Source organism: Lissotriton helveticus, chromosome 5_1 (assembly GCF_964261635.1).
Source record: "Lissotriton helveticus chromosome 5_1, aLisHel1.1, whole genome shotgun sequence".
In the NCBI taxonomy this organism is placed as follows: Eukaryota; Metazoa; Chordata; class Amphibia; order Caudata; family Salamandridae; genus Lissotriton; species Lissotriton helveticus.
The window spans coordinates 609,387,995-609,532,173 of NC_136065.1; the positions used below are offsets into that span (position 1 = coordinate 609,387,995).

General features: G+C 44.9%; 1 protein-coding gene across 1 annotated transcript; it reads left to right on the top strand.

The window, feature by feature from the left end:
• Window positions 1-22,368: 22,368 nt before the first annotated feature.
• Window positions 22,369-89,477, top strand: LOC144754773 (ubiquitin-conjugating enzyme E2 D2-like). Its single transcript, XM_078642972.1, has 7 exons — window positions 22,369-22,601; window positions 58,595-58,658; window positions 58,750-58,781; window positions 71,030-71,107; window positions 86,141-86,246; window positions 87,592-87,685; window positions 88,592-89,477. The coding sequence occupies exons 1-7, from the start codon at window positions 22,578-22,580 to the stop codon at window positions 88,635-88,637; spliced, it is 444 nt and encodes a 147-aa protein (XP_078499098.1). The 5' UTR covers window positions 22,369-22,577; the 3' UTR covers window positions 88,638-89,477.
• Window positions 89,478-144,179: the final 54,702 nt, after the last annotated feature.

Genomic DNA, 144,179 nt, shown 5'->3' on the forward strand with positions numbered 1-144,179 from the left:
GAACCAATAGGAGACGAGGACCTTACAGCCAATCTTAGCCCTAGTCCAGGCACCCAATCAGTTAATAAAACCTGATCTCTATGTCCAATAAAGGCCCTAGCCCTACCAGTAGTCCCAACCTAAGTCCAAGCAACCAATGGTACAGGAAACTCTAGTCCCTACTTCCAATAGAAAGCCTAACCCTACTCTTAGTCCCACAACTAGTCCAGCAACCAATCACACCAGAAGCCCTAATCGCTACTTCCAATTAAAGGTCTAACTCTAGCCCTAGTCCCACCCTACTCCCAACAACCAATAACATAGGAAGCCCTAGCCCCTACTTCCAATAGAAATCCTAACCCTAGCCCTAGTCCCAACCCTACATTGATTGAAACACAGACCCAGAAACCAATCAGAACCCTCAAATACCCAAACAATGAGGACACTAACCCTAATCCAATAGAAACACCAGATACAACCACCAATCAGTGTACACATGTACCAACCACTAACAGACCATATAAGGTCCTACCGACCTCAGACAAGGTTTGCTGGCCAGGGAGTTGGAAGCTGCTTCTCCTGTTCAGAATCTCCTAGGAGACAGAAAAGCTCAATCCACATGTTGAACTTCTGCAGGTAAAGGCCTCACTAACTTGAAATCTAACAATACTGTTTGAATAAAACTTTACTCCCTCTCCTGACCAAAAAACGAAGTGCACAGTCCCTAGTAAACACAGTTTAAACAGCTCACAGAAGCACCCTCTGATGTAGAATATCCCTGTTGCTGGGAGAGGGGGAGGTAGAGGGTCGGTTTCACTGGCTTCTGAACACAAAATGGTGGCTGGGGTGCACTGTTTTAACATACAGGTCTTAGCACAGAGCGGAGGAGAAATTTGGAGGGAAAACTGAATTGTTACCAGGACTGAGAGGGATAAACTACAAAGTTTGGACTGCAAATCCCACAATTCAACACGTTAAATGGAAGCAATCATGGGTAACGAAAATCACAAGTTTAAAACACAAAACAGGTGATAAAATATGCAATCACCGGCAGGTTAAAACTACAATTTTAAACTGTAACAACCACAGGCAAAGACAGTAATCACAGAAAGGAAAACCGTTTTTTTAACAACTTTTGTTTTGGGGAAGAGACAGCATTAGTCTGTCTCCTTTTCACTTCCTGGACTCTGCTCACTGCAATCTGGGTCCTTCCAGCCCAAAACAGATGGACCTTCAGATGTTATGTATAGTTTGCAAACAGCAGAGCGATTTTTAAAATTAAAGACCAATGATCTAAATCCTATTAAATCAATTTTATCACCAGGAAAACTTTCAGGAAGTACATCAGCAGGCTCAAGATGTGGACCAAGAGCACTGACTAAATTGGCATCCCACACACTTTTAGCAATGATGGTGAATGGTGAGCCAGAATCCGCAGCATCTTGTAAGGGAATGCCACTAAATTGGACTATGCACAACAGTTTACTTCTATCATTGCTCTTAACATTAAGAACAACATTACATTTTCTATGTTCAGAAGCATATTGATCATGTTGGGTATCAGAATCACATGAAGATGAATCAGAGTCAGTTTCATTGATACAAGTAACTTTGGGTTTATGTACCACTTTCCTTCTGCAGGATTTCGCAAAATGTCCAACAATTTCACAGTTAGAACACTTAGTTGATCTAGCTGGACACTTTTCAAAACTAGCGGTGTGGGATTTGCTACCACAACGGTAACACACAAATGAAGTTGAATCAAATTGGTTGAATCTTGGTTTGAAGGAGTCTCTAGAATTGAACGTTTTACTTTGATTGAAGCCAGGATTTTTAGAACTTTCTTTCCCTTTCTTGGGTTCCGTAATATTGTTGACTGAAATAGATGGTTCATTTTGATCAGAAAAAGCCTTGGAACTCCTTTCATGAAGTTCAGCTTTCTTGACTAAAGTAATGACATCTTTAAGAATTGAATCACCCTCAATCCATAATCTATCTTGTATCCCTTTGTTCTTAGTACAAACCACAACTTGATCCCTTATGAACTTATCATTTAATACACCAAATTTACAGGGTGCAGCTAAAATCTTTAAAGCAGAGACATATTCCTCTACAGATTCGTGTTGGAGTTGCTTTCTTTTAAAGAAGGCACGTCTAGTGACACCAATGCATACTCTGGGAGAGTAGTGTTCAGTAAGGTCAAGAATAGCTGCTTTAAAAACATCAATGTCACCAGCTCTTTCAGGCTTTTGCATATGATTATAAACTCTTAAGTCTTCAAATCCTAAGCAATGAAGTTAAATCCTTTTCTTTCTTTCCGGAGATAAAATACCCTCATTGTCTTTTTGAGTGGCTATGTAATTTAAAAAATAGTCTTTCCACTCAAGCCATTTTACACTTGGTTTCCCTGGTGCAGACAACAATTTTTTGGAATTACTTAAGTTTATTGAAAAATTTGTAGAAGAAGAAAAGGCTGCTCTGTCAGTAACATCCATGGTGACTGTATAAAGTAGGATAATTGGTCAAAATGAGAAAAATAAATAAATAAATAAGAAAAGAGGCTTACTTGTGAAATTGATTTTTTTTTCAAGGAATCGGTGTTATTTTGTTGTATAATCATGAATTTGGTGCTGAAAAACGAAGAAGTACGATGTTGTAGAAAAAAAACTTGCAGTACGAGTAAAAGAAAGATTGCGGCACGCACGCCGCATCAGGTCACGTAGCGTGAACTTGCACGTACAAAATGCCCACAATGCTTTGCATGAAGAACTGAGCGAGCGTTTACAGTCGAAGAGACCGAATAAATAAACATTGATGAGTGGCGCGAGTGCTATAGGCTTGGGGTTTAACAAACAAAAAAAATAAAACAAGACTACGAAAACTCGCGCTCACTCACATCAAGTTTTCTTTTTAAAAAAAATACTGGTACTAACACAGGAGAGCTGTAGATTTGTTGATGACGCAACGATGAACGGTTGACACCCCAAAGGCTCTAGTCAAAAGTACGATGAATTGTGTAAAAACACAACTAGCTCAGGTAACTGGTAAAGCACCGCAGCTTGAACAAGTAGACGTTTTCAATTGTGCCGAATTCTTGAAATAGTAGTTTGAAGAAAAACAGCTTCTCAACTTCCTTTCAGTATGCAGTTGAGTAATATAAATCCCATGTCGTCGCCAAAACGATGTAGTAACATCGATGAAGCAATATTGTAGTTTAAATAAATATGTCTTTATTGGACATAAGTACATAACAACCGAAGAGAGTTCAACTCCAGCATGAATGGATCACTACATTCTAAAACAGTCGTATATGCCTCACAAATGGAACAAAGAATGTTAAGAGAACTCTACACTCTACAAATATAATTAAATAAGTGTTAGACTTACCAAAGGTCATATACTGCAGCAACCATGTATTTATACAGGTACTGCGATCTGAACTAATGATTATTTAAGCTGCGAAAATCCAACCAGGTAAATAAGAAATGTATGTAATGAATTTGTTTTATTAGGAACAATTACATTTTAGCACCACAACACTTTGAAACATAGATAGGAGGTGGCAATTGCACATGCACTACTCCAATGGTTGAACAGTAGAGGAATGGTGGCCTACTGTCAGCAGATCACCATGTCTGTGATCTTGTTTTCATTTTTTTTTTGTTTTAAAGGCAGACCTTTTGTCTTTAAAGAGAAAAGTGCTGCACTTAAAATGTTATATTGTAGTTCCACTCAACCACTTCCCACTCCAAACTTTTGTTTTACATTCATAACAGGTAAAGTGTCTGAAGATGACCACTTCTCCTGAGTGGGTTACAACCACATTTGTGGAGTTGGTAACCTAAGAATGGTTTACGACCCAAATTATGGTTACAAACAATTGTTACATAGCATTTTGGTGAAATGCAATTTAATAGGGATGATGCCCCCCCCTTCCAAATATCGATTCAGTATGCATTTCTAAACCCATTGTGCAATTTGCCAAGGGAGTGCTTGGCAACCTATTGTTTCTCTGATGGTTAACAAAGATAAGGTCCTTATGTTCACTTACCAAACCAAAAAACTTATGTGAGCCCTTCCCACACTATCCCAAGATGTATACACCCACTCTCACTGCAAGTCCTGCATTTAGCAGTCTTGATAATCTTATCAAAATGTAAACATTTTGTAAAAAATTCAACGAGAAAGATTATTTTCCCATCCACTAAACCACTTTTATGCTGCTGTCATTGTTTGGGGCCATGCCCCCCCAAACAAATATTCCTGGCTAAGGGCCTACACCCCCCCCAACGCTTCTTTTTTTAGGGCTCGCCTATTCTATCCCGCAGGGATAAATAGACAAGAGTAATGTAGTTGAAACAAACTCTCTGACCAAGAGGATTCCAAGCCGGATTCCTCACAATGCATGTTGTGTACTGGAGCATGAAGCTTCCCCAAGCGCGCGCTTAGCCTCACTAGTCATTCAATATGCCTGCTCCCCCTCCCCCGCCCCAGACTTCCTTGGAATGCGCTCCACTCGCTCGCTGCCCTGCCCCCCCACCAGACTCTTGAAGCGCGGCGCTCCGCTGGTCATAAACAGGACCATCTGCTCATTCCTTAGCCCTTCTCTCAACACCTCCCCCTTTCATGTTCTCACCCATCCACCTTCTCTCCCGTGCGTCTCGTCACCCTTACTCTCCCCTATTCTTCCCTTCTTGTTTTATTTGCAGCTCCTTTCGCATTTTTTCTTTGCTCGTAATAAGGCTCTGTGCCTGCGCGTGTGTCTCTCACTGTCGCTCTGTGTTTGTCTGTGTTTCTGTCTGTTTCTGTTCTTATCCGTCTCTCCCTTTGCTGAGCGCTCCTGCGACGCTGCTATTATTGCCCTGGGCGTTCATGCCGGCTGCTATTATTGACCTGGGCGTTCATGCTGGCGGACAGACAGCGACCGACTCCTTTCAGACGGTCTCCCTCCCTCTGCTGGGACTCCCGTGCTTCCTGAGGGCTCTCTCCAATGGTCTCTCTTCCGTGTTGGTCGACGGACACTCTGCCTTGCCGTCCTGCGTGCTCTCTTCCGTGCTCTCCCACGGGGTCTCTTCTGTACTCTGCTAACTAATATGTTCATGCTACGTATGTTCTAGTTGTTGAAGTTGTATTAAGTGCTCTGTTATTGTAGTCCTCCCATTGAGCACTCGAACTAAATCGCGTTAGTGAACCTATTGCCATCCTTTCCTAATCCATGTTTTATTACTGCAAAAGGATTCAGCCCTTCACAATGATGGATTGCATGGCATATCTATAATTATGTGGAAATCGTCAAATTTCTAGTGGCCCTCGCTTACCCCCTTACAAGACCTAGAATCCTGTCATGCGCTGGGTTTATCGTTTCTCTTTGGCATGCCTACAAATTTCAATCCTGATTTTTTCTTAAATTCTATAATTTCCCGATGTAAGGGTTGAAACACGGGCCGTGTTTTGCACTGCGTATTTGAGCTGCCGTTGTTGCGCTCACCCCGCACAGGCCTCTGACATGTCATGTTATGTTCGTGAAAACGCACAATTTGTGTGGACAAAGGCCACGGCAGGCAACGAGCACAGCTGTAATAACAGAGGGGGCCTCGTTTGCCTGACCCTGCTATGGCCATCTCCCTTACCGATGAAAGGTATGTTATACATCACTTTTAAATTGTAGGGCCTACAACGACTTTCTTTTTTACTTTTGACAGATGCTGTCATTGATATTTTCTGTTTGTAAGAGACGAAAAAATGAGACCGCTAAATCATTTCAGCAGAGAAAAAACAGATACTGTGACAACTTTAGGAACGGATTATGAACGTATTTTCTGTGTAAAGTGAAGAACATGCCCTTCCATCCCAGCGAAGCCCTTCCATCCCCACTCTCACCCCTCTCCACTCTGTCCCCTCCCACCACTCTCCCCTCTCACCACTCTCCTCTCACCACTATCCCCTCTCACCACTCACCCTCCTCTCGCCCCTCTCTCCCCTCCTCTCTCCCCTTTCTCCCCTTCACTCCCCTCCCTCTCCCCTCTCCTCACTCTCCCCTCTCCTCACTATCCTCACTCCCCCCACTCTCTCCTCTCTCACCACTCTATCCTCTCTCATCACTCCCCCCTCTCACCACTCTGCCCTCTCCTCATCCTCCCTTCTCATCACTCTCCCCTCTCCTCTCCTCTCTCTCCTGACTCCCCCCTCCCCTCAGTCTCTGCACTCTCCTCTCTTCTCCTCTCTCCCCTCTCCTCACTCTCCCCACTCTCCCGTCTCTCACCACTCTCCCCTCCCTCTCTCACCTCCCTCTCACTTCAATCTCCCCTCTCCTCACTATCCTCACTCTCCCCACTCTCTCCTCTCACACCACTCTCTCCTCTCTCTCCACTCTTCCTCTATTTCTGTCTCACTCTCTCCGTTTCACTCTCTCCTGTCCCTTCACTGTCTTGGCCTCTCCACTCTTCCTCTATTTCTGTCTCACTCTCTCCTGCCCCTTCACTGTCTTGGCCTCTCCACTCTTCCTCTATTTCCGTCTCACTCTCTCCTTCCTCTTCACTGTCTTGCCCTCTCCACTCTTCCTCAGTTACCGCCTCACTCTCTCCTGCCCCTTCACTGTCTTGGCCTCTCCACTCTTCCTCAGTTTCCGCCTCACTCTCTCCTGCCCCTTCACTGTCTTGGCCTCTCCACTCTTCCACTATTTCTGTCTCACTCTCTCCTGCCCCTTCACTGTCTTGGCCTCTCCACTCTTCCTCTATTTCTGTCTCACTCTCTCCTGCCCCTTCACTGTCTTGGCCTCTCCACTCTTCCTCTATTTCTGTCTCACTCTCTCCTGCCCCTTAACTGTCTTGGCCTCTCCACTCTTCCTCTGTTTCCGTTTCACTCTCTACTGCCCCTTCACTGTCTTGGCCTCTCCACTCTTCCTCAGTTTCCGTTTCACTCTCTCCTGCCCTTTCACTGTCCTGGCCTCTCCACTCTTCCACACATCCACTCCACACCACACATTTACCCGTCACACAATTCCAGAACTAACAATTCCAACCCAACCTACATAATTCCACACTACATACATGTACGGGGACACCACCACATCACTCGGGGACACAACCACATCACTCGGGGACACCACCACATCACTCAGGGACACCATCACATCACTCTGGGACACCACCACTCATCACTCGGGGACACAACCACATCACTCGGGGACACCACCACATCACTCAGGGGCACCACCACATCACTCAGCGACACCACCACATCACTCAGGGGCACCACTCTGGGGCACCACCACATCACTCAGGGACACCACCACATCACTCTGGGACACCACCAAATCACTCGGGGACACCACCACATCACTCGGGGACACCAAGACATCACTCGGGGACACCACCACATCACTCAGGGGCATCACCCCATCACTCAGGGGCACCACCACATCACTGAGGGACACCACCACATCACTCAGGGGTACCACTCTGGGACACCACCACATCACTCAGGGACACCACCACATCACTCGGGGGACACCACCACATCACTCGGGGACACCACCACATCACTCGGGGACACCACCACATCACTCGGGGACACCACCACATCACTCAGCCCAACCACATCATCACTCAGCCCAACCACATTATCACTCAGCTCCACAACAGCACTGTCCTTGCTTGCTACCAACAAGCATTGCCATAGCCAATAGGACTCGCATTAGGAAAGTGTAAGCTATTGGCTTTGTGAATAACGATGCTATTAATTTATATATTTTCAAAGCCAACACATATTTAAAAAAATGTGTCATTTACAATACCAATAGCTCACACTTGCCTAATGCGAGACCTATTGCATTGCAAATGCTTGTTTAGGACTTCTGCCCTGCACATTTCCCATGTATTAATTCCTTTCGAGCCACAGGCTCATTGGCTAGTGCAGTAAACTGTCAGTAGTATCTCGGGTTTGACTGTCACCTGCCTTGGCCCCTTTGCTGGACCAGTTTGAAAGTCCCATCTGCTCCACTTCAATTAGAAATACTCCATGGTGGCGTGGCTTGGACGGCAATGAGGGGAGTCGTGTAAGTCCGGAGCTCCTCAGTACCCCGGGACCAAAACGAGAAAAATCAGTGCAAAACCGACACAGCCAGAGAATCCAAGCAGAAATACAATAACCGGAACCCACAGGCACAGCGCAGCAGGAAAAAGGGCGCTGAACAACCACCCTGTAGACCGTAAACACAAAGGAAAATGAACGAGCGAGCAGAGTGAAATCGAGCAAGATGGCGGGAGTGGCGCTCTAGCGGTGGTACAGAGAAGGCATCGCGTAGTCCGCGGATAAACCGGAGAATTCCTCAAGGTTAGAGCTGCGCGCCCGCAAGAAAGGAATAGCCCCTATCGGTCCCCTTCTCCCCCAGCCAAAACCGGGGGAGGAAACGTATAACGGCAGAGACCGAGAGCGCAAAGCGAAACCGAAACCGACACAGATACAGGGGGCAGCCATCTTAACTGTGCATCAAAGAGCGAAACGGCTCCAGAGCATTGCAAAATAAAAGACACTAAATAAACATCCAGAGCAGTATTACCACTTCCGCGTGCAAGCGTGCTAGCCGAACAGCAGGCAGAGACGGTGAAAAACGGCCCATCCGCCCCAACCAGCATCGGACAATAGGGTGCACGAGTTCATACAAGCCAACAAAGAACAAAGCGACGGCCATCTTTGAGGGGGCAGCAGTACCAAACGAGCGGCGAGCTATCAGCGCCTGCACCCTCGACGGCACAGCGAAGGCACTAAGCATTCCGCTGGTAAACCGGAGGAGACCTCAAGGTTAGAGATGCGCGCCCGCAAGCAAGGAATAGCCCCTTCCTTCCTCTTCCCTAGCCAAAACCGGGAGAAGAAGTGCAAAACTTGAGTGGGCAACACCACTAAGTGAGCAGTACGTATCAGCGCCTGCATCCAGGATAAACATCGCGGCGGCCAGTTCGAGTAGGAACGGTGCCATAGAGCGCGAAGCAACACCAAAGAAAGCGAGACAGCGTAACAGCTAAACCGGCCACCCGCAAACACCGTTCAGAAGAGCACTTCCGCTGCAGTTGGTGCCAGCCGGAAAGCAGGCAGAGACAGCAAAGCCGCCCACCCGCCCCAGCCAGAGAGGCATCCTAAGCGGTTCTACCTCTGCCATAGAGAATCAGTGCAACTTATGCCGATTGTGTCAACCGAACAGCCATCCTAAACAAGCATCTAAAGGCGGTATCGTTCGACCAAGGGCGTGAAAAGCGTAACTAACACGGAGACAAGGTGACCACACTCTTATGAAACGTAAAAAGAGTAAAGGGGCGACCAACCCAAGGACCGATGTGGATGATCCACCCACTTCGCCACTAACCAGTAATGAAGGAGTAAGCTCAAAAGCCCAGAAGAAAGCGCGGTATACCACACAAGCACACAAACAAGCGGCCTGTAAGGAATACATGCTTAGGCTTCCCGCCCAGCGTGCAATACCAGCACAGAGCAGAGTCAACAGCTGAAAAAGAAATAAGCACCAAAGTAGCAGCGAAGACCATAAAAGAGCAAAGGCTCCAAAAGTTGCAACAACGAGTACACCAAAGGCACAAAGAAGAGGCACAACAAGAGACACTTAAGCAAAAATAAAACCAGACCCTTCACTTAAACCAGAGGAAACAAGGGAACAAGACAGGAAACCAACAGCGAGGAACGTAAAGAGATTCGCGATCCTACAGACCAAAAGAGGGCTGAGCAGCATGGCGGGAAGTGATGGAAAGGTGTCCCAACAACAAAAGAAGCCGAAAGCAGAAACCACACCAGAATCACCTTACAAACAGAAATCAGATATTAGCGCTACACTGGACAGCATCCTCAAGAAACTTGCCGAGGTCCATGATCTAGCAAAATCAACTAAAAATGACACTGATGCCATCAAGTTGGAGCTCGCAGCATGCAGAGCAGACATCCACACGGCCAACAACAGGATCACCTCAGTCGAGCAGAGTCAGCGACATCGAGGACAAATCGCACCTGACAAGCAAGACAATGGGCCACATTGCCAAAGCAACAACAGACCTACAAAAACAAGCGGCTGACTTTGTAGACCAGCAGAGGAAAGGGAACATAAGAATCCTTGGCATCCCAGAAGGGGAAGAAGACATGGCGGGTTCCTGTGTGGCCATGCTGCAGGACCTCATCCAGAAACTAACAAATCTAAAGTTCGATAACCCCTTTGAGCTAGACAAGGCATACAGAATTCCGGCGCAAAGACAGGGGAACAGACAAACACCGAGACCGATAATATGCAAGCCCCTACGATCACACCATACAGAGGCCATATTCGGAGTGGCAAGGAAGAATACGAACTTGCAATGGCGTGGCAACAAGGTCATACTGACGCAAGACTACTCCAAACCCACAGTTGACCATCAGGAAATGTTTCCTGGCGCAAAGAGAAAACCTAAGGAAAAAAAACATCACCTACTCCTTTGTCGGTCCTACAAGATTCAGAATAACCAACAATGGATCAACCCTAATCTTCGAAGACCCAAAAGAGCTAGCATGGTACCTAACGGGATCCGCACCACAGGCAATGGAACTAACAACGTCATCATCAAAAAGAAGAGCATCCCAAGACGACACCACAGATTAGAATGAACAAACAAACTAATTCGTGAAGGTTCTCAACACAGAAAAAATCTCCAAGCTGAGCTATGTGACCATCATTCTTTATATCTACCTCACTTAATGAAAGATGATTGCGAAACAAGCACGATCAATCAACCATATCTACCTCACTCAAATAAACGGATTGTAGACACTAGCACTGAATATGCCAAGCAACGTATCTACCTCAACCAAAGCAACGTGCAGACCTCCAACAACACGAGAAAGCGAACAATTACGAAATTGTTAAACAGGCTCCAGAACGAGACGTCAAGAACAAATATGCGGAACTTAAAAACACATATCCTTTTAAAGAATGAACCGAGAAAATCTATGTGTATGCCTGTACAGTCATACAAGAGCCATAGAGGGGTGGGAGGGAGCACAGGATACGATTTATAACAAGATTGACAACCCCAGCTAGTCCCGGGGGAAGCGGGGAGCAGAGGACATTGCTGTCGCACGCTTCCGGCACAAGTAAGAAGATGGGGGGAGGAGAGGGAGGGAAGGACAGAGGGGGAAAGAAGGGGGGGCAGTTATGTTTGTTATATTGGATTTGTAGTTTTAGCTTTGTATGTCACGTCTGTCACGTTAGTCAAACCTATACCCAAGGCACAAATCAAGACAGTAATAGGGACCAAATCACGCACACCATGACCACTTTACCATCCAACATGAAGAACCATAGCAAACACTTCCCATGCACTCGGAAATCGAAAATACAACGACCACCATCATATTGCAATGAGTAACAAAGAGACACTGCAATCTGATCTCAAGGTTGTATCATTGAACGTAAAGGGATTGAACCACCCGGTTAAAAGGAAAAAGATTTTAGACTACCTAGCAAAAACAAAGGGAGATATCATCCTCCTGCAAGAAACTAAATTATCAGCAGAGGATGCGAGCAAGCTCAAAGCACGCTGGAAAAGCCACCTAGCCTGCTCACCGGCGATAGGAAAAAAGAGAGGAGTAATCACCTTAGTGAGTTCTAAGTCCAAAATAACTATCGAATGTTTAGATCATAATGATGAAGGCAGAATTCTGCACACACGACTAAAAAAGGGAGAGGATACAATATCAATAACAAATATATACGCACTGAACACTGATGATACAGCATTTTGGGAGAATGTAACCAGGAAACTAGAAAAACACCACACAAACAACCTAAACATTGTTGCAGGCGACTTCAACCAAGTTCTAGATCACACTCTAGATAGGCAGTCACACACCAAGATTAGGCCAATAGCCTCCCACAATACCCTGAAAAATATCTGCAACAGATTTCAGTTACAAGACCCATGGAGACTTCAGCACCCAGACACCCGAGACTATACTTTCTACTCCAACCCGCACAACACTTATAGCAGAATCGACTATATTCTCATCTCTAAATCACACATACACCTGACTGATCATACAGATATAGGAGCTAGAACGATCTCAGACCACTCCTGCATTAGTCTACACCTGTCAGGCAGACACAACGACCACACTACCAGAAAATGGCGGTTCAACAACATAACTCTAGCAAGTCCAGAGGACAAAGACACAATCGAAAAAGCGATCAAAAACTACATCACAGAAAATGACACAAAGGACACCAATCCAAAATGCCTGTGGGAGGCCCTGAAAGCGACCATAAGAGGCAACCTGATAGAAATCAAAGCCAGAAGGGACAGAGAAGCAAATGCGCAGCTAAACAAGCTAGAAAACGACATCAAACTACTAGAAGCAAAGCACATAGAGGACACGTCAAACTCAGATCTCCACCTAACCCTCAGAAGTAAGAAATACGAATACAACAGAAACCTCAGCGAGAGGGCAGGAATGTGGATCAGGAAATACAAACAGATAAACCTGTGCGAGGCCAACAAAGCAGGGAAAATACTAGCGTCATACCTCAAACGCAAACAAAGACAGCACTCCATATCAAATATTACAGACAAGCAAAACATAACACATACAAGCCACTCTGAAATCTTACAAACCTTCAGGGAGTTCTACAAAGAACTATACACTAAGGACAACAACATAGACGAGGCAGGCACCACAGATTACTTAAAAAAACTCAACCTACCCAAGCTACTGGACGAAGAAGCTAGAGCACTAGGCCAAGACTTCAAAGAATCAGAGATAGCAATTGCCATAAGCTCATTAAAAGACAACAAAGCACAGGGACCAGACGGCTACACAGCACCCTTCTATAAAAAGTTCAAAGATCTTCTTGCCCCAGTCCTGACAAAAGCATTCAACCACTGCGCAGAGGAGGGCACAGTAACAGAAACTATGTCACAAGTCGACATAATAGTCATCCCGAAAGAAGGCAAAGACACACAATGGCCCAAAAACTACCGCCCCATATCGCTCATTAACCTAGACTGCAAGCTAAACGCAAAAGTGCTAGCCACCAGACTCAACAAAATTCTACCCCAGCTAATTGGAAACACGCAAGTAGGGTACATGAAATCACGCACGTCACATGACAACACCAGATTACTGTGTCAGTTGATTGAACACTCCTCAAATTCCACACACCCGGCTGTAGCTATCACACTAGACGCCGAAAAAGCGTTTGACAGGGTCTCCTGGCACTTCCTTGAGAAGTGCCTGCAAGAATACAACGTAGGGAGCGAGTACACGAAGAAAGTCATGGCGTTATATAAAAAACCTATAGCAAAAATTGCCATAAACAGCGGATCCTCCGCCCCGTTCATACTTGAAAGAGGCACGAGACAGGGGTGCCATCTATCCCCGCTACTATTCTTACTGGCGTTAGAACCTCTGATCACAGACACCCTAGCAAACAGTCAAATCGCAGGAATAACGACAGCCAAGATCGCGGCCTAAGCAGACGACTTATTAATTATGACAAACGACCCTGCCGAATCCATACCAGCACTCATGAGCACGATAGAGACATATGCCAAGCACTCAGGCTACAAACTCAACAAGGACAAATCTGACTGCATGCCACTCAATGTGCACACCACCAAAGAGATACTAGGGAATATAGGACTGGCTTGGCAGCCAAAAGCCATCAAATACCTGGGTATCCAATTCAAAGGAAATCTAAAGAGCACTCTAGATCTGAACGAGACACTTACGCTGAGCAAAGTAAAAGACCTACTAGACTCATGGTCACCCAAGTTTATCACATGGTGGGGCCGCATAGAAACGATCAAAATGATGGTCACACCAATAATTAATTACCTGGCGGACAAGCTCCCACTACCCATGACAGAAGACTTCCATAAAAAGCTTGACCTAATGATCAACAAATTTATTTGGCAAGGTAAAAAAGCGAGGATAGGCCTGTGCAAGCTCAGATTAGCAAAGAAACTAGGCGGGCTTAACCTAGCGGACCTGAAAACGTTCCAGCTGGCATTCATAGCCAGACAAGGAATACACTGGTTGCTACCCAGCCAAAGATACACGCCAACGTGGCTAGCCATAGAGAAACCCATGCTAAACAACACTGCCCCACTCTCTCTACTAACCGCGAACAAGCAAGCACTCAATATCAACCCTATCCTAAAGTCCACGAAACAGGCACTACTGATGACTGACCGTAAACTAGAGGTCAGTGTTGGACCCGGCCTCGTGGCGTGGTCCTACCCCTCCCGCATGGCGGGCCCCGGACGACATCGGCCCTCCATCCAGCCCGGGTCGGCCTCGGGCACACCTCTGCACGCCCTCCAAACCACCAGATCCGCCACCCGGCGGCCCACAACCACTGACACGGCCCCCTCGGGCCGCCCCAGCATTACCGGTCCGGTGCCCACCCCGGACCCTCATTCCAGGCCCGACGCCATCTTGGGCCCATCACGTCACAGACACGTGGTCCCGGACCAGCCGCGGCCACGGCCCCAGCGAGCCCGCCATCGAGGCACCAAGAACCCTCCGGGTGGTAGAGTGGCCACTCCACCAGAGACAAGGAGAGGGGAGTTTCGATGGCTCTCCAACCATCCCCGGATGCCTGGTTTCGATCACCCTCTGGCCTCCCTGGGCTCCGGCTCCACCCCCTTGCTGGGTGTCTGGACACCATCATCCCGGCCCCTCTGACCCCCAGGCGAGAGGGTCCGGACATCAAGGGACTCCAGACCTATATCTGGGCCAGCCCCGGAGTAGGACGGCAGTTGTATCCCGGAGTCGAGAAGCCCTGCTGACGCTGTCGCGGCTGACCCTGAGACGAACTCCCCTTGCTGCTCTACCTGGAACCTGCTGGCGCTGCCGCGGTCCATCTTTGCTGTAACCATCTTGGAGCCTGCTGGCGCTGCCGCGGTCCATCTTTGCTGTAACCATCTTGGAGCCTGCTGGCGCTGCCGCGGTCCACACTCGCTGAACCATCTCGGAACCTGCTGGCGCTGCCGCGGTCCACACTCGCTGAACCATCTCGGGACCTGCTGGCGCTGCCGCGGTCCATCTTCGCTGTAACCAACTTGGAGCCTGCTGGCGCTGCCGCGGTCCACACTCGCTGAACCATCTTGGAACCTGCTGGCGCTGCCGCGGTCCACACTCGCTGAACCATCTCGGAACCTGCTGGCGCTGCCGCGGTCCACACTTGCTGAATCATCTTGGAGCCTGCTGGCGCTGCCGCGGTCCACACTCGCTGAATCATCTTGGAGCCTGCTGGCGCTGCCGCGGTCCACGCTCGCTGAACCATCCTGGAGCCTGCTGGCGCTGCCGCGGCCCCACCTTCCGGAACCCCCCAGCTCGAGGATTGAGAGCTGTGCGTAGGGTCCCATTGCAACCGACCATCTATAAGACTGTCCCACTACCTTGCCCCTTGCCACAAGACTTTCCAGATCTCTGGATCTGCTGTATATATTGAAACGATACTTATTGCCCGATAAAGATTGAAAACTCTATCTACGTGTGGTGTATATTTGTAGTGGTGTGGTTACTCTGCTGTACGATTCTAGGAGAGGGCCCTCCCGTCGGAGGCCTCTCGACATCGCTCGGTCCCTTCTCGGAAGGATGGGTAGACCTAGGGGTGGTCAGTCAGACACCTTCTGCCTCCCCCGGGTTCGCCTTTCTAACATTGGTGGCAGGCGCTGCGATCCGAGCCAACGCAAAATCGTACAGAGAGTGATCTACCCGCTACGACGGAAAAACACACAGAGACCATGACGACCCAAGGAACCAACCTACCTGCCGAATTCCAGAAAGAGAAGATAGGAGAATACAGCCACAAAGAACTAAAACAATTCTGTAAAGACATGGGTATCGCTACCACTGGCCAGAGCACAAAAGAGGACTTCAAATCGGCCCTACAAGCCTGGGTGGAAACCCGAGACAGACCACCCCAAGAGGAGAATGGCCCGAACGGGCAACAGGAAACCAGCGCACCCCCGACGGGGGAAAGAACCGCAACACTAAACGCGGACCTCATCTATGAAGACGCTCGAGAACGAGAGCGCAACCGGCTACACGAAGTGGAACTTGCACGACTCCGGCTAGACGGAGAACTCCAGCTAGCGGAGAAAAAGATAGCCCTCGAGCAACTACGGCTGGAGGGGGATCTAGAAGAGAAACGGAGACAACGTGACCTCGAAGAAAAACGACTAGCCTATGAACACAAACGAGGCCTGAGAGAACTAGAAATCAAGGCCAAGATCAACGAAGATAGCGCGGCCGGGGCCAAGACCGCGGCCCCTCCCGTGGACACCAAGGTTCACCTACCGAAAGATGTAGTCAAAGAATACTACAAGAACGATGATGTCCAACAATGGTTCAAAGCCTACGAGGTGGCCATGACCGCCCATCGGGTGCCCCTGAAGGATTGGGGCGCCGGCCTGTGGGGAAAGTTCGTCAACGAAGGGAGAGACGCCCTGCTGGAACTCCCTGACACCGAAATGACCTCCTATGAACACATGAAAACGGCCCTACTCACGCGCTACGGACTCACCCCCGAAATGTACCGGCAGAGGTTCCGAGACTGTAAAAAAATCCCCGGTACCACTTGGGTAGAATATGTGAACTTTTTTAGCAGAGCCTTCGAGGGGTGGGTCAAAGGCAGTCAGGTCACTACCTACCAGCAGTTGGTCGACCTGATGTTATGGGAGCACCTCTCCAACAACTGCTTCATTGAACTACGACAGCACCTCCTCGACGGCAAGTTGACCGAGCCGCGGAAGCTAGCGGTCGAAGCAGATCGGTGGGCGAGCAACCGCGTCCACCGGAACACCACAGGAGAATACGGACGAGGGTCCCCGGGGAACCACCGGCCGCGAGGCGGCGGGTCTGGCATCAGCCGAGGTCGAGACCTCCCGCCGGGGTCTTCGCCCGCCTCCTCTACACCAGCCGCCAGCCCGAGGGGGGCCCATCCAGCCCGACCGGGGCCACGCCCCAACGTTACGTGCCACAGATGCCAGCGGCTGGGTCACTATGCCAATGATCCTCTCTGCCCCATGAACCAGCGGCCCGGCACCACCGGGCCCCCCGGTCGTCAAATCACTGCAGCTGCTCTGAGCGCAGAAAAGGACGAAGAAGAAGAGGTCCCTATGGAACCAGAAGAATGGGAGTCCGCGGCCATGTGCCTCGCCTCCCTGGGCGACAAAGACATGATCCCCCGAGACCAGATTCCGATCAACACCCAGAAGTACCGCCAGTGGGTCACCATCAACGGATGCCGGGCCGAGGCTCTCCGTGACACGGGGGCCAGCATAACCGCCGTCCGCTGCCATCTGGTGACCCCAGAACAAATCTTGCCCCACGTTCTGTGCCCTGCCCGGTCAGCGGACAATTCCGAGAGCCTGTGCCAGATGGCCCGCATCCCCTTCGAGTGGGGAGGAGTGTCCGGCCTGCTGAAAGTCACCGTCCGAGACGATGCCCCGGTGGACTGCCTCCTAGGGAACGACCTGGAAAGTTCCCCCTGGGCACAGATCGAGCGAAGAGAGCATCTGGGGATGCTAGGCCTTCCTGAATGGGTTTGCGTAACGACCCGATCCATGTCCACCCGGGACGCCGTCCCAACTGAAGACAAGCTGCCCGAAGAACCTGAATGGCCGGAACCTCCGCCCCCCGCCACTGCCGAACCCGAACTGGGGCCGCAGGGCCCCAGCCATGAAGAACTCCCCGAGCTCGGGCCCCTTCCCGAACTAGCCCCGTGGCGCCAAGAAGGGGGCCCCACCCGTGAGCAGTTCCGTCGGGAACAAAAGACATGTCCTTCCCTTGAGGGACTCCGACAACAAGCCGCCACGCAAGCCACAGGAGACTCCTCGGGGTCCCACTGGGTCTATTGGGACCAGGACCTCCTGTACAGTGAACAAAAGATCGCCGAGCTGGGGGCCGGCCGAGTGCTAGTCGTCCCCCTCCACTTCAGAGACTTTCTCTTAAACCTGGCACATGATGTGCCCCTCGCCGGGCACCTGGGGCAGGACAAAACCTACAGCCGCCTGGTGACCCACTTTTATTGGCCGAAGATGCGCCGCGATGTGTGCAACCACTGCCGAACCTGTCCGACCTGCCAAGCCAGCGGAAAGAGTGGGGGGAAAATCAAGGCCCCACTCCAACCGTTTCCTGTGGTGACCACTCCCTTCGAGCGAGTAGGGATCGACATCGTGGGGCCCCTGGATCCTCCAACCTCCCAGGGGCATCGCTTCATCCTCGTCCTGGTGGACCATGCCACCCGCTACCCAGAAGCTATCCCCCTCCGGACTATCACAGCCCCCGTAGTTGGTCGGGCGCTAATGGGGATCTTCTCCCGAGTCGGCTTCCCCCGAGAGGTCGTCAGTGATCGGGGCACAAACTTTATATCGAAATATATGCGGTCCCTGTGGCAACAGTGCGGGGTCGCGTATAAGTTCACCACCCCGTATCACCCTCAAGGGAATGGACTAGTGGAGCGATTTAATAGGACCCTGAAAGGAATGATCAAGGGCCTAGAAGAGCCCCTCCGGCGCAAATGGGACGTTCTGCTGCCATGCCTCCTGTTCGCCTACCGGGAGGTACCCCAGAAGTCCCTGGGGTTCAGCCCCTTTGAACTATTATATGGACACCCGGTGCGAGGCCCCCTCAGCCTGGTCAAGGAAGGCTGGGAGCTGGCCGCCTCCGATACTCTGCCCGATGTTTTCCGATACCTCTTGACTCTCCGCAACCAGACTCGGAAGTTCCGGGAACTGGCCGAAACCAACCTGAAGGCCAGTCAAGAGGAGATGAAGCGCTGGTATGATGAAAATGCCTCGTCCATTGAATTCGAGCCGGGCCAGCAGGTCTCGGTCATGTCCCCGGTCGACCCCGGCGCCCTCCAGGACAGATGGACGGGGCCCTTCAAAGTGGTGGAGCGCAAGAGCCCCGTCACCTACCTAGTGGACATGGAGTCCCCCCGGAACCCCCTCCGGGTCCTACACGCCAACCGGCTCAAGCCCCACTTTGTCCGCACCGAACTGAGCCTGTTGTTGGCTACCGATGACGGAGCAGAGGACGACTCCGAGCCTCTACCAGACCTCCTGAGCACCTCTGAGAAAGATGGCTCCGTTGAGGGAGTCTCCCTCTCTCCCGCGCTGACACCCAAACAGCGCCAGGACTGCCAAGAACTGCTGGGTCAATTTGCAAACGTATTTTCCCTCACCCCCGGAGTCACCCAGTGGTGTGTTCACGACGTCGACACCGGGGACAGTCCGCCCGTGCGGCACCAAGCCTACCGAGTCCCCGACCGAGTCCGGGTCTGCATCCAAGCCGAAGTTTCCAAGATGCTAGCCCTAGGGGTAGTCGAACCTTCAGACAGTCCATGGGCCAGTCCCGTCGTCCTGGTCCCTAAGGCCGCCGCCCCCGGGGTGCCCCCGGAGCTGCGGTTCTGTGTCCACTACCGGGGACTGAATGCCGTCACCAGGACCGACGCCCATCCCATTCCCCGAGCGGATGAACTGATCGATCGCCTGGGAGCCGCCAGGTACCTCAGCACCTTCGACCTCACGGTCGGATACTGGCAAATCGGCCTCACGCCAGGGGCACAAGAACGATCCGCTTTCTCGACCCCCGATGGCCACTTCCACTTCAACGTGATGCCCTTCGGCATGAAGAATGCTCCGGCCACCTTCCAGAGACTAGTGAATCGGGTGCTGGCAGGGCTGGAAGAGTTCAGTGCCGCCTATCTGGACGATATTGCGGTGTACAGCCTCTGTTGGGACGAGCACCTGACCCACCTCTGGAAGGTCCTGACGGCCCTCCAACGGGCCGGACTAACAATAAAAGCCAGCAAGTGCCAGATCGGTCAAGGGTCCGTGACCTATCTGGGACACCAAGTGGGGAGCGGCCAAGTGGCTACCCTTCAACCCAAGATCGACGCCATCCAGGCCTGGGAGCCCCCCGTCACCCAGACCGCCGTCCGAGCCTTCCTGAGGCTCACTGGATACTATCGGCGGTTCATAAAGAACTATGGGAGCATTGTGGGGCCCCTCACAGAACTAACCTCCAAGAGACTACCCCCGAAGGTGCACTGGACCCCCGAGTGCCAAGTAGCCTTTGAGACACTAAAGACTGCCATGTGCACCGCCCCGGTGCTCCAGGCCCCCGACTACAGCCAAGAGTTCATCGTCCAAACTGACGCCTCGGAACACGGCATTGGGGCCGTACTGTCCCAAATGAACTCTGACGGAGTTGACCTTCCTTTGGCCTTCATCAGCCGGCGCCTGCTGGCCCGAGAACAACGATGGAGCACCATCGAGAGGGAAGCATTCGCCGTCGTATGGGCCCTAAAGAAGCTCCAGCCCTACCTCTTTGGCACCCACTTCCGAGTACAGACCGACCACCGGCCCCTGCGGTGGTTGATGCAGATGCGGGGCGAGAACCCGAAGTTGCTACGTTGGTCCATCTCCCAACAAGGGATGAACTTCACCGTGGAACATCGCCCTGGCGACGACCACGCCAACGCTGACGGCCTCTCCAGATTCTTCCGCCTTGGAAAGGAGAATCCCCAAGAAGATGGGTGACTCTCCCCTGCCTTCAGCTGGGGGGGACGCGTGTTGGACCCGGCCTCGTGGCGTGGTCCTACACCTCCCGCATGGCGGGCCCCGGACGACATCGGCCCTCCATCCAGCCCGGGTCGGCCTCGGGCACACCTCTGCACGCCCTCCAAACCACCAGATCCGCCACCCGGCGGCTTACAACCACTGACACGGCCCCCTCGGGCCGCCTCAGCATTACCGGTCCGGTGCCCACCCCGGACCCTCATTCCAGGCCCGACGCCATCTTGGGCCCATCACGTCACAGACACGTGGTCCCGGACCAGCCGCGGCCACGGCCCCAGCGAGCCCGCCAACGAGGCACCAAGAACCCTCCGGGTGGTAGAGTGGCCACTCCACCAGAGACAAGGAGAGGGGAATTTCGATGGCTCTCCAACCATCCCCGGATGCCTGGTTTCGATCACCCTCCGGCCTCCCTGGGCTCCGGCTCCACCCCCCTGCTGGGTGTCTGGACACCATCATCCCGGCCCCTCTGACCCCCAGGCGAGAGGGTCCGGACATCAAGAGACTCCAGACCTATATCTATATATATAGGACGGCAGTTGTATCCCGGAGTCGAGAAGCCCTGCTGACGCTGTCGCGGCTGACCCTGAGACGAACTCCCCTTGCTGCTCTACCTGGAACCTGCTGGCGCTGCCGCGGTCCATCTTTGCTGTAACCATCTTGGAGCCATCTTTTCTGCTTGATCCCAGCAGAAGAGGGCCCCTGTGGAGGTATGCCATGGTTAACTAGACACTCGCGAACCCCACATCAAAACCCAATTACACTGAAAATATAAATATATATTAACATAATATATGTTTATTTCGGATGCAATGTCTAGCTAAATACACCACGTAAATCCCCAGCCTTCCTTTGTCACCTCTGACAACTCCGTGCTTTGCTCCCTAGAGATGTGGCCTCCACAAGGCTCCCGTTCATGCATATCTCCCTGCCTTTAGTAGAAGCCAGACCAAGGGTGACAGAATGCAGTGTGACTCTGCAAAAAAAGAAAAGCGCCCAAAGAACGTCAATTGAGTGCGCAAGACAGCGAACTCCTCGTTGAATAAACAGTCATAAACGAGGAGTTTTATAAATGGAGCAAAAAGATACATGTGTCCTTTAATTAAATGAAAGGAAAAAAGTATAAACCACCAAAACTAGCACTAAACGTCCCTCTCCCACGTTAATGACCACGTTAATGACCATGTTGTGGTTGGCGATTCACACCCGCCTGCCCTTCAGAGAAAGGACAATCTCAGAAACAAGTGAACGTCACAGGGGGACGTTCTTCCGCTTTAGGAAGGCAGTAATCATAGACAGGAAAAGCGAACTTTAATTGGTAAATACGGCTTTAAAATGCGTGAACATTTCAGCCATTTTGAGCATGGCATGTTCGTAATTGAGCAGCCGAATTCTACAACAAAAACATTGTTCAAAATTAGAGTTGTGTAATTTTTTGTTGTTTGCACTTAGTGATGCATCACCGATGATGCTTTTACATACGCGCATTACATCTATTAAATATATTACACTGTACTGATTTAAAAATGTGGGCTGCTTCTAAAATAGCGAACCATGTTTTTTCTATCTGTATTTGCAGTTCCTCGGCTCCCAAGAGCCCCTGCCGCCCAAGATCTTTAACGCAGTTTTTTTTTTACTACTGATATACTATTAACGTTACCCTTTCCCTCCGAAGCTCGAGCAAGAGCGACGCAGCGACGGCTGCAGAAGTGGGGCGGGCCAGGTTTTGACAGCGCGGACTTCATTTCCCTGCATGCACGAGGTACGAGGTCAAGCAGCCTATAAGTAAAAGCGGAAACAAAAGACGACAAGAGTGCCGGGCTGCTCCGGATAACGCCCCGTGTCAGTGAGTCAGGGGAATCTGCCGAAACTGAAAGAGGAGGAGCCGGTGAGTCACCGATCCTCCATTCCAGTACCGGCGACAGCAGGTCCCGTCTCCAGCGCGTCCCGCCGCCGCACAGTCTGCCGGCCTCTCCCATGGCCCTCAAGCGGATACATAAGGTGGGCATTGCAAACATCCTAACAAAAGAGGCGCCAGGGCGAGCTCACTGCCCAACTCTGCGCCTTTTCCGGGCAGATCGCTAGTGTTGCTTACAAGGCCGCTGTGGATTTAGACCGTGATCACACATCTATGACTCCCGGGCCAACACGTTGTCATGTTCCCCCAGTAAAGTATTTCAGTCCCCTGTTTCTGGTTATTGGGTTGGGTTGCGCGGTTACACCGTCACCGATGTGTGTTCGAGGGTACCTTCCTGACTTGGTCCATCCCTCCCATTCGCCCGCCATATCTCTCTTGCTTCCGCCTCTAACAGCCTTGAGGACGCGGCCTTGAAGTTGAAAGAAGTAAATCAACGCTACCTTGCTCTTTTAGGCTTCACTGGCATGTGCTATACTTCTTTATCTGACTATCCCATATACCTTCACATATAATATGATATAACCCATAAAGCATAAGCTAATAAAAGTGCACTCGCCCCAAACGCACCCCATATATGGTAGTGTTCTAATAAATAAATCGCGCTGGAATAAGACCTGAATGCCTTAAGTAGGCGTGGCATTCGTCTACCTGCCTGTATTTACTAGACTGTAGGAAAGCCGAGATCTATCGGCGCCTAAAAGCCGTGTAAATGGCAGATTTGCTATATGTAAACTGTGTAACATAAAACTCAAACATTGGGAATAATCTTTTGTTAATGCCTTTTAGCGTGTCATACCTTTTGAGCAGTCACATGTCGGTTTTCTGGTACTGCGTGTTTCACTATTCACATCCTGTAATGGCTTATATTTGCTCGCATGCAAAGTCTTGTTGGTTGAATAGCCTTGACTGCATGGAAATGAGACCTGACGTGAAACCACTTGGACTACATATTTCTATGAGGCATCTTATATGTCTTCTTTAAATAACATTTAAAGGGCGCTCTAATAATATGTATTTGACGCATTCTTACTTACTAATTTGCCTCATCACGTAGTGGGCGAATTACAGTGTGGATTTGCCACTAAGTGTAATTCGTGTTTAGTTGATATCACGGAAGAATGGATCTTGGTGCCTTGCTTAGGTCGTTCGTGAGCTCACTGTGTTTATATAGCTCATCACTAAATCACAACACTTCTTCAAAACATGACGTTTGACTGCTTTCTACAGGGACAAAGTAGGTGCTGCTGTTGGCCAGAACTTTGCTTCTTCCTCTCCACATGCAGTTTGAAGACCGCTGTTTAGAGGAGGGAGTGTCACTGTTAAGCTGTTGGGCCCCTTTAAAATGAGGATTTTTAGCAGAACATGCACTTTAATCAATGGAAATATATTATTTCTAGTCACACAGGCAAGGTTGCTATGTGAAGAAATATTTTTGGTTTCTAGGTGGCTAATTATGAACTCCATCCCAGATTATGTTCGTGACATTTATTGTTTTTTAATCTAATCTCTTGATTTATGTTCGGTTTCTGATGAACGTTATTTCTGTCTGTAGCCCAAATGATTTTTACTCCATAGTTTTGCAAACCAGGAGTCGAAAGGACAAGTAGACACCGCACAAGTAAATTACTGTTACAGTGCATGAAAGTTAAGTTTAAAACTGGCATTCTTAGAAAGTTTCGAAGTGCATGGATTCGATGAGAAACCTTAAGGGCCTCGGATATTTTATTCCCTCTACTGATGGCAATAGTCGTAAACTATCTGCTGCCTGTCTGCTGCCTAAAATGCTTTTTAGTAGAAGGACCAGTTTGTTTGCCCCTAATCTCCTCTCTCGCTAGCCGAGAATGTACAAATCATTGTCCGAGATTCAGAACTGTTAAATGAGACTGATTTATGAAGAATTGTGAGACCCTTGAATTGAATCCACGGGGTCAGTGGAGAACTAGAGACGAGCAGTCCTTACTGTATTCGTGATTGCACTAGATGCTTTATTCTATATGACTTGCAGTTTATCTGCAGTGACTGTGAATGATTCATCAAAAAGGGGAATCCCTAATATTGCTTTGTCGATAATGGCCTTGGCAGTTCTAGACTGATCTGCTTCAGAGTATAGGCGACAAGACCTGCTTAGCAGCCTCAGGGTATAGTGGGAGAAAGATAGTTGTGGCTTTTCATAGACATCTTGAAATTCATGTTCTGATGAGTTGATCCAGGGACTGGGCAAGAATGCTGCTTAACTTTAGAAAAACACAAGAAAGATCCACTTTAGTACTTTATATGAAATATTTATTGTATTCTCTTTCCATTCACAACCAGAGCCTTTCTCTTGGACATGATTGGCTCTGAGAGCCTCTTGATACCAACCTACACACTGCTCAACCTGGTGGGGTGCTCAGAGGCGTGTTAATCAGCTGACAAATTGAACACAATAAACTGGACCACCTACATCAGCAATATAGGGAATGGCTGTTTGAATAGCGAACAAAAAAGCTGCCTTGATGCTTCTGAGGTTGAAATCCTGAATTTTATTGTTCGTCATAAATGCTTGCAGTTGGAAAGGGGGCACCTTCCCAAATGTTTTTACCAAAAAATATTTAAAATTGGGTGTTATTTCGTATGCAATAAGGAACACTAAAATACTATTTCACTGGTCATATGTCAGAGCACAGGGTACCCTCTATTAAAATAGTTTCTAAAATCACCTATCAAACATCCAGGATTATTAGAAGATGGGATAAGTAGAGTACCTATTATTGCCACATATATCTAGACCTTATGGTAAGCGTGTGTGTGTGTGTGTATGTGTGTGTGTATATTATTTTTATATATATATATATATATATATATATATATATATATATATATATATATATATATAGCGCGTCAGGCAGTAACAAGAAAGATGCCAACTTGATGGACACCCTTGCGAAAGCAGCTTCTAAGAAGGTGGTAGGGACATTACTAGTTGGGGAGACAGTCAGACTTTTCTCCCACTAGGCTGTCACATGGGTCGGCAGAGACACCACTCACCCGAGCCTGTATGTAGGACTGGTTAGACAAGCTACACAGTGACTCAGCCATCCTGCTGGAGGACTTTTCTAAAGATCTAAAAGAGGTGAGATGCGAGTTTGGGGGGTAGAAGTCAGCAAAGCAGTGTGCTGTAAACTGCAGGTGGCTCCAGGGAAGTAAAATTGAAGCACTTGGGCAGAAGGTTCACAAGCTGCTTGACCTAAGCATAGACCCTTAATGCCACTTGGACAACCTGGTCCCAGGTTTGATTCTACTTTATAATGACTTTGCAAAGACTGGAGCCTTTGCCCCATCCATGCAGAAAGCAGTGGTAACTGTTATACACAAGCTTGGGAAAGACCCCCTGCACTGTTCCTCCTACAGGCCCATATCACTACTGAATATCGATGCGAAGATCTTTACAGGGGTATTAGCCCAGAGGCTGGTTCCGTATATGATGGGGCTGATACCCAGGCCAAGCGGGTTACATTCCTGAAAGTGGGTGCTGTGACAACACTAAGCAACTCCTTCACCTCCTGGATAAAATTAAGTGAGTAGTGGGCCCTACGTTCCTACTCGCCATTAATGCTGAAAAATAATTTGACTGAGTCCATTGGCTAGCAGAGACACTAGAAAAAGTGGTTCTGGTCCCGGTTCCGTGAGTGGATATTTAGCAGCTACTTGTCCCAAAGCGAGAATTGAGGTAATTGACCTTCTTTCGAGGCCCATCGCTGTGTGATGGGAGTACGTGGCAGGGCTGCCCGTCTCCCCTCCTCTTCATACTGTATATGGAGCTGTTGGCTGAAAGAATGGCTCCATCGAAATATAAAAGGGGTGCAGTTTGGTGGGCACCAACATAAAATAGTTATATCCATGGTTTCATGGTGATGCTAACGGATCCCCTGTCCTCAATCCCTGCTCTACTCTCTGAACTAGATGAGTTTAGCAAAGCCTCTGAGTTTAAAGTAAACTCCTCTAAATCCTTAATTTTGGCCATTAATGCACCGCAGCACTTTATCTATTACCTCTCACAGAAGACACAACACTACATTACATATTTGGGAATTAAAATGTGCTCTACTGTCAGACTGCAAACAATCCTGATATCCCCACCAGAAGGTATGCTAGAGCAAATGCAGAGGTGCATAGACCACTTTATCTGGGAGGGCAAGAAACCTCGCATGAGGAAAGGTAGGGCTTATCTGGCTATAGAGGAAGGTGGTCTGGGAGTTCCCTACCTTCCGTACTACTGTCCTACTACGCTGCTGCGCAGCTCCACTATATTTTGAAATGGCATCGCCCCACCTCCTGAAAAACACGGGTGCTTTATGAACCTGGTGTTAGCAGATATACTCATTTAGAAAGTCCCCTGGGTGTCGAAAGAGTTTACCTCCCAGTATCTATACCTCCCCAGTCATGAAGGGCGTACTAGAAGTATGGGACAGACTTGCTACATCACCGTGCCTAATGCGTATGCCATCACCCTTGACCCCCATTTTGTTTGAATATCTTTTATTGCAGTTTTTATTTGAGATTACAGAACAAAGCAGTGGTTTCTTACAGGATAAGCTTGTATTTTCCCCTTTCCTTCCTTTGTACATGATAAAAGAAAATTAAATGGCAAGAATGTAAATCACCGGTACACAAATATATATACTCCACAACAGTTCGCTAAGTTGACAGTTCCCACCATACAATTCCTGCAAATCAAACATCCGGTTTAGGGCACCTTTTCCAGAGAAATGAAAAGTCCAGGAATAATTGAAGTCATTTGAAAAACAAATAGGATTACATCCAACAAACCGAATCAGTTACATACCAGCTGGTGGGTGCCATCCCACTTGGGAGGAACTTTATGCAAGAAAGGGTCTGGACAGAACAGTGTTGCAGTATGCCTGGTCATGTATATCACTCGTCAATGTCACAATTTCTAAGGTGCGTCTCCCATCCCGTTCCCAAAAGGAGCACGCTCATCTCTCGGGATTACAATTAAAGTGTACTCAAATCTGCGCCCGCGGTCGCCAGAGGGATCCGCACATCATTCGATATTCAATACCTTATGTGTAATATATCAAACGTAGAACAATAACTTGTAAAATAGAAACTGAAAACACAAGGAAAAAAACAAATCAAATGAGAAGTAATATGGGCTAGGGTGGGTACATGTGGTGCTCTGTCATCGATGTGAGTCGTTAGGGTGTGGGGTGTTATTGCGTCGGGGGGGGGGGGGGGTCGGCCAGAGAGGAGGAAGGGCTCTGCAAATTTCTTGGCCCAGTGAGGGCAGAGGAGAGAAGCGTGTGGGCAGGGCGGGAGGGGGAAGGGGGCGGGGAAAGCAGGGGGGGCCCGCAGGGGGGGGCCCGCACAGGGGGAGCCAGAGGGGCCATGGTCCCTGCTCCAGTGCCGCAAAGGTCTGGTCCTATCGGGTCGCGGTAGGTAGGCTCACCGGGTATGCTACGACAGTGCCTGCCCTCCCGCTGGGGTATAAATGCAGGGTCACTATATGGTACAGTCACTGACGCAGGTACCATCGTCAAGACAGTAAGCAAAGGGGATTGTGTCTAAGTAATACCTCCCTGCAGGCACACCCGGTGAAAAGCGGCCAAGGTGTCGTCCCAGGCCAGGGCTATGGGGTAAGCACGGAGCCCAGCCGTTTCTTCCCTGTGCAAAGCTACACTCTCCCACCCAATTGTCAAAGGAGTTACGCCAATGTATTGCCTGGGCGGGCTCGCTATTCTTCCAGCGCTTGGTAATAAGCCTTTTTGCTGTTATTAAACCAAGATCCCAAAATCTGGCCGGGACTTTCGTCCTGTTTCGTCAGTTTGTAGAGGCCCAATAGACATGCCTCCCACGTGTGCTGTAAGCCACCCCCTGTCCCTGCTGCCAGGGAAGTCGACACCACTTTCCAATAGTCTTGTAGGAGAGGGCAAAGCCAGAGCATATGTAGAAAATTAGCATCTACTAGTCCGCACTTGGGGCATGCCGTCTTGGTCGGTCCAAAATATCGTTTTATCTTGTCTGGGGATAAATATGCACGTGTATAATATAGTATTGAATGATTTTGAAGCGGGAATTGCGTGGGATGTTGAGTGTTCCGGCTAATGCCACCGCCCATTCTTTGTCAGACCATGTCCGTCCCCTGTCCTCTGTCCATTTATCTCGTAAGCGCTGGGAGGAAAACTGTGTATGCGTGTGCAAGCCAGTGCACCATGTGGGACCATCACGTGTAAATATTGTATTAGCAGGTGGGTCGGCAATTCTTCTGTGAGGTCGCCCCAGGCCCATGTTAGCGTGCATATAAGCACTGCATGTGTTAGGAACTGTCCCACCGGCAGTCCCGTGTCTGCAGCCGGCGTCTCGAATGGTATTAAGGCACCCTCTGCAAACAGGTCTCCTAGTGTATCCAGTTCAGCCCGTGTCCAGCTGCTCAATGCCGCTTCCGCGAGCGCGCCGTCTTCCCAGGGAGTCCCCAGTAATGGTAGGTTCGGAGTATACAGCTTTGTGGAGCTCGTAAGCTTCAAACTTCTAATGTAACACTTCCGCGCCACCGCTAGATGTAGCTGCTCTGGGCAGCGGGTTTTAGCTAACGGGTGAAAAAGTGCATGCACTTGAGTTGTTGTCATGACCGTAGTGTCCGTGGCCGTATCTCTTAGGTTTTTCCCACTTAACCAGTAGGTCACCCACTGTAGCTGTGCGGCTGAGTAATAAAGCTCCTGATTGGGGACAGGCAGACACCCAGCCTCCGTTGGCGCATACAGCGTCTTCAGCGCAACCCTGGGTATTCCCGCGTTCCATATCAATTTTCTGATTAGTGTCTCTAGTTCGCGGAATATTCGGATGGGGACGTAGACTGGAAGGTTAGCGTAGAAATACAGCAGTTTGGGCAACACTATCATTTTCGTTAGGGTGATTCGGCTCGGGACATCGAGTGGGAGTGAGTTCCAGAAGGTTACCTGCGCCCTGAGCGATGAGATTGCCCTTATTAGATTGCCTTCTAATACGTCGGTGGGGTCTCGGTACATGCTTATCCCCAGATAGCGAAAAGTTGTTGTATACCAGACAAGTCGTTCCGCTAGAACCGTGATAGCACATTCTGGTGAGGCAGCGTCAAAGGAGTACACACCCCAGACTTTGCCCAATTGACCTTGAGTCCTGACATCTCTCCGAACGTACGGAATATGTCAGTGAGCGCCGGTGGTAAGCAAGTCAGTCTCTGATATAAAGTAGTAAGTCGTCAGCGTATAACGACACCGCATGGGTTCCATCGGCTAAAGGCATGCCCCAGTCAGCACCACCCTTGACCCCCATACTGACCAGTCCTGACTGTATGCCGACATCAAAGGGTGTTTCATACTAGGACTGGCAACAGGCCAACTGTAAGAGGGAGGGAGACCTCTTTACGACTGAGGGCATTTCACCCTTTAAGCAGTTGAAACCGGATTATGACTTCCCAGAGATGGAATGACTACATTATTGGCAGTTCTGACACTGGGTCCTGCAGCCCAGCCAGTAGGGCCCTTACACCGTATGAAAAGTGGTTAATAACGAAAAGGGATGACAAACACATTCTGTCAGAAAACTATTGACTTCCACGTCTCAAGAGGAACATGCACACTAGAGCATGGGTCTCCGCTACAAGCAGCTCAGGAAAGGGGGCTCTTCTGCAGATGACTCGCTGTTGGGACTATACACTGGAACGCATATATAAATGGCACCCAGCCACATCCACCACATGTTGGAGGAATTGCGGGGGGTGTAGAGACATTCCCTCACATCATGTGGAATTGCTTGAAAGTAGCTGCATACTGGGAGGAAGTTCTTCACAACATAATGCAATGTTTCATACTGACCTGCTGCGAATCCTGGCCTACATCTTGCTCGTTCTACCCAGACCATTGACCTACCCATTGTGGTCCCCTGTGATAGACAACAGCCATCAGACGTCGAAAAATCATAAGTTACTAGACCTGAAGGCCTAGTAACTTGAATAATCTACTCGACCTACCTGTAATGCACTTGACCCATAAGTTGTCTCATTAGGTCATCCTAGGCAAATATTTTGTTTTCCAGAGCCACTTTTTCTTCATGATCCCATATGAGAGCATCTTCTAATGTGGGAGTTAAGCGTTCCTGCTGTACAAAAGAATAGTATTTGGTTTGATTTAATTAAATAAATGATTGCTCCATGCATAATAAGAATGTAGCCTGCATACACGTGACCCCTCACTTACCTCTTAGTTCACTAATAACATTGCCATCAGGGCCGGGGCAGGAATGTGTCCCAATTCCGCTTCAAAAACTCACCGTTAATGTCACTAAAGCATGAGGCGGTAATGCATTGCTATATACAGACAGCACGTTCCCAGTAACATGCAGTTTAACTTCTAAAACTATACAGTGTATAAACAATCTGTAGGAATTGGGTTTCTGCAAACCTTTTTATCACTTGCACATCAAAGTAAAATGTTCCGATTTGTTTTCATCGTACTAAAATTATTTTTTCGTCACACAGAATTACAAAACAAGGGCTTTCATAACTTCTGAAATGTATTTTGAAATGTTTGTACAGTTTACTTTTTAGCTATTTAAATGTTGGAATAAAACATGGCGCCCTACAGCCTTTCATTTCTCACTTTTTGTACAGCACTTTGGTCAGACAGTATACTTTTCAAAATCCTTGAACTTTGCAGTCAGAGAAAGCAAAGTAATTGTAGATTTAAACTGACTTTTGACCGCCGTCTCTGAACACAGAACACACATGACAAGCTAAAACCAAGATTTAAAGGAATCTGTAATGCTCCTTCACTTTGAGTCAACAGCACTGCTTGTCAGCTCGCCAGAAGGGGCACATAGGCCCTAATATATAACTTACCCTGATAATAACCTGACTCGTCATAGCGAATGGGCAAGTAACTTTGTTGAGGCAAGGCCCTGTGTGCAGCCAAACCTTCGATACTGAGCGCCAGATTATACAGAATGGCTTCAACGTCTTTGGGGCCTTTTCGGTTGGAGAAAATCATAGCAGCCATAGAGCACCAAGAGATCCTTCCACATAACATGGCAGCCATGTATTGAGTTTCTGTCCCAGGAGTTTCAAGAACTCAACTTCCCCAGGTACCTACATATGCTACACCTGACGGAGACACCGCACCATTGATAGCATTGGGACCATCATTCATCCCAGCGCTACCCCCAATGAAACACACTTGCCCTGTGCCCAAAGTTACCATGTATTTTCCTATGGAGTTACATCCACGGGAGAAAGAAGGATGTTTGGGGAGGGAGGATTCCTTGCTAATCTGTTTGTTTAAAAAAAAAATAATAATAATAATCTTTTACTTAATACTTTTTCAGTGTGCACTGATTTTGCAGCAGACGGGCCTGTTTATTGTTGTATATATTCGCGGTGTGCTATGTAACAAGAGTCGATTCTGCTTTGTGCATTTGAAGATGCCAGAAAAATCAATAAAATAGATTTAAAGCATTGAAGATACACTGACTAATTTCATTATAATAGTGGCTAGTGCTTTTAAAAAAAGTTTTTATTAGCATTTTTTTGATTTCAGTACATGAACAGTGGGAATTTCCAAAAAGCGAGATAGTGTTCAGTATTACATTGACATTCAACTGCAGTAATATATATTACAGTAAAAAATAAGCTTTCAGAGTTGGTAACGCAGTTCCCCTGTCTCTCAGGCCCCTTCCACTCGTCTCCCCTCTGGCCACCGCGTGACCCGATGGCTCACTGTGAGTCCTCTATCTGGAGACAGTAATGTTTTATCCATGGTGCCCATGTTTTGGGGCAGCCACCAGCTATATACGTCGTTTTTTTCCCGTGACACATACAGGTCCATTCCCTTCCTCCACTCATCCATTGAGGGGCTTTGTGCAGTTCCCCATCTGCATGCCAAGTCTTGTTTGGCCACCACTAGTCCCAAATTAAGCAGCGTTAAGTTTTTTTGGGGGAGATCAACTTCTGTGTGTAAACCCATCAAAACAACCTTAGGGTCCGGGGTTATCTTATCCTCTAGGATGTCTTCTAACTCCGTCAGTAGGGTTGCCCAGTATTTCTGTATGTGGCGGCATTCCCATATCGTGTGGAAATATGTGCCATTGGTCATGCGGCATCTAAGGCAGTTGGCTGTGTTAGCCTTCCCTATGAGGTGCAGTCAAGCTCTATCCTAATATATACTATGCAAATATTTAAATTGGATCCGTCTAAGGTGGGACTTAATCGCCACTTCCCGGGGATGCATCAGCACAATTTCCCAATCCAAGTAGTCCATATTGCCTAGTTCTGCCTCCCATTTCGCTCTCAGTTTCAAGAGTCTGGTCTGTTATTTATTATGGTTTGATGTGTCCAGGAGACTGCCTTTTCCTTGATTTCACCCATTAAGAGTCGTCCCTCTAACGGGGCATATTCGGGGAGATTATCAATGTCTATACACTGTGCCATCCAGGCATGTGCTAGCTGCAAGTATTTGTAGTATTGTGTCTGGTGCATATCGTACTCCGTCTGGAGGAAGCAAAATGCTGCAAGCTCTGTACGGTCCAATATGTCTTTGATTTGTGAGATCCCCAGCAGGTCCCATTTCCCAAATCCTGTCAGTTTTATGAGTTTTTTTAAGCCGCCCCCCCTTCCAAAGAGGAGTTTCACTTGTAACTCGGTTATTCCACTTAATTTGCCTTCCCGCTTTCTTCCATGCTATTTTCATCACTTGTGTGGTCATTAAAAGTTGTGCAGTACCCTTCCCACCGTAGAGGTAGTGTATGTGTGAGCTCTTTCCAAATTGCGTGTGTTCCATTGCGTACGTGGGGTGGTCTCCGGGATATGTTCCCATTCATTTACCACAATCAAGTGAGTCGCCCAGTAATATGCTCTGATAGGGATATACCCCTATTGGTTGTGTTGCAGTGTTGTAAGTGCTATCCTGGCGGGTCTCCCTTCCCATAGGAACGTCCTCAGTATACCGTCAATCTTAATAAATGCCTCGTCTGGTACCGGTTGGTGTGTTTTGGGGGATATATAGGAGTTTGGGGAGTACTATCATTTTGTAAATCGCCGGGCAGCCCAGCAATATTAATGGCAGATTTCCATCTTTCTACATCTGCGCTAAAATCTTTGAGTACTCGATAGAGGTTGTGATTTAGAGCTTATGCTTTATCCGTGGTGGCATACATTCCAAGGTATTTTATGCGAGTAGGTGCTATCTGAAGCTGACTGTGTCCTTATGACCCTCTATCCCGACCCACTGGATATATCCAAGATTTCTCCCAGTTGATTTTATATTCTACATGCGCACCATAGCCCTAAAAACTAGACGGAGTACTCGGGAGTGTCTCGTCAGGGTTTCTGACATACAGAAGGATGTAGTCCGTATATAATGATATGCGCTCATCTAAGGACTCATTCCCTCTCCCCAGGAAACCCGTTATGTTTGGGTGTGTTCGGATGACATGCGCAAGAGGCTCCAACACCAGCTCAAAGAGGAGGGGGGACAGAGGGCACTCCTGACGTGTCCCATGTTCTATTGGAAGTTCCTTTGAAACTACTCCATTGACCCGTGTCCTAGCCAGGGGTCTTTTCTAGAGAATGGTTATTCATTGACTAAATGTAGGGACAAATCCAAACCCTTCCAGGGCAGTCATGAGAAAAGGCCAGTGGACGGCGTCAAATTGTTTCTCCGCATCGAGGGGCAGGATAAGGTGGGGGTCTGCCCTGGTATTTGCTACCTCCAATCAGTTATGTATTCTCCGAAGGTTGAGTCTTGTTGATCTCTTTGGCATAAAGCCTGACTGGTCCTTATGAAGAAAGTTGATATTACTCCGGTGAGTCTGTTGGCTAATATTCTAGCTAATATTTTTTTTTCTGTTAATGAGGGAAATGGGCCAATATGAACTACATTTCTCTGGTGGTCTGTCCTGTTCACAGATATTTTGGAAGGCTACCCACTGTCTGTGCCACTAAAAACAGATTGAGAAGAGGAGGGCTAAATAGTGCAGCATTTTGCTTAAAAAGTTCAGGTGGTAACCCATTGGGACCCAGAACTTTCCCAGTTTTCAACTGACCAATGGCTTCCCTGATTTCTTCCTACATATTTTTTCCTTCTCCAATGTCTGAATCGCTCTGTACTAATTTAGGGAACTCTAATGTTCTTGAAGAATGATGGTTCTGCAAGAGGACATTTTTCATAAAAGACATCATGGTACCCAGCAAAGGCACTGGCTATTTCTGTGGGCGTCGTGTAGGTCTGACTATCATCTGTCTATATTTGAGCCACCCATCTGCGATCAAGCTCTTTTTTTACTTAGCCATGCAAGCAACCTGCCCGCCTTGTCTCCAGCGTCGTACAGGCGCTGGTGCATGGCTTGTATCGCGTGTTGCACACCTTCTTAGCTAGGGCTGAGTATTCCTGCCGGAGAATGTGTATTCTCCTCAACAGGGAGGGGCCGTCGCTTGTGTTTCAGTTCGTAGGAGTTGTGATTTAAGCCCCATAATCTCCTCTCATTCCTTCTGCTTCTTATATGCTATAATGTTCTAAACTCTATCCCGTAGGACAGGTTTGTATGCTTCCCATAGTGTAATGGCTGAGTCTACGGACACAATGTTTTCCTGAAAGTAAAGTTCAGAGTCCACTCCTGTTTCCTTGGCCACCTTAGGGTCTTTTAATTTCCATGCATTGGGCTTCCATTCCCTGGCAGAGCGCATTGTTCCGAGGCCCATTGTGAGCTATAGGGGTGAGTGGTCAGAGAGACCTCTCGCCAGGTATTCTATTTTTTAGGACCTCTGCTAGTTCTCCTGCTGGGGCTAGGATATAATCTATCCTTGAGAAGGCTTTGTGGGCACCTGAATAGGAGTAGACTTTAGTCTGGGGAATTTTGTCTGCGCCATATGTCAGTTAATGCCAGCGTATCTGCAAAACTCTAAGTTGTCTCTTTGGGACCCCCGGTTGAAGTTGTCGTATGGTCCAGTAGGGGGTACATTACATCATAGTAGTCTCCCCTGATAAGGTGAGTGCCAGAGCCCACTTCCAGACGAATAGCAGCAAGTTTCTCTAGCGTGTGGCTAAGCAATCTAGGGGGTGAGTATACGCTAATGAAGGAGATGTCCATCCTGTCCTAAATACCTTTGACCTCTACATATGTTCCGTTGGGGTCTATCCATGTGCGCTCGATTCTGAATGGCGAACATATCCTAATTAGGATGGCCACTCCCCTCGCCCCAGTGGAGAACCCCGCGCCGGCCAATGTCTTGTATGCCCCTCTACCTAGGAACCCACATTGTGTACCCTTCAAATGTCTCTTGCAGGAATATGACGTCTGGTTTTAGTCTCTTAATGTATGATGACACCAGTCCTCTCTTAACTTTGTTCCCCATCCGATTAACGTTCCATTAAAGGACTGAGTAAGAGTCATTTCTAAGTGTTGTCATAATAGTTGTGAATTGCCCTCTTCACTGCCGGAACTGCTTCCCAGGTCTCCCTTTTTCCTCATCTGTTCTCTCAATAAATACATATCTATTCTAATCTACCCATTAACTGTGTTTAAACCCCAACCCGCCTTCCCCAAACTCCCCCCATTACCCAACCGACTGTCCCTTGGGTTAAAGTAACCTACTGTGTAGTGTTCGGATTGGAGAGGTCTATCAACCCACCCTCCCAAACTCCCCTTTCTCAAGTGTCCTACTCTTCCAGCCCTCTCGTTCCTATTCTAAGGGACTGTATTAAGCACCCAGGGGGCCAGTATCTCTGGCTACCTGTGTCGACAACTATCTACAATAGGAGGGAGACACTCAACGAAAATAAACACAATAAGTCCAACCTAAAATATAGAAAGGGAACAAATAAAGGGGAGGGAGGGAGCAAGGGCAAAAGGAATTGTAAAAATCAATTACACCAAAAAGAGAAAAACACACTGGGTATGAAGCTCCTTCGTCAGCTTACTGTCCGTGTGGTACTCCGGGCCCACTGCTGCTCTTCATTCTTCTGTATCTGCTTGTCTGGTCTTAGTGTTTGTGGCAGTCGTAGAATCATCACCTACAGGATTTTTAAAGAGATTGATATTCTGCATCAAGGGGTGGTCTTCCTCCGAGTCAGTTGTAATGTATTGGTCTTTGCATTCTGCGGAGTAGTGTTTGCTAGGCTCTCCAACCCGCAACTCTGTGTTTGACCTATCTGTGAGGTGCGTGCTTTCGGAGTCTGACGTCTGGGTTGTAGTCTTGGCTGGGTTCCTGCTTTGATAGGACGTCACCCTGATTTGTTCACCGGGTGCAGTCATGTTGTTTCTTCTTTGTAAGCGTTACAATCTCCTTCTTCTTCTGTGGGCTGGGGGGGCCTTTTGGGAAGGTGCTACTGGGCTCCTTAATGTCCCTTTTGGAGGGCGTTCCTACAACAAGTGCCAGGCCTCTTCTGGTGTGTTAAAGAACAGTGTTTTGGAATGATAAATCACTTTGAGTTTAGTGGGGAAAAGTAACATATATGTGATGTGTAAAGTCCGTAACTTTTCTTTCACTGAATCAAATGTCTTGATGTGTTTTTGCACATCTCTTGAGTAATCCGGAAACACCATTATGTTGGTATTGTCCATCCTTATTTCTCCCTTATGTCTTATTTCTCGAAGGATGAGGTCTCTATACCGATAATTAAGAAAACAGGCGATCAACGGACAAGGTGGGGCTCCTGGCGGTGGTCGCGCTCCTGGTATCCTGTGTGCCCTGTCAATCACAAAACAAATGTAGAACTGCATCTGGGAGCCAGTCTGTCAGCCATTTGCGCAGGAAGGCACCAGCATCCGATCCCTCTATTGCTTCTGGAAAGCGGAGGTTGTTTCTCTGCACTCGATTTTCAGCGTCATCGACCTCCATACCACATCTTTCATGGCCGTCGTCAAGGCCGTGACCTCCCTCCAGAGTGTGCGCGAGGTCTCTGCTACCTCCGATATGCGCTGTTTGGCTTGCGTGACTTTTTCCGAGACACTCAGGAGATCTTGACGCAATACGTTATCATCTATTTTAATTTTGGCAATTTTACTCTCCAGCTCCTCTCTGGAAGATTGGATAGCCTGAAGGATGACATTGGTGTCCGGTGCATCTGCAAATGCAGTGGTGGGGGCCTCCATTGTAGATAGGATCTTAGCAAATTTATCCATCTTCCCATATCTCTGCGGTTTCAGGTCCTTGTCCTTCGCCATCTGAGATTGTTGCTGTGTATTCTTAGTGTGGTGGGAATGAGGAGGGCAGGGGGGCCTTAGGTTCCCCTACATTTTCACTCTGTTTGGATGTCCTGTGGTAAGGCTGTGTCCTCGGTGGGTCTCCGTGTATGGGCGCCTCTGCCCTGTGCACGGCTGGAATAGCTCTCCTGTAGCCGCAGACCCCACAGGGTGTGCATGTAGTCAGCATTGGGGGGTCTTGTGCGCCCCCTTGTTGGTGAGGTTACCATATGGAGGTGCCCCACAGCAGGAGTCTGCGCCTCGCAGTAGTGGTATTCCGGGCGATCCCGGCGACTGACCTCAGTAGGTAGTACGTGTCCCCGGGTGCACACACTGTGAAGTTTGGTCCACCGGACCGGTTGTTCCTCTCCAGATCATGGGAGCGATTGCGGCTGTTGCGGGACCTCCAGTTCCCGGCGATTGTCATTTTGCACACTCGACGCTGGGAGGGAGGAGGAGTTGGAGGGCACACCGGTGGCACAAAGTCTCTGCTACTTCCCGCGGCAAGGATCACCCTCTCAGGGTCTCACAACCCGGGCATATTGCAGCCCCGGAATCCTTATTGCTTCTGCCGTCGCCAACTTGCCTGAGTTGCCGTTGTTCGTCTTTTCTCCATTTCGGTTCAATTTTGACCAAGGTCAGGTGCTGCAAAGTCTTCTCCGCATTTGTGCTCTCCGTTCGCTCAGACTTTATCTTTACGGCTCAGGATGACTAATATGAGAATAGGATTATTGTAGGTTCTTTGACTGGCTCACTGAGCTCTGGTCGGACACGTCTAGTCCACCATGGTGCTGGCCACGCCTAACTAGTGCTTTTTAAACTTCTTTAAGTACGTTTATATGGTCGTGGGTCTCCCTGACATGGTCGGTTTGCTGCACTTAATTAAAAACTGTTTTACTTCTGATTACATCCATGAAAAGCAAAAAAGTCTTGTCTGCTTGTTTTTTAGTTGCCTCTTTATAGCTACCCCTAATTTCCCCGAGGGTTGTAGATCTAATCTTGGAATTTTTTTCTCAAACTGGTCTTTTCACATATTGTACCAGTTTTTCATCGGTGCAGTGACTAGTTATTGAAACCACTTGCTTGCGGGTCTGCTGGATCGATCAATGGGAAGTGTGCGATGTTAGCGTTCTTTCACTGGGTTAATAATATTTTTATATTTCTTTGAAAGAATATCTTGCAGGAGAACTTCCAACCACTCTTATTTATTTTTCTCTCTCAATCCACTTTTTTTTTTAGTTCCCCCTGGAAACTAATTGTACATGTTTTCACATTTGACCTTGATGATTTTCAGAGGAGCAGCTTCCTTAATACAATTTGACAGCATCAAGATAATCATTCCATCATCGTATCTACCTCACTGGAGCAAGACCCCGTATGCACTTCTCTCATAAGAACAGTTATGTTTCAGAAAACACTGCTTTCAAATGTGTGAATGAAATGTGAGTTTTCATAAACTAGCGCAATGTTTTTTATGTTAACTTAAAAACAAAATACAATGGTTGTACCGGTTCATCCAGCAACTGTAACTGGGCCAATAGCAATGCCTCTGGTGAAAAGACAGTCAGGGAGAGGCTCCTTTTCATACTTTGGCTAAAGTGACCTTTTCCTAAAGTTCAGCTGTCTCCTGAGGTTCAGTGGTTTGCTGCTATCCTGTTTTCCCATTAACTGAAACCCAAGCTCCAAAACTCCCATAACAATGATTTCAGAATTGGCTCTTTAAAAGGAGACCTCAAGTAGTTACCCCTTCTACTGTACAGTTTACCTTAAAGTGTGATAAATCAGGGCTTTCACTGTTTTAGTAGCTGACGGCCTAATTTGTAGCCCTGTGGCTAGAGCGGTCAACCTCGAAGCTGGTGAAAAGTGTTTGAGTCTTTGTAACGACCCTCAATATCCTGTGATTCTGGGCAAATCACTTAACCTCCCCGTGCCTAACAAAAATGAATATGTCCATCTGTAACTAAACTGGTGCTCATGTAAAGCGCTCTGATAACCGATGTCTTGGGTCTAGTTCGCGCTATATAAAACTATTAACCCCTTGTGTGCGGCCGCGATTCTGCACCTGTGTGGTGTTTTTCGAAGTGGGCGGGTTCATGACGGCCCCCAGCTGTCATCAGCACACGCCCACCGTGCTCCATGACGGACGGGGGCCGTCATCAGCACGCAAGGGGTTGGGGTTAATAATAATTTGCAAATTTTTTTTTCCCAAGGCCATGTATTTTAAGTCAAAACTAGGTTTGTGCCTGCTGTGAATTTTAAGTTTGCTATACCAGTAGCTGCCACTCAGCTCTTTGACCGACCCAGCCAAAAATATCATGATTCCGGCAAAGCCAATAGCAACCTGTACCCTAGGCTTTATCTATCCACGTTTCAAATGCAGAGTCAATTTTTTTTTATTGCATCTTGGGTTTTAATTCAACAAGCTGAGTGCATCAAAGAGCTATTTCCTTTTCATATCGACCTTTCTTATGCAGCTTGACAAGTTTGCTTCGTTAATCACAAAGCAAGCTGATAAAATGATTTTAGTTGTAGTTCTGACCAGGAGGAAAGAAACACTGTCGGTTACAGCTTTCAGTTCTGACTTTGGGTTGAGACAGTTAGGGAGCAGTGGGGAAAGTGTTCCGATTTGTTTGTTTGTGGACAGTTGGGGCGCAAGTGCAGGGAACGAGTAAGTAGGTTGGACAATTGTACAACGGTTACCCAAATTCCGTGGATTCGTTAGATTATTATGGTTATAAATGCAATTAATTACTTAAATACGGGCAGTGTTAATTCATGAATGTTCACGAAAGTGTCTCTAATTCAACGTGTTGTGTTAAGAAATTATCATTTTAGTAAGGACAGTTGTTAAACAGTTCCCTAGCATCCTGAAGCAGACTGTCCGCCTGTAGTCTCGCCCCTACCTGTTACACTCAACCCATTATCTTATCCATGTTATCCTAAACGTAATTTATTAAGATAGAACTGCCATATTCCCGGGGAAAACTGGTGGCCATATTTGAAGCAAGTCATGCTGTTGAGCAGCTAACTGGAATTGCAGCGGTCTGCTGCAGGAAATGGTCACCCTGCCACACATATATGGACACTTCCTGTACATTCGTTGTAAGGATGTTTTGGCAGCGTGCAGTGCCCGAACCGGCCCAAACAAGCCTGTGCGTATCCACCACGTGCATTCCCGGCCCCTATATAGTTATGCCCGCTCGTGGGTATAGGGGGGCCGCTTTGGTCAGAGTTGAGATACCAGTAATCTGGGGTCGGGATCGCAGTTTGGAGCTCACATTGCAGTGCCGGTTACACGATAGCCCCCCCCCCCCCACATCCCATCTATAGATGGAACCTTTACTGACCATGGCGAGTCTGGCTTTAAATCTAAACCGCCCGTGCAGTAGGTTACGATTTTACCTGTAGCCAAATGTAATTTGTAATAGTAATAACCGCACTATTCATAGGGACACATTAAAATCTAGTTAACCTAATAAACTGCTATATGGGCTCAGAAATAAAAACGTACTACTTAGCAGCATGACTCAAACCCTTTAAAGCATAGCTAAAGATGAAAATCAACTTGACTGACTTAGCTGATCGGAATTCATATATGGATCCCTCAGGCTAATGTACTTGGACATTTTTTGTGTGTACTATGACGCTTATTGCTTGCTTTGGCGTGTCTTGTCATTTTCGCTTGTCAGAAATGCTGTTCTTGCAGAGATTCCTGATGCATACTTTCAGGATGCTTGGTAGATGCATCCCTCGAGCCACACTGTTCCAGCTACAGCATGTGGAGTTTCTGCACCCCTTGTATTGCATCATTTTGGTGAAGCTGCTCATGTTTTACAGCTTTCTGCCAACCTGGTGTCCTAACGGTCTTTCAGCTATCAGAGGAATTAAGAGGAAAATGTTAGCATACCGGTTCTGCGAACTGAATACACCTCCAAAAATGTGGATACCTGAGATCAGTTTCCTTTAGTTGGTTAAACTGTATGTAAAAGTGTCTTCAGTAAACTGATCTGTCAAATCTTGGATGAGTTTGATTGTCCGCAATTCATCTTCATGTTGAACAAACATTTGTACATTTAAGATTCCTTGGAACAATAATTGAAGGTGATAGTTATGCTCACGCCACCTCAGATTTGCGTCACATGGTAATTTCTGTTCTCTTTAAGTAAAATTTGTTTGGTATTGATAAATGCCAGACTAAATTTGTAGAATTTGGTTTTAAATGTCAGTTGGAATTTCCACCGCATACAGTTGGTTATTTACAGTATTTTCTATGCTCCAATGCACTTTTAAACGTCAGCCAGAAAGTCAGGCATTCGTGTGGGAAGTATACTAATGTTTACTCTCGCAGGTGGTATTGTGTGAAGGATAGACTTCGTGTAAAATAATTTTTGAAGACACTGACCGCATTTGTGCACTTTGTTGAAATTGCCTGGCTCTATTTGTAAGGAGGAAATGCAGGCTGCAGATTAATCCCAGTTTATATAGCAAACACAAACCGAATTGTCTACGATGTAGTAGAAACGTGCTTTGCTTGGTTTAGAGTGTACAGCCTTTGATATCGCCCAACTTTCTTCCTCTCAAAATGCATCTTACTATGCTGCTGGATGAGATCTTGAACGCCAGAGCACCTAGAATCACACAAATGCGCTCATTGCACCCACCTCCGCCCTCAACAAAGACAAAACTATCAATTACTTGACTCCTGCCTCATCCAACCCTTGACCAACCTCACAATCACTGCTTGCTGCCTACGGACATCCGTGCCACCTTTTGCATTCACAGCCGAAGGCGTTGCTAAATATTTCCATAAAAGTTTGCCTCAGGACGACACTAAACCCTCTGGACGCAACTCCTTACCTCCAGCAGCGACTCATCCACTAAGGCAGATCATCCACTAAGGCGGAGGAGCATCGCCTACAAGTAAAAAATGTATTTTTGACTGGCTCCATAAAGGGGCGGGCTGTGCAACCCTTAGAGCAGGGGGAGGAGTGGCGATCACACTCTTAAGTGCACATGACTGTTTGGCCAGCGAAACAGTCATGCGCACTTAGCATGTTCTCCATTGGGCTGTAATGCACACCCTGGGTGGAAAACATGCACCCCCTCCCAGCCCCTGTCTAAGCGCCGGAAAACTGCAGTCAGACCAATCACGTCGTTGCTGTAATGGTGGCACCAGTGTGGTGATTGGCAAAAGGAAGGAGCCTGGGTGCGTCCTGCTTCATAGACCCATCGAGGAAAGGGGCAACCGGGAAGGTAAGTGTAATTTATTTTTTCTGTTCACTTTTCATTTTTGAAACCCTTCCGCTACTACTAGCCCGATAGCAGCCGCTGCTGCTCTCACCATCCCTGTCGATCCTGCACTGAGTCAGCAACATATCTTTCTCCTTCTGATACCAGGTAGTCCATCATGTGTCCCCCCTCAGAAACATCTTGCCTCCAAACTGTCAAGATTAATGCTGGCATCCTTTCCCCACTGTCCTACCAATTCAGCTTCACTGCTGGCTTTTGTTTCCCGCCTATCTTTTAGATTGCATATGGGATTACTGTTTTGGAGGAAAACCCCTAAGACTGGCAACTCATCTGTATCATCACTTCTGTCTTTATGCATTTTTTCCAGTCTCTCAAATTACTGCCTTTATTGTAATCTACTCATTTTCCATCCACTCTGGGTTCCATGCTGAACACTCCAGTGACTGCACTGATTTCTGTAAATAGCATAGTCACATCTGTTGCAACACAGTCTGCTCTAGTCATCCTCCTTGACCTTTCAGCGTCATTCAGTACTCTATACCATGTGATCTGGCTCCGCTTATTCTTCCTCCTGGAGCGATATCTCTGGAATAGTTTTACTGGGTAGCCCACTGGCCTGAATCAGTTTCTTCTCAAACTGGATAGTCCACATCTGCCAATCTGCCTGTGGGTGTACTCCGAAAGCTTGTATCCCTCCTCTCCGCATGCATTTGTCACCCAATTTAGTTTCTCCTTTACCTACATGTTGATGACATCTAAAGCCTGTTCTCGTCCCCCCCCCCCGATCTCTCACATTAACCTCATACATAAATAGCTAGCTGACCAATGGCAGTTGGTCATTGGATGGCTTTTGCTTCACCAAGCTTTCGCTGTCTGAAATCCTATGCTCCCATCCCACATTAACCTCTCAACTGCTCATCTCTTTTCTGTTGTGGACATTACGATTTCCTCCTTCGCCACCAAAAGTGAGAAATCTTTTCATTCCCAACTGCATTATTATTAACTGGTACTTATTAGAGTGTATGGCTACCCAAATCGGTATTCCCAGGGCTAGCCAGCATTACTGGAGTCAGAACCATTTAGGCATACATGTACGTTTTCAGTTGCTTTATAAAGCTTAATAGTTTGTCATTAAGTCTAAGGCTGGTGGATAAGGAATTCTACAGTTTGGGAGCAAGGTAGAAAAAAAGTAGGTTCATCACCTCTGGCTCTCTTGATTCATGGGATAGTAAGAAGACCCAGTTTGATTGACCTGAGTTCTTTACTAGCCTGATAACTGTTGATGAGGTGGTGAAGAATCCGTAAGCCTAATGTATGCTTAGCATGATAAGCCCTGCAGAGTGGCTTGAATCAAATTCTTTTGCTTATTGGTAGCCAGTGCAGCGTAGCAAGCGCAGGGTGGGCTGACTGGGGCCTGCGAACACCCAACATTTGGGCAGCTGCATTCTGGCTGGTCTGCAACCTATTAGCCACCGCAAGTGGGCTGCCTAGATACAAAGTTGTCGTAATTCAGCCAGGCTAATACAAGTCCCTGATCCACTATTCTGCATACATCCATGGTAAGCCATTTAATAACTTTTCTCAGGGCTCTAGGAAGGCAAAAGTAGTTTGCTGCGACTTTTTTGTTTCTTTAGGGCCATGGTAAGGAGACTGTCCATGATAACACCCAGACTTTACCCTTCTGATTTGGGAGATGGACATTCTCCAAGGGACGGAGGCCAATAAATTGGTCCCATAGGGCTGAATTATTACCAGCTACCAGGACCTCCTTTTTGTCCCCAAGTAACTAGGCAGCTCGCCGTCATCCATTTAGTAACTTGGTCTAAACAAACATTTTGTTTTTGAGATGTGGAGTTAAAATTGGGAGAAAAGTAGACGATAATCTGGGTATCGACTGCATACGATACCATGTTAAAGCCTAGATAACGTATATCAAATAATGGGCGAACGTAAAAGTTAACAAGCATTGAAAATACAATAGGTCTCGCCATTCATTAAGTTAAAGGCGAGTTTGCTATACAACACCATTAGCAAAGTTAAGTTTGCTTTGCTAATGGTGTTGTATAGCAAAGCAAATGGCTGTAACTTAATGAAAGGTGAGACCTATTGCATTTTTATTGCTTGTTAATGTTTGTAAAGGCAAAGACGCGTCTTGGAAGCTCCATCGAATAGGACCCAGATTAAAACACGAGGAGCTCCCCAGGTTAATAATACCACCAAGGAAGAAGGACTAGGAACTGACTCAGTTTTTCCTTTTCTGAAGCCGGTTCATGAACAGACGCCGCGGCTGCGGACGTAACGATTGACTCGAGGCACCAGAAATCAATGCAAGAATCAACAAGAGACGAGCTCGTGGTGACATATGCGGAGTGGCGAAAAATAATTGTTCCACCCTCCTAGCGTTCAAGAATACTGCTGCTCAAGCGTCCCCTGCTCAGACTCCGCTTTAGCTCAGATCAGTGGACTAAAGTCCTAGACACCAATTGTCTGCAATTGGAAGTCGTATATTAAATCAAGCAAGAATAAGAGAAGCTGCATGGTCCTGATGAAAACTCTAGAAAGGGCAAGAGTTCGAAACGCGTAGACCGTTATGTGGCGTTAGCCATAAGACTTCAAAACAAAGTCTGAATTATTGTGAATACTTGAATTTTTGTGTTGTATTCTGATAACTATGGCTAGTTATAGAGATAGGAACTAAAGTTTCATAAAATAAAAATACAGGGTGTATGGGGTATGTGCAGCAAATGAATGAAAGTTAAGAATGTGTGAAGACAGGACGTGAGTGAGTAAACTGGAGAATGCTGAATGGAGCAGAAGCTTCTATGAGAAGATTAGGAGTGTGTTGTTAAAATAGGATAAAGAAAGCAATGTTTAAATTTTGATATGTAAAAAATAAACTGCAACACTTAAAAAGGCATGGCACAGACTGGTACAGGAGAAGATTGAAGACGGCCAGATGTATGCTGGAGGAATTCCCATCTGCACAATGCAGGCCTTAGAAGAGGCATCTCCTGCTTCATTCTACTGGAAGTCTGCTGCTCTGCTCGGAGACTGAAAGGAACTAGGACCCGGCGAGAAGCATGCATGCTGTTTGGAACTTCTTCACTGAGGCAGAAATGTATGTAAGATTGTAGGAACAGAGAAGAAAAAACAGGAGGATCAGTGGGGAAAAGCACGTTTCTTATTTGAACGCTTGTCGTCTGATCTCCAAGGAACATTCCCTGCATATTTTGGAACTTCTGGAACACCAGATAAGAAGTTACTGCCCCAGCGACCTGGACCTTTATTGATTGACCACTTTCATAACGAGGACTCCTGTTGCAAGTGAAACCGTGATTTTAAAGGGCAACACTCCCTCAAACAGACTATTTTCAAACCATTTCTTGGCTTCAGTGCCTCACATGCACTGCTGCCTCTTACTAGCCCCGTTTGGACACTCACTGTGTGCTTTGGTGTGTATAAATACTTACCAGAAACTGTCTTTGCTGAATTTGTAATTTGGTTTTATACTTAATAGCATATGACATGCTTACCCTAGGATTGCTCTATCGTGAGTACCAATCCAGATGCTCCACAGGCTCTGCGTTCTCTTGGAGATCTTTTTTGTTGTTTCCTGTTAGGTATTGACTGGGATAACTAGAGTCCAGAACCGATGGCATTAAAATTATGTCAGATTATGGATAGCCAGTGTGTACGCTTATTGAAGTAATAAATAAAAAGCTATGTTGCACAAGATTAAAAGCAAAAACGGAGTATTAGGATGTTAACACTATTACTCCCGATTGGCCAACATTTTCAGCACGTCTGTTGAACTCTGACATCTGCAGGCTTTAATCAGGACCTACCTGGTGACCTTACAATAGCTACTCTATTTAGGCCACACCTCTTTGGTGGTAGTAGCTAAAGATCCAACCTTCCAACCTCGTGTTATAATCATTGCTATCCTGAAGGAGAATGAGACACAAACAATGCTTATATGTATTCATTCTTTAGATCATGGCACATTAGGTTCATATTTCTACCACCAAAAAAGCAACACCCGAAGTAGTAAACACTTGCAATACAATTGTGTGACACCTGCTTACCTACATCAAAACCGCAACCTTTTTCCAGGTACTGATCGGAAGAGTACAGCTCCTACCCTGTGCACTATGGTGCAGGATGCTGTGGAACAGTAAAGCAAACCAGAGGAGTTTAGACTGAGGTAGGTAAATCAGTTGCAGGTGTTAGTAAGCAGTGGTATTTAAGCATTCTTGTATAAAACAAGGTATTGTACAAGGGACCAACTTAGCGTTCCAATTTAGATCTACTTTGAAGAATTCATCATTTTAGCGCTAACGCATCAACAACGGGAGTTGCTATTTGAAATTAGGCATTTCACTAATGAAATACTTGGCGATGAGACAAAGTGTAAAATAACGTACATGCAGTTGATGGCGTGGCTTCGCACTGCATCAAGATAGCGTTTTGATTTCGCTCTGCGGGTGGGAGCAAACATACTCCCGATAATCCTGCTCGTTACTCGTTTTTTGGTGGCATCTGGATGTAAGCAGCCTATGAGCAATCCTGTACCCGGTGGATGCGGCCAGGGCACGCTGTGGTGCCTAGTGAGAGAGTTCCGGACAAAGACCACCTGAACCGGGCCTGTGCCGGCAGCCTCCGCCTGAGACTCCCGGCACCTAAGTTGTGGTGTCGCTGCATACCCTTGATCGCCCGGGAGGTGTGCTGCACGGAGTTGAGCCAGGGCCACCTCTGTTCGGACCAGGGGGCACCCAGCAGAGCATGTTAGCTGCTGGTCGTGCCTGCGGCCTAGTTGTGGCCTACCTGACATTTCGTAAGGCTGACCAGTGCTATCTGCTGGCACATCTAAGCACTGTGATCTTGCCAGTAACAGCTGCATGTAGAGTTGCCCTGTCTTCTCCCCGCTCTCCCCTGCTGACTAAAGTGCGGTGCATCCTACACATATCTTTGCCCAGGATCACAGGATGTTGAACAGGCTCAGAAGCTCGAACCTAGTTCCCCAGCCCCAAAGTTGGCAGCTCTGGTCGTTACGCCACATCCTCTCCCCTTTAGCCAAAATTAACAGCTGACTTCCATTCTACAGTCAATCACAACTAATCTCATACCAGCACAGCTGCCCACGTGCCAGTCTAATTCTTCTCCCAGAAAATCAACCGAACGCCCCCCACCATGAGCTCCTCTGCCTTGAGTCGCATGAGCAAGCAGCCAAAATTCTGTCAAAGCTTCATGTCCCTCTCGTTACTCGGGAAAGTAACACCTGTATATGGAAATTTCAGCAGAGCAGCTTTCCAGTTACTCACTCATGGTATTTTGTTGACCCTCACCAAAGGTTACTTTGTAGCTCGCCCCTAAAACTGTTGCTGGTGTTAGTCTCAGACTTGCAACAAATGTGGCCGCTAACGCGTGCACGTGCACCAGAACGTGGACGCGCACAACTTAAACGGAATAACAACAATTACTTGGAGCAGTGTACCATGAAATAACAGATGCATGGGGCAAAGCAGACAGGCACAAGAATTGCAGCTTCCAGCAGAGTTTAAGAATTTGCGCAGCTTCAGCATGGCCTGCGGCGTAATTGTCACTTTGTGCACAACCAACGAAATTTCTGCTGCAGCACAGCTTTTGTAACGACCGTTGTGTGTATATATATATATTTTTTTTTTAAAGCACAGTTGAGAGCTTTGTAATATAACCAGCCAACATGAAATCTTTTGTTTTTTGACCGGCCAACATGAAGCCTTTTTTGTTTTTAGGCAAAAGGAGCATTCTAATTTGTCCATATTCACAAGTTATTGCGTCGAAGCCAGATTTCGGCAGTGGTCCCCCATGCTCTGAGGTCGGAATTATAGCTGCTGGGCCGCAAACGACAGCCAGTGTGTAATCCTGGTGATACAAAAACTGCGCTTTGGACAGAGCCTGCCCTCTAGCTTGTTTCTGAAATGTCGCGTTAACTAGCTTCTGGTTGGAGTAAGGTCTGCAAAACAATAGTTTAGGAAATAAATTATAACTAAGCTTCACAATCTCAACGATATGCTAAGCAATCACACTTCTAAAAGGCCAGCGAAATGTCAGCAGCTTCAAGGACGGCCTGTGAAAAACCCGCGGCTCGAGCAGAGCCTGTGAAATAAACCCCACCTCATGCAGGGCTGCGTGGTCTCTTATAGATATCAATGCTTACTGAAAGGCAGTGGTTGCTGGTGAGGGCCACTCGCATACATTTTTGGGGACTCGGAGTTATTTTTGCGGATCAGACATTTGCAGAGCAACAGCGAAACGAACCCCCCTCTGCTGCTAGGCAACCTGTGACGTTGGGCCAATCCCAGCGGAGCTCTCGGTGACGTAGGAGCCCACAGCCGATGAAGCTCCCGGCGGTGATCTCTTGTCTTTATGGGGCCATATGTTTAAACACATGGCCCCATAAAGATAAGAAAACGTTTACGACGGGCGTAAAGCAGGCAAGGGAGTCCAAGTAGGCCATCCCAAAAAGCGAAAGGGAGGCAACCTAAAACCCTCCTTTTCAATGGGAAGCCAGCATTTCACAAACGCTGACGCTACCCAATGAAAATGAGGGGCCCACCTCGAGTCCCCTTCTCCAAACTAAGCTGATTACTAGAAGTCTCGAGGCGAGTAGCGCCTGCGCGCTCCAACGCCAGCTGAGACCTAAAAAGTGTAGGGCTAAGGGAGGAGCCCTGCAGCACTCCACCTTTCGGAACTCCTTTCCACAGCTGCACCATATGAACTTTTTAACACATTCTGCCCCACCCTTTCTGTACTCTTATACTTGATTAATGGACAGGTCATAGGCAAGCTCCAGAGTGGCAGTTGCTCATGGGAGTCTCCAGTCATATAAGCTTTGCAGCCAGATTACGCACCGGTCACATGCCACACACCCTCCTCACATCTGAAAGTTGTTAGGCTCTCTTCTAATGGGAGAAATCTGATTAAGCTGCTTACCCCAGTCTACATGCTCTGCTCCCGCTACGTCGCCACAGCGCTGTTTTTTTTCCTGTCTCACCCCAACTCGATCACTATCTGCAACAGCCCTCTGCACACCGTGCTCGGATACTTTGACTCCTTGAAAAAACTAGTAGAACCCAGGAAATAGTTGGTCCCTCTCGTTGAACAGTGCTCATTGTGCACCGTCCTAAAAGTCAGTTCGTAGGAGTTGTAAAGAAGCACAGCCTGAAACTGAATGATCAGTACGAGCGTGAACAAACTGCTGTCACTGGTAGAGGCGCTTCTGAAAACCTCTCCAATGCCCATATGACATCAATCATCCCTCTGTACAGCAGTCGGCACAAAGGATGTGACCTTCACCGTATCACTCTATAGATTTCAGATTACGTATTGTCCTTTTCAACACCAGTAACAGGGCAAAGAATAGACCTCTAAACCATTCCTTCGATTAGGAAATGGAGAATGCAAATGTGACAGGAATAGCAGGAATAGTGATTTAAGAGTGTGTGGGGGGAGAGGGGGGTTGAGGAAGGAGGGGTATACCGCAGCACATTTTGGATGTCTTCCTGCTCTTGTCAATAATGAGATGGAAATGCAAAAATAAATTTTCTTAGAAACTTAAAGATGATCCGTAATGAACACTAGAAGTCAAACTTATTTTTTTTATTGACGGATTCATTCAAGACAGGTGTCTGAAATATGTATATTTGTACTGTCAAGATGGCTGGTTGTAGCCTTACGATATCGGCAGTAAAGATAGCAAACTATTTAGACAAGTGCAACCTCATTGTCAAGCTAGCTGAAACTGATGGCTTGCAGAGAATTGTTCTTCGAACCTGTTTCCAGGGACATGGCCTGGACAGTTAAGAGGGCGGTGTTTTTTTTTGTTCCTGGTTACCATGGCAGCTGATCTGGTCACCAAAGAAAACTCCTATCACGAAAGCAAACCGGATGAGCTTCTTTTGAGCAATTTACGGTAAACAGTAGCGGAATGCAGGGAATAACTAGCATTGAAGCAGCTTTTAAGGCAGTTGAAAATAAGGCCAAGGACCTAAATATCTTGGTAGTTTATATTGTGTGAGACATGGCTGACTAGGCTACGTAGATTAAAGCAACCAAATGTAAAGAATGAAAGCATGAAAGTCGGGCAAGACCATACTTATTTTTTTTTTTTAACTCCTTCATGAAATGATTGTGTAGTGTCTTGAGACTAAACTCTAGGACCGAAGTGTTCGGTAGTCTGTCTGAATACACAATGGAAGGTGCTTGGTTCCCTCTGTTCACTTAGAGTTGCCCGCTTTGGTCGAAAGACTTAATTGGTTATTTGACATGAGGATAGCCCTAGGGACCCTTTTCCCTTTGTAAATGTTGCCAAAAACATTTATAGGACCGCTGCCCGGTCATAAAGTGTAAAGCGTGTTTTTTTTTTTAAATGGCAATCAAACCCAATGAGCAAACCCTAGTAGACCACCATATCTGTAATGGCAGCGAATCCTAGTGGGCCACAATTTGTCCCCTGCCTCAATATTCCTGAGGTAGGTCGCATTGCTGTGTTTGTGATCCCAATCTATACATACTTACATCCATTTGCTGAAAGCCTGTATGCAAACTGAACCACTTTTAGTGAATCCAGTGTACATACATCTGGCCTTTAACAACTAGAGAGATCCTGCCTTCTATAGGTCTATGTAAGAAATTGAAAGCTTTACTGCAAAGGAAAAGATGTCTTCAGCCATGTGGAGCCAGTAGAAACCTTTCTAGTAGTCTAGATTATGCTTCGAGTGAATGGAGGACTGGCTCGTGAGTCTTCTGTATGTCTGCCTAATTCATATACCTCCATAGCATGCTTCATTAATTCGAGAGTGTAGTTTGCATTTTTATTTTTATTTTGCTGACCGTATTCCTACAGCATGCTTTTACATCCTTGATCATTATGCTCTCAAGGATTTAAGAAATCTCTAATGCTTGTTAATGATATTTTAGTTGGATGCCTACTTGTGGTGCCACGATTTGATGTTTTTCTCATTGACTTACAATGAGCATTTGCCTCATGCTTAGTTTGTATAATTGTATCTTTTTGCCTTTAAGTGTCACCTATACATGAGATGTGACCAGTGGCCTTGTTGTTGCAGTCACTCAGTTGTAAAGTATGAATATACATTTTCTGTTGTAGGTTTCCACAAGAGCTATTTTGTATAATGACTACAATGTAAATATTGCACTAATAGGTATACAGTTTTTGGTAATCAACACTTTGTAATACACTTAGTTTAAGAACGGTAGAAATCTCCATTTAAAAAAAAAAAATGTTTGTGGATCCATGATAAGTACTTCAGAGAGGAGACTTGTATGCTGATGCCGTTGGACTTCTCAAGTCTACAGTTGGCATTACAAATCACCTCATAGTATTGATGGTTTGAACCCCCCTATTAACAACCTACTTTGTTTTCCAGGAATCATTTTAAAACTGCCCACCATAACCGGCACTCTTGAAATCCTTCAACAGTTGTAAGAAAGTAGCTAAATCTAAGGAAATCTGCTGGAGTTCAAGGCGTCTTTGTACATGGAGTTGTCCACTCTTGTCAGAATGTTAGTTTCCTCTAATGTCTCCCTTACTGAGGTATCATACCCCCTCCCACACATGTACACACACTGGGAGTACAGGGATCTTCTGTTGCTTCTCTAAGGAAAGTGGTATGTTATTTTTCTGGCTGATGCACCTTTCTACAAATTCCTCATATGGCTTGCTTGCCCTGTTGGGCACCCAGCACACCCTTCAAAAGGTGCGCCAGGCGCAAACTGGAAAAGTGTGGCTCATTATGCAGAATGTGCTTCCCTTGGTGCAGCCACTAACTCGCTCTGCCTGGGGGCAGTACATTCAAGTGAAATATGGAGTGACTGCTTCAAATCTGCTTCGCGTTTCACAGTGCAGGCGGCATGCCACCTGCACTTTCAAGAGGGGAGAGATACCCTTGCGGCAGGTGCAGTGAGCGACTGCATCCACCTGCAGGGCGATGTCTGGGGGAGTCCATGGAACCCCTGCTTCTCCCCCCCCCCAGAGGGATGACTTTTAAGAGGCACACTTTCAGTGCGCCTCCTAAACATGTTTGAATTTGCATCCCTGTCGGTATAAGGTGTGAAAGAAGAGACAAAGCGATTCCCTTATTTGTATCTCTTCACGGCCCCATGCAAATGAGGAAACACCCTCTCGTGAAAGTACTGGCACTACATGTGCTCCAGCGCTCTCATTACAGAAGGGGGATGCACAAGCGTCATGCAGCTCATTCTGGAATACCATTGTACCCTGGGAGCCCACAAAAAGGGCGCTTACGCATTGTGCCCCCGAGGAACAATGTATGATGCATCCCCTGGTGTCAGACTGGTCTGGAAATGTTTTGCCCATGAGTAACTTTCCAGCATTGTCAAGCGGTGCCACTTCAGCCACAACTTCCATCGCTAGATATGATGACACTTGCAAATCCAGGAACCCGAGAGCTAATAATGCCTGTATTCAGTTTCTCGTTAAAGGGGTTTCAAACTCTGCTTCCATCATCAAAAATAATTCCTCTGCTTAGACAGTTGCTAAGTCAGATTTTTACTCCCGACTTTGTTTTGAGATTCAAACCTTGTAAGTGTCACAAACTGATTTCTGTACTAAAGCCACTCTAAATATGCCTGTGCAGTCTTGTCTCTGACCAGGACTTCGTGGTGTGCAGGTAGTGTTCTTGAGGGACTGGGAAGCAAAGTTATTTTTGGGCAAGGCCCTTACTCCTTCCGTTATGTCTCCTGATAGTGCATGCATAGATTGTTTGCACACCAGAATCCTTGCAAGTATCCTGCACAATAAAGTACAGAAATGAGTTAAACGCCGCAGTATTTTTCAGTTGATTTTATTCTTATGGTAAGACTTGGCAGTTTGATCTGGTTCATGTTCTAATAGATAAATAATTAAATTCAAATTCCTATGTATAGTTCAAAAGACTCTCTGGGGGGAAAGGACCCCTAATCAATCTCTCTCTCTCTCATCACCTTCTATCTTCCCAGGAAATGCTTACGTTCGGCTAACTTATTTCTGGCCTCAGCCCCTAAAACTAAACGGGCAAGATGTGAAGTCCGTTCCTTCTCATATAACACAGCCATATTGTGGCACATCCTCCCTCCACATCTTCACTCAGTGACTCCCATCTCTCCTTCTGGAAGCTTCTCAAAACCTGGTTGTTTCAAAACCTGGCTCCGTAACCACCTAGCGCTGGGATTCCTCCGGGTAGCCATGCGCTTAAAAAATACCGAATAATCTTTCATATAAATCACAACAGTCACAATAGTTCAAGTAGTAACTATGTTTGATTTTATACAGCACGATTCTACGGTTGGAGTAGGATTTCCCAAGAGTTCTTTGACAGGAAAGTAAGGGAGCCATTGGAAAGTGTAATCCTCTTTGACAAAATGAACACATTGACAGTTCAGAGTCTGTGCTTTTCTCCTGGAACGAGCTCTTGTAACCTGAACCAGTTCTTTAGCTGCAGAAGATCCAGCCCAAATTTCCGGTTTCATTTATGGACACTCCTGGAGACCTTTGTCTGGCCCCGTTTGGTGGCTTTAGGATGGACGAGTCACTCCACAAGGGCAGACCCACTCTTTCCAGTTGGCGGCTCCAACTCTAATGTTTCATGACTCCAACTCCAGCCTTGGCACCTACAAAAATGTCACCGAACATAGTGTCTGTCCAGAGCCTACAATAGCACCATGCTCTGAGTCGATATATCTGCACCATCCATCATCAGTCTTCTGAAATATTTCAGGTGGGAAGAGAAGGTCGGAACTTGCCTTAAGGAATAGTCTTTCTAGGACCCTGAAGTTACCCAGACTAGGAAGATATTTGGTTTAGATGCCATAATCTTGCTTGAGGATTATGATTGCATGAAAGATAATTAATCTGAGGCAGATACTTTGCTTCGACCTTACTTTAATGACAGCCTTTATCTTGTCTTACAAAATGCCAGTGGTACTGATGCCTCTCCAGAAAGGAACACCCCCTACCTCTTCAGGGCTTTAACAGAAGTATACTATACGTATGTGGTGCTTGAAGCTGCAGAAACTCTGAAACTGACTTTGTCCTCCGAGAAACCAAAGTCTAACATTTTGATGGCAATCTTACAAAGTTATTCAATTACAGAGTCCTTGCTTCAATTTCATAAGGCACTACTAGAACCTTTCCTGGATGTCTAGGAAAAGCCCTTCTTTGACCCTGCAGTACACAGACCGATTGCTAGATGGCACAGACCAGCGGCAGATGACCCAGAATTCTGTCCTTGCATGTGTTGCCAGAGCCTGGCCGTTGTAGATTAGATTTTCAAACTAAAGCCCAACTACTTTAGACAGGTAGCCTGAGATTTGATGTCATGGTCCGGAAGGCATTTACATTTGCATTCTAGCTCTTCCTACAGCCAACAAAACACAACTCCCCACCTGCTATGTGCATGCATTGTGGGAATTGGCCAAACAGGCAGTTGTCAGCCTACCAGAGCACACGAAGAAGCAGTTTCCTAATTCGGTCAATGATTGTTTGGATGCTTTAGAGCTGATCCTGGATACTTTAGAGCTGATCCTTACTCTGCCTCAAAACCTCACTTGCACCTCCCTATTTATTTATGTATTTATTTTTAAATGCATCACTATCTTCTACTTAAATTGGCGGTTCTCCTATATTTGTGGAGTCTGTGTATTTCCATACTTAGACCACTGGATGGTGCCGGCAGAGTCCCGATTCTAGTCAAGGATTTCTTTTACCATTTTTGGTGTATGACTCTTCTGCATGTTGTGCTTGATCACCAACTCCCATTCCAATGCAGCTGGGAGGGGTGGGGGCTCTAGGAGGTATTTGACGCCAGCCGTGAAAAGGAATTTATCTTCCAGGAGAGTTAGGCCAGTGTTGTGCACCCGGGTTAACCAGTTTACATACCACCCCCGGCACTGATGTGAAGGGGGAGGCCACAGTGATGTGTATACAGAGGAAAATATCTCGAAGAATGTTAACATTGCTGGTTAATTCTGGACGTAGATTGAATAGACTGTTGTGAGACTTGGTTTGTATTTAATTCCAAACTATTGTCTGCGTAGCATTTTTAAATGTGTATCTATATTACCTATAGGTTATAGAAGGGCATCCTCGCACAGAGGCTGTATGGTGGAAACCTACATCTGGTTATGGCGCTAGTATCTCTACCTGTAAACCATTTAAATCCAATTCAACTTTCGAAAGCTTCCTTCGGTTATGATAAAAAAAGCATACATAACATACTGCAAAAACTCTGATTGAAACCAAGTAAATGGTTAATATAAAAATACATAATTGATCTAAAATTCATACAGTTGTGCAAGACTACAATCAATCCTTCGAGTTCCTTGATTTCACAGCGGTTTAGCAACATAAACAATATCCGCAGATAGCAGCATATGTAAAAACAAGAGCAGGTTGTTCTTTAAAAGAGGAATTAAATATGCCTTTCTCGGTATCTTAAACAGTTTAGAGAACCAGGTAAATACATGGTGTCCTGTAGAAACACCTGGTCGCAGCTGCAGGGTGGTAGAGAGGATACCTCTTGCCAGCCCAGGGGAGATGCTAATAACTGGGGCAACTGATTCAGCCTAAATCTGTGCGACAGGAATCGAGCATGGTTAGAAATCACAACTGTGAGATAGGGTTCTGTGGATAAGGTAGTTTTCAACAGCAGATATCCTTGCCCCAACACCTTCTGAAGGGCCACAGATTCTCTCCCCAGTAGTCAGTCTTAAAATGTTTTCACTAACCCAGCCACAGTGTACCTTAACCATCTTATCCAAACAAGTAAACCGGTCCCCCATTCCTATGTTCTGTAGCAATACCTTGATTTACTCAAGTCCAGGAATTTGTAGTGTAAAATCGAGGGATAAACCGAACTGGAATAGCGCTTTATTTAGCTGTGCCCTTTTAATCCCGATGTAGACCCAACGTATAAGGTTCCTGAGAGCTATAAGATCAGTGAGCAAAGGTACCCCTAGTTCTTTGCACACTATATAGGCGGGAGTAATCTGAAGGACACAAAGGTGTAGGAAGCTTGCTATTTATGTGATCTATCAAAGTGAGATAGATTGTGTAACAATACTGGTGGTTTCCTTATGAGTTGACAGTTGCTTGCTAAGGCAGTCACAACGTACTCTGTTGGGGGGTATTGTGGTTGAGAAGCCTTAGGGTTATAATGTTGAATAAATGACTGACTACTCAAGGAGGCGATCCACACTAATTTATAAAAATAGCAAGTATCTTTACATATGTTTAGGCATTAGAAGAAAGTCGTTCAGGTAAGTATGTTTTAAACATGAATTCTTTCAAGTTCAAAGAGTTGACCGTGCAATTTCTGAGTTCTGCCATATCAACCTTTGGGAGGAAAATCATATGCGGGTTACCAGTTATTGTCAGCGACTTGTGTGACCAGTGTCTAGGGTCAAAGGTGAGTACAGGACAAGGTCCAAGGCCGCACCAACAGGTCCCCTCCAGTGGCACTAGGGCGGCAGAGTGCAGTGGTGTAAACCTAGTCTGATGCCCTATGCAAACCAATGGGGATCGTAATGGTCACGAAGAGGCTGCAGAAGGGGACTCTGGCCAGTCCGGTGAAACCAACTAGTTGCTTTGGTTCTTGTGATGTCTGGGACACCTTAGCTTCTCTTCTCCCCCAGATGCGGTGTCCGAGGGCAGAGGGTCTTTGGGGTGTCTGGTTTCTCCGTCCGGCAACACACACAGTTGAGGGGGCCTGCCAAAAGAGGCTACAGGCAACGTCTGCAGTTCATGAGGAGTCGCTCCACAGTGGATTCTACCTTGAGACGTGGAGACCACGCTGACCCCATTGGTCAACTTCAACACATGCTGAGGGTGGCTGTGGTGCAGTGGTGCTTCGCATCGGGTTTTGATGGGGCCAGAGTAGTCTTTGTCCTCCTGCTGTCTGCAGGATGCAGGGGGCAAAGTTAACTGGAAAGCTTTGGTCTTGGTTGAGTCCCTGGCTAGAACAAGAGAATGGAACACACCTTATGCGTTATGATAAAAACCAGGCCATTCTTTGTCTGGAGCAGTGTTTATCTTTTTATTTACTTGGCAACAATGATTTTTAGTCTGGGTCCTAAATTAAAATCTCTTGTAGATTTTTATTTCTTGCTAGAGGATGTAAGGTTATCACTTCTAAGAGGATGACTAATCTGATTGCCAAAGGCTGAGGTGCCCTACTCCTGTTTGCTGACCAATGTTCTGGTTTATCATTTGTATGGTGGCAGAACTCCTGCATAGTACGCTAATATGTGGCAAATTGGCAGAGGGGTGGCTTGAATTAGGAAAACGCAGGCCAGTTGTGAAATCCGCATTGAATCCGATATCTAGGGTAACCTATTTTTACTACCTTTTTATTTTTATTTTTCATAAGTGGCTGATGAGGACTACCTGGCGTAGAGTAAATACGAAATTGCAGCAGACCTCTAACTTTACAAGAGTAAATGGAAAATCAGCATTGTCTCGTGCATTCGTTTTATTAGTGGTAGTTTGAAAAGTGCAACTGCGCAGTTGCTAAATGACTTGTGTTGTAAAGTTCCTGATCTCTGCATTTTTCTTTAGGAATTGAACGATTTGCAGCGTGACCCACCTGCCCAGTGTTCTGCAGGACCTGTGGGGGATGACTGTAAGTAGGTGGCAGGTTAACATCTCCATCATACTTTTACTACTGTGTGCATTTCTTTTGTTTAACAAATGTAACCCTTTTGTCTTTTCAGTGTTCCATTGGCAAGCCACAATCATGGGACCTGTAAGTATGGGATTAAGGATGGAGCTTGAGTTGAATGTTTGTGTTGTCAAATGTCTGGCGAGTGAAGTTTTATTCTGGTTCTCAAATAGCTGTTGTACTTCAGGTCTAGTGGGAGAGGTGTGGCGCCGCGGCCAGGGCGACTGACGCTGGAATCTGGGGATCAGGGTTCGATCCCCGGCTCCGGCGGCAGGTTAGCTCAGCACCATGCGACTCTGGGCAATAGCATGCTTAATCTTCCCGACGGCCCCCCAGCGCCTAGAGACCCTAACGGGTGATTGTGCGCTATACAAATGTGGATTATTATCTGCATCCTCCACCTGATTACCCCTCCCCCTGATTACCCCCCCACCCCCAAGAGTGAGGTTTTGAATGAATGAATGAAAATATTTATAGAGTGAAACTATCACTCCGGGGAGCATCTTGGCGCTAAGGCGGAAACAAGAAAAGGATAGGAGAGCAGCGGAAAGTCCTTCCAGATCAGATGAGTGAAAACACTAGTTTGTCCGGGGCTACAAAGATCCACGTTTTCAGGGATTTCTTAAAAATAGATTGTCGGAGATGGGTGGGTAGAGAGTTCCATGCTTTGGTCCCTAGGAATTCCATCAATTTGCTCCCTCTGGATGCCAGATGGAAGCTAGGTGGCGCAAGCAGGTTTGCCGATCTTAGTAGGCGCTGTGTCACATACGGTTTGACTCTGGCTCTTAGGTACTTGGGTCCTGATGATCTGAAAGCTCTGTAAGTGGCTAACAAGTTCTTAGAGGATTCTTTTATGTACGGGCAGCCAGTGTAAAGATTTCAAGACTGCTGACGCTGAGGACCCTCGAGGTAAGTCTAGGACCAGGCGAGTTGCTGCGTGTTTTACTTACTATCTGTAGTTTTTTCAAGACCGCCTCATTGGAGCCTGCATATAGGCTGTTGCAGTAGTTTAGCTGGGACATGATCAGTGCCACTGCAACTGTCTTTCCAGCTGCACTTGGTAGCAAATCGAAAAACTTTTTAAGAGACTCGATCAGGTGGAAACGCGCCGGCTACAGAGAGCTTGCTGATGGAAGGATAGCGAGGTATCGAATTTTGCTCCCAAATTCCTTACTACATCCATTGTATTTGGCGGAGGTGGAGTGTCATTTGACCACCACTGTTTAGGCAAAATGGTATTTGATTTGGCAAGCAACATGATCTGTTTTTTGGCTGTTGCATTTCAGGTGATTGAATTGCATCCAATAGATGTCGGCAGCGTTGGAAATTCTACGCTGCATCAGTGGAGTCTGTGTAATGTTAGAATTAACGGAGTATCATCTGCGTAGGAAACAGTTTCGATGTTAAATGAAAATATCAGGTTGAGCAGAGGGGCCATATAGATATTAAAGAGTGTTGGGCTAAGGGCAGAGGCTTTGGGGTCCCCAGAGATCAAGGGTTTCTCCACTTACTGGTAGTGGCCGAGGGTAACTATTTGTTTCCTATTCTTTAGAAATTATTTCCGCCAGGCAAGGGACATATGGGAAATGCCATATGATTTGATTGGGTCTCCCAGAATACCATGGGAAACATTGTCAAATGTAGCAGATAGATCCAACAAGATCATCACTGCATTTTTCCCTTGGTCCAAGGCGAATTTCAGTGTTTCTGTGGTGTGTAGCAGTGCTGACTGTTGAATGTCTAGGCCTGAAACTTGATTGACTTGGATGTAGAATATTAGCTTTATCCAGGAAGGCTGTCAGTTGGGTATTTACTAGTTTTTTAGTTATTTGGACTTGGGCTGGGTAAAGGGGAAATGGGGCAGAGGTTCAGGAGTGTTAGGATCCGGTAATTGCAATTTTGAAGAGGTTTGACTGCTCCAATTTTCCAATTAGATGGTACTTCTGCTTGCATGAATGAAGTTTATTATTTTGTTAATGGTAGGATTGATGTCAATGATAGCATGCAGTACCTTTGGAGGGCGTAGGTCAAAAGGGGAACCTGATTTGTATTAAAGGATAGCTTGACATGACTGTGTTGACTTGAAATCTCTTTAAGTCTTGGACTTTCTGATCCAAGAAGTCGGTAATATGATCACAAAGAGTTTGTGATGGTGGAATCTCGTGTTCGAGTATTGTAGGGTGTGTAAAGGAATTGACAATTAAAAAAAATAAAATAGTTTTCTGATCGGATGCCGCCTGTCTAATTAGATTAGTATAGTGAGATTTATTTTCTCTTTTAATTTGCTGCTGGAAGTTTTTGAGAGCAGATTTGAAAAGTGTGAGCTTTTCTGGCTTATAGCTTTTCCTCCATCTGCGTTCCAACTTTCTACTGTGCCCTTGTAATTCTTTTAGCTTTGGCGCAAACCAGGGGGTAGAGGCCTTGTTGCAGGTCTTTCAATGAAGCGGGGCAGATAATGCAAAGCGTTGCTGAGTGAGGCCATCCAGGCGTCCGAATGTGTATCTAATGAGGGATCTCCTATTAGGGTGGGTCTATCGCGCTCTGTTTCTGTGTGGAGAGTTTGAAATGTGTCCATGAATACTGGACTCTCTAGATTCGCACAAAGTAAAAGTCCATAATCCCTTGACGAGACCAGAAACCAATTCAGACGAGGGTCACCTGGACAACCTTGACGTGGATTGATACACTGCTTTTAACATGATGCAGATACGTCGGAGTCTGACATGTGGTGCCAGACTTGCGCTACCACCAACTGCTGCTTGCAAGAGCTCATGGAAGATATGGCCCTTCAGAGCCAGTGTTGAGTTCTACAGCTGAGGCCTCGCTGTTTTGGATGAACTGTACTACCCTCAAAGAGCCTTGCTGATGTGGCACAAGAGTTGATGGCCAATGCTTGACCATAAAGATAACTTGGCTCCCTTTAGCTTGTTGACTGCCCCTTCCGCTTACAAATGGCTGCCCTATAAGCTCGCCTATTCAAGCCGTTCTCCACCTTACATCTGGACACTCCGATTTCCTACAGCTCCAAGATTCTTAGTTAATACCTGCCCTGACCGCTCACCACCCTAAAGGTATTCACCCAACTTGCCAATGTTTTAATATATTACATGGGTTGCGCTGTTTTAGAAAAGCTTAGGCTTTAATAAAAACTGAAATAAATAGGCCCTTGTTGTGGGTGAAATCTTAATACCTTTTAGCAGGAAATCCTGATTTTTCAGGCCAAAACTATATTACGAGGCCATCAGTAGTAACATGTGGGATATTACTAGAATACTGTATTATGTTCTGGGGACGTCCGGTCAAACCTTGGAGATGTAGGTCTCTGTACAATTATGGATTTATGTGCAATTCGGTGCACTAGCATATATTTCTGTTGGTAATTTATCATTCCATGGGATGTTAACTTCTAACCCCCTGCATAGCTCGGGTTACAATCTGTATCTGGCAATATACTATTTCACACATTGTGTGTTCTCCTTACTCACATTACACTGCTACCATGGGAGTAACCATGACACACGTTCTACCTCTGGCTATTGGCCAGCACCCTGTGGGTTATCAGACTCTGTAAAGACACTGCATGATTAATACTGGACTACACTAATTCAGTGGGAGTTAGCTCTGTTTGTCCCTGTCAATTCTCTACTGCATTTGATTGGCTGTTATCATTCACACAAACTCGTAGAACCACCTTAAGATCCTTTGTCCCTTAACTTGTGAGAAATGATTTCTTAGGTTTCACTAGCCTCCTTCATGGCATCATTTCCTATGAGAGGTTGCACACTCTCTCACAACTGTTAGTGTATGACTGCTCTTCTGGAAAAATTCGTTTTTTACATTGCCTCTTCTATTAACTTCATGCTGCGTGCTATTTACTATCACCGGAGGCGCGTGCCCCGTATACTTGATATTGACGGATACAGACCGCTGGCAATACTGCTTTTTTATGTATATCGGGACTATTAGGCGAGCCGATAATACGGACGTGATTAGGACCTCATGCGTGTGGCCTTTTTGTTGAATTACGTGGCACATAAACACAAACGTAATATTTTATAGCCATCAATGCTGAAAACACTGAATGACCACTTCGCTGTAAAGGGAATGCGGGTTCTACCACTGTCATAGAGATATTGACAGACTTTCGATAACATCAATAATTTTAACACAGGAGGTCCTTCGGCCCCAGAACTCAAGATAATAATTTGTTAAATGGGAATGAAATAATTTTCCTGAGGAAGGTGTTGGCTAATAACCGATTGCCCACCGAAACGCGTCGATGCCCATATGAGTGGATATTACATTAAGTTTATGGAGACAACTACTTTGAATGAAATTCAAAACATGAATTAGTATTGACCTCTGTTTTTGACTATTGTATTCTCACTCCTGTAATAGGAATCCATCTTCCTTTAAACTGCTTCCCATTTTTATGAAATTTTGATTGTGTGTTTAGTGTAATTGCCTTACTGTCTTTATTGATTAGAATTATATCTGATAGGGTTGAATATACTGTAGATGTTTGGTATGTTAACATTTCCTTGAATAAATTGCATATATATTTTTTCTAATTTGTTATTTTTACATTCCCTCTTTGTTCATCTTTTTATGTATGGAATGAGTGTTTTTGTGTGATATTACCCAAAGGGGATCTCTTTTAGACAACTGTCTTTGTTGGTACCCAACCCCTTTGGTTGCTGGGTCCCTCTCTCTTTGATTAGAGAAAGAAAGGAGACCTACATAGCCGCATACATGGGAGCGCCCCAACGATTTTCAACCCTATCACATTAATTGCTAGCACCAATCGGTGTGCTGCATGGGCTCCTAACCCACTACAAGATGGCGCCCAAAATCCCCAGCCCATCACTGCTGACCATTGAGCAGCAATTAACCACTTAATTCGGACCATCTGTCAGCAGTTAGGGCCGTATGGAGGGTTTATAAACCTTACAACCACCTCCAAGTCCACACTCCCGAAGCACATTAGAAGGGTTAGGTCGTTGGGGGAAGTCCTCTAATGGGGGATGAGAGTACTGGATCTTTGGCTTTCCATCAAGTGAACGGAAGCTATTAATCTCCCCCTAAGCTCACTTACAAAATTTCAATCTAAATTGTACTCCCCAACCACACGCTAACATTTTAGTGTTTCTCTCGAGGAGATTAGATCACCCTCATTGGGTGGGTGTTTTTTTCCCCTTTTTGACCAGTGTTTGGAACCACCACCTATGTTTTTATGTATGTGTCACATGTTTGTCTAACTTGGTTTCTATCACTACTTGTTACAAATCACTAATTCACGCATGCTAGATTTGCATGTCTCTACAAGTACTATACTAGACTGCTCTGAATGGCACTTCTTTGCTTTCTTTTCATATCTTCCTCCCCCAGGTCAGTGATTTTACATTCTGCTGGTGCACTTATAGGGTACTTAGTATTTGGACACTACTTGTTGCATCCTTGGTCCCAGACACTGCGTAGATTGGTTATAAATTTTACGGTCCTGAACAATTGCCCTAGATCACAGCATGAAACATGGTGACCTTATAAGTCACTAGGGATCATTGTCCCTACTGGTGACATCAAGTTTGTAATTTTTATTTTATTTATTTTTATTTTGAAAGTTTTATATAGCGCGAACAAGATCTTCGCAGATATCAGAGCGCTTTACAGAGGAGGGGAGCATATATACATAGATACATCAATAGTGTTAAAAGTACAGTGAGGTGATATCATAAACAATCAAGTAAGTCAATTTCAAAGTCGAACAAAAATGCAAAGGGTTCGAACAAGTAGTACAGATCAGTATCGAGTCTTTGAAGTTGATCCTCAGTAGTGGTTCAAGTGTATTTAGCCACGAGGATCGCTTTTACTTCTTTCTTGAAAAGTATGGTAGAGGGGATGAGCCTGGTTTCAGGGGGGAGTGAGTTCCAAATCCTGGGAGCCATTCCTGAGAGAGCGTTTATACGTTTTTTCTTTGCGGAATCTTTTAGGCTTTAGCAAAAGATTGTTTGTGCCTCTAGTGTTTCTGGAGCCTCCAGAAATCGTCAGCTTCTGAGCGAGGTATCTAGGTGAGCTCAGGTGGACAGCCTTGTGCGTCAAACAAGTGATTTTCAGGTGTATTCTGGCTTCAAAAGGCAGCCAGTTCAGGGATTTGAAGTCAGGGAAAATGTGTGAGTGTTTTTTTGATCCAGTGATAAGTCTCGCTGCAGCGTTTAAAGAGGCTCTTATGTGTGCCGTAGTAGCTAGGGGGAGACCGCAGAGGGCGGTGCTGCCGTATTCTATTCGAGGTATGACTAGTGACTGTACAGCAGTTTGGAAGTCTTTGGCTGGCAGGAAGGGTTTAAGTTTCCTAAGGGTGTTGATTTGGTAGTTCGCTCCCTTAGTTGCTTTGTTGATGTGTTCCTGCATGCTGAGATTGGTGTCAAGTGTTATGCCCAAAGATTTCGCTGAGTCCACGATGGTGGGTTGAACATTGAGTGCCGTTAGGTGTTTAAGCCACATTTGTGCGGTAGTGATCTTTGCGGGAGGTGAAATCAGAAGGAACTCTGTTTTAAGGGCATTGAGTTTGAGATGATTAGCGGCCAGCCAGGATTGGGTGCTTCTGATCGTTGAGTTCAAGAGCGTGATGTCTTTGGGTGATTGTAGTTTGAGATAAAGTTGGGTGTCATCAGCATACATGTGGAAGTGTACATTGGATTCTTGTAGCAAGGTGGTGAGAGGTTCCATAACTAGGTTGAACAAAGTTGGGGATAGGGAGGATCCTTGTGGTACGCCTAGCGATGCAGGTCTTGGCGCGGACATCAAGTTGTTGCTCTTGAATTTCTGCGACCTGTTATGCAGAAAGGACGTGAACCATTTGAGCACAGTTCCAGATAGGCCCATTCTTGTGTTTAATAGTTCGAGTAAATTCTCATGTTTGACGGTGTCAAATGCGGAGGAGAGATCAAGGAGGCAGGTATCGTTATGATCTAGGATTTGAAGGGCGTCGTCAATTATGTGAGTCATAGCAGTTTCAGTACTGTGATTTGCTCGGAAGCCTGATTGATGAGAGTTGAGGAGATCAAACTGAGTAATGTGTTTAGTCAATTGTATTAATAAGTAAGTAATAGGAAAGTAATAAGTCAGGCATACTCAATGATTGAAATTTGCTTTAAGACTTGCCTAGCCTTTTTAAAAATTATCACTAAATCGACACCTACGTTTCCTCGATCTACACAAACCGCTCTTAATTTGTACTTCACATCACAGCTTTGTCAAAAAATGTTTGATTAAAAAAGCCCCCTTGAGGGGGCCCATCGGGCATTGCAGAGCCGGCCCGACGAGGCGCAAGCCCGATGACTAAGCATGACGCCCGCAAGGGTGTGTGAGGGCCCCATTTCCCAACAAGCATTGGCATAGTCAATAGTTCTCTTATAACTTTAGCTATGCAGCAGAAAGGTAATAACTGTAATCCTTGACCTGCAAAGGGGCACTGACCACCGCCATCACTTATGCAAATACTAGAGGGGCACTGGTGTGGCCGAAAGGTATTATTAAAATTGAAAATGGTCCTGGGCCACCTTGACCTGCAAATAGCATCTGTGCAACTGCAGGAAGTGAACATGAAATGAGGAGTCCTGCAGAAACAAAGTCACAATCAGTCGCCTAGGTCCAGGGCAAACAGAACTTGGGCCAGTGTGAGCTTCTTGAATTAAGAGGTTTAGAAGGCAGAGATCTAAAATAGTACGCAGGCCTCCACCCTTCTTTGGTATGATGAAATAGCTAGAGTAACAGCCAATCCTGATTTCCTGGCTAGCAACCCCCTTAATGGGCCCATTAGCCAAAAGAGCCTTCATTTCCTGTAGCAGAATGGACAGGTGGGCCTCCTCCAAAACACACTCCGAAGCGAGTGGGACCTGTAGCAGGGGAATGGCAAATCATAGCCTTCTTAAACCGCTCCAGTCTGTCACATATCATTTTTTGAACACTGGGAGGAAATGTCTCATCCTGCCTTTCACATGTTGGTTTATGTGTCCGTAAAGGCAAACTAAAGCAGTTTGAATGATGATGCCGCAGAGGTGGAGGACTGGAAAGTGCTAAACTCCTGATGACCTTGGTGTGGTCTGCTTGACCCCGAAAGTACTGGGGTGCTTGTTGCGGGACTGTGGACAAGCTGTGTGCTTATCAGCCAGAAACAAATGCAAGACCCAAGAGCAATGCGATATGGGAATCCAAAACGTATCAAAGTGATGTAGAATGAGCACCGCAGACGGATCGCATCTTATTTAAGGCCCAGTGCAATATAACTTAAAAGCAGTTTAAGAACCTTGGTTCAGAGCATCTATATGAAGTTTAAATGTGGCTTGTTTCCATTAGGTGTTACCCCTGGGCAAAGCTTGTAGGATGTAGGAGCAAAAGTGCTCCAAAGATGTAGTTCTGTCTTGTTGTGATACAGGATGGAGTACTTTGCCCTGGCTAGTAGACTCTGAGACGTGAAAATATTGCTCCAATATGGAACATGCACTTGTGTGAAACATATGAGGAAGCATTATTTTTAAGTTAAATCCGCCATCTGCACACATTTGATATTGCCTGAAGAGTTTTTTTATGCCTTTTTTAAACTATAACCAGGGACTACATACCATTTTAATTCCTTATAGCACTTGGCATGCACGGTTAATTGCATTTGCTGTTTGGAGTGACTGCGATAATGGACCTATTTTAAAACCGCTTATTAGGTTATGAGAGTGTTTTATGTTCTTTATATTATGTGTTGGGTATTTTTATGTCCTACGAGTTTTTATTGTGATTAATTGCTCTTATGAATGTAGTGCTTGTGTGGCCTCACTACTTTTTATGTTAAAAACAAATAAATGATACTTGGTAAGATTGTACTGTGGGTTAATGCACCCGCTGCAAAGTTCTGTGAAAACTGAAAGACACAGGCGTCAAGTCAAGCAGGGACAATTCATCTTTTTCACTGTTTTGAAATAAAACGGGTACTGCTAAACTGGGATAATAGCAGAGATTTACAACTCTTCCAAGTTTAATACCTGGGAAAAGCAGGATGCTGGAATCGGTAGTCCGAGTAAAAACCTATAACAAGTGAGCAGCGTAGGAAGGCACCACTGGGGGGCAGGGTGCGATTCTTGTATCAGTGAACAGTGTGGCAGAGGCTGTCTCTAGTGGATATCTAGGAGTTGGCATTGTGAAGGATGTGACGCTGGCAGGATTGCCGGCAATGAAGAGGGGAGCTCTGGTACTAATACGATGAGTAACGAGAGGCACCAATGGCACGTCTGGGCAATGTGAGTAGACATAGGCGGGTGTTGGTGAGCTGGTACCCGTGGCAGTGTTGATGTAAAGAGATGACGCTCTATGGAAGTGGGCACCGGTAGACCGGGGAAGAACAGCTTGCACAAGTGAATATTTTGAGGAGTTTACACCAGTGGGCAGTGTACATTAGCACCAGCAGGTAGTGTGAGGAGGTGGCACAGTGGGAAAGATTTGAGGGCTGGCATCCGTGGGCAGTGTAAGCTTGCATGGGTGGACAGTCTGAGCAAGAGGCACGAGGGAGCAGTGCGAGGAGCAAGCACTTCTGGGAAGTGCTGACACAAGGGAGTTTGCGGAGTTCGTACCCACGGGCAGTGTGAGAAAGCGGCGCGGAAGGCAGTGTGAAGTTGGCAGAGTTCTCAGTCTTGGTGTCTTCAGAGCTGGGCAGCACCTGCTCTGGCCGCTGTGCGTCATTTCTTGCTTCGGTCTGACTCTTTCATTACCAGCCTCTATTATAAACAAGACTTTTTCCTGGCGCCCGGAGCAGACCTGGCTCGATGTGCTGCACTCAGAGCTCACTTACTCCCTACCCGCCGAACAGGAGGCGGCGTGCTGGGTGGAAACCCGTGACTTCACGACACTGGGATCACTGCAGCCGGAATACTAACCTAGTCTGCTATCTTAAAGCCCAACAAGAAACCCAGACAGGCCTGTCATAGACTGAATGAAGAATCGCAGTGAATGCTTCACGCACCTGTAATACGTTTCAAGACTAAACAAGAAGTGATTGCTGTTGTGGCGCCATCCTGCATAGGGAGAGGTTTTGGGGAGCCGCTTGTCAGTGGATGGTGGTTCAAGGTCCGGTCTGCATGCCCGAGTCATGCATCTTTCTGGGGCTGGTTGGGTGGATTGCAGTTCCTGTTGGCTGCGATGCCTGCGGGTAATCTCTGCACTCCGGAGCAGGAGGCCGCTCATTCTAGCTAAGCGCTAGGCTTAACGTTAAAAATAAATAATAATAAAAAAACGAGCGCGGTGTCCCTGAAGCGGGCACTGTGCTTTGAATTAAAGTAAAAGTGCGCATTGCGCTCTCTGTATACAAATAACGCACGCCATTATCTGTATACAAATAATGCACACCATTGTCCTGCGAGTGCTGGGTGGGGAGAGGGAGTGTTGGTAATTATTAAATTAAAATGCGCTTTGCTCTGCATGCAAGTAGCTCCCGCCGTTGTCCCGCGTGTGTTGTGTGGGCGCGCTGTAATTCAAGCGCCGCCATTGTCCCACCTTATTTATTAAAGAAAATAGTGCCCCCTGACTAACTAAAGCATCCCGTGTAATGCCGCAAGTAAAGAATCCAGTCCGTGTGGGCCATTCTAAAAGGAGACAGGGCGGTACAAGGAGGTACTAATAAGCCTCAATTTCAGTCGGAGGCCAGCATTTAGCATGGCGGTTGAAGCAAACCAATGGAAAAAAGGGCCGGAGCCTACACCACTTCTAAAATGAAATCAATCACAAGAAGCCCTTGCAGAGCGAGCAGCGCATGTGCGCTGCAATGCTAGGCGAGACCTAAAAAGTAACTACTCCTCTTGTAGAGGCTCACTTTCTCGGACCTACTGCCCTTTCTTCCCTCTAGGATCAGCATACCTTTTCTTTTGAGAATAAACAGTGGACCATGTATGCTGGACGTTTATGTGCTCTAGGTCCCCAATTTTTTGTGATGGATTATTAAGGTTTTTATTCAGTGCTTTTTATATTCATTTATGCATGTTTGTGCTTGTTTTGCTACTCTTTGTTCTCGTAAAATCTACTTTGTGACTTGGATCTATTGCCATGCACTAATAGCATAGCATAAGCGCGTTTGAGTTTTTTGGGCCTCAGTATATTGGATTCAGGGGGGAAAAACGTTCAAGAATGCCCTTCAAGAGTGGGATGAATATGTCCTTAAGTTAAAGATGCCGCCTCTTGGAAAGAGGAGACTCCCCCAGCCCCCCTGTATTCCTACGTTTTCAAAGTTTGCTCTGAGGGCAAGTGGTTTAGATCATGCCAGCACAGCACATTCCATCAAGGTGGCTTGGAAGTTGTACAGACTATCGCCTGAAGGGTTCCGTTTCACATTGGGTGCTGAGGACACCTACTGGCCCATGGTGTATTATACTTGCACAACATTGGCACATGCAGTCGGCAGCTATTTGTGCCATATTTTGGGAGGCGCACTAGGGCATTTTGATGGGCTTAGTGGAGTGGGAATCAATATGAGAGCTAAATGGTTTGAGGAGGCACTAGCCTTCTAAACGAAGATTCACGCCTTGAACAGAGTCCGGTTCATGGTACAACCATCAGCTGGTGTATGTAATGGGGGTGTACTGCAATATCTTATTGTTCATGTGGCTAGGTTGTGTAACTGTTTCTTAGTGCAGAGAAGCTTGGATGGACCAGTGAACTAGAATGTATGCGGTTCCTTTAGTTTAGTGAGCAATGGCTTTGCAGTTTCATAGATGCTAGGGGTGTTTAGGTGGATTGTGCGCAGGTTTAATATTTGAAACCCTGCTGCTATCATTGTCATTAATCACAATTGTTTTGTGATGGTAAAGCATGTACTTTCTTCAGACTAGCGGGAGTAAATCTGGGAGAAGGTGGATGGGAAGATTGGGTTTGGAAGGGAAGAGGGGTACAAAGTAGGAAGATGGGCTATTTATCACTTGTTAGGCTGAAAGAACAGAAAGCTATCTTGTTAACTGAGGCAGCCACCTTGGAAACTAAGATTTGGATGTATTACAGATATCCGAGCACCTTGAAGTATCTTGCTGGGTTTGCAGAGGGGTAGTGGGAGTTTATTTCAATTGTAGAGTGTAAATATCTTTGTATCACAGCCACATTCACTACAAGAGTTACCCTGCCATGGACGAGCACTACGGTACTGAAATGTTTGCACAGCTCTGCCTTTGTGGTAATGGGGTTTGGTGTCTTGGGCTCCATTGCAGTTCTGATATGTACTGTATAATGTTTTCTATTGTGTACATTTAATTAATTTATTAGAAATTGTCATAAACCAAGTGTAATTTCTATTAAACTTGTTTCAGACTGATAGCCCATACCAAGGAGGAGTCTTTTTTCTTACAATCCACTTTCCAACAGATTATCCATTCAAGCCTCCAAAGGTAAATATGCTGTTTTTAATATTGAAATCTCCATGGCCTGTTTGTTATTTTGTATGGCAGTGAGTGATAAATTACAATACTTTTGGACACTTGCTGTGTAGTAACTAATCTATGGTAGCTCACTGGGCTGCTGGAAATACTCTAAATGCATATGGATAATAACTATTCAGATTTCCAACAACTTTAACTCTTTGAACACGTGGACCCATTTACCTTGGTTTGTTATACTCCTGTACCTAGACCCATTTACCTTGGTTTGTTATACTCCTGTACCTAGATATCCATACTTAAGTGTTTTTGGTGTTGTAGTTTAAGGAGCATATCCTTTTCTTCTGTATACCACCAAGCTGGTGCACATAGCCAATTTTTGAAGCTTACAGGCTTCATCCCTTAAATGATGCAAAATTTCTTGGCAGTATGCAATGTGGATGCCGCCCACACTGTATGGTACCCACCTTCGTGGAGGACTTCAAGTTTTTCATTGGGTATTAGTTTGTGCAGCGCCCCTACATAGACAGCATTAACTTCTGCTCATTGACTGACTGACTGAAATATTTTTAAATCGCTCGATTGCCGCGGCGTCTTGGCGCTATAGTACAGAAGAACAGGGTAGAGCAATTAGGGCATGGAAAAGAGGCAGGTTTTCAGTGCCTTCCTAAAACTCATTTTAGACTTTTCTGAATGAAGCGCAGGGGGCAGCGTATTCCATAACTTGGAGCTTTAGTGGGAAAAAGATTTCCCACCCCACCGAGCTCTCCGTATTCTGGGCTGACATACTAAATCCTGGCTGGCTGATCTCAAAGTGCGCTGCGGAGTATAACGCGGGAGAAGTTTGGCGAGATCGTCCTGTCCTTTCCCATACAGGGATTTGTGGACCAGGCAAAGGGCGTTAAACTGAATTCTGCGCCTAACTGGAAGCCAGTGAAGTTCGCGTATAGCTTTGGATGTGGGATGGCGTTTCGGCAAGTTCAGCAGGACTCTGGCTGCCGCGTTTTGAATTGCTTGTAGCTTTGTCAATTGTTTTTCTCCAGTGCCCAGGTAGAGTAAGTTACAATAGTCCACTCTGGACATTACAAGGGCTCCCATCACTGTTTTCTTTAAAGTAGGCGGGATGTACGGTAGAATTTTTCTGAGCACCTTAATGGTATAAAAACAGGCTGAGGTCACCTGGTTGATTTGTGCCGTACAGGAAAGGTTTCTGTCTAGCAGAAATCCAAGATTCCTGACCTTGTCCGCTGGGATAGGGCAGGAGCCCGTCTCAGGGGGCCACCAAAGGTGGCTCCAGACAGATGGTTTCAGGCCGAACTCCTATTACTTCGGTCTTTTCCGTATTCAATTTTAGGAAATTACAGCTCATCCAACCTTTAACATCTAGGAGGCAGTTCCTGAAACGTTCTGCTGTAGCTTCTACTGACTGGGAGATAGACACTACAATTTGTGTGTTGTCGGCGTACGACCCTAAAAGCAGGCCATGTGATTTAATTAGCGCAGCTAAAGGTGTGACATATAGATTGAATTATGTGGGCGATAAGGCCGAGCCTTGGGGTACACCTCCTGGGAGGGAGAATTCATCAGATTGAAGGCCTCCCCAGTGTACTTGTTGAATTCGAGCATCCAGAAAGGATGTTAAAAGGGCCAGAGCAGTATCTGTAATGCCCAAGGTTCTCAATCTATTTAGTAGGACCGAGTGGTTTACGGTGTCGAACGCCGCTGTTAAGTCTAATAAGATCAGGGTCGTTCTGCCGCCTTCATCCATTGTCCTGCGTATGTCCTCCGTTGCCATGATTAGGGCAGACTCCGTTGAGTGGCAGGGCCGAAACCCATGTTGTGAGGAGTCTAATAAGTTGTTCTGGTCTACGTATCTCGTTATCTCTTGATTCATGGCTTTCTCCAGAATCTTAGCTGGTAGAGGCAGACAGGATATTGGCCGATAATGTTTTGGTTCTGTAGGATCCAGGGTCTCCTTTTTGAGGATAGGCCGAATGCAGGCTTTCTTCCAACTAATGGGAAATTCACCCGAACTGATAACCTTATTTAGTAGAGGTGTCAAGACTGCCGTTATAGTCTCTGGGATCATATGCAGTACAGGAGGAGGACAGGGGTCCAAAGGGGACCCTGACTTCATCTGTGTGAGTAGGTCGTTGACCTGTGTCTCTTCTAAGAGAGGAAAGCGCGAGTAGTTGGAGGCAGCCGGGGTTATATGCTCAGTTATCAACAGTTGTGCCTACTGCTAAAATATTAAGGTCATCATAGACTGTTTGAACCTTCTGTTGAAAAAAGGTAGCAATACTCTTTACAAAGTTCTGGTCCGGTACAAAGACGGTGTCACGGGGGCTCTTTGCCAGGTGAGTGATTGTTTTAAATAATTCCCTGGAAGTGTTAGAGGCTTCTTGAATTCTTTTTGTAAAAAAGGCTGATTTAGCCTGGGCTATCACTGTCTTATATTCATGAAGGACTTTAGTATATTCCAGCTTATTATGCTGACTGTAGTCCGAGCGCCAAATACGCTCAAATCGCAGGCATTTGAGTTTTATTAATTTCACCTCTACAGAATATCATTGGGCAGTGGCAAACCGTCTTCTGGGTTTTTAAATTTCCACTGGGACTAGCTCCTCCACTGCATGGCTAATCCAGTTATGGAATCTAATCGCCCCAATTTCAGTGTTGTAGGGTTTGAGCGGTGAAGGATCCCTAGCCAGTGTGTTAGCTAAAAGATTAGGGTCAAGCTTCTTCCAGGGGCGTGATTTTTCAGGAAGTAAGAGACCTCTTCGGCAGCTAGTGGAACGATTTTAGTTGCAAATTAAAAAGGATGGCCTTGTGATCGGACCAGGGAACAGGTAGGACAGAAATTATTCTTATATGATTATTATTTGTAAAAATCCCATCGAGGGTGTGTCCTGCTGCGTGCGTGGTATTCGAGACTAATTGATTCATACCAAAACTGAGAAGTTGTCAATTAATGTGGTTGAATCTGAATCATTATCTTCAAGGTGAAAATTGGAATCCCCCAGTATTGTGTAGGTGATTGAGTCTAACGTAGATTCTAGGTATGTGTGAAGTGCTCTAATGAAAAGGGCTCTAGGACTGGGGGGCCTGTACACAAGCAGACCAGGGAATACCAAATGATTGCTGTCTTTAACTTTAAAACTCAGGACTTCAGCCTCCCCAGAGAGAGTACTTTTAGATGGGATTTGTGAATTATCGCAATTCCACCTCCTGTTGCCCCTGATCTGTTAACATATCCTACAGAATAGCCTTCGGGAACTGCTACATTCCAGTCCGGAGGCTTCAGATGCCCAGGTCTCTGTAAGGAACATTAAATCAGCAGCATGGTCCGTAATAAGTGCTTCAATCTCGTATTTATGCTTGGCCATGGATCTGTTATTTAAAAGAATACATTTCAAGATTCTTTTCACTTGTCTCAGTAGTACTGAGCATACTTCTCTTTTGCACGGGGATTCCGTTATTCTATTGTATTGTAGCAATTAAATAGTACATCATACCTCGGACTCCAAAGTGTTTTTTGGATGATCATGAAGGTACCTATACAGTTTGTGGATGTCGTTCTTGTGGCTCGGAGGTGTGCTGCAGGAGTATCACAGAAGTTTGTAGCAGACATTGGGAGCATCCTTCAGATACAAACCAGTTTTAAGGTAGGAAGGGTTATGTGATTTCGAAGTACATGGTCTTTATCACTCACTGGAATTCAAGGTGGTCATTGTTCTTGCCAGAAGAGTTTCAGAGCTTGCGTGTCTGTTCTGACAAGTTCTTTCTCCACTGACTGGGATGACAAGGAGTGTGACCATTTTAGAGTCCTTATTCAATACTGTTAGAAGTAGCATTGGTCCTCAGTCATGGATGTCCTTTTGAGTGATACAGAGGGCATTGAGTGATGTCTTGCTGCAGGCAGTCATGTGGTGCTCAATGGCCAGGAGTGGTGAGTTTCTAGATACAGATTTTTTTTTCTGGTGCCTTTGTTGTGAATTCTCTAAAACCTGCACTATAAATAGTGAGGCGTCCATGTGAAGACTGTTGATGGATTCTTTGACATGACCAGAGATTATGACCTGTATTCTGTGAGGCGGTTCTTAAACTGGACAGGATTTAAAGTACTGGAATGTTTATTAATGATGTGAATATTATTTTTTGTTTACATACTGTTAGTGAGGAAAAGGAAGTCTGGTTATTGAATGAAGCAGTAAAAACATTCACACTAAAACTATATCAGTTTCTGCCACATTCCAAATGACCTCTACCAGGGTTAAATAAGACCATTGGAGAATTTCTAGTTGAAAATGGTCCTTATCCTGTGGAGCAGTCTATATATAATTTACATTTGTTGGCACTTGGTTGCATTGGTATCTTTTGTAGAGTAGTGGGAAAACCATTCCTTTTATATGGAGGATGTTGCATATTATAGGGCACTTCTCATTCTAGATTTGAACTAAAGTTTTCCTAATTAAATTTTTTGAGATATTAAACTTTCCGCTGTACTTGATTTCCAGCACATTGGAGAACAGGTTCAGCAATGTTACCCATGTTTGTGGGGATGCATGAAACCTCATGTATTCGAAAATAATTTGAGCCACAAAGGCAGATAAAACTGCTCTAATGTTGGAGTACCTGATTAAACTCTCCTCTTTAGAGGATACATAATTAGTAATTGAAAGAATTTATTTTATTGATAAACATTTACAATAATAAAACCTTGACACATTTAAACCTAAAATTAATACTCCATATTACAGTGCATGAAAAAAGTCAAGGCGGTCTGCTGACCCTATAAATTACAGAAATAAACAACCAGTGGCTAGTCGTGGCTGCAGACAAATTCTTCTTTACATATACAATGCCATACTGTTACATCATAAATGAACAGATACTTCCAGCAAGTCACATCTTTTTAATCCTGAATAATCTTGGGTAGTGATCCTTAATTTTCTGAATGCTAAATGGGTGAGTGAGTTTCATAGCACACCAAATTACTGTTTCACAGACCTCCAACATCTGCCCTTGTTACATAACTTTTCCAGCTGAAGGTTGAAAATATTTTTTAAAGAAATCTATTAGAAACTGCTATCTGTCGATAATGAACACATTCCACCGGAGGGTAGAAAATATCTAGTAGTTGATTACATTTTAATAGTTATTCCTTTTAATATCAGATTCAACAAATACAGTAAGTCAGCGGTTATGAATCTGTTGTCCGGTTGGCCCCTGGGGGTTCTAAGCTGCTTAGAAAATTAAATAGTGTATATAAATGAAGTTAAATTGATAATTTAAAAACATTCTGTAAATACGAAGAAATTTGAGCCTAAAAGTTGGTGTCCTCATACTGATTTATGAGAGCAGTGCAAATGGATTGAACTGAATATAGTATGAATGATGGGTAGCCTCAACTGAATTTTGAGAAGACCCAACGTTCCCATCGAAATGTAAATTTAGATTTTAAAAAATATTTTTTGTGTGGATTTGTTAGAACTGGCACCATTGGCGTGGGTCTCCCTTTCATTTTTGCTGTTGCCTCATGTGTTTTTGGTGGTGGTAGATGCTTTGGCCACTGTGCCACTGCTGTCCAGTGCCACAGAATTAGTGCTCCCTGTTGTAAATTAATGTATGAATTGGTGATTCCATGATTGACTGGTTTGGTTTACCTGTCAGACCCTAGTACAGTGCACAGTGTGCCCAGGGATTGTAAACCAAATGCTGCTTGAGGGCTTGCAGCACTTGTTGTGCCACCCACAGAAGCGGCCTGTAAATTTATGTCTACGGTCTGCCATTGCAGAGCCTCTGTGCAGTCTTGTACTGCCATGTTGAATGAGCACGTGTAGCCACTTGCCAGTCCCTAAACCTTCCCTTTTCTTTATATCAGACACCCCTATCGTAGGCCCAAGGGCAGGGTGCATTGTAAGTATGAGGTAACACATGCCCTGGTGTGTGTGGCATGTCTTAATCGTGAATTACAGCCATTTTCGTTTTTCACTATTGCAAGGCTTCCTGATCTCCATAGGCCAGAATGGGCAGTTAGATTATTACATTTTATAATCCTAACTGACTCAGAACATGGTAAAAATTCTAGTTTAGTATGCCTGGACTCAGAATGATAAAATGCATCTTTTAGTGAAGTTGATTTTAACATTGTGTTTGAAAATACCACTTTTAGCAAGTAGGTATTTTCTTGTCTAGTTATCCAAGCCTGCCTCTGCTAGGTTATGTATTCCTTGTCTGGTGTTTTTGAGTGACAGGGCTGGGGGATTCCTGGAGACAGAAGGAGTCAGCCCAGTGGTGAATAGAGAGATCTGCGTGTAGATAGGTGGGAAGAGTTGCACCTGGGATCTGAAAAGGGCTGTGCCTTCCCTCCACAATGCTGGCTCCCCCTCCTGGGGTGCGGCTGATGTCTCTGCCTTGCACAGTGAAAGAAGAGAAGGAATCGGGTCAACAGTGATCCAAGGCAGTGCGTTCCTCCACAATGCTGGCTCCACCTCCTGTGGGGGTCTGATGTTTCTGCCCTGCACTGTGAAAGGAAAGTAGTCCTGTCAACAGAGTGCTCCAGAACTGGTTTGGACTGGGCAAAGGCCCCTCTGCCTTCAGAGGGCAAAGTATTTTGGGGTATAAATATTGGGACCCTGAGCCCAAGAAATTAGATCACTTTTGGACAACAAGAAGAAACCTTTAATGAGGAGAGGAACCTGAAGAAACTGAGGAGAAACTATCCCTAAGCTGAAGTGTTGCTTGGGGGATTGGCCTGCAGTGGTTGCCTGACTGCCAAAGAGAGGAGAAAGGGACTTTGTGTACTTTCCTCAACTTGTAAGGATCTCCAAGGGCTTGGAACAGAGCGTGCCTCCAGCTGAAGTCTCAGGGACAACAGACTTCAACCTCCAGCTCCCCAGAGTTCCTTGGGAAGTGCCTGCTGGTGTTTTGGGCCTTCTGAGGGACTGCGTGTCGCAAGGAGCTGGAAGCGCGACTCAAGAGAAAGAAGCGTGTCGCAGCCGCTGCAGTCGCATCTCTGAACAAGAGTGTCGCCGCTGTAGCTGATACATTGCACCGCATCAAGAAAAGCATCTCCTACCGAAGAAGCGGGTTGCCGCTGCCGTCGCATTTCTGAACAAGGATGTTGCCACTGTACCTGACTCATTGCACCGCACCGAGAGAAGCGTCTCGCACCGAAGGAAAAGCAGGGCGCTGTCTCAGTCGCTGCTGTCGCATTTCTGAACAAGGATGTCGCCGCTGTAGCTGACGCATTGCACCGCATCAAGAAAAGCGCCTCGCATCCACGGAGAAGCGTGCCGCCGTCTGAGCTGCTGTCATCGCATCTCTGAACAAGGATCTCGCCGCTGTAGCTGACGCATTGCACCGCATCAAGAAAAGCGCCTCGCATCCACGGAGAAGCGTGCCGCCGTCTGAGCTGCTGTCATCGCATCTCTGAACAAGGGTGTCGCCGCAGCAGCTGACACATCGAGCCGAGACTTCTCAACATCAGAGAAGCGTGCCGCATCTGAAAGATCTTCACGTCTTTATTTCTTTGCACCAGACCTTTGCCGCATCTCCATCGCTGTAACACTTTTGTTGTGGAAGCGCAACCCATCGCAAGGTACATTGACTTGAAGTGTCCCATTTTAAGAACCGAACTAAGCTAAAACTAACTTTTTAAATACAGTATTGTGGATTTTTGTCATTTGTGGTCTTGTGATAAGTCTATATAAAGAATACTTATTTTTGATATAAAACCTGTGTGGTGTCCATCTGTAGTGTTGTCACTTGGTTACTGTATGTGGTCACAAATGCTTTACACACAGCCTCTGAGATAAGCCTGTCTGCTCGTGCCAAGCTACCAAAGGGGTGAGCAGGGGTTATTTTAGGAGTGTACCCCCTTACCCTGACTAGAGGGATGGGTCCCTTTTTGTCACAAGTACCTACTTGTGCCAACTAGAGACCCCCAAATCTAACGGGATTAAATTTAGATTTAGTTATTAATTTGTGTATTTGTTTGATAAAAACTTGTTCCTGTATTTTCTGAGGTTCATATAACCAGAATTGCCTAAGCCGCAGTCCCGTACTTTCAATAATGAATATGGTGGTCCCACGATTTCAATAATTCAGCGGTGGTCCACGAATTCCAGTAATGATTAGGTGGGGGTCCACAGGACTCAAAAGCTCAAGAACCAATGTCGTAAGGTATCAATCCTGCCAATGTATCATTTTAACAGAACTGTCTATGCAAACAAGGTTGGCAGACATTCAAGCTTGATTTTTTACCTGAGATAGCAGATTATCGGCCTGGTGTGCACATTGTGGAATTATTTGAATATATTTAGCAGGAAACTTTTCGACAGCTAACTGTGCCACTGCCACCCTGCGCCTCCCATTTGAAGGATCTAGGACAGAGTAATTGTTTTTACATTGATGCATTGCCTATTTATAGCTGTATTTTTGGGGTCGGTGTTGGCTGAGGGGACTTTCCTTTTATTTGTTTCTTTGGCTGATACCCTCCGGTCCAGCCCAGTTTTTTGCTGTTTGTGTGGAGATGGTGCTGGCGCTGCTCAGGAAGTGTTCCTTCCCTACTTCCTGTTTGCTGAGGACCACACCACCATTTTGTCGGACTGCGAGCTAGTTTTTTTACTGATTACTCTGTTCCCTCACACTGCACAAGGTGCAGGCCAGTGCAGGCGATCCCGGCTCCCTGGACAGAGTGATTGTTTTTAAATTGCTGCGTTACCTAATTTTTTTTTGTTGCATTTTGCGATCGCTGTTCGGTGTTGGGGGGGGGGGGGGACCTTTCTCGTTTTTTTTTCTTTGGCTGATAACCTTCGGTCGGCTAACGCTTTATGCTGTTTGTGTGGCAAGGGTGCCGGTGCTGCTCGGGAAGTGTTACTTCCCTACTTCCTATTTGTTCGGTACCGCACTGCCCTTTTTGTTGGTCTGCAGTCTAGTTTTGTACTGATTACCCTGTTCCCTCACTCTGTGCCTATTTAAGGTACATGGCAGCTCGCCAAAGGCAAGCCTGTCTGCGCCTGGACGTTGCCCGGGATGCTGTTGGTTCAGAGTTTGGCTATGGTGAGGTTGAACTCCCATGCCCAACTCATGGACCTTCAGTACCAGGGCTCAAAATTGGCTGATGAGTCTACACTGGATGTCTGTAATAAAGCCAAGCATTGCCTTTGCTGCGATTTCCACTTGAACGTTTGTGATGGTCCTATGGTCTCTTCTTTCAGACTTGTGAAAAATATACTTCTGGTCAAAACCACTAGTCTTGGAGCCTGTAGCCAGAAAGTGCTCACTGCAGCTCTACTTGGTGTCTCATAAAATACAAGATTGAAATGCACGATTTGATTCCAATCCTAGTCGTGTACTGTCTTTTCATAACTGAAACATTGGCTAGAGAGGACTCTGGCCACTACCTGGTGGATGCCATCCCGCCAGGTTATTTAATTTTAAGACTTTACTGCCAGGGTCGAATGGGAGGTGGACTGGCAGTCATTGCACTGCATGGTATCACCTGTACTCTAGATCTTGTGGGCCCAAATTCTGAGTATTTATTGAGATTAAGTTACCTATAGATAATGCAACTTTTCCCGAAACAGACATGCCATGCATTCAGCTCAATCAACTTACTGCATTTCCATTATTTCCTTAAATCAAACTAAGGAATTGCTGCGGAGTATTTAAAATGGGATCGCCATCGGAAGCCTTTTCTTGTAAAATACTTCAACTGCCTCTGGAACCAGTCGCAGACTTCCTGCAGAACATGTTCTGCAGTTTAGTCTTTCCCTCCATCTGAAGGGAAGCAATTGGTGCTTAGCTACAAAAAAATAGAATGCAAACCTGGAGGACCTTAAAAGTTCATCCCATTTCCTTGCTTCCAGCGCCAGCCAAGATTCTTGAAAAGTACAACTAGTTGTTGTCCAATTCATTGAGGCTCATGATATACTTGATCACTCGCAGAATGGCTTCAGGAGTGGCCACAGTACAGAATCTGCTCTTATTGTGGCTGATGACCGCATTCACTGCCAGGTTGATTGGGGGAGGGGGGTATTGTTGTGCTGCTTGATTTATCAGCAGCATTCAATAATGTTTCTCTGTTACGGGTGATTGAATGGCTGCAGCAAATCTGTGTTGGTGGTTCTGCTCACAAGCTCCTCGACTCTTTTCTCACCAACGGAGTACAACTGGTTACCTGTAGAGGCTTCAAGGCTGAAGCATTCAGGTTATCTTGCAGAGTAACTCAGAGTTCATCCCAGAGTCCACCTCTGTTCAATATTTGTTGCTCCTTTGGCTGAATTGGCACGCTCTTTTGGGTTCCAAGTACTGGTGTACGCGGATGACACCCAGATCTTCATGAGGAGTTTAATCACTGTCTGTCTAGCATGAGCCGGTGGATAAAAGACAAAGCCCTTCAACTTAATGCTGACAAGACGGAGGTGTTGGTCTTTGGCAATCTGGTTCCTATTTGGTCTAACAACTGGTGGCTAGAGGATTGTGGACTACTTCCCACCCTGATCAGATCTGCCAAAAACCTGGGTGTTTTGTTTGACAGTACCTTAAGTTTCAGGTCAGTCTCGTACCATTAGTACATGGCTTCTCATTATAAGGACTCAGATTATGTTTTACCTATATTCCAATGGATTTGCGACTATTAGTCATTATAGCCCTCATCACCTCATGATTGAATTATTGCAACTCTGTACCTCTGCATCAATGCTTCTCTGTGTTAACAAACAGAATTATATGTAAGTAATAATGCCTCGGGATGAATAGCCAAAACATACAATCGGATGAAGAGATAGCTCAATTACCCCTTCCTCTGAGTATTATTCACTTGAAAAATCTATATCATATTTCAATCATAAGTCAAAGACAATTCAACATAGTCTAACATGCTGATTTTGAAAGAACTTTTTTGTTTATTTTGCTATTTTCAATATCTATGTTAATATGTATTCGTCTTTTTTTCACATATGTATATATACACACATTTACATCACAAAAACATATATAGAATATTTAAATTTAAACCAACAACCATGTATATTTTCTTCATTCTCGTTGCCCTACTAATTTGAGGATGCTCCTCAAATTATTTTTCAACACAAGCATTCCTTTAAACAGAAAATCACCCTTCAATAGAGACTACAAGGCCTGTTACTCCAACCTCAATCTTGTTGTAGTACTCTTTACTTATTTCACAATGTTTTAAATTTACACGGGTGTCTTCAATTTAACTGGCGACGCGTTTCAGACACAATGTTCTCTGGCCTCCTCAGGACTAGGGCAGTTGAGTGCATAACTTTTCAAAATCAACCTAGAAGATCAAATGTAACTATTTATCTTTACATACAATATACCAAATATTTATATCCATGTACATAGGAACATAAGACCCCTCGGTCTTAAATGGATTTCGTTACATTATTCATCCTGGGGTGGCGGACCTAAAAAAACCATTAAACAAAAAACACCCAAATGTGCTCTTAAATATCCTAGTCAACTCAAACCGATTAATCATTAGTGCTGTACATCACAAGGAAAGTGCAATGTGTTTAGAAAAGCCTCTACCAACACCTTTCTTATTAACCCCTTCAGCGCTAATGACAAGGGTAACTCGTCATGGACTTTCCATTGATTTCAATGGAAAGTCAATGGACCTCGCACACACCCCTTAGCAGCCAAGTGGTTAATTTAATGCCAATCTAAAATCAGAAAACTCGACACAAGAAAGAAACCAAAATACTATATACCAATTCTCAGTAGTCTACTTTTGACAGTATGGTCATCCACTTCCTCATTCCTTTATGTCGAAGCGCTAAAAACCGAAGGTACTCTACTCAAATTAAATCTCAATCAGAATGGCCAATATTTAATACAATTATGTTAATTATGAAGTAACTCGCATTTGGCTAATCTAAAAACAAGTCTATAAACCTGGTGAACAACTCACTCACCGGTTCATGGTGGTATATTTTTCACCACAGCGCCTTTAGGACTTAATGTTCAGGACTTCTATCGGGCCAATTCACTTTAATTTCACTAAGTCAATGGGTCGCACTCCGACTCCACCCACCAGCGGGTGAACCCCAGGAGCATCATGGTAGATGCAGTTTTGTAGCGAGAGCGCTATTTCGAAAGTTCGTGTGTATAAGCAAGTTTGCAGAACCAACTCTGGACACCGGTGTTTCGGAATTATTGTTCCTCGTCAGCAGAGTGTAGGTCGGTCAGGGGCTTGCTGTGCAGGCTGCCAAGTGTTCTCAGGTTGATACCTCTCAAGGCGCGGGTGCGGGATCCGAGCTCGTCAGCTCATAGCTCGAGGGAGCCATTTAAGTAAGTCAATGGGTCGCACTCCGACTCCACCCACCAGCGGGTGAACCCCAGGAACATCATGGTAGATGCAGTTTTGTAGCGAGTGCGCTATTTCGAAAGTTCGTGTGTATAAGCAAGTTTGCAGCACCAACTCTGGACACCGGTGTTTCGGAATTATTGTTCCTAGTCAGCAGAGTGTAGGTCGGTCAGGGGCTTGCTGTGCAGGCTGCCAAGTGTTCTCAGGTTGATACCTCTCAAGGCGCGGGTGCGGGATCCGAGCTCGTCGGCTCATAGCTCGAGGGAGCCATTTAAGTAAGTCAATGGGTCACACTCCGACTCCACCCGCTAAGGGGCGACCCGGAGGAGAGGCTAGCGGTGTGCGATCCATCTTGGTTGTACCTAAACGGCTCCCTTGAGCTGACGAGCTCTTGGAGACGCACCTGCGTGCCGGAGAGGCATCAGGGCCTGTGACAGTTACTTGGCGGCCTTCTCATCCACCCCAAACACTGCTCTGCTGACGAGGGAAACTGTCCCGAAACCCGGGCCATGTCTCAGGTCCAGAGATCTTGGGGATAACGAGTAACCACTCGCACCAACTGTGGTGAACTACTTTTTACTCGTCCACCTACATGCACTACATGTACCAGAGTGCTAAGGGTCGACCCGGAGGAGAGGCTAGCGGTGTGCGATCCATCTTGGTTGTACCTAAACGGCTCCCATGAGCCTTGAGCTGACGAGCTCTTGGAGACGCACCTGCGCGCCGGAGAGGCATCAGGGCCTGTGACAGTTACTTGGCGGCCTTCTCATCCACCCCAAACACTGCTCTGCTGACGAGGGAAACTGTACCGAAACCCAGGCCATGTCTCGGGTCCAGAGATCTTGGGGATAACGAGTAACCACTCGCACCAACTGTGGTGAACTACTTTTTTACTCGTCCATCTACATGCACTACATGTACCAGAGTGCTAAGGGGCGACCCGGAGGAGAGGCTAGCGGTGTGCGATCCATCTTGGTTGTCACTTTAATTTCACCCCTGGGGAAAAAATCCATAAAGCACTTATTCTAAATGCTCCCTCTCTTTTTCCTGTCCTTTACTCGTAGAATGCTAAAATGGTGCCTACCTTACATATATTCACTCTCCGACTATATTTCGGACCGTCACCTATATGTTCTGGGCTATTTTGAAACCCTCTTTCTTTACCGTCACTTCTGTGGGAAAAAGATATAGAAACTAGTCTCCATGCTTTCTCTCATGTTAAAAAAATCTTTATCCTTAACCTATTTCTTGGAGATTCATACCTTCGATATCTCCGCTATCTAGCCATGCGATACTCCGTCGCCATACCGCGTACTCCACCCACGTAAAGTCCTGTGTTAACAAACGGCACGTTGCTCAGAATGCAGCTACCCGACTCAACTTGAACATCTAGAGGCATCTAACAGTAAAATAATGGATTCGGTCCTTTTACTGGCTTCCAATATAAAAAAAGGCTTATTTTTAAGTCTATCTTTTTTATTTTTTATTATTTTTTTTAGCTTTGCATCAACTGCATTCCCTTTGTCAGCGGTAGTCCCCGAGTAGGTCTCTTGGATCTTGCTCTCACAAGCAGGTGCAAGATCCTGCATTCTGCAAAGCCAGATGGGGAAGTCGGTCCTTTTCGGTGGCTGCTGTCAAACTGTGGAATACCCTGTCTACCTACATCTTAGAAGCAAACTCTGCCTCATTTTAAGAAAACTGTTGAAAACTTGGCTTTTCTCTCGCCATCTTCCTTAGTCATAAGGTTCTTCGCTTTCTGTTGGTACTGGATGCTCTCTGCTAGTGCTTTGACACCTTAGGGTAAAGCACGCTCTGTAAGGTACATTAACAATAAAATACCATCTGATAAGATTAACAGCTTGTGTGCATGACAATACCTGATACTGTTTCTGCCCTTAGTTCCAATCTGTTGTCTACACAGTGGCATGAGGAGACGTGGAAAACACAACAGGCATGTGGTCCAAAAATAAAAACTGCGGACGTATTATTGCTAATTTTATTTGCGCTATACGTTGTAACGAGAAATGGCAAGCTTTCTCAGCATTGAACACATGTACTATGAACCAGAGTAAAAGATCGAGATCTGCTTAGTGAGGAAAGACTGTTGATTTGGAGATCACAAAAAAACTTACTGATTGTAAAGAATGAATAATTTACCAGATTCCTGGAGGCTTGCTGTAGGATGGATTGTATGGAATGAGACCGTTGTAATAGATGGAGAGCAAATTCTACCAAGATTTAGGTTCTGCAAAATAAAGGGCTGCCTTTAACGATCGAAGTTTATCCACAAGAAGGCTGTTTTTCATCCCACAACCTTACTCCCAAAGAACCCTTTTGAAATATTCTTAATGAATTGGTGTCAAAAGTAATGTTAAAACACAGATACAATAAAAATTGCACCAAAATAAATTTGGTGTCCCGGAACTTGGAGAAGTACGTGGAAAATAGCTTATTAATAGTTTTTTGGGGGAAGACTTCTATTTTCTTCAGATGGATTAGTGTATCTATTGCATGCAACACTATCGAATTTTTGTTTTTAATTGGATATTGTAATGAAGCTTTACTTAGTTCAGGTGTACAATACCTATACATGAGTTATCTGTACCTTCACTGTCCACGATAGTGGCATGTTGTGGGAAGCTGGGCATTGGTTTGGTTTATTTATCTGAGAAAACCATGTAAACTGCAATTATTTTTTCTAGGTTGCTTTTACAACAAAAATATATCATCCGAATATAAACAGCAATGGAAGTATTTGCCTTGACATACTGAGGTCGCAGTGGTCTCCTGCGTTGACAGTATCAAAAGGTAATTTTTATTTGAAATGTTATTCAATGTAGTATTGTTTCTACCTATCAAATGTGTAATTGCATTATAGAGCACATATAGCGAAAGAGTGTAACTTGTAGCGGACTATAAATGTATTCCCCCCCCCCCTCATCTGCGCATTAAGGGAGCTCAATATTGAAAACGTTACATTGAAAGGTCCAGATTCCATAGAAGCTTATTTATCTTCACAGTATACATTTCACCAGCATTGCATCTTTTTCACATGCTTCACTTATTTCCATGTTGTCATGCTGCCAATCATCAGTAGTAAATGGTGTTGAACTAGATGTCTATCTTCGAGGCTTCAGCACAAGGTTTTTAAGTCCACCTTGGGTTTACCTGCCACAGATACAGCCTTTACCTTTTTCTAGTTAGCTCTTGAGCTCTATTTTTCTTTGTGTTGGCACAAGGGAACTCTGGGCACCTTCCCACCATATAGCCTGAAGAGCAGAGCACAGTACGTTCCTAATCTTTAAGGGGTTTTGTTGAGAACGTCATAGATAGGTTGTATTCTTAAAGTAAATGGTTATAGTTTATGCTTACATTGCACTAAACCGGTTTTATCAGTAGATTGAAAGGGCTTGAATAGCCTTTTTTTTTTTAAACTTGTTTAAAGTCTGTCATTGTGTAATTAAAAGATCAGTCAAATGAGGCGTGGTCTCCCAGAAATCTGAAAAAAATAATCCTTACCGGGTGAAATTTCAAGGACGTCGGAGGGGTGAGGTCTGAAAGAAAGATAGATAATTACTTTACTAGAGAAAGTTGAAACCAAACCCAATATGATGGAGAGGCCCTGAACTCCTAGTGAAGTGCATAGGTTGCACTTAGTTCAGCATAAAATGTGTTTATTGCCACTGCTATTTAACACTCACTGCCCCGGATTGTCTGACTAGGAGCAATTCAAGCATGTGACATGTTGAAAGAGGTCCACTCTGAGCTTCTCTTCCTCCTTGTTAATGGGCACCAAATCTTGTTTACCCATAGCTATTAAGTTCAAGATTGAGGGTGTTCATTGTGATGTTTAGTGCTCCCATTTACTATTGTTCCATTGCTAGAGGCAACCCTTTTTTACTGACTTGGAACTGATTAGAGTCTCACTATTGGCATGAGCCGGCAAATGGACTACACATCCAATTAACTGGACTTTTTTTACAAAGAAATGTAGAGCCAAATTAAAAATCTGAAAAATTGTCTGATATGGTTTGAGTTGAATATTCTCTAATTTCAAGATACACCAAAGATATGAGCTGCCTATTCTTGTACTTCAGTAATTATATTCGGGTACACTACTGCTAATGCATTTTAAATCTTTGCTTTTTTGTAGTTTTGTTGTCCATATGCTCACTACTTTGTGATCCGAATCCAGATGACCCTTTAGTCCCAGATATTGCACAAATATACAAATCCGACAAGGAAAAGTAAGTTATCCAGAAGCTTTTCTTCTCAAAATTATATTATTTTTTTACATGTTTTCACAGATTTTTGACCATTGTGTAGTATGAAAAATATAGCGGAGCAAACTTTGGCAAATATGATGCTGAAGTGCACTAGTCCTCCACATGTAAGGAAGATGTGTGTTGCCGTAATCCATTGCGACAATAAATGTATCTGTCCAAAGTGTGCTGACTGTTTTTCTTTTATCTTTTGACCAGCTCTACAGGATGATAAAAGCAGTTATTTTATGTTGATTGTAGGTAGCACAGGAATGCCTATCCCTTTTAGTGGGACACACATTTATTGTGTATAAAAACTAATCCCATTGGCTGGCCAGATTATACATGTTACAAAGTGAATGAAATGCAGCTCAGGGGCATGAGTATGATCTCTTATCCCTATAGTGCTGAGTGAGACTGCTGTTCCTGCACCTTGCAGTGCTTTGTGTGTAGAACCAGTTGGCTAAAATCAGCCTGCTGAAGATTTGTACTACCCCCATACTCCTCTGGGGGGGAGGGGGGTGTGGGGGGGGGGGGGTTGGAACACACGTTAACTTTGTTTCTATGATGCTTTAAACATGCCATGTAGAGTTGCTGCCATTTCCCAGGACTTCTTAATACTTCCAATTACTTAACTGTGTGTAGTAGTTCCATTGGTGAAATGCTTTGGTGTGCACGCACACTTGAGTGCAGTATGGCTTTAACAGCCTTCATTCGGATGTCCTTTCGGTCTTTAATTCTGAGGGTTATCTGCAGTCCCATTGTTGTAGGTTATGGAGCGCCCTGCTCAATTGTAACCATATAAAATATTGCAAAGAAAATTTATGCAGAACGGAGTGGTGGGGTATTATGAAAGGTGATTTCTTATTTGTCTTTTCTTTCTGTTTACAGATACAACAGATTAGCAAGAGAATGGACTCAGAAATATGCAATGTAAATTTGTGAAAGGAAATTATTTCATATAAACCAGAGTACTGTAAATTCTAGGTTTTTCAAAATTAGGAGTAAATCGAGCACAGTTTACTGTCTATGTACCACAAGGTCTCTTTGGTTTTAGGTATTTAAGTGTTTCTGGAGCAAAAGAAAAACTTCCAAAAAACCCTAAGACTGTGAGTGCTATGAAATTGTTTTGTCAAGCTTTGCAAAAGACTTTGTGTGGTTTTTAAGATTCTTGGACTTCTGCCTCTTTAGCCTACAAGTTCAACAATGCAGTGTGGCAATGAAAGCAACCAAATTATTTTTTGCTGAGATTTTTTTACATGCAAAATGTGTTTGTGCAATCCTCACTTGAAAGTATCTTTTTTTTTTTTTTGAAAGTGTGTTCAGATTTCATCCTCTTAGTTTACTATTTAATTTGTATTTTTTTACTGTATAGACTACATATATTTACATTTGTAAGTGAAACTAATTTTAGACTTTTTCTTGTGTGGTAGCAGACAGCTCACAAAAGGAAGCTCTTCTTTACAAATCGACATCCCTTCTTTTGAGTATTTCATAAACTGCAGGTTTCTTAAAAGCGAACAACTGATCTTTGCACTTAAATTTTCAGAATACTAATTATGGGGAACACTTGTTTGATTCTGTTGTATACTTGACTCCAGTTTATCGCAATGTGAACTACTTGCACTGCTGACTATATATTTAACTGAGTTTTTTTGTTCTTCCTCACACTTCATGTTTCCATTTTTTTCTTTTCATATGGGCAATATATTATTCTCAGACCTTTTACAAATCTTACTGTAGCTTTTCCATAAAAAAATAAATGCATTTTGTACTACTGGTTTAGTGTTCCTTACTACTCCCCTCGATATATCCACTTCCTGAGGTTTATTTACATATCCGCTGACATTAATAGTGCTTCAAGTGTTGCCCATCCTAGTCCGTTATCCTTTCCAAGTTCTTTATTGAATTTTGTTAATATAAATGTTAATCTATTCCCATAGCTCAGTAGATTTTCCCTGTTGTATTAGAGTATGCAATGTTGGAGTCTGATAATTTGTGGCAGAGATTATCATAATATTGAATTCCGTATGAGTAGCTGTATTACCGTGATAGGATGCAAAACTAATTTGCTTAGAAAGTTGATGTATTTTAAGCATTGTTTCTAGTCTTTATTACTAATTTGTAGAAGTGGCATTCAATGTGTTACTTATCCACAATAAGATCCATGCACTGTTAAGTTCTGCTTTCCTCAGTGGAGCTCCTGTTGCTCTGCATTGCTGCCCCTTGACAAGGATGCCAGACCTACGATTCTGTTTTTTCCAGCATACAGTAAAGTTTAGGGTCTGGTAGTATAGAAATGAAAATGTACACTTTGGCATCTTGGGGCGGAGTGCAATTCTGGACTGCTAATAGAATTGGGGCTGAGCGAAATGTAAATTATGCTGTTAAAATACCTTAATTTTGTGTAGAGAAAAATAAGCAGTTTATCCATGTTTTTGCATGCAGGAGACTGGCTCACAATTTTCTGCTCTAACCCTCTCCCGCTAGTATTTGACACTTTTTTTTTTTTACATACCCTTGCTTAAAAAGTCACACAAAATACTGGCAAACCACATTTTACTCTAAAAGAGTAATTTATTGTGATGTTTGGAAACCAAATTACACACATTCCCACAACCCTAAATACCAAACTATAAGTATAGCTCAATAAATGATGGCCTATCCGATGGAAAAAAATATGTATTTCTCAAAAGTAAATGCATTTAAGCGGGTATAATGTGTGTTCTTTTGTGACGAAAGACTAGTTTGTTTAAGGGTCATGTTCATAAGAACAGCTTTTTTTTAATGCAGTTCCACAAAAGCAATGCAGCGAAAAAACACAGCATAAACTAAATTGTAGTAAAGCTACCAATAAAGGGGCAAAAGTATTAATAAACAATAAAACAAAACATGGCACATAAAGCTTGCCAGAAGGTGACAGCATTGATATGTATCTTGAGGGGGGGGGAGAAATAAATAAATAATAAAAAATATATATATACAACACCAAAAACCTTCGTCTGCTCGCAACGCAAGTCAACACCACTTCAGCTACAAAGGATTCACGAACCACCGAAACTGCAGGCAAGTCAAAGTTTGATAGCCCCCAATTAGGGAAACACGCAGGGGAGATGCGGTAGCCACAAATCACCTCCACTGACACGGCCTCTGAGGAGATGCAAACCGGCATCTAAACGCATCAGGCCATGGACTCCAAAGGGATGTTAAGCGGCCTGCTTGGTTTAAATAGAGTTGTTACTCACCTGCAGTGATGTGTGGCCTCAAGCTTGTGAGCGTTTTTGGAGATATATATATTTGAGCAGCTAGCTTCTTGTGGATTAAGCTTATTGTTCGAATGGGTTACAGCGGAGCAACGTTTCCACCTGGCGGCATCTTTTTCTTTCGTTTTTTCAGTGTTTAGTCTAATGATTAAAACATCTAGAATTATCAGACCAGTTATCAACCTGGGCCTAATCCTTCTATGAGTGATACTTGCTGAATTGAATTACAGCTCTAGGCATCCCCAGAAACAATGTAACTTCTGCAAATGCAAAACATGGGTGTTTAGCTTGTTGTTGCTCTTAAATGTGACCACCTGGTAGACCGGTACAAGCTGCAATTGGAAGCCAGAATCTATTTTTGTTAATTAGTTTCAAATGCAGACGTGGCATTGCACCTGAGTACTTAGAATAGAATAGCAAGGCAAAACTACTGATGAAACCTATGTGACAAATTTGATAACACTGCTTCTGTTTGAGCTCCAGTTTTAAGTCCCTTGGGTGTAGTTTTGCACCAATCTTCTTTGAAAGTTGAACTGTGTAATCAGTTTTTATTCCAATACTTTGATTCTTATCTTAGACAAGCTGACTCGACTCCTTCCGAAAAAAAAAAATTAATGCATGGTTGCTTTTTAACCTATTGGGAGGATGCACCAACTGAGGCCTTTACAGGAAATGAACCCATAATACATGGTGAGTTGCTGGGAAGGCCAACGCTTCCATAACAAATTGTCCTGTGGCATGGTCTAAGACTGACCAGCTAGTGTCGGAGGGGATAGAGTATTAAAGTGTTCATTTAGATGCATAAAAGCTTTCCTGTACTGGGAAGGAGTGATACAATTTAGTGGAGGTCTTAATGGTGGTATACACCTATGAAAGGATGAGGAGTGTTACTCTGGAAAATATCAGTACTGTACACTTAGCTGCGCTGGTGGCTTTAATGGAGTCCTGAGAGGCAGCTATGTAGTAGAGAGGAGTGTTAACAAAGCATTGATAAAGTGGATCCATGCTGTAGTAACACATCTTAATGACTAGGCTTGACGTGTTTTCTTCATGGACGATGGGAGTTATGTGAAATTTACACCAATGTGAAGGAAATGGTGGGTCTAGTCCAGGGATAAAAGCAGGCCACTAGAGAGCCCATCAGCACAGTACAAAAGACAAAGCAGCAAAAGTGGCTGTATAGTGAGAATTCCCTGGATGGTTAGTGGGGAGGGGGCTGAGTGTGACTGTGTACACCCCAAATATCACTAGGAGTGTCTCTCCTTGAGGGCAAAAATACCCGTGTGGATAGTGACTAGATTTTCAGGATGGGAGGCTACATTAAGAGGGAGTGGGAGGAGCGATACTATGGAAACCGTAATAGCTACATTTGAGACAAACTGACTAATTTACTCTGTTATAGTTATTACTGGTTACTTGAGGAATGGTTGAGGGTGGCAAGAGTTGGCAACAGCTGGATTCTTCCTTTTTTATTTTAATTTTAAAGGAAAGCTCTTCAATTGGACTCGTGGTACTTTGGTGTACCCAAAAGGGGGTAATTAGGTGCACAGGATTTGAGAAAGTTGGCCCTTGCAGTTGGAGATGCTACTATATATTCTAGACTGTTTTTTTGCTTGTACCAGATTAACCTTATCAGAATAGAGACTCTGCAATGAGAACAACCTCCAAATGAACCATTCTACCATAAATGTTAACTATATTCGTCAGTTGCTCTTCATATGTAAAACCAAATGTTTTGGGGATAATTGTTTTTCCAGATAGTCCAAGTCCCTTAACTCCAAAATGATTTTGCGTTGGCAACATGCAAGTTACTAACTATCATCATCTTGATGCATTCTGACATTTGCAGAACAATCAGTTTGGGGAAAGAGAAAATCAAACTAAAGGTGTGGTGCAAGATTTCTTTTAGTATTTATTAACTGTACACAAAACAAAATCTCACCGAACTGACATAGTATGGACAAGAAAATGTATACTCCACTGCGGCTTGAACTAAACCACTACTTCAGCAACAGGACTCCTGCCGACTGCATATGCTGACAACAATCTGTGAATCCTCATCAAGCTGCATGTGTAAATTTGCCTAACGGGGATAGGGTATCCAGTACCGTGTCTGTTAATATGGACGTCCCTCAGTAAGGGGATACAGTTGAGCAAGAGTTTTGAGTACTACCGGTACTATGAGGTGGTCTGTGCAGCGTGTCTGGAATCATTATTAGCTCTGCGCCGAACCCCGCCCCTCTTACCTGATGAGTTGTGTGTGGTTTGAGCTGATGTATAAATTATGCCCACTGATCTGTTTGATCTAAAGCCTTATCTGTCTTAATTTGCCTGAGGTGTCTCTTCCGCTAGTGCCCATTCCATCATCTTTCAGCCATGCCTCGTATATGGGGGCTCTCTGGGAAATCCAGTGGATCAACGCTATAGGTACCAGTCCAAGGCTGTGAATTTGCAGGGCATTTTACCTTTACCAGACCGCAGCAGGAGTCTCGGCTTTGTCATGTTCGAAATTGACATAATGATTGCAGTCAACTGGTACCCAGGTGCAGTTTAATGCTGGCCAGATGGAGTGCGTGTCAAAAACGTCAACCTGCTTCTCGGCAAATATTTTACCATCTGTCCTTTAAGTTGAAATCCACCACCACAGGAGTACACCCCTTAAGCCCCCATGACCTTGGGGAAGCACTTGGAGACTCACAGGGTGACGAGACAGAGGCCAACAGCAGGGTCTAGGTGCTGCTTGTCAGCTGAGCAGTTGCAGAAAAAACACTTTTGTAGCATCCCCGTAGCTTTTACAGGTCAGCATAATCACCCCTTGGAGTCCATTTCTTTGGCTTGGGCACAAGGGTAGCTGCTCCAGTCTTTCAAGGTTCTTCTCAGATCAGATAGCAGGTCCAGTCCTCTTCTGATCTTCCTCAGGTCCAGGAGATTTCTGAAGTGGGTCCTTAGAGGGGTCCCTTTTATGCCTGGCATAAGCTAGTGGGTGGGAATGATTCCTGGACATGTCCTGCCCAGTGTGCCAAAAGTTCCTGGTGCCACCAATATGCACTTTGGGCATTTATAAGATGGTGGAAGTCTTTTTCCACACTATATTTAAGAACTGCATGCTGGGGGTGTTGGGATGTACACATCCAGCACCTCTCCTACCAAAAATATTTGAATCTGTGTGAATTTGTTAGAATTTTCTGATGCACTTTGCTTACAGGGTTACAACGGACCTTTTAACTTTTAATCAGTTAGGCATCTTTTATTTTAAAGGTGGGTTGTAATCCTTTACGCGGGAAGTGTGGGGAATTTCTAGCTTTCCTCTTACCACTTGCTGGTAAAGAGAGCAGACCAGTCCCTATAATATCTAAGGCCATTCTTAGCGCCCAGTAAAGCTTTTCTGAGTATATAGTCTGGAAACTGATCATGAACCTGTGTCGGATTTATTATTCCCTGCTCTCAGGGGTCCCTTCTAGAGGCAACCCCTGAACCAAACCAGCCTTTGGTGGGTTTCTGATTCATGACCACCAGCCTGTCACAATGAGACCAGGTTCTTGATCCCTGGGGTGGGAGCTTCGCTCCCTGGGCCCAGAAATAAAGCCTTTCCTGGGCAATTGTGTTCACATCTCCCCCAGGTCAGGAAGAGCCATCTGTGTCAGAGAACCTACAAGGGCCTTGCCGCCTTTACAAAGCGACCCCAGCCTCCCCTGCTATCAGGGGCAGGCCTACTTTCCGCCTTGCCCCTTTTTTGGTGGGAAGACAGGTGCTCACCTCTGCCAACCCTAGGTGAAGCCCACTTTTTGATGTGGATAGGGATGCTGTCCCTCCCACCTACCCCCGTCTGGTGAGCACCCAAAGGGTGTAGTCAACCAAAGTACAGTACCCAATTACCTCCAGACCCCTAAATACAGTATTTAGGGGGCTGCCCTGAATCCAATAACTAGATTTGACTCGACAAGAAGGTGGTTCGAAGGGGAAACATCCTTAACAACGAAGTATAAAGTACGACTTACCTGAACAACAAGTCCAAACCACGACAAATCCTGAACAACGAAGTTCTAAACCACGACTTTTCCCTGACTGCAATGTAAAACTATGCTTGGCATCTCTCGCCTGCTCCCGTCACTAATCTCCGCCCCACCCCTTAAACTTGGAAACAGAAGAGAGGCAAACTGCATGGCTGGCAATCACGACTGAAGAGCCAAAATGCCAGGCAATGAGCACAATGTTAAAGAAAACAGCTGTATGTTCCTTCAATAATCTTTGCTGGGGCTACATCCAGTCAGCTTTGAGGAGTGATAGTCATCCAATGTGCACAACAATGAGCCGTTTCCTATTGGTCACAATTGTTTCCCAGGGGCTAGATCACAGTGAGACGCCTCTTCAAAATATTAAGAAAAAAGTTAAATCGGTTCCTGGGTATGTGCTGTGTGCCCAGCTGGCACGCTCTGTTGTTAGTTCAGGTCTCACTATGGTGCCTGATTATCAGTGCCTAAGATTTTGAAGAGATAGAGCTCTATACTTCTTGAATTAGGCTATGCATCTCCCCCACCCCCAACATGACACTTGAATGGAAGTATCAGGCAGACGGGCTCAGAGGAAAGTTGGGAAGCAGCCAGCATGCAAATACCACGAGTCTCTCCTCCTCCCCATCCATGTTGTCAGGTAGGTGACTTACATTTTACATTGAAGTAATTAAATTATTATTTAATTTACATTTTTGTAAAATAATTAAATCAGTCAACATTTTGTAAAAAAATATTGTTAATAATAAAATGATATGAAATTATGAAAAATATGCTTATTCGATATTGTTAATGTTTAGTTTTTCTATACGTTTTAATTTTTAAGCATAATATAAATTTCAACAATATACAATCCTTTGTAGTTCGTAAGGTTTTTAGAACATATAAGTATAAATTAAAAAAACAAGCGGAACAAATTAAAAATAAAATGGGTAATGGCAATGTAAAAACATTTTGAAGAAGTATTGTTATTAGAATAGTGCCATCTAATGGCCAGTCACAAAGTGTTTTTTTTCGTGGTTTACGAAGTCGTAAAAAACAGTAGTGCTTTAGAATAGCTCGTTGTTCAGCTTTCGTGGTTCAGAAAGTCGTGGTTTAGAAGAGCTGTTCTGCAGAAGAGGAGGCCAACTCCTGTGGCCCCCAGCCCTACCAACCTGTCTCCTGCTTCGGAACCCCTGCAAGCTGAAATTAGCAGGCTCCAAGAACCCTGGAGACCTGCTCTGCCTTCCCAAAGAACTCTGATCTCCTGTGGAAATCGATTTGTGCAACAGCAACCTAAGCCAGGACTCCGAATCCGAGTGGGAACTGTGAGCTCTCACCACTCTGTACCCAACTCCAAAGGCCTGAGTCAGAGTGGCCCAACACCCCAGTGAGGTTCCCCCCGGTGATCCTGACCTAGGATCCAGCGTTTGACGACTTCCGCTGACTCTCCTCACTGCCTCATTCTGCAGGGTCTCCCCTATCGAGAACAGAACCGAGAAGAAGTACCGACACTAAAAGACGCCCCTGCACCTGCAACCCCAGAGAAGTGAGGTGACTGACTTTACCTTGGTTCTACGCTCACCCCCCATCCATTTCTAAAACTGTTTAATGACCTGTAAACCCTCCAGAGTATTGTATGATGGGTTTTCTCTGTGAACTGTCTTGTATTGCAACCAAAGTAACTAAGTGTCTTTCAAATAATTAACCTGCTTACTGATGTCCTGTGATGCTTAAACTGTTATTAGTTATTTCACTCCAAACTGGAAAAGTTAACTACAAGGTAATCTGAGGGTGTACAACAAACGCTTAACACTGCCCTCTCAAAAGCCTTACTGCTTCGCAACACTACCACAAAAGAGAGTATGGTATTCTCTACTTTAGCCTCTGCTATACCGCTGGGGATCCACCGGACTCTGTGCACACTAAACCTTACTTTGGTATAGTATATACTGAGCCAGCTTCCTACAACCTTTGAATTGAAAATAGGTGTTTAAGTTTTTTCCATGCTAGTCCCATTCCTGAGATAAAGTGTTAGGATTTTATGACCGGCTTGCTTCAGTGACAAATAGATTTTGGGTCCTAGTCACTGTAAGGACATGTTAACAATACATTTCTATATGTACTACTTTTAAATACAACTCACCGTGTTCTGTGTTTCAAAGCCTATATAGGAATTACTGTCGAAAGGGTTTGACGGTTCGAATGGCAGCGTTTAAACTTATAGTCATGCTATAATGGTAAGCCTAGAGCCATGTTTTGCACTCATTGTAGTGGATGGCACAATAGATGCTGCAGTCCACTGGTGATATGTAACTTGCGGGCCTTGGGTAGCTTTTGTACCATATACCAGGGACTTATATCTAAGTTAAATATACCAATTAGGAATGTGCCAATTAAACCATGTTTAAAAGGGAGCACGGTAACATTACCACTGGTTAGGAGGGAAAATGTGCACAGAGTTGTATCACCAGCAAAAATATATTGTCCAGAATATTGGACTTGGCGAATAGGTGATATCTCAATGGTGAAGCCCTAGAACATAGTACAGAATACAAGTACCTTGTAATATTCTTAGACAGCAAATGGTTTTTTTACCGACCAGACTTACTTGACCAACACTAAGGGCTCCAGCCTACTGTTTGCCTTCACAACCATTGTGCAGAAGCTACAAGGTCCTAGCCTTGACCTGCTGCCCAAAGTAATGAAGGCAAAAATTAGCCCTAATCTAACCTATGGCAGTGAAATAATGCAAGGGAATGAAGCTGGACCTGTGGACAAACTACTTCCAAAAATCTATAAATCTGCCCTGTGCCTGTTAAAAAGAGTATCTCCTGCCCAAAGTGAGATTAGAATACGCCATTACAAAGCAGCGCTGGGTATCCGGCAGTTGCTTTATTAACTGCTTCCACTGGCTCAGATTGGTGCTGCCGGATTCCATGAATGCGCTTATTCGGTTCAAACTGGAGCTCTCAGGACGATGATAGGCATACAAGACCTAATCAGGCACCTTACTGAGGGACGTTTCACTAAAAGAAGCCTGGAGCAAACACCTCTCCCAGGTAAGTTTTTTTATTTTTTAATAATAAAACCTCTCTGCCACGGGCAAAAAATGTCGACACTAGAGGACAAGGTGGCAGCCTTGTGTTAATGTGCACATGCATGGTTGGTAATGAATTCATACTCCACAACAAAGCAACAGAGCTACATAACCAATACCTTTCCGCTATGAATCAAATCCAAGCTGATGGCACTAAGATTGAAACTTTTTTTTTTATTATCATTTTCCGGCCTGACACCGCTATGCCAAACTCGACACAAGATGCTGCCTATGTGGACTCTGAAAGGAAACCCTAATCCATGTCTTATGCATGTGTCCTCAGCTTTTAGTGCAAAGGAAATTGCTACTTCGTACCGGCTGTATTGCTAGCCGAAATTCACAAAATTGTCAACTCGATATAAAAACATTCACATTTCTTAAAATAGCAGCTACCAAACTGGGCACAGCAAGTAGTGCATGAAATATGCACTTGGTCCTAAAGCACTCTAGCACAGTCAGGCTGAGGTGGAGGACCACCTATGGCTTGTAGCCCTTAGGCTTTATGCACTGATTGCACTTTAAAGATGAAACACAGAAGATCAGTAAACCCCAAATGTAGTAACTAAATGACCAGAAAAGGCCGGAGCAACAACCCTAGCTTAACAACTTATTTTCCTGACCTGAACTCCCTGAGACCACTTACAGAAGGCCGAACCGAACCTTGCAATTCAGCACATGGCTGCAATGCATCAACACCTCAAAACATTCAAAGAAAGATGGCTTCTATTAGCCTTATTAAAGACCAAGAATAACGCTATTAGCAGCCATTAGCACCTTAACGTAGAACTTACTTGAAAAGGTTTTAACAATACTCAGTATTTAAAAAATCTCCTTGTAAAAGTTTTTATTAACTGTACAATAAATATGACTATGTCCAGCAAAAGGTTGAAAATGTGGGGTGACCACACAGTGAAGGAAGTGGCCAGATTAGGGTCACTCACGACCACCACTTAGCTTTCCATACAAATGAAGAGTCGGTCAGACAGTAGGGAATACAAACCAATAACAGTTTATTTAAAGTACACTCAGAGCGGATGCCTGTCTGCCTAGGCGCTAGGAGTGCTGCAGAGGGACTGACATCAGCAAGTATAAAGATACATTATGTACACTTCGAAACCAATTAAAGTACGCCCACCATGGAATTTTCCAAGGCGATGCAGCTGGACAGTAAATTACAAAGGAATAAGTTTAGATTTTGAGGCCGGGCACACCTTATCTACTTGTCAAGGTCACTCTACCTGTGCCCACCGCTAGACAAGTGGGAGAAGGCTTACATCTAAATGGAAGGTATATGCAAATAAGAACAGTGCATTCACTAGTGTAATAGAACTCCGCTCCGAAGAAACATAACCTAGAGAAGGCTGTTTTTTGGAAATGGCGAAGGATTAGTATCAATCATAATACAAAATGGCGCCGCGAATGCTAACTTACATGAAACAATGCTAAAGCATATTTTTCTATTCTAACAGACCCTCCTTTTAGCATGAGCTAAACATTTTGTATAAGACAAAAATAATAAACTGTTTTAAGAGCAGTAAGGAGAGCAGTCTCAAACATACCCTCATCTATTTGCATGAGATCTTCCACTTTTTTCTGAATCATAATTGTTGCATTAGTACCATGAATTGATATTCTCTTAGGAGCGAGAAGGGTGGTGAATATAAACAACATAGAGGTATACACTGGACCAGAACACAGCAAGAAATCAGAATCACAATGAAGTAAATCACCTCAAGAATCCAACTACCAAAAAGTGACTAACTCCTAGTTCCCACTCCTTTAACGTTTTCTAGGATGTCTAAAAAGTGTTGAGTAATATTCTTTTTCATATAAGTGATCCCGACTACACACTGATCTACTACAGCACACACACCACCACTCTTAGCTAGAATAAAATCACCTACATATCTAGTCTGCTCAGCATATAAATGCATACTTTTCAATTGGGTGGTGATGTCATGTAAAGCTGCTACTGTAGAGTTAGACAATATCTGCAGCTTACATCCAAAATATTCTCTGGTTCTTTCACCCCTGACCATTGCAGTACCACCAAAGGTAATAATGGAAGAACGTATACCCATAGGTGATACTATTACTATACTTATTAACTTCCAAATCTGTCACTCCATCGCAAAACTCTGCAGTCAATGTTCTTTTTACCCATCTTACACTAGGCTTACTATACTTACAGGGTACGCCCAGGGGGAGCACCATTCCTAAAGCAACATCTGTACCATTATAAACATTTGAGTAAGTGCCATTGGATAAATTAAAATCCTGGTTGTGCGTAAATTGGACCTTGAAAGTCTACAGGAGCATATCTGGTATTCTTTCCGAAGGTACTCTGATCCTTCTTTTTCACTAGATGTATTCTTGAACAGTATTGGTCCAGAACAATTGACATACAGAACTTGTCGTATGAATTGATTGATGTATGAACTTGAGTGTTCCTTCCTTCAGGAGGACCAATTGGGGTGCAAAGAGTTTCTTCAGGGCCACAGCAGTGCTCTGGAACAGTCTCCCAATGACACTGAAAGCTGCTGCCTCCCTACTCACTTTCAGAAAAGACCTGGTTGTTCCCTTAGGAGACATAAAGGTGCCTGGCCCTGGCTAAACCTGATGAGGTCATCTAATTCAGCAACTTTTTATCTGTTCCTACAGCACCAAGACTCCTATCGGCATTAGTTGCACTTTATAAATTATATAAATAAATACATGCATCAATACTATTAATTATCGCGGCAGTAGGAATTTACAGACCTATTTATTGCTGGGCGCGAAAACGATTGACACGTCTAGGATGGAGGATTAAGCTTCTACTCCAGTAGTACATATATATAATCAACAGGGAGAATTAATGTTGCATTCCTGTGGTTTGTGAATTCAAGACGCCTCATAATAATCCGAAATCAGAATTTATTGTGAGCACACAAAGAATTAATGTGGTTGCTCTATTCAAATTTTAAGTACAGACTCCTGACGCTCTTTCAACTGTTTTGTCCTGATGATGACCGCAACTTCTGACTGCGGTGGAAACGCCGTCGACGCATATGTGGCATATGAATTGTAGAGGGCACATAATCTCTGTATATGTTGCACCCCTTCTTTTATAGCATAATTATTGTTTGCCACTTGTCTGGTTTTCTGTATATGTTTTGCATTTTATAAACCAGCAATTATTTATTGAGCGCATCATTTATAATAAATTTGTGATATTTTTCCAAATTAACTGTTGACAGTTTTGATTTATACCTCCTCTCTCTTGATCCCGTTTTTTTTCTTCTTTTCCCTCCCCCTTCTCTCCTTTTTTCCACCAAAAAATCATTTTTTTGGTAATTGATTTCTCCTGAATTGTGATTTATTTTCCTGAACTTTTGTTTGGAATACTTATTAATTATCGGGCAACATGCGGGGTAATAACCAGATTTTCGAGTAACTGTTAAATTTTCGTAGTGCCAGTCAACTAAGGTGATGTTCTGCTCTCTCATGTACAAGTTATCTCAATACGTGTTATTGTCACACCCAGGATTCCCCTTTCCTCTTGGCTTTCTGTTATACAAACAAGGGCCAGGATACCCCATACCAAACTATCCCCTTACCTCTATGAAGTGGGCTGGGTGAGTGTTCGTGTAATTAACAAGTGGGTAAGCAGTCCATAAACTTGTAACAGATTCGGTGGGAAAACAAGCTGTACCTGCCCCAAAAATCTTTTATGTGTGTCTAGAAATACATTACTCGGGCTGTTCTTTTTGTGCAGATTTGGGAAACAATCTTGTTCTTAACACTTGAAGTTGTATTCTGATCACGTTCAAAAACCCAGGACACCCCACCTAGAATTAATAGCAGTAAAATCACAAAAATAGTACATAGTATCTTTTTCTTAGTTGACCAAAATACACTTGTATGAACAAGGGGACTCACTGGCTGCTCTTCATCAGCGACCATTCTGCCAAAGGGATGCTTAGCAAATGATTAAGCAAAGGGGCAAAATGGCAGCAAGAGGAATATACAAGTTCCCAGTGTCCGTCAGAGCCTCACTGGTACAGGCTCCAATTGTCCATCAAAACGTTGGCGCTCTTGAGCACCAGCGGTGGAGCTTGCTCTGTCCTAAGCTTGGGTTCCCATGTTGTCCAGAATACTTTCAACATATCCTGTCCAATGTTCCAACAGTGCACAAGTCTCTTGTCACCCTAAACTAGCTCAGTTGGTACTATAACAGAGTATGTCCTAACTTACACAGTCTATCCCGAACTAATCTGACTTCTCCTTTGATGCACTGTTTCTTAGCTGAGGTCGCAGATTGTACCTAGTGACTCCAGGCACAGAGGTATCCACAAAAAGGTGTTCCTGGATTACTCTTATTTCCGGAGGAACTGCTGCATTCAGCACTTCCTCATTTTCCTCATCCGTTTTGGTCCAGGTTAGCCTGGTGTTACTGAAGGGGACAAATCGAAGCACCGTCTCACACTGGGAGTCCCCATCTCCATCTGTTGTCCACTGGTCATAGGGCAGAGGCAGAGAGACCCTGAGACAGTGGGTCGCATGGATCCAGTTCTTATGGCTGGCAACTTTGACTGCAGAATGTGTTGATAAGAGGACCTGTTCTGGACCATTCCACTGTGGCTCCAGACTCTTCTTCCGCTGGAAGTCTCGCACCTAGACAAAATCCCCAGGCTGAATATCGTGTCCGGGCTCTGGTGTAGGTGTTTGGGATTCCCAGACCTGTTGGTCAATAGAACGCACATTTTCAGTTAACTGGCAAAGATAATCTATCAACAATGGATGCTCAATGTCAGAAAACCGCTGACGGTGTGGGACGTCCCAGACATTTACCGGGCGTCCAAACACAACCTTGTACGGTGACAATCCTGTCCTAGAATGTGCTGTTCTAGCCGACAGAAGAGCCAATGGTAAAGCATTTGGCCACTGTAACCCTGTGGTCTGCTGAATCTTTGCTAGTTTAAGCTTGAGAGTACCATTGTACATCTCAATCAAACCTGCCGACTGTGGATGATTGGCAGCATGAAACTTCTGCTTAATACCCAACCATCCCAAATCAATTGAATCATCTTAGCAGTAAAATGACATTCGTTGTCACTCAAGATCAAATGGAGCAAGCTGAAACGAGGAAAGAACTCCTTTAGGAGTACCTTTGCAGTCGTAATGGCTGTATTGTCTTTAGTGGGATAAGCCTCGACCCATTTATTGAATGCACAGACAACCACCAAAATATACTTCAAATTATTGCACCTATCTAATTCAATATAGTCCATCTGGAGGACCTCAAAAGGGAAAGTGGGTGGTGCAAAATTACCGGGTGTTATAATTTCCAGGATTGTGCAGCATGCACACCATGCAGTACTACACTAAATGTGCAGCAGTTTTAGGAATGTTATCATTCTGCCATACAGGGTCTAACAACTTGCAAATACCCTTAGCACTGATGTGGGCTGGGCCATGGGCCATCGTGACTACAGGAAGAACATATACATCTGGCAACATCCATCTCTGCTTCCCTGACTTATCAATCCAACATCCCTAATCGGTCAATTGTGCTGTAATTTCTTGCCATATTGCTAATTCTTCTATTGTGGCCTCACTCTGGATCTCTTTCACATTCTCAAGTGTATCCTCAAACATGGTAACTTCAGGCACCTACCTAGCGGGACCTGCTACAAACATCCATTTCATTTTAGTCTGGGCCTTTTCCTTACGGTCTGATCTGCAAAAGCATTTCCCTTACTTTCGTGAGTGACTTTCCGGTGGGCACTACACTTTACTATGGCCATTTTCTTAGGGAGTGTCAGAGAAGACAAAAGCCTCAGTATAAGGTGCCCCATGCTGAATCTTTGTGCCATGCGAAGTGAGGAACCCTCTCTCTGCCCCGGGTCACCCAAAGTGATGTGCAACTCCAAAGGCATGCTGGCTGGCGGTATATATATTGACAACCAGTCCCTCACTCAATTCGTATTGAGGCAACAAGCTCAGCAGCTTGGGCTGACTGATAAGGAATTTGTGAGGTGCTGTGCCTTCTTCTTACTCAAAAGTGTATCCACAGCATGGGATACCATGACTGTGAGGTCTGTATCAAGTACGAGTCCAGCCGGTTGTCTTATTGAGAAGGTCACTGCCGCGACCGCTCTTAGACAGCTCGGGAGGGCTCTTGCGACAGGGTCAAGAATAGCAGAGAAATAAGCACTTGCCTGTTGCTTATCTCCAAATGTTTGTGTTAAAACAGAAAGCGCGCAACCAGCCATCTCATGGACGTACAACACAAACGATTTGTTGTAATCATGAGTGCTGATTAACGGAGCCAAACAAAGCGCATTTTTCAATTGCTCAAAAGATGGCTAACATTCAGGCTTCCCGGGCAGGGGCATATGCACGTCTTTAGTGGTTCGAGCAAGCAAGGGTTTGATTAGTAAGGAGTAGTTAGGTATCCACTGCCGACAATAGGAAGTGATACCTATGAAAGCACGCACATCTTTCTGAGTTTGTAGAAAAGGCATTTTAACAATGGTACTGATGCGCTCAAGGGTCAATCTTCTACCCTCCTTCGACAGTAGGTGACCTAAATAAGTGACTCGTAAGCACACAGCAGAGGATATGAGATGGGTGGTTTTAGAACAGCCGTTCATCCCACCCCACATCAGTGACATTTCGAGATTCTTATTTATTAAGGAACAGAAGTGATTTTTTTCCCTCAAAAGTGACAGCAGGGGACTTAACGACGATATACCTTGGATCTCGTTGTAGATAACTTTTCCACCACAGGTCCAGTTAGGTCTTTCCAGATATAATGGTGTAGCCTGTAAGCCCTATAGGTTTTTATAACATCAGGCGCCTATCTGCGGTTTGGTGTCACCAAAATATGTAGTGCTATATATTTGCTGTAGTTTGAGTCTGAGTTTCCTTCTTAAACAGCAGTCCAACTCTCTTCATTGATATAGAGATTTTTATATCTCAACTGATTGAATTTGGCTTTATCTTATGTAAACATAATAGTTGCATCCGCTGTTGACCACATGCCTTGCCTGCATATATTAGGTTTAGTGTGTCCATGACACTAATGACGTTTCATCTAATAAAAAGTGACATACATTTGGTGCATTCTGGACTCTTGTTTGCTGTGAGCACATTTTCATAATCTCAATACATTAGGGTTAACCTTCTCTCTCCCTGATTTAATAACTCTTTATGAGCGCTCCTCTTCGGGGCAGAACACTAATCATTGGCTGGACACGGTGCCAGTGATTTCCGGCGTACCTTCGCGCATGCGCAGAGTACTTTCCTACTGCGCATGCGCGATATTATAGCGTTCTCACTGTAGCGCTTGCGCATACACAACGGGGGTCACTTATTACTAGTACGAGGTTGCGCAGACGAAAATCGGCATTTCGCCGGCGCTGCCACGCTGATTTCGAACAGTTGTTGTCATTTACCTCCTGTATAAAAAGGCGCGCTCTCCTCCCGTTCAGTACCTCCACTCCCACTTGGAAGCAGGCGAGAGGTACCGACGGAGAGGTGAGCACAGAGGGCTAGTTTCTCGTCCTTCTGATTATCCCTTTTGACTATTGCTGCCTAGCTACCATTTATTTTAAGACTGAGTCTCCTTTTTGGTTAGAGCTTGCCAGCTAACCTTTCTATGCAACCTAAACAACTGGGTTTGTTAAATTATCTCTACTCTGGAGCAGGTTGGTTTCAGATACATGGCTTTAGGGGAGGGTGTCTCTTATAGGAACAACTGGGTATTGTTAAAATATTCTGGAAGTCTAAGAAATATATCGCAATTATTCTTCATTGCAATGGGATATATTCTATTTTCTTCCATTTTTTAAACAGAGCGGGCCTCATTTTTCCCGAGCGGGTGCCGGGTGAGGTGAGGCGACTTCCCACATAAAGCTGGGTGAGTACCAAACTGTAACATTATAATGATTACCATTTAATAAATTCAGGAGGACTATTGCCACTGATAAGAGATTGAGACTTGTTGCTCTGGTTTGTATTATATGTACTTTTCTTTTTTGCTATTAAGTGATGAATGGAAACACCTGTTAATATCACATACTTGGTGTATAACTTTTCCTACAGGAAAGGATAACCTACTCATTTTTCCACCAGACAACCTTGGGGATCCAAGTTCCTGGTAGGATTATTTTTGACTTGATATTTTGCTTGTTTCATTATTTCACTAATTGTTTTCACTGACCTTTGCAGTGTATTCAACAACACGGTCCTGAAGAAAGCAGGATACAGTTTATCCATAGCTGAAACATGTCGACCACTCTGCACTATGCTTTTACATAGTTATATTTTCACACTATGTAGCGTCATTTTAACCATAACACTGTAACAGTGCCTAATAAACATATTTTCTGTCACAGTAGTTATTTTTATCTTACACTTTCTTCACTTTGCACACCATCACCACCATATTGTAATACATTGTGGCTAGAGGGTCACCTTTGAATCCATCTTTACACCATCACCTGATGGGTTGGGGAAGATTGGATTAACCATCCGTATCCCACGTGATGATACTCCGCCATAATGGTGGTCTGATGGGAGTTTTTCAGCCACATGTAATTTCTGGTGTGTCCCATGACTCCGTTTAGCTTAAAGATTTAGTACATTACACATTTTTTGACCTTGTATCTCCTGTATGTTTCTTGACCTAAATAAGTGACCTCACGTCGACAATACTGAAATTTATAAAGGGACACCTTATTTCCATATTACACCAAATGCAATAACAATTTAACTACTATCTCTACAACCCTGCTCAGTATCAGAAGCGATAAGGAGGTCATCAACATAATGCAGCAATACATTACCTGTGGGAAGCAAAAAGGAATCCAATTGATATCTGCTATCTGGATGAATAGGGATACTGCAGTACACATTTTTCAAATCAATGACAGAAAAGATATTTAGCCGAAGAAGGAATCATTGTCAAAAGAGTGGTAATGTCAGGGACCACTGGAAACTGGGGAACCACTATTTTATTAACTTCGCGCAAATCAATAACAAAACGATAAACATCTTCATGCTCATCAAGAGAACTTGAGGGTGTCTGTTTAAGAAATGGAAGAATAGGGCTATTACAAATATTAGCAGTTGTCTCCTAAACCACTCCTTTCTTAATAAAATCCTGTATAGTGTGCAATAAGGCTCGCTTTCCTGCCTGTGGTATTTTAAACCGAGGGATACAAGGTAAAATAGCACCATCCTTAACCTGTATCGAAACCGGCGATGTCTGACACAGTCCCACATCTGTGTCGCCTGTTGCCCACAGAGTAGGTGGCACATCTTTAAATTCAGCAGGAAGAGGAGCATCTTTGGACAAACAGTGTTTAGCGCACACTACATCTGGACCCATTGTCATATAGACACCCGCCGGAGAACAACAAATCGTAGCATGCAATTTTTTCAACAAATCCAAACCCATCAAATTTTCACCACAATTAGATGTCAGCAAAAATGGTGAATCCACAGTTAAAGGACCAATGGTCAACGCAAGAGATTTTGAAATGGGGCTTACAACCGGTACACCAGAAAAACCTACCAATAAATTATTATGGCCCGACAGAGCCGCCCCAGGGACCATATTTCGAGAAACAGAACACTGTTGCACCTGTGTCCACCAAAATTTCCTTAGTCGAACCTTGCAGTTCCGCTGTTACATAAGGACCACGCTAGTCTACAGGTATCGGAACTTGTCTGCCGCTCTGTCCCTGGCTGTCCTAGCTATACGACATCCTGGTCACGTGTTCCATATAATAATAATCATGGTAGCACTGTCCCTCATGAGGGTCATCAAAGTAATTATTATCAGAGCGACCCTGTGAGGCTACAGTGTTCTGCGCACTGTCACCCCACCAGCTCCACAACCCCATCTACGAAAACCTCGACCTCGAGGGACTGCTACCTTCTGCAAAACCACAGAACACTTGCTACGCCAATGCCCCTCCTCCTCACAGTACGCTCACTGATTTGGTCCCAAAGGCGTCATATTCAGCTGCCTACTGGTGTGGGGAAGCTGTTGGGCAGGACCACCACGTCCTTTGCCATCCTCTAAAAGCCTGTTGCAACAACACCTTCCTCTTCAAATCCTTATGCTTTTCTCTGTCCTCTCCTTTTCCTCATTATCCATATGCTCATAATACTGTGCCATATTCAAAAGAACAGAAGGAGAAGAGGTGGACCAGGTGCTTTCCGAAGCCTGCAATCGAGTCGCAATCACTGGAAGCAAATTGGAAACAAATCTATTAACAAACAGCCGAACACCTCCTTCAATAGACAAATCCTGCCGACTGTAATCCAGAAACGTGACTTCAAACCAGGTGAAAAATTCAGACACACTCTCATCTTTCTTTTGTCAACAAGCCGTCAATGTATCCCAATCTACTATTCTTGGTGGAATAAAAGAATGCATATAGGTAATAATACGACCTGGCAATGCTAAAATTTCCGCTTGAGGCTTATCACCTGGCTTCCTTTCCCGGTCCCATCCTACAATCACATCCCATGTACCTCCCAACTCCGCCACATGATCATGAGTGTGCACCTGCCTCCAAATATCAACCGGAACCAGCAGACCAAAAAAATTTCAATATCAGCAAGAGTCATTACAGTGAAAGAGGTAGCTTCAGTCAACTCTTTATAATATGCAGTAGGGTTTTTTTTTTTAGGGTCAGGCAAATGAGCCTTAAGAGACAAAACTTTGCTTCTTTTCCACGGAGTATAAACCCATTGATCTTAAAAATGAGCTGCCTCCCTCGCCCTAGTAACATTGCCACGGCCATCCGCTAACTCTGGTATTTCTGGATGATATATAGGATGAACCTCCCGCATCAGAAACTGAGACACTGACCTAGAACTTTTCTCATGTAATTTTCCCCTATAAGCTATTATTGTCGCAACATTAGAAAAAACCTGTCCTGGCCCCAATTCACTAATATACACCCATCTCTAATATCGTATAAAATTTGAGGTGCTTCCACTTCAAAACACTGCTACCAAAGACCAATTAAAGTTGCACATATATGTTTAAGGACATGCTGTTGTATGAAGGGTTCAAAATCTCTCAGTCACCCAGACATCCTCTACACCTCTACACTATAAATAGGATTACGGGCCCACTGTGCAGCCTGATTAGCTATTACCTGTTTCTCATCATCTCCTGCATCAGATCGCTCTAAAGGTCCCATACGCTCTTTAAATTTCATCGAGTCCCAATCCTCAAATCCCCGTACTGGTGTCCTGCTACTTATTTATGTCGGAGGTTGAAAAACCATAGTAGGAGAAGCAACAGAAGTAAGGGGCACTAGCGTCGCTGATGATTGTGTCGCAGGAGAAAGAGCTGGCGAAAGGGACGCTGAGACAATAGTTGTGGCAGGGGTACTAACAATCACAATCGCCACAGACGACAAACATACTGAAGAAAGAGGAGCCGAAGCCACAGCAGTTGAAACAACATCAGTAGATTCAGGGACAGAGACAGTAGATATAACTGTAACTGGCGGCTGTGAGGGCACTGGAACAGTGGGATATATTCTTTGTGGGGCATATGGAGGCGGGGGTCGAGTATCCAACAATTCCTCCACAAAAGCATCATCTTCTTCCTGAACCACATACAATTTATCAACTTGTAATCAAAACCTTCTATCTTCACTTTCAACACCTTTTCCTGTTTTTCCCTATCATATGCTACAGTCTTCTGGGTCAATGCCTGCATTCTCCTTTTTCGGGCCTCTTTTTCTGTCTTCAACCGCTTCTGTCTAGATGCTTCTGCCATGTTGTTCTGAGGGAATCAAACATAGACTGCATAATTTGTCTCTTAAACAGCTGTTCTTGTAAATACTCAATCTTTTGTTCATTGAAAGTGCCCGTCAATGGCCACTGCAACTTGACATTGTCCCTCGTATATTTGTGCCATAATGTAGTAAACATAATAGGGCCAAGACCATGCTTCACATACATATCAAAATTTGGAGTGCCTTCTGGAAGCACTGGCTGACTTTCCTCCAATCGAGCACCAGCAGAACAACAACAGCACAAGGAAAACAATTTATTAGCACCAGGCATTCTCAAAAGAAAACAAGTTCACTATTTAATGCCTAAAAAAACAATTGCAGTTGCTTTTATCCCAAAGACGGCTCTTAGACCATACCGAGTACAAACCAAAATAGTACCATAGCCACAAAGAACCAAAACAAACTCACCTGATATATGCAGTTCAAACAAATGTATTCTCCGCTGCCGACTCTTCAGACCAAACTGTCAGATCCAAGGGTTTTGCTGTTCAGGACTCCAGTTGGAATGACCACTGGGCGAGGCACCGTCCGGTGGGACAGAAGGGGTAGCTGCGTGTACCAGGAACTCTTTCGCGCAGGGATTCCTGATCCGTCCGTCAGACCATGGCATCGACCCCCCCGGATGAGGAGGTGTCACTCACCCGAAGGATTACCTGTTCGGGCGCCAACTGAAGGAAGTGGCCCGATTAGGGTCACTCAGGTCACTCATGACCATCTATCAGCCTTCCAAACAAATGAAGAGTTGGTCAGACAGTAGAGAATATAAACCAATAACCAGAGCCCTGTCTGCCCAGTCGCTAGGAGTGCTGCAGAGAGACTGACACCAGCAAGCATAACAATACATTATGTACACTTCGAAACCAATGAAAGCATGCCCGCCATCGAATTTTCCGAGAAGATGCTGCTGGATAGTAAATTACAAAGGAGTAAGTTTTGATTCTGGCGCCGGGCACACCTTATCTGCTTGTCAAGGTGACTCTGCCTGTGCCCACCGCTATACAAGTGGGAGAAGGCTTACATCTAAACGGAAGGTATGTGCTAATAAGAACAGTGCATTCATTAGTGTAACAGAACTTAGCTCCGAAGAAACATAACCTAGAAAAGGCCGTTTCTCGGAACTGGCGAAGGATTAGTTTCGATCATAATACAAAATGCCGCCCTTACACAAAATGATGCAGCACATGCTAACTTACATAAAACAATGGTAAAGCATATTTTTCTGTTCTACCAACAGAAATTATTGTTTTCTTACAGGGATGGTCAACTTAATAAGCATGTACCAAGGCTGACCGGCAGGTATAGGGATTCATATGAGCAAACACAAGATGATGGATGCAGTACTGAAACTTTTCAGCCACTCAACCCCCGTCACAGACCTGAGTTTAATCCATCGTTCTTTTGCTCACTATGCCACTCCAGTTTAGACCCAGCCATATGCAAATCAGTCTTGGCCTTCTTACTCATGGGAATAGACCAGGTCCTCCCTGGACTGAAAACAAGCATCCTGGAATCAATTTCGGGGTATGACTCCCTCACCTGCCTGGCTAGTTTGAATCCAGTGGCACTGCGAACAAGGGACCCACGTCTGGGCATACCCTTGGCCACTTAGGGCAAACATAGCAAGCACAACAAGATGATGGCCGGAGTGCTGAAGCTTTTCACCCACTCACCCCCCCGTCACAGATCTGGGTTTAATCCATCATCCTTTTGCTCAGTATGCCACCCCAGTTCGATATAAGATCAGCACAAATAGTGATGGTAAGATTTATTTTGATGCAAAATGAAGGAAAGTAAGCTGCATATAGGGCAGTTGAAAGTTTAACACGAAGCACAGGTATTAACGTAAAAGAAGAGGGAAAGTGCCCAGTACTTTGGTAGACTGATCTGCACTCTGTTCCTGACCTTGTGCACATACGTTTTAAATGAGAAGGTGGCTGGATCTCAAATATAAAGATGCAACCTGTTATGGTGGTGGGTGTATATTCAGTAGCAGTGCTGTGCAGGTTACTTGAATGTGAATAACTTAACCTGGGTAATGATCAGCTGCATTCTGGGAAGCCTTTTAAACATGATTTTGAGGGGAGATGCTTATTAATAACCACCACAATCATGATGGGAACAGTATTGTTGTTTAGCCGGGTGCGTAGCACTGCATAGGTGATGTATAATTGTTTCCCACAGTCTTTTGTTTAAACCAGAATGCTTAGAGAAAGGTAATAGTAGGAATTTTGTAGTGATTTGCCTCAGAATATGCATAATGCTATGAAGGGTTTTAAGTAAGCGCACCAGACTCAGAAATAGGACAGCGTTGTCATTCTATTTCATTCTGCCGAAGGAGAATAGGGGCCTTGGGCCTATTTGGACAATGACCTCTGAATACCTTTCTGTGGAAGGACACATTCTTATGCTGGCCCAATTCCTGTCTGTCCTGGATCCAGGTGACTGGATGGTGTTCTTGGATCTGCAGGAGACATATTTTCATGTACTCACCTTGCAGTCCCACATACATTACCTGTGGTTCAAGGTATGCCAGGAGTATTTTCAGCTTGTTGTGCCCCCTCTTCGGCCTTACCAGTGCCCCTTGTGTTCATGATAATCGCTGTGCATATTCAGATGTTAGTGATACCAGTTTCCCCCTCCCTTGATAACTGGCTGTTGAAGGTGGAATTGCCACAGTCCGTCATAGACTACATCCAGACAATGGAAAACCTCATGACATCATCAGAGTTCACGATCAATGAGTCAAAGTCTCACCTGACTCCTTTGCAGGGGCTTCCTTTTGCTAAAGAAGTCCTGGATATAGTACTGTTCAAGGCCTTCTCACTGTTGCAACAAGTCCAGGACATTAGGGCTTTGATTCCGATATTTCAGCCTCAGTCCTGCATCTGCCTTGTTGATAATGGCAGGTGGCATATGCAGGCTATGCAATTGAATGTAAAGTTCTAGTGGGCCCAGCACCACGGAAAACTATTAAATAGCATTTAAGTGTCAAAGGAAGCTGCACATTATCCACAAGGGAGGCTACTTGATTCTAATTGGACCAGTGGCGATCCTCTCCCTTTCCCCCCCAGACTTGGCCGTGGTGACAGGTGCGTCACTGCTGGGTTTGGGAGGTCATTTGTGGAGCTGGAGATCCGAGGACTCTAGTTCCCAATGGAAGCCACATTCCATATCAACTTGATGGAATAATGAGTAATTTGCTTGGCCTTACTATCTTTTATAAAAGGGAGGCTTGTGAAGGATTTCATAGTCAACACCACTGTCATGAGGTATTGCAACAAACATAGAAAAGTGGTGGACTGGATCCTATGCCAGGATGCTCTGTGTCCTTGGAATTGTTTGGAGGATTGGGGCATAATACTGATTGCGTACCACCTGGCAGGTCGCTTGATTGCCAGAGCGGGTTAGCTGATGGTGTCTGGCAGACCATGAATGGTGACTACATCTCGAGGAGGTTGTGACGGTTGTGACAAGAAAATAATCAATAAAAGAACATTGAATATTAATGAACACTGTGCATTTAAATCTGTGGATGAAAAGAACATTTGAAATATTGGACTGACGTGGCTGGATGCCTATTGGATAAGAGTGACTAAAAGGGATGTGCACTGGTGTTTGTTTATAAATTGTATATGATACTCTGCCTTACCATGAGTGGGTGGGGGATCGTTGATTGGTGCTAATAAGGTGGATGAGCACTACATCGGACTTTCACTCCCATAGAGTTATTTAACTAACACTGCATGAATTCATAACAAGGGGGATACTTTTCTATGATGTGCTGATCTCACTACGCAAATCCACCATTGGCTTTTGTTGTTACATCTCGAGGAGGTGCAGGACATCAGGAAGTGGAGAGAATACTAGGTAGATCGTCTAACGAGTAGTGTCAAAAGTTTTTCCAATTGGAGTTTCCACGAGAATGCTTCAAAGACATGCATTCTGACTTGAAGGAACCTAGGCTCCTGTACACCTTCCCAACTCTGTCTCTCCTGTTCTGAAAAATATCAGAAATGACTGAACTAAAATTGCACTGGATTGGGACAAGAGAGCTTTGAACCCAAAGCTTTTGAACACGAGCACCTGTCCCCCAATCAGGCTACCACTTTGTGAGGACACGCTGTATCAGGAACAGAGCTCGGGTTTCCTCCTGAATCGATGCCTGCTTGTGTGGGGATTGAGCAGGGGCATTTGACTGTATTTGATTGGCCCTGGATGTGGTGATTATCATCCTTGCTGCCTGATGCCCTTCCACAAAGTTAATTTACATCAGGTGAGGAGACAAGTTTGTGGCTTGGTGTGGTAACTGCAATACTTGTCTTTTACAGTCCATACTGTCATTTTAAAAATAAATGGTGCTTGGCTCACTAAAGGCTAGCAGTCGGCACTATCAAATGTTATTTGTTAGCCCTTTCGGCCTTTATACGTTTTCTGAACAACAATCCTTGTTTAAATTACCCGATTCCTACTGTCCTCCTGCCTTTTTTTAACATCTAAAAAGATTCTAAGGTAGGAAGTGGCACACTGGTAATACCAATTGTTCACGCTGCGTAACTGCAGGCATAGAAATAGAACAAGCAAGAAACTGACAGCATGCGGGAATGGTGATTATATGAGGCTCTGATTAATCACTTTTGGGGCAGTACTTAGTCAACTCTAAGCAGTGCAGTGCCACCTGGTGGTGCATAGGATCATTTTTTTAGAGAAGTGTTTTCCAGATCGATTCTGGCACCTGACAATTATTCTAGGTTGTTGAATCTGCATTTACATAGACTTTCGTGCAGAAAAAGCATTACCGAATGTAAGTCTTCTGTGCTTCTGCTGGGCTGAAATTCTGATTATCAGTCCCTGTGGTTGTGCTGCGATTGTAAATGATTTCCAAACTATCAAGGCTTTCTCAATCTTCAGTATAAATGGGACAATACACTATAATTTGGAGGGTGGGAGAGGATGGAGGTACCTGTTCAAGGACACACAGAGAAAATTACTATGTAGTGCCAACAGATGAAAAGGTGGGGTGGAGGAGCTGGTAAGAGGAAGATGTCAATACTGCGGAGCGGCGGGTGCGTGGTGGCTGTCTAAAAATGTATTAAAACCAAAAAAAAAAGCTGGGAGGGGAAGTAATGCAATAGTTGGGAGGCTGGGTTTGTGGTTGGAAAGCAGCAGGCAATGGAAACACGAAAATAGGGCTTCCTTGGAATGCTGGAAGAAAAAGAAAAAAAAAACTATCATAAATTGAAGGACACCGTTAAGAAAAAAGCTCCAGAAGCAGGACAAACCTACAATAAACATGACATAAGAAACAAGGTAATGAGATCAACAGGAAATCCACCCAATCAAGAGGAAGGAACTAACCCAAAGTCCACCATATTTATCAATCTTATTGTATTGGAAACAATAGGTATTTGACAACAGAAAACTAAAGCAGTCAGCATTAAAGACAGAAAAAGGAGGATGGCCTCCCACCTTTGCCTTGCACAATGGGTGGCCCTCACCCAGAAGATCATTGTTGGCAGAAACAGCTGCAACCCACCTAGACAGAACTTGTTGCCTCATTGAGTGCTCAATGCTGTTCCAAGCCATATAGTTGGCCAAACATTAGCACCTCAATCGCCCAGCTAAAACTATACTCACGTCATCCTACAACACCTCCTATTATTCCGTAGCTATCCCTCTTCCTTTCCAAAATACCCTAGTCCGTGGTGTTTGCCAAGTAACCAGAGTACCAACCAGCACCTACACTTACATGCCCCCTTTTCTCCCCGGCTCTCTGTACAAGCCTCCTGCTCAGGCCCGTAGCCAGGAATATTTGTTTGGGGGGCCTGGCCCCAGGCAATAACTGCAACATAAAAGTGGTTTAGTGGATGGGAAAATAATCTTTCCCGTTGAATGTTTTACAAAATGTTTACATTTTATTAAGATTGTAAATACTGCAGAAAGCAGGAACTGCAGTGACAGTGGGTGTATACATTTTGGGATAGTGTGGGAAGGGCTCACAGACGTTTTTTAGTTTGGTAAGTGAACACAAGGACCTTCTCTTTGTTAAGCATCAGAGAAACAATAGATTGCCAAGCACCCCCTTGGCAAATTACACAATGGGTCTAGAAATGCATACTGAATCGATATTTGGAAGGTGGATGGGGGTGTGGGGGGACAGCATCCCTATTAAATTGCATTTCAAAATGCTATGTAACAATTGTTTGCGACCATAATTTGGGTCGTAAACCATTCTTAGGTTACCAACTCCACAAATGTGGTTGTAACCCATTCACAAAGGCAAAGTGCTCATCTTAAGACACTTTCCCTATTGTGAATGTTTGGAGTGCGAAGTGGTTCAGTGGAACTTTAAAATACAAAAATTTAAATGCAGCACATTTTTCTTTTAAGACAAAAAGGCTGCCTTTAAAACAAAAAAAATTGAAAACAAGATCACAGACATGGTGATCGACTGACAGTAGGCCACCATTTCTCTAATGTCCATCCATTGGAGTAAATGACAATTTGCCACCTAATTCATGAAGAGTAATGGGGTAGGTTGGATTGTGCCTCACTCCAAATTCTTATTGTGCAAACCAACCTATTAATACATAGGTCGGTTCAGCAATCAATTTAGCTGCCACAAAAAGATATATTGCAAATTATGTATGTCTGGACCTATGTTTCTGTTATAAATTGCTTATAATATTTACATAGTAAATATTCTTTGCAGAGGGTTATACAAATAACCGATTTCTATTATTATCACCCTCCTTTTTGTTCATGGTTCAAAGAGATAGGTAAACTGTTCCTTCTCCACCTTAGATTTCAATGCAACATAAGAAAGAACATTGGCAGGGTATTTCACAATGCTCACTGTTGTTCCTTGGAGGTCTCTCTCCTTGGGGGTAAAATTAGTATATTTCCAGCAGCAGAAAACAAATAGACCTGATGCAATGGCCTAATGTCTGCAGCAAAGTGAGGAGGTGGTCAGCACTGCCAACTGGCCTCAAAATACGGGGCTGACTTCATTAAGTTGTGTCTTTTTAGCCAACACCTTATTGGCATTCTTGGGATTTGCAGAATCACCTTTACAAACAATGTATGAGTTGCATATTATGAGGTGTTGTTGACTATAAGGTTGTCTGGCTGAAGATGTCAACAGCGACAGCTGGCAGGTATTTGAGAGTAAGCGTGAAATAGATAGGCTATCTTATTCCAATTAGACAACTTCTATCCATGTGATGAACAAATCTCATTGTGGCCTCAGGTTTTACTTTTGACTTGTGCACTCTTGGTTTTATGTGTAAGTGATTTTAGTTACCCAACCTATGTACGAGAAAGTCAGAAAGTTTCAGGGCATCCATTTGTTGCGATTGTGCATCTACAGTATTTTAAGTTTCAAATGTTTCCGCCTTTACTTTGTGTTGTTTTTCCTCCCATGTGAATAGCAATGTGTTCAAATTATTGGGCAATGTTCATGTACTGCATCCTCTTGCTTACTTCCTGCCATAAGCTACTATCTCCACCTCAAGGGCTGGTCTCTTAATGTCTCTATTGACCTGCAGGAGCAGCAGTTGAGCCTTCTGCAGACCAGCCCCTCCTTCCTCCCCCTGGTATATGTTACTCAACTCACTTATTTTATCCCTCCCATCAACGTGTCCATCTCAGGCATCCAGCTAAAAGGAAGAAGGATAAAAATGTCTGTCTGTGGTGGGTTCCCTGCTTGTGCCTAGTAGACGTGAGGACTTGAGCCAGAGTTTGGTTCCCTTCCATCTCTTTAATCTTATTCTCTGAGCCCCAACCCACTCAACCTTGGATGAACTCCATACACTACTGTTTTGGTGGTTGATTCGATGTCACTCATGGGTAGACATGTTTGTAGTTTAACAGTCCCTCCATTGGATTACTCCTTTGTTTTTCCTGAATGAGGATTATACATTGCTTTTCTGATGTTTCAACAGCACCTACAATTAGTTGTTCTTCTGTTTCTCCCTGATGCTTCTAGACAGACTTCACATAATAAGTTGAAACCTCCAATCCCTATATAAAGGCCCGTGTTTCATTTTTTTTATAACCGTTGAGATGGGACACATCCAGACATCTTTAATAAAGAAACAACGTAGCTGCTCCACTATAATAAGTTACTACAATTGAGTTCAGACATCAGAATGCCCGCTGCCAGCTGCCAGGATGAAAGGCAGTTTACCAGTAAAAATGGGAGCTGGCTATTCCTTTTGATTTTTTTTTCTAAAAAGAAAAGGTGAACAGCAATGAAGAGATATTCATGCCAAGGTTTTTCTTTCCAGTCACTGCAAGAACGTTAGAATCCCTACAAGTTTGTACACAATCTGATCCACAGTCTTTTTATCCTTTTTAACACCTGATTCCATTATATTTTTCAGAAAATGAGTATGTGCATTTGGTGTGCTTTATTTCGCACTACAGATTCTGCTTTTACACTTCCTATCTGCAATAAACATGGAAGAGCAAGAAACCAAGGCCCAGAAAACCAAAGATTTTGTGCTGCTTTTGTGTAACAAAAGTGACGCAAACCTATGTCAATTGTTTTTACAATTTACTTTCCAGTGCAAAACTTGAGTTCTCTCAAAGAAACACAAAGAAGCCCTTGGCTTTGCATTAATCTGCAAAGGGGGGGGGGAGGGTGGGGTGGGGTGTGGGGGGGGGGGGGGTTGCACGTGTTAAAAAGGAGAAATACTTCTATTTCTCCTAACTTTTCCCACTTCGTTTCTGTGCTACACTGCAAAGGGGACATTGCACGGGTTGTATATGTGCGTTCTCATGCAACCATCAGTGGTTCTTCATGTAAAACCCTATCTGCTAATAATAGTAGGCAGAGATTTGTGCTAAAGATAATGCCACTTTAAAACAGGCGTTAATAAGGAGAAATGCTTTTATTTCTCCTAACGTTTCCCACTTGGCATGTGTGCTGCACTGCACAGCATACATTCAAAGTGAGAACATTTTTTAAAGTTAGTCTAAGCATAGTATCTTGTACTGGAAAGATGCTCTTCCAGTACAAAAAATATGCAAAACTCATACAGACACCCTTGCACAATGGTGCAAATGTGTGTGCATGGTACTAGGTAATATGATTGTGTGTTTGCACTAGGCATACCCCACACTCTTCACCTAACATTTTCAATAAAGGTCAAACCACACAACCACCCTTTTAAATATGCACAAAACAGGTGATACAGATTGCGTGCTTCAATATCCTTGTTTCTGGTACGAAGTTGTGTATAAATAATTAAACCAGACCACCCAGAAACGTGATTTATGCCTCGCAAGAGGTAGGCTCCTTGCTGTGAGAAGTTGGCCTGGTATATGATGTTCACTATTCTAGTGAGCACCTTGCACCAGTCCAAATAACCCTTATGGTGATGGTTGTAAAGTCAACCTTATGGACCAGCTATCCTAGTGGTAGCATGGGCAAAAGCAGTCTTAGGTTAAACTCAAGAGGGCATGTGAAGCCAGCTGTTTTACCATACGCAAACCTTTTAATACCAAATGAAAGGACACCACACAGGTTATATATTCAAAATATATATGTGTTTATTTCTAAATAGATCCCCTTAACTCTTTATGAGCACAGGAGCACAAGCGTATAACAAGAAACTTAATATAGCATACAAAAGTTACACAAATATGGATAGGCCATGGTGGCCCCTAAAACCATATACTAAAATAGTGGTATAAGAACCACGTCACGACAATGGTAAAGCCTAGGACCTTGGGAATCGCTGGGGCTACACTGGACTAACAGCAGTTAGCGAGCAGGAGGCCCACAGGATGCGGGTGCAGTGTCGAAATGCACACGCATGCACCTATAGAAGTCATGTGGTGTGTAAAGTTAGAAAGTTGCAGATTTGGAAGTCTTCCGACTGGACTAGAACTTAACCACTTAAAACTAGGACACTAGGGATGTAAATCTCTACAGGAGCACCGCAGTACTTGCGTTACCTCACCCACAGGAAGCAGGTGCATAGGTGTTAAAGTGTGTCGGTTTCGTCGTGGAGTTCTATGGAGCCTTGGAGAAAAGATGCTGCAGGCGACCAGGAGAGAAGAGTCCGGTTGGATCCAAGGGTGGATCAAAGATGTAGAGTACCTGAAAGCAGAGGGGACAGAGTCTGGGTCACTAGCCAGTGACCAGGAAGAAACCAGGCGATATCGGGTTGCGATCAGGTGATGTCGTGAAGCTTGTTTCCGCTGCCACGTGGACCAGGAGGTGTCGACGAAGACCAGGTGCTGGACACGGACTGTTCCACAAAGGCTCTCGCTGTTGGCGGTGTCGGTTCTCGATTCGGAGTCAACAGGCCTTGGCAAATGAAATCCACGCAGGGATCGAAGATGGCTTCTGGATCAGACCCCCAAGGCTTGATTGGCTGCTCCTTTTCAGGGGAGCAAGGGCCAGTCTGGAGCAACAAGACCAGCATTGAAAATTCGGAGGTTCGTCGTCACAGAGGCCACTAGCCAACGGGCAAGTGACCGGACAGACGCGTCAAACAGGAAAATGCAAAAGGGCCCCACGCAGCACTCGGTGAGTGTGGAGAGGTGATCTTCGGTGCAAAGGATGCTCAGGGCTGGGGCTTCTCAATCCCCAATGCACAGCTTCGAGGGTGCCTCAGGAGCTGCACAGAAAGCACTTTGCTGGCTTTCCAAGATAGCCGGTCCCACGTCTCACGTCGCCTCCACGGGTCTCAGCTTTGCTGTGGCTGGGGATCGGGCTGTTGGATGTCTGGAAGTCCGGTTCTTGTTGATCTCTGTCGTTCGAGCTCCGGCGGGAGCAACAACAAACCGTTGAGCACTTGATGGTGCCTGCTTGCACAGGGTGGTCACTCCTTGACCACAAGGGAGATTCTTCAGTCTTCTATGTCGAGTAGGATGTTGAAGGGTCCAGCGTTTCGTATCAGAGTTTCAGTCAGGATTATCTAAAGTCTAAGGACACAGCTCCTACCTTCATTCCAAATCAAGGGGCTGGATTACCTGCTAGGTCCCTCCTATGGGTGGGACCCAGGAAGGGGGTGGTTACACCCCTTTCCCTTTGTGCAATTTCGTGCCAGAGCTGGGGCTGGAGTGACCCAGCACCGGTTTGAACTGGCCTATGCATGGGACACCTTGTGTGCCCCAGGCAGTGTCTAGTTTCATTCAGCCCTCCCTGCCCTAATCCACTATCTCTTGTCTGGGGTGGTGCTAGCACCTCCCGTGACAGGAAACCTATTGTCCAGGCTTCCCCTGCCAGAGTTTCGTCCAGCAGCAGGAGGCAAGACTTGTGTCTGTGGCAGCAGCATCCATTTTGTGATGCTGAGGCTCTGGTTAACTTTAACCGGGATTAAGGAAAGTAACATGTCTTCTCCCTCTAGAAGGATGGAATGCTACCCCCGTTGCCAGAATTGGCGAGGGGGTAGTATTCCAAAGCGTATGACACCTTACACGACATGTTTTGATAAAGCCAAACCAAAGATAGCATATAACCGCGAAGATTATAATGCACTTAAGAGTATATGGTATGGCAGTATCCCAGAACAGCTATAGGACATGGTTCAGAAAGCTGCAGACAGGCTCAGCTCATGCTAGAGCACCATCTCACATAAAACCAAGCACTCTACCTCCAGGATTGTTAAGGCCTGCCATAGGAGTGACTTATAGGTGTATACGTGTCCAGATATAATGTTAGAAATAGGTATACTATATCTAAGCAAGGGGTGATTACACGACCTTGCCCCAGCTGAGTGATCAGCCAGTTGTGTCAGTTTGGATGGCCAGCCAGGGGTGGCAAAAGATATGCTGCAGCCCCTGGTAGGCCTTGGATGCACCTATGCCCTGGGTACCTATATTACACTGTACAGGGGCTCATAAGGTGACCCAATCCCAATCGGTGATGTACCTAAAGTACATGGTTGTGAATTTAGAGAGAGAACAGCAGGGCTGTGGGTCTGATTAGCTGGCCCACAGCCACATTGAGTCAAAAACCAGTGAAACAAAAAGCATAAAATGGGGTGACCATAGGATAGCAGACCCTACTCTCCTACATAACCCCCCCCCCCACACGCAGGGACATTAAACTTAACCTTGACCAGATAAGTCTTCATGTTCTAAGTGGAAATACCTGGAGAGACCATCTGCATTGCCATGGTCAGTCCCTGGTCTGTGCTCCACTGTAAAGTCCATCCCCTGTAGGGAATTGGACCACCTGAGCAGTTTGGGATTTTCACCTTTCATCTGATTTAGCCACAAGAGCGGCTTATGGTTGGTCTGAATCTTGAAGTGAGTGCCAAACAAGTATGGTCTCAACTTCTTCGGGTCCCAAACCACAGCAAAGGCCTCCCTCTCAATAGCTGACCAACGTTTCTCCCTAGGGGTCAGCCTTCTGCTAATAAAAGCAATGGGCTGGTATTGACCATCTACATTAAGTTGTGAAAGCACAGCTCCCACCCCAACTCAGAAGGATCTGTTTGGACAATGAACTTTTTGGAGCAGTCAGGACTCTTTAAGATAGGTGCGGAGTACATGGCCTTCTTCAGGACATCAAATGCATTTTGACAGCTAACTGTCCATTCAACCTTTTTTGGCATCTTCTTTGAAGTCAAGTCATTGAGTGGTGTCACAATGGACCCATAATTCTTGACAAATTTTCTGTAGTACCCAGACAGGCCCAAGAACGCTCTGACCTGTGTCTGGGTGGTTGGAGGAGCCCAGTCCTGTATGGTCTGGATCTTACTCTCCAGTGGTTGAACCTGACCCCACCTACAAGGTGGCTCAGGTACACAACCTTACTCTGCCCTATCTGGCACTTTGTGGCCTTGATAGTCAGGCCTGCCTTTTGCAGGGCCTCTAAAACCTTCTTCAGGTGGATCAGGTGATCCTCCCAGGTGGAGCTGAAGACAGCAATATCATCTAGATAAGCTGCACAAAAGTCATCCAAACCAGCAAGGACTTGGTTCACCAACCTTTGGAAAGTGGCAGGTGCATTCTTCTAACCAAAGTGCATTACCACACATTGATAATGACCTCCTGGGGTTTAGAAAGCAGTTTTGGCCTTGGCATCCTCAGCTAACCTGATTTACCAATAGCCAGCTGTCAAATCAAATGTGCTCAGAAACTTGGCAGAAGCCAATCTATCAATGAGCTCATCTGCTCTTGTAATTGGGTGAGCATCTGTCCTAGTGACAGCATTGAGACCTCTATAGTCCACACAGAACCTCATCTCTCTCTTACCATCTTGGGTGTGAGGTTTTGGTACAAGAGCTACTGGGCTGGCCCAGGGGCTTCCTGATTGCTCAATTACTCCCAGTTCAAGCATTTTCTGCACCTCAGTCTTTATACAGTCCCTGACATGGTCAGGTTGCCTGTAGATCTTACTCTTCACAGGCAGACTGTCACCAGTGTCCACCTCATGGGTGCACCAGTTAGTCTGACTAGGTGTTAGGGCAAACATATGTCTATAGGCCTGTAGAACTTGTCTGCAGTCCCGTTGCTGCTGGTCAGTGAGGCTGCCTGCCAAGGCCACTCCATCAACGGAACCATCATCAGGGTTCTGAGTCAACAGGTCTGGGAGAGGGTCACTCTCTTCCTCCTGTTCCCCATCTGTATCCATGAGCAGGCCCATGTCTGCCCTGTCAACATATGCCTTCAGTCTGTTGACATGGAGCACCCTGTGGGGGCTCCTAGGGGTGCCAAGGTCCACCAAGTAGGTAACCTCTCCCTTTTTCTCAACAATGGTGTGGGGTCCAGACCATTTGTCCTGGAGTGCTGCTGGGGCCACTGGCTCCAACACCCACACCTTCTGTCCTGGCTGGTACTCAGTCAGCATAGCCTTTTGGTCATGCCAAGCTTTCTGAAGTTCTTGGCTAGCCTCAAGGTTTTTGGAAGCCTTCTCCATATACTCAGCCATCCTAGAGCGGAGACCAAGTACATAATCCACTATGTCTTGCTTAGGCTTTTTGAGAGGTAACTCCCATCCTTCCTTCACAAGACACAGGGGTCCCCTCACAGGATGCCCAAACAAAAGCTCAAAAGGGCAGTAGCCAACCCCCTTTTATGGGACCTCTCTGTAAGCAAACAGAAGGCAGGGTAAAAGGATGTCCCATCTTCGCCTAAGCTTTTCAGGTAACAATTTTATCATCCCTTTTAGGGTCTTGTTGAACCTTTCAACAGGCCCATTGCACTGTGGATGGTAGGGTGTAGTGAATTTGTAATTAACACCACACTCCTTCCACATAGCAGTCAAATATCCTGACATGAAGTTTGCACCTCTGTCAGAGGCAACCTCCTTTGGAAAGCCCACTCTGGAGAAAACTCCAAGTAGGGCCCTTGCCACAACATGAGCTGTTGTGGTCCTCAGGGGAATAGCTTCTGGATACCTGGTGGCATGATCCACTACCACCAGTATAAATCTGTGCCCCTATGCTGTTTGGGGGTCCATTGGGCCAACAATGTCTATCCCCACTCGTTCAAAGGGCACCCCCACCACAGGTAGTGGTATGAGGGGGGCCTTTGTTGTGCCACCTGATTTGCCACTGGCTTGGCAGGTAACACAGGAGCAACAAAACTCCTTGGCATCTTCTGACATGTGGTGCCAGTGAAAGTGAGGGACAAGCCTGTCCCAAGTCTTGTTCTGGCCTAGATGTCCTGCTAAGGGAATATCATGGGCCAAGGTAAGAAGGAAGCCCCAAAATTGCAGAGGTATAACCAACCTCCTGGAAGCACCAGGCTTGGGGTCTCTAGCCTCTGAATAAAGGAGCCCATCATCCCAATACACTTTATGGGTACCTTGAGCATTCCCAGCAGCCTCAGCAGCAGCCTGCTATCTGAGGGGGTCAAGAGAAGGACAAGTTAACCGAGCCTGCCCCAGGTCTGCCATTGAGGGTCCCCCTGTCCCAAGAAACTTAACCTGATCAGGTTCAAGCTCTTCTAGGACAGTTCCGTCTTGGATCACAGAATCATCCTCCTGGAAGGGCCGATCCTCAACCTGAGGCAAGGGGGAAGGCACTGCCTTAACCCTCTTGCTCTTTCTCTTGGGTTGTGTCTGGTCTATAGTTTCAAGATCCAGCACAGGTTCAGGTAAGCACGTTTTGGCCTGTGACCTGGTCACAGCAAGGACATGTGCTGAAATACCTAGCATCTCTGCATGAGTCCTGTACTCCACTTCTGACCATACTGAGTTTTCTAGATCATTGCCCAAAAGACATTCAACTGGGAGGTCTGCACTTACCACAACTCTTTTGAGGCCAGTTACCCCCCCCAGGAGAAATTAACAACTGACACACTATGTGTAGAAGTGACATTGCTAGCATTGGTTACTAGGTAATTATCAAGTTAAGTGTCACCATAGTGACACTGGCACATGTGTCCCTGTAGGCCTGAGCCACTTTATCATTGATCAAATGTGTCGGTCTGTACTTGCCCAAAGTATTGGGACTCACAGTAGTGGCAATAGCCATGTCCACCTCACAGATCAGAACAGCCTGAGTAGGAATCCTGACTAGGCCAGGATCCACCTCAGTACCCATGGTTAACCCCACTATAGCCTTGGGTTGGGAACTACCAAGGCTGACTGTACTAGGGGGTGCAGGTGCCTTAGGGGCTGCAGTGGCAGGGGCTGTACCTTTCTTGGTGCACTCACTAAACCAGTGAGAGGCAGCTTTACAGTAGTTACACCAAGGTTTCTTTGGACCTTCTTTCTTTTTCTTAGAGTTTTGGGAACCCCCTCCTTAGAAGTATTTTGGGGGCCTGAAGAAGACGTCTGGACTTTTTGCTTCTGATCTCCACTCTTCTGGTCTGCCTTTTTCTGGCACCACCTTGGTTCTGGGGTCTCTGCTTAACCCTGGTTCTGACCCATTTGTCTGCCTTCTTTCCCAATTCTTGGGGAGAGGTCAGATCTGAGTTAATCAGGTGTTGGTGCAACAACTGGTTCTGACAATTATTAAGGATGTGTTCTCTCATTATTAAATTATACAATCCTGTATAGTTCTTAACTTTACTTCCCAGTAACCTACCTTCCAGAGCCTTAGTGGCACAATCAACAAAGTCAGTCCAGTCCTGAGTCTGTGTCTTCTGAGTATCTCTGAACATTAACCTGTACTGTTCAGTGATTAAGCCAAACCCATCAATTAGAGCACTCTTCAGGACAGTGTAGTTTTTAGCATCCTCATGACTAACAGTGAGGAGTTTGTCTCTTCCTTTTTCTGAAAAGGAGAGCCACAAGATTGCTGCCCACTGACTCTGGGGAACCTGCTGTACCATGCAGGCCCTCTCTCCAAAGCTTGTGGATGTCATCCCCATCATTGTAGGGGGGGACAATCTTACTCAGGTTTCTATGATCAGAGGACCTGTCTTTATCCTTAGGGATATTGCTGCCACCAGTGGAATCTAATCCACTTAACTTTTGCTCCCTTGCTAAAGCAAGTTTAGCTTGGGCCAGGGCTGTTTCCTCTTTCTCTATCTGAAGTTGGACAGCTCTCATCCTAGCCTCATGTTCTCTTCTCTGGGGGGAAGTCATTCCCCTTTGAGAACCCCTTGAGGCATTAGAGAGGAGAGACTCCCTGGAAGGAGATCTTTCCCTTCTATTACCTGGGAGAAGTCTACTATTAGGTCTGGAAAGGTGAAACCCTTCTCCATTCCCATGTAAACTTAGGTTAGCCTGGCTAAGCCTCCTGACTTGGACTTGGCCATCATCCCCATCTGATTCTTCCTATTACTCCTCCTCTTCTACTTCTGGGGTTAAGGGGTCATCTTCTGTGGAGGGGACACCTTCACCTGACCGTCCTGAGCCTCGGCGAAGCGGTCGCTCCCTTCGCTGCTCACCTCACATCAGCTGGTATCGTTTTGAGCACGCTCTGCACGCATTGCCTATGCTTATTTGATTATAGCTGCTAGACATTGTAGCTCTGCACGCATTGCCTGTACTTATTTAATTAAAGGTGCTGGACATTGTAGCTCTGCACGCATTGCTTGTGCCTGCGTGTACTTGTTTAATTGAAAGCTGCTAGGCATTGTAGCGCCTATTACCTGTGTTGCTGCACTTTGGATTGATCTCAGATTGTAGCGCCGTACCCCATCTCGTCCTATAGCGCTTTTTGGCTCGCTGACATTTTGATTGTTTGCTTGTCTTTGTTTTGCCTCGACTTCCCGCCCCGCACCCGCCTCCCAGCTGCTCCTCCCTCCCACAGAGAGTATAGCCCTACTCATCCGGAAATAGCGCTGTGACCGTCCTGAGCCTCGGCGAAGCGGTCGCTCCCCTCGCTGCTCACCTCACATCAGCTGGTATCGTTTTGAGCACGCTCTGCATGCATTGCCTATGCTTATTTGATTATAGCTGCTAGACATTGTAGCTCTGCACGCATTGCCTGTACTTATTTAATTAAAGGTGCTGGGCATTGTAGCTCTGCACGCATTGCTTGTGCCTGCGTGTACTTGTTTAATTGAAAGCTGCTAGGCATTGTAGCGCCTATTACCTGTGTTGCTACACTTTGGATTGATCTCAGATTGTAGCGCCGTACCCCATCTCGTCCTATAGCGCTTTTTGGCTCGCTGCCATTTTGATTGTTTGCTTGTCTTTGTTTTGCCTCGACTTCCCGCCCCGCACCCGCCTCCCAGCTGCTCCTCCCTCCCACAGAGAGTATAGCCCTACTCATCCGGAAATAGCGCTGTACCGTCCTGAGCCTCGGCGAAGCGGTCGCTCCCCTCGGTGCTCACCTCACATCAGCTGGTATCGTTTTGAGCACGCTCTGCACGCATTGCCTATGCTTATTTGATTATAGCTGCTAGACATTGTAGCTCTGCACGCATTGCCTGTACTTATTTAATTAAAGGTGCTGGACATTGTAGCTCTGCACGCATTGCTTGTGCCTGCGTGTACTTGTTTAATTGAAAGCTGCTAGGCATTGTAGCGCCTATTACCTGTGTTGCTGCACTTTGGATTGATCTCAGATTGTAGCGCCGTACCCCATCTCGTCCTATAGCGCTTTTTGGCTCGCTGACATTTTGATTGTTTGCTTGTCTTTGTTTTGCCTCGACTTCCCGCCCCGCACCCGCCTCCCAGCTGCTCCTCCCTCGCCCCTCCCCCCTCCACCATCCATATATGACAGATGCTCTTGCGCGCAGCGTTCACGCGCAGCGGACGCGCCCCATTCGCGCCGAAGGTGCGCCAAAGGTAAGCCCGTCTGCGCCCGTCCGCACCCGGACCGCGCCCAGCACCCGTCCCCCTGCTCTATGCCGCTCCCAACCCCCCAGAGTAACTTACGATGCCGCTACTCTCCTCGCCCTCAACCCCGGACGCACCCCACTTTGCTACGAAGCTACCCCAGGACGTACCCACGGCCCATTCGCCTGCCTCTCTTGCAAGTTCAACTGCTTCAGGACCCTCACTAAACACACTTCCTCCACGCACAGCTCCCAACCCAACGACTTGAAATGCATCCTACTGAACACCCGCTCGGTCCACAGACATGCAACCGAACTCTGGGACCTAATCGACACTGCGTCACCTGACATAGCCTTCCTTACTGAAACATGGATGAATGCTTCTTCTGCCCCCGACATCGCCATAGCCATACCGGACACTTACAAGATCATTCGAAAAGACCGCACCGATCAAACTGGAGGAGGCATCGCCATCGTCCATAGAAACACCATCAAAATTACATCCAGCTCTGACGACAATCTCGCAACCGCCGAACACCTCCACTTTCAGATCCACACCGACACCAGGACCACACTTAGAGGAACCCTCATTTACAGGCCCCCAGGCACCCGATCTCAATTCAGCGACGACATCACTGACTTCGTCAGCCCGCACGCCCTCGCCTCCGAGAACTACATTCTTCTAGGAGACCTCAACTACCACCTTGACAACATTCTCGACAACAACACCACCACCCTTCTGGACAACCTGTCCAATCTCGGACTCAAACAACTTGTTGACACCCCCACTCACATAGCCGGACACACGCTCGACCCTATCTTCACCTCCAGCAAGCACATCTCCTTCGATCACACTACAGCTCTCCACTGGACGGATCACAGCTGTGTTCACTTCAGCTACAAAACAACCCTGACACACAACCGTCCACAACCCATTCCCCGAAGAAAATGGAACAAAATCACCACCGACCAACTCCTCACATCACTCAGCCAAAACACTCCCACCCTAGCAACGGACCCAGACCTAGCGGCCACCAACCTCAGGCATTGGATTACCCACAGTGCGGATGAACTAGCACCCCTGAAAAAACACCAGTCGAAATCATCCAGCAAAAAAGCTCCCTGGTTCAATGATGACCTTAAAAAATCCAAGAAGACATGCCGCACCCTGGAGAAGAATTGGAGAAAAGAACCAACCTCAGACAACATGACCTCCCTCAAGACAGCAACCCGCAAACACCACCAACTGATTCGATCCGCCAAGAAATCAGCATTAAAGGACCGTCTTGACAACAATTCTCATAACAGCAAGGAACTCTTCAATATCGTCAAAGAATTCACTAACCCCCCCGCAGCTTCCAACGACATCACTAACTCCCAAGACCTCTGCGATGCGCTTTCCTCCTTCTACAACAAAATTGCCGACATCCACAACAGCTTCAAGAATACCCCCAGTGACCAACTCACCCCACCCCCTTCAGATCCCACCCCTCCAACTAACTACCTCAACTCCTGGAACCTAATCACCACTGAAGATACCATTCGCCTCATGAACTCAATCCACTCAGGCTCACCTTCTGACCCCTGTCCCCACTACATCTTTAACAAAGCTGACTCCATCATCGCTCCCCAACTCCGCGATGTCATCAACTGCTCCTTCAACTCCGCCACCTTTCCAGAAATATGGAAACACGCCGAACTCAGCGCCCTTCTGAAAAAACCAACAGCAGACCCCTCAGAACTGAAAAACTACCGACTCATTTTCCTCCTCCCTTTCCCGGCCAAAGTCATCGAGAAAGCCGTCAATAGCCAACTCGCAGCCTTCCTTGAATCCAACAACTCCCTGGATCCCTCACAGAACGGCTTCCGAGCCAAACACAGCACCGAAACCGCCCTCATAGCGGCGACCGACGACATCCGAGCACTCCTGGACAACGGTGAAACAGTGGCCCTCATTCTACTCGACCTCTCCGCCGCCTTCGACACGGTCTGTCACAACACCCTCATACAACGCCTCAAAAACATCGGCTTACAAGGAAAAGCCTTGGACTGGATCATCTCGTTCCTAACCGGGAGAACCCAGAGAGTCCGACTCCCCCCTTTCTACTTAGAGCCCACCGAAGTCATCTGCGGCGTCCCTCAAGGCTCCTCACTCAGTCCCACCCTCTTCAACGTCTACATGAGTCCCCTCGCCTCCATCGCACGTCAACACAATCTCAACATCATCTCCTACGCCGACGACACCCAGCTAATCCTTTCCCTCACCAAAGACCCCAACACCGCCAAAAACAACCTTCACGTAGGTATGAAAGAAGTAGCCGAATGGATGAAACAGAGCTGCTTAAAACTCAACTCTGACAAAACGGAGGTGCTCATCCTAGGATTAACATAAGAATGGGACCCCCTCTGTGTTCACTACAATGGTCAGGGAAAGAGAGGAAAAGCAAAACACTATCAAAAAATATTCCCCCTTGACCTCTATAATTCTAGCGGGATACCTCCAACATTTTGATATTTATACTTTGATACATATGGGCAAACAGCAACGTTTTTTTGAATTTATAATTTTATTAATTTTTTCCCCTTTTTTTTGGTTATATTTCATAATACAAAAATTTTCTCATTTATCATTTTATCATTTCAATTTGTCTATTTTCAAAAACACACAATACTACAGTGCAATCAATAAAAACCATTCCATGCAGAGAAAACAATATATGCAACAAATATACATTCTCACAACTACATACACCCCATTCTTATCATTCATACTACATTCATTCTTGATTCTGCGTCTGAGGGATCGCAGATTGAAGTGCGAATTTATACGCAAGGTCGACGCGTTTCGGCAGTAAAGAACCGCCTTCCTCAGGACCTGTCTTGCAGAATACTCATGTATTCAAAACGATATTTTATAGACCCTGCATGGTTGGGTATCTGTAACGATAAATGACATACATTTGCTTCATTTAATTCTATTAATTCGTGACATTTTTACATCAATTAGATCAATTGCGTAGCCCTATGTACAACAGGTAACAACTCATATACACATATTATTCTACAGTTATTTTGTCTCTCATGTAAGCAAACCTGAACCAAACAATGCACCATCACCGCTAATGCTCTCATTGTAGACACCAAGCCTGTCTCTTCATAATTTGTGCTAACACTTTACACCACTATAAGTGGTTACAGAGATTCTGTTTTCTATAGACACAAGACCTGTCTCTTCATAAATTCTACTAAGACTTTACACCATTGGAAGTGGTTACAGAGTTTCTGTACCCTGCTCTGTGAATAATCCGTTTTCAGAGAAGTCTCCTTATGTGAAGACTATGTCATATATACAAATTACTTCCACATTTCAAGTTTTAAGTGTTGTCACATTAAACAAATGTCATACGCCAAATTTTAGTGGATGGTGTACCTTCAAGTTAGCAATGGACTCATAACATGCTTCAGTCCCAAACTTCAAAGCCTTTTGAGATTAAACTTATGGCGCTACCTATATCAGAAAAAAACAGCTTAATTCATTTTTCTGATATACCATGATTTAATAAAGGAGGTTTTGCATAGTTTCATACAAAAACCGCTTACCAATTGTATCAATTTTATCATGTAGCGACTTTGTCACTGGTTCCAAATGTGCAGGACTGTTGTATTACTCTGTTTTGAAACCGAGGTTCTTTCTGTAAGGGCCCAAAGCCAAGAAGAAACAATAAAATACTGTCTTACTAATGCTAACCACTCAACAATGTTTTAAATTTGTGAAGATTTTGCTGGCATTGTTACTGACCTTAAAATAATGGTATTTTAAATTCAGCCCGAAAACATCTTATGTCGGCGGGTGATTAGTGCGCACTAAGTCGTCGCCGCGCCCTTCATTAGTTTTATATCGGGGAGACGCGAATTCTGGTTATCTGAAATAGACGAACATGTAAATTCGTCAGGTAAAGAGGTTATCAAAATATTCTCTTTAAGTTATCTAGTTTGTCCGCTTAACAGACACGCAGTACTTACTATAGTGTCTCTCCTGTCGGGTCCGTATGAGTCCAAACAAAGGTGCCCTCGCGCTGCTCCGGTCGCCTAAAATGTTACCGGTTCTACCAACTTTTTATTTACGATGTTTTGGCGCCAACGGGCTGATCACATGTTCGAAAAGCCTGGCGGCCATTATTGAGTGGTGTTTTGGATGTTCATACCACTTAGTAGTCGGGCGTATAGCGTCCTTAGGAACACCTAAAATACGATCACGTGGGCATGACAAAGAAACAGCCATTACTAAATGGTGTTCTGCTAGGGGTTTACCTACCCCGAACCCTATGTGTTACAAAAACGCTGTTTGAGTATTATCGGGAAGTTTCTATAAAAAACGGAGCGATATCACTATTTATTGATTAGAGTTACCGTAAGTTTAATACCTCAGGAACCGATGTCTATGGGATGTTGTTATTTTATTAGAAGAGACCAATGATGAAAACCCAAATGAAATTATACTACCTCACTTATATGTGTTAAGTTGCAAGTATTATAACACTATTCACTAGGTAGTGATATTAGTTTATTTTTAGAGTATTGGCTATATGTGTGATGTTTTAAATGCCACATTGCTGGTCAGTATTGTGGCGGCCATTGTAGATTGATACTAGACTTTATTTATCCCTCTTCTCATAAAAGAACAACCATTGATCAGTGGTATTTCAGTCAAAGTTTCCATCCTATCGTCTCTATAGATTGCAATTGTAATCCCCGCATAACTTTTAGTGGCAAGTCATTTATAGGAAAAAGTACATAGTAACCATTAGAAGGGAATACTAGTTGTTATTTCAGAAAAACATTACTTAAATTAGATGACATAGGGATGTTATTCATAAATCACGGGCGACCAGACTCTAGCATCCGCCCACAGAAGAACATATCCTGCCTTGCTTGTATATGCTGTGTTAAAGATATTGTGACACTGCTATCTAGATAATATTCTCAGTACATTTTCCTTGATTTTTAGATCTATAAGTATGATTTATTTAGGGAAGTTACTCTGTCACATACCAAGAAATATTTTCGTTAAGGCCCCTTCTGACACTATCAAAGTAAAAAATCCAAAAGCATTCCCGCTTTTTCCTGGTTCTTTCAGGTAGTTCACCTTTCCTGCTTTGGATTTTTTCAAGAATACACCACTTCAATTCCGACTCATTGTGGTTGTAATCTATACAATGCTGGGTCAGAGGTGATGTCAGCTTGTTCGTTCTTACGGACGATTTATGTTCGCTAAATCTTAGCCTGAATTCGCGTCCGGTCTCACCTATGTATGCCAACCCACATGGGCATACAATATAATAGATGATATTTTTACTGCGACAATTTGTGAATGATTTTAAAGTAATCGTTTTATCATTATGGAGTAGACTATTACCCGTGATTGCGGCATCACAGGCATGACAATTACCACATCTGTGGTTGCCACGAATTGTATCTCCATTTGTCAGAGTTATTTGTTTCTCTACTGAGACAATTTTTCTTCTGGTGTGAACCAGACGATCTCTCAGGTTCTGATTACGTCGATATGTCACCAATGGTTTCTCTAAATTTGTTTCATTATCAACTTCTAGTATTCTCCAGTTTTTGTTGATTATATTTTTAATTTTGTAGTTGAGTGTGGAGTGATTTACGACACATACAATTTTGTCTTGACTCTTGTTTCTCTTATTTTTCAGCAAGACATCTCTGTCGTAATATCTTGCCCTCTTAAACGCCTGGTGAACTAAGCGATGGGGATAGCCTCTTTCTATTAATCTTTCCCTTAGATCTTTGCTATGGTGATCATAGTCTGGGATAGATGTACAATTTCTTCGAATACGAAGGAATTCCCCGAAGGGGATAGAATCCTTTTGGCAGTGGGGATGAAAACTTTCATACCGAAGAATGGTATTCTTTGCCGTTGGCTTTCGAAAAAGGCTTACCTTCAAAGCTCCATCCAACCCTTCAATCGTGATGTCCAAGTACTCAACTTTTTCCTGGCTATAGTTAGAGGTAAATTTAAGATTTGCATCACTCGCGTTCAGCCAGAGAATGAACTCTTTCAATTGTGTGAGTTCCCCATGCCAGACAAAAAAAATGTCATCGATAAAACGTCTCCATACGGAGACATTCTCGAAAAAGGGGGCATTTGGATTAAAAATGTTCTTTCTTTCCCACTCACCCATGTAGGTGTTCGCCACCGAAGGCGCACAAGAAGCACCCATACTTGTGCCCTTTACTTGCTTAAAGAGGTTACCCTCAAAATCAAAAAAATTATTCAAGAGCACAATTTCCAAACATTGGAGGATACATTCGTCTGGTCTATTTTGAGGGTATCTCTGCAATAAGGTAGAGACTGCTTGTAACGCCTGACATTGAGGTATGTTGGTGTACAACGCCTCAATGTCAAGCGTTACCAGGATGTCCATCGCAGGATCGAATGCCAGGCCCTCGATTTTGTTTATCATATCGCCCGTATCCTTCACAAATGACTCATATCTCTGAGTCAAGGGGCATAAAAAGGTGTCTACATACTTGGATAGTGGTTCGGTGTTGGAACCGATAGTCGATATGATGGGACGTAAGGGTGGGTTAGTTTCGTTTTTATGAGTCTTAGGGAGACCATACATAGTTGGTGTGATAGGACAGGTTTTGTTCAAGAATTGCAATTCCTTCTCACAGATGTATCCATTAGTGAAGGCTTCTTGTGTCATTTCACCAATAATACCACTTAGTCTATGTAATTCTCTAGTAGTTGCAGGTCTGTAATGTTCTGTATTTGACAACATTTCTCTCACTCTGTTATCATAGTCCGTTCTATCAAATACTAGGATGCCTCCCCCCTTATCACAGGGTTTTATGACCAGATTCGTGTTGTTCCCAAGGTCTCTAAGTGCTAGATTTTCCTGTTTCGTAAGGTTATATTTAAACCTCTCTGGTCTAGTTAGTAGTCTATTAACGTCTGCCAGGACTTGTCTTTCAAAAATCTGAACTTCTGGGCCCACCATGTCCAGTGTGGGCGAAAAAATAGATGGGGGTTTACAATTTGAAAGATTATCATCCTCATCAGTTGGATCTCTTCCTTGAAAATATTTTTTCAACCTGACCTTTCTAAAAAAGGCATGAAGGTCGACATGTAATTTAAATTTGTTCAGAGCAGTAAACGGAACAAATGAGAGACCTCTACTTAACACTGACGACTCCTCGTCTTTTAGTTGACTAGATGATAGGTTATAGATAGGTAAAGTATTGTTAAATGGCCTATCTTCTCGTGTACCCCCTACCACCAATACTGCTGATTCCTGGTTTTTACATACCGTTGTTGAGGTTGAGGGGTCGAGGTATGTGTGTTCCCTCTGTGTTGTTGCCAGTGTACTTGTCTGCCCCTGTACGGGCCCCTTGCTAAAAAACCCCTATTATGGAAGTTACGTTGTCCTTGTCTTCCTTGGAAGGGTCCAGAATTATACCCCCCTCCACTAGGTCCGGGGTTCCCAAAGTTATCACTGTCAGACCCTGATGAACCAGTGTCAGAAAAATTAGTATAATTTTTTCTGGGTGGGTAGTTCGGTGGAAACTCGTTAGAGTTGCCTCCTTGATAGTAGTTAGGGTTTAAATAAGGATAAATTTTCTCCTTGGAGAACCACCTCACATCATTTTTCAATTTCTCCGTTTTCTTATTTGTTAAGTAGATTTCAAAGTCTTTCATATCTGTTTGTATTTTTTCTAATTTTTCTTTTGCTTCTTCTACTGCATCTGACGCTTTCAGTTTGTCCTCTAATTTTTGGATTTCATCATTCAAGGTGATAAGGATATCTCTTGCCGTCTCTATAATTAGTAACATCCAATCTCTGGAACAGCGATTGGATATCAGAGACCATCTTTCTAAGAATTTTCGTATCTCAATGAATAAAGCTGGAGCATTTCTTACTCTTAGGCCAGTTGGAATGACCCCTGCCAATAGATATTCACGCATATAATATGCGTGTGATTCAATGCGTCTAGCTCTCTTCCGGAGATTCAGTAAATTCTGCCACTCACTGTTATCACCTAAGTTATTACTGGTGGTATTGTCTTTATCAACCACATGGCCCAATAACGAGCTGAAATCAGCATCTGAGAACCCAAATGTTTCCATATTTAAGTTCTAGCAAACAATGCTTGGATGAAGGTAAGGGTGTCAGATAGAGCTCACTCCTCACAATTAATTTTGCAAAAAATCAACTAAATATTATGAAAATATTGCTTAGTATCCAGTGGAGAGCAACAGTGATGCTACACTGTCCAGAACATGTCAACCCACAAAAGTAAACAATACGTACGTCAGCTGATCAACCAACTGAATCCCACAGTTCAAAAACCGCGAATGTATTAACATAAGAATGGGACCCCCTCTGTGTTCACTACAATGGTCAGGGAAAGAGAGGAAAAGCAAAACACTATCAAAAAATATTCCCCCTTGACCTCTATAATTCTAGCGGGATACCTCCAACATTTTGATATTTATACTTTGATACATATGGGCAAACAGCAACGTTTTTTTGAATTTATAATTTTATTAATTTTTTCCCCTTTTTTTTGGTTATATTTCATAATACAAAATTTTTCTCATTTATCATTTTATCATTTCAATTTGTCTATTTTCAAAAACACTTTATAAAAAAACACACAATACTACAGTGCAATCAATAAAAACCATTCCATGCAGAGAAAACAATATATGCAACAAATATACATTCTCACAACTATATACACCCCATTCTTATCATTCATACTACATTCATTCTTGATTCTGCGTCTGAGGGATCGCAGATTGAAGTGCGAATTTATACGCAAGGTCGACGCGTTTCGGCAGTAAAGAACCGCCTTCCTCAGGACCTGTCTTGCAGAATACTCATGTATTCAAAACGATATTTTATAGACCCTGCATGGTTGGGTATCTGTAACGATAAATGACATACATTTGCTTCATTTAATTCTATTAATTCGTGACATTTTTACATCAATTAGATCAATTGCGTAGCCCTATGTACAACAGGTAACAACTCATATACACATATTATTCTACAGTTATTTTGTCTCTCATGTAAGCAAACCTGAACCAAACAATGCACCATCACCGCTAATGCTCTCATTGTAGACACCAAGCCTGTCTCTTCATAATTTGTGCTAACACTTTACACCACTATAAGTGGTTAAAGAGATTCTGTTTTCTATAGACACAAGACCTGTCTCTTCATAAATTCTACTAAGACTTTACACCATTGGAAGTGGTTACAGAGTTTCTGTACCCTGCTCTGTGAATAATCCGTTTTCAGAGAAGTCTCCTTATGTGAAGACTATGTCATATATACAAATTACTTCCACATTTCAAGTTTTAAGTGTTGTCACATTAAACAAATGTCATATGCCAAATTTTAGTGGATGGTGTACCTTCAAGTTAGCAATGGACTCATAACATGCTTCAGTCCCAAACTTCAAAGCCTTTTGAGATTAAACTTATGGCGCTACCTATATCAGAAAAAAACAGCTTAATTCATTTTTCTGATATACCATGATTTAATAAAGGAGGTTTTGCATAGTTTCATACAAAAACCGCTTACCAATTGTATCAATTTTATCATGTAGCGACTTTGTCACTGGTTCCAAATGTGCAGGACTGTTGTATTACTCTGTTTTGAAACCGAGGTTCTTTCTGTAAGGGCCCAAAGCCAAGAAGAAACAATAAAATACTGTCTTACTAATGCTAACCACTCAACAATGTTTTAAATTTGTGAAGATTTTGCTGGCATTGTTACTGACCTTAAAATAATGGTATTTTAAATTCAGCCCGAAAACATCTTATGTCGGCGGGTGATTAGTGCGCACTAAGTCGTCGCCGCGCCCTTCATTAGTTTTATATCGGGGAGACGCGAATTCTGGTTATCTGAAATAGACGAACATGTAAATTCGTCAGGTAAAGAGGTTATCAAAAATATTCTCTTTAAGTTATCTAGTTTGTCCGCTTAACAGACACGCAGTACTTACTATAGTGTCTCTCCTGTCGGGTCCGTATGAGTCCAAACAAAGGTGCCCTCGCGCTGCTCCGGTCGCCTAAAATGTTACCGGTTCTACCAACTTTTTATTTACGATGTTTTGGCGCCAACGGGCTGATCACATGTTCGAAAAGCCTGGCGGCCATTATTGAGTGGTGTTTTGGATGTTCATACCACTTAGTAGTCGGGCGTATAGCGTCCTTAGGAACACCTAAAATACGATCACGTGGGCATGACAAAGAAACAGCCATTACTAAATGGTGTTCTGCTAGGGGTTTACCTACCCCGAACCCTATGTGTTACAAAAACGCTGTTTGAGTATTATCGGGAAGTTTCTATAAAAAACGGAGCGATATCACTATTTATTGATTAGAGTTACCGTAAGTTTAATACCTCAGGAACCGATGTCTATGGGATGTTGTTATTTTATTAGAAGAGACCAATGATGAAAACCCAAATGAAATTATACTACCTCACTTATATGTGTTAAGTTGCAAGTATTATAACACTATTCACTAGGTAGTGATATTAGTTTATTTTTAGAGTATTGGCTATATGTGTGATGTTTTAAATGCCACATTGCTGGTCAGTATTGTGGCGGCCATTGTAGATTGATACTAGACTTTATTTATCCCTCTTCTCATAAAAGAACAACCATTGATCAGTGGTATTTCAGTCAAAGTTTCCATCCTATCGTCTCTATAGATTGCAATTGTAATCCCCGCATAACTTTTAGTGGCAAGTCATTTATAGGAAAAAGTACATAGTAACCATTAGAAGGGAATACTAGTTGTTATTTCAGAAAAACATTACTTAAATTAGATGACATAGGGATGTTATTCATAAATCACGGGCGACCAGACTCTAGCATCCGCCCACAGAAGAACATATCCTGCCTTGCTTGTATATGCTGTGTTAAAGATATTGTGACACTGCTATCTAGATAATATTCTCAGTACATTTTCCTTGATTTTTAGATCTATAAGTATGATTTATTTAGGGAAGTTACTCTGTCACATACCAAGAAATATTTTCGTTAAGGCCCCTTCTGACACTATCAAAGTAAAAAATCCAAAAGCATTCCCGCTTTTTCCTGGTTCTTTCAGGTAGTTCACCTTTCCTGCTTTGGATTTTTTCAAGAATACACCACTTCAATTCCGACTCATTGTGGTTGTAATCTATACAATGCTGGGTCAGAGGTGATGTCAGCTTGTTCGTTCTTACGGACGATTTATGTTCGCTAAATCTTAGCCTGAATTCGCGTCCGGTCTCACCTATGTATGCCAACCCACATGGGCATACAATATAATAGATGATATTTTTACTGCGACAATTTGTGAATGATTTTAAAGTAATCGTTTTATCATTATGGAGTAGACTATTACCCGTGATTGCGGCATCACAGGCATGACAATTACCACATCTGTGGTTGCCACGAATTGTATCTCCATTTGTCAGAGTTATTTGTTTCTCTACTGAGACAATTTTTCTTCTGGTGTGAACCAGACGATCTCTCAGGTTCTGATTACGTCGATATGTCACCAATGGTTTCTCTAAATTTGTTTCATTATCAACTTCTAGTATTCTCCAGTTTTTGTTGATTATATTTTTAATTTTGTAGTTGAGTGTGGAGTGATTTACGACACATACAATTTTGTCTTGACTCTTGTTTCTCTTATTTTTCAGCAAGACATCTCTGTCGTAATATCTTGCCCTCTTAAACGCCTGGCGAACTAAGCGATGGGGATAGCCTCTTTCTATTAATCTTTCCCTTAGATCTTTGCTATGGTGATCATAGTCTGGGATAGATGTACAATTTCTTCGAATACGAAGGAATTCCCCGAAGGGGATAGAATCCTTTTGGCAGTGGGGATGAAAACTTTCATACCGAAGAATGGTATTCTTTGCCGTTGGCTTTCGAAAAAGGCTTACCTTCAAAGCTCCATCCAACCCTTCAATCGTGATGTCCAAGTACTCAACTTTTTCCTGGCTATAGTTAGAGGTAAATTTAAGATTTGCATCACTCGCGTTCAGCCAGAGAATGAACTCTTTCAATTGTGTGAGTTCCCCATGCCAGACAAAAAAAATGTCATCGATAAAACGTCTCCATACGGAGACGTTCTCGAAAAAGGGGGCATTTGGATTAAAAATGTTCTTTCTTTCCCACTCACCCATGTAGGTGTTCGCCACCGAAGGCGCACAAGAAGCACCCATACTTGTGCCCTTTACTTGCTTAAAGAGGTTACCCTCAAAATCAAAAAAATTATTCAAGAGCACAATTTCCAAACATTGGAGGATAAATTCGTCTGGTCTATTTTGAGGGTATCTCTGCAATAAGGTAGAGACTGCTTGTAACGCCTGACATTGAGGTATGTTGGTGTACAACGCCTCAATGTCAAGCGTTACCAGGATGTCCATCGCAGGATCGAATGCCAGGCCCTCGATTTTGTTTATCATATCGCCCGTATCCTTCACAAATGACTCATATCTCTGAGTCAAGGGGCATAAAAAGGTGTCTACATACTTGGATAGTGGTTCGGTGTTGGAACCGATAGTCGATATGATGGGACGTAAGGGTGGGTTAGTTTCGTTTTTATGAGTCTTAGGGAGACCATACATAGTTGGTGTGATAGGACAGGTTTTGTTCAAGAATTGCAATTCCTTCTCACAGATGTATCCATTAGTGAAGGCTTCTTGTGTCATTTCACCAATAATACCACTTAGTCTATGTAATTCTCTAGTAGTTGCAGGTCTGTAATGTTCTGTATTTGACAACATTTCTCTCACTCTGTTATCATAGTCCGTTCTATCAAATACTAGGATGCCTCCCCCTCAGCTTGGGACGACTCCTGGTGGCCTTCCGCTTTGGGATCTGCGCCCACACCCACAGACCATGCACGAAACCTTGGCTTCATTCTAGACTCCTCCCTCTCAATGTCCAGACAGGTCAACGCCGTATCGTCCTCCTGCTTCAACGTACTCCGCATTCTCAAAAAGATCTTCCGCTGGATCCCCCTCGAAACAAGAAAGACTGTCACCCATGCACTGGTCACGAGTCGACTGGACTATGGCAACACACTCTACGCCGGAATTACAACAAAATTGCAGAAAAATCTCCAGCGCATCCAAAACGCATCAGCGAGACTCATATTAGACATCCCGCGCCGAGAGCACATCACCGGTCACTTAAAAAACCTCCACTGGCTTCCCGTCAACAAAAGAATTACCTTCCGCCTTCTTACCCACGCACACAAGGCCCTCTATAAGCTAGGACCCGAATGCCTCAACACCCGACTGTCCTTCTACAATCCCACCCGCCAACTAAGATCATCCAATCAAGCCCTCGCCGCAGTCCCGCGCATCCGAAAAACCACCATGGGTGGCAGATCCTTCTCATTCCTAGCTGCCAAGACCTGGAACTCACTCCCCACCCACCTCCGCCTTACCCAGAATCACATCTCCTTCAGAAAAGAACTGAAAACATGGCTATTCGATAAACAGTAAACCCCTCCCCCCAGCGCCTTGAGACCCTCTGGGTGAGTAGCGCGCTTTATAAATTCATGAACTTGAACTTGAACCTGTGTTCTCTGGAGGACCTGGTTTGGAGGCCCTCTCCAGATCACCTGCCTCTAGGACTTCTATCAGGTGTTGGATGGTAGGGTTGGAACCCTGTTTCAACTTCCTAGAGGTACACAATGACCTCATCTCTCGGAAGTTGAGCATCTCATATCTGGAGGGTGCCTTGGGAAGGTCACCTACCATAGGTAGAGAACCAGAGGGTTCACCTGTGCCAGACATGACTAGTGAGGTGTGGTGTGTGCACCTACCTACACTGAGTGTTTACCTATAGAACTTCTCTAGGAGTTGTAGTCAGGGTGTTCTAGGCCCTTTCCTCTACAATAACTAAGTTAAGTAGAACTTAAGTGTTTTAAGCTTTGTTATATGTACCTATGGTACCTAATGTGATCTTTCAAATGATATCAAGGATTACAATTGGTAAAACAACACAAGCTCAAATCCCAACCGCTGCACACCAATGTGAGAAGTTGGCCTGGTATATGATGTTCACTATTCTAGTGAGCACCTTGCACCAGTCCAAACAACCCTTATGGTGATGGTTGTAAAGTCAACCTTATAGACCAGCTATCCTAGTGATAGCATGGACAAAAGCAGTCTTAGGCTAAACTCAAGGGGGCATGTTTAGCCAGCTGTTTTACCATATGCAAACCATTTAATACCAAATGAAAGGACACCACACAGGTTATATATTCAAAATATATATGTGTTTATTTCTAAATAGATCCCCTTAACTCTTTATGAGCACAGGAGCACAAGCGTATAACAAGAAACTTTATATAGCATACAAAAGTTGAACAAATATGGATAGGCCCTGGTGGCCCCTAAAACCATATACTAAAATAGTGGTATAAGAACCACGTCACGAACAATGGTATGGCCTAGGGCCTTGGGAATTGCTTGGGCTACACTGGTCTAACAGCAGTTAGGGAGCAGGAAGTCCACAGGATGCGGGTGCAGTGTCTAAATGCACACGCATGCACCTATAGAAGTCAATAGGTGCGTAAAGTTAGAAAGTTGCAGATTTGGAAGTCTTCCGACTGCACTAGAACTTAACCTCTTAAAACTAGGACACTAGGGATGTAAATCTCTACAGGAGCACCACAGTACTCGCGTTACCTCACCCACAGGAAGTTGGTGCATAGGTGTCAAAGTGTGTAGGGTTTCGTCGTGGAGTTCCATGGAGCCTTGGAGAAAAGATGCGGCAGGCGACCAGGAGAGAAGAGTCTGGTTGGATCCAAGGGTGGATTGAAGATGTAGAGTACCTGAAAGCAGAGGGGACAGAGTCTGGGTCACTAGCCAGTGACCAGGAAGGAACCAGGAAGGAACCAGGCGATGTCGGGTTGCGATCAGGTGATGTTGTGAAGCTTGTCTCCGCTGCCACGTGGACCAGGAGGTGTCGACGACAACCAGGTGCTGGACACAGATTGTCCCACAAAGGCTCTCGCTGTCGGCGGTCTCGGATTGTGATTCGGAGTCAACAGGCCTTGGCAAATGCAACCCTTGCAGGGATCAACGATGGCTTCTGGATCAGACCAGCAAGGTCTGATGGGCTGCTTATTTTCAGGGGAGCAAGGGCCAGTCTGGGGCAACCAGACCAGCATTGAAAATTTGAAGGTTCGTCGTCACAGAGGCCACTAGCCAACGGGCAAGTGACCGGACAGACGCGTCAAGCAGGAAAATGCAAAAGGGCCCCACGCAGCACTCGGTGAGTGTGGAGAGGTGATCTTCGGTGCAAAAGATGCTCGGGGCTGGGGCTTCTCAATCCTCAATGCACAGCTTCGAGGGTGCCTCAGGAGCTGCACAGAAAGCACTTTGCTGGTTTTCCAAGATGGCCGGTCCCACGTCTCACGTCGCCTCCACGGGTCTCAGCTTTGCTGTGGCTGTGGATCAGGCTGTTGGATGTCTGGAAGTCTGGTTCTTGTTGATCTCTGTTGTTCGAGCTCCAGTGGGAGCAACAACAAAGCAAACCGTTGAGCGATTGATGATGCCTGCTTGCACAGGGTGGTCACTCCTTGACCGCAAGGGAGATTCTTCAGTCTTCTATGTCGAGTAGGATGTTGAAGGGTCCAGAGTTTCATATCAGAGTTTCAGTCAGGATTATCTAAAGTCTAAGGACACAGCTCCTACCTTTATTCCAAATCAAGGGGCTGGATTACCTGCTAGGTCCCTAATATGGGTGGGACCCAGGAAGGGGGTGGTTACACCCCTTTCCCTTTGTCCAGTTTTGCGCCAGAGCTGGGGCTGGAGTGCCCCAGCACCGTTTTGAACTGGCCTATGCATGGGACACCTTGTGTGCCCCAGGCAGTGTCTAGTTTCATTCAGCCCTCCCTGCCCCAATCCACTATCTCCTGTATGGGGTGGTGCTAGCACCTCCCTGTGACAGGAAGCCTATTGTCCAGGCTTCCCCTGCTGGAGTTTCGTCCAGCAGCAGGAGGCCAGACTTGTGTCTGTGGCAGCAGCATCCTTTTTGTGATGCTGAGGCTCTGGTTAAATTTAACCGGGATTAAGGAAAGTAACATGTCTTCTACTTCTAGAAGGG

Excerpts from the sequence above, each read along its gene's own strand:
- LOC144754773 (XM_078642972.1), top strand. The coding sequence starts at position 22,578 with ATGGCCCTCAAGCGGATACATAAG. Across the intron at positions 58,659-58,749 it reads AGGACCTGTGGGGGATGACT|TGTTCCATTGGCAAGCCACA; the intron begins GTAAGTAGGTGG and ends TTGTCTTTTCAG. Across the intron at positions 87,686-88,591 it reads TACAAATCCGACAAGGAAAA|ATACAACAGATTAGCAAGAG; the intron begins GTAAGTTATCCA and ends TTCTGTTTACAG.